At 37.4% G+C, this 144,179-nt stretch overlaps 1 protein-coding gene and 2 pseudogenes across 1 annotated transcript; 1 reads left to right on the top strand and 2 right to left on the bottom strand.

The window, feature by feature from the left end:
- Window positions 1–29,620: 29,620 nt before the first annotated feature.
- LOC118602690 lies at window positions 29,621–29,738 on the bottom strand (annotated as a pseudogene).
- A 12,531-nt stretch (window positions 29,739–42,269) lies between these two features.
- On the top strand, window positions 42,270–137,015 carry GAP43 (growth associated protein 43). The gene is made up of 3 exons (XM_016137796.2): window positions 42,270–42,513; window positions 96,321–96,930; window positions 136,745–137,015. The coding sequence occupies exons 1-3, from the start codon at window positions 42,484–42,486 to the stop codon at window positions 136,831–136,833; spliced, it is 729 nt and encodes a 242-aa protein (XP_015993282.2). The 5' UTR covers window positions 42,270–42,483; the 3' UTR covers window positions 136,834–137,015.
- LOC118602237 lies at window positions 69,054–69,172 on the bottom strand (annotated as a pseudogene).
- Window positions 137,016–144,179: the final 7,164 nt, after the last annotated feature.

The following is a 144,179-nucleotide window of genomic DNA, read 5'->3' as shown; positions in this document are numbered from 1 at the left end:
GCATTTAAGATGGTTACAGAGACAAACAGACATGGTTATTAGAGTTGCAGATGGATGAGGCAGCTAAGATATACAGATGGACTAACTACCAAAGATAGAATGGCCTAGACACTCAGGAATGGGTGACCAAAGGCTTTATATAAACATGATAAACAGAGGGAGATCCAGGTAACAAAACTTTAAGGTTTGTGCAACAGGTGAGCAGAGAAGATAGAATTAAACAAGAGAAAAATTACAGTTGAATTCAATTAAAAAGTAGAATGAAATTGATTTCTTCTTTAAATAATTGATTATGAAGAATAAAAGGAAAGGGCGATCAGAGTCCTCCTGTTGATGCACTTGGCAGTTAATTGCTTTGGCTTTGGAGTCAGGTCTCCTGCATTGGAATCACTAATCTAGCTTTTAACAGCTGAGTGACATTGAGGGAGATAATTAATTTATTCAGGCATTAGCATTTCTGTCTCTAAAATGATGATGATAATAATAACAATACTTATCTAATAAAGCTATTCCTAGATTAAATCAGGAAATGCATGTAAAGCTTTTAACACAGTTCTTGGCACATAAAAGAAACCTTACTTATTATATTTTATGATGGGTCAGCATACTTGACCAATAAAACTAATTGTGAAACCCAAATTCACTATGAAATTTAACATCTAGATTTATAACATGGAGTAAATGCTCATTTCCAATTCTTTTTTCTGACGGTACCTCTGATTCTACCTTACAACTGGGCTTGCTAATGCCTTCAAAATAGGTCAGTTCAACACTAAAATGTTAGGTAATGGTAAGCAAATTATTTTTCTTCTATCCTCCTTTGGATATTTGCCTTTTAAAAACAGTGTTTAAATTTACCTAATCCAGTGACTTTAAGTTACGCTAGAGTTAGAGAGGCTCTATCGTTTTAATCAAATGATTCATTATACAGATTAACTGACAATTTTCAAATCACTTTAAAATGCTGCCTCTGATATTCTTTCTCTATTTTCTTCTCTTTTCCATCTTTGCCAAGTGTCTTTTAATGTAGAGCAGAGATCAGATGCTTGATAAAATAAGAGTAAATGTTCTAGGTCATCCTGGCACCATCAGCAGCAATAGAACCAGAGGAAAAAGCAGGATATTTGAACAAGGAGAGTAAAGCAGAACCTATATGACAGTGAATAGACCCCAAAAATGGTGATGATTCTACAAGGGGATAGAAATGAACACAACCAACATGACTAGGGATACTAGACTATCCTTACCAGAAAGGAAGGGCAGAGCATACAGATAGCATATGAGTTAAGTGGATCAAAACCAGAAATCCACACAGACAAGCACATGTGAGGAACCCACAAGAAGACGAGGTGCAGATGTGGGTCAGAAAGCCAAGTCGACAAGGAATAACATCAAGAATAGGTCCAGCAACCAAGGAACCATTTGTCTCGGTTCTGCAGGGTCTACTCCCACCCAGGAATTTCTTAGAAATTTTGATTGTAAAAGAAATCCACAATGTGGACAGTCCAGAACTGATAAGTACCAGGAGAGAGGGCATTACCTGACTGGAAAAAAAAGAAGTAACAGCTCAAGACAGGTGCTGACCTCAAACTTGTTTGATGAGATAAATTCAGATAAATCACCAAGAACAGATGGCAGCTCTGGAATGCATGTCTAGAGTGGGCAGCCTGTCTTTAAAAATCATTACTGTGAGGGGAATTTTTATTTATTTTTTTCTCTAGGATTCTCTTCAGCTTCGGACAAAATACTACCTTAAAGGTTAACTGCATTTTCAAACTTGTATTTTCCAATGCAAAGGTTAAGTCTCAGGTGGAAGAGATGCTTGCTAACTAGAATTGCAGGGGGCTAGTGTCAGCCACATGCAAGTGGCTGTAAGGAGAGGAACCTGACTCAAACCTGCAGAGGGGCCCTGGGCTATAGCCAGCGGGGACTGAGGAAAACAACAGTAAGAAGAAATTACAGGATTGAATCTGGTGTTGTGGGAGGCACATGTTATAAAGCCTAGTAAACACATGACTAAATGGTTATCCTCTCTCAAATTTACCTATTAATACGAAGACCTTTTTTTCCCATTGACTTCGTACTTCACATAGCTAGATGAGTATGTCCTGTGTGGAAGGGACTCTGTGAAGGAAGCTGAAGGGAGAAGTAAAGGGTAGGGTATGGTTCCACAGGCAAAACCCTTGAGCTCTCGCTTAATGGGTCAAAAAAAACAAAACAAAACAAAACAAAATAAACAAAAAAAAAACTGGAAAGCATTTGAGTTGGGGGTGCCTGGAATAGTTTAATTATGTGAAATTTTTTATGTTGTTATATATGCCAAATCTTTTATTTAACCCTTTTAGTACATTTTAGTCCTTTGGGATACTGCATTTGACTTCAAATTCATTCATTATGCTCATGCTGGAAAATCAAGTTATGATTTTTTTTTTCCCTACCCCTGGATAGGATTAAAAGAGTTGAAGTAGTTTTCTATCTTAAAGAAAGGGAATTGCTTCTTCGGGGCAAAGTGGTCTCTTGGTCTACAAAAGCCACCTAAATAACTCTGCAGCTACAGAAATGCAAAGCAAGAATCTATGCATTGGTCTTCCAAAAAAAAAAAAAAAAAAAAAGGCAAAGGAAACAGTTCTCAGTGAGAAAGAAACCAAGGGTTTGGTTCAGTGATATGAATTATAATGTGAGTCTGAGCCAGAAAAATATTACTTCAAATGAGGCTCCTTTGAGGTCAGGCTGGGATGGGCTTAAGGAGGATACTTATTTTCTCTGTAGGGATTTAGACTACACTGTGCCTATAAATTCTCGCTTATATTTCTGGTGAGTGAGTGAGTGAGTGAGTAAGCGAGCAAGAGTGTGTTCATTCTTGGAGGTTCAGTCATTGAGTTGAGTCCTAGAAACCTAAGAAGAACTTTAGGTTGGACTTTCCCTTTCCTCAGTAAAAAACATTTCAAGGAGATTGCTTATAGCAAACCAGTGGAAATTCTATCTAGACTATGCTCTTGATGACCTGTACAATGAATAATTTAAAACTGATAAACAGAGTTACCAGTAATTCCACTATTAGATATATACCAAAGAGAAATTTAAACATATGGCTACACAAAATCTTGTAAATGAAGTTTCATAGCCATACTATTCATAATAGCCCCAAAGTGGAAACAATTCAAATGTCCATCTGCTGATAAATGAATAAATAAAATGTGGTATAGCCATACAGTGAAATATAACTTAGCAATAAAAAAGAATGAATTTCTGATACAGACTATTATATGTATGAAACTTGAAAACATTATGCTGAAAGAACTAAGAGAAATGTGTTCATTATGTGAGATGTCCAGAATGAACAAATCGATAGGGTTAGAGCAGAGTTGGTGGTTGTCAGGGAGAGCAAGGGTTGGGAAGCAGGAACGGGGAATTACTGCTAATGGAAGTAAGATTTTTGGGGAGCAATAAAAATGTCCTATAGTTAGATTGTGGTGATGGTTGTGCAACACAAAGAATATACTAAAAACCACTGAACTGCACACTTCAAATGAGTGAATGATTAGGTACGTGAATTAAATCTCAATTAGACCAAAAAAAAAAAAAAAACGCTGAATGAATGACTTAGCTTTTAGGCAATGTATTTCTCTTGGACATGAACCTGTATGATGTGCTGAGTAGAAGCATGGGCTCTGGAACCAGACTGCCTCTATCCAAAATCCAGCTTCGTCACTTAACAACTGTATGAGCTTGGACAAGCTGCTACTTAACTACTTTATGCCTCAAATTTCCTCATCTATAAAATGGGGAAACTACTTGCATGTGTGTGTGTGTGTGTGTGTGTGTGTGTGTGTGTGTGTGTGTGTGTCTATAATAAAATTATCTTAAAGATTAGATGAACTTATAATTTAAATACTAAGAGCAGTACCCGACACTTAGCACAATATAAATATATTATCATTATCATCCTTTCTGAAGTGTTGCTGTAGGGGGTTGTAGTTTATTTATAGGAAGTGGTTATTCCCATTGGCAATCATCCTGGTAAATCACTGACCTTTATAAATAGTGAGATTATGGAAAATAAGATTTAATATCTCACCAAGGTCCAGCTTCTTCTCTCTGGGCCTGTGGCTATGGCATCAGAATTCTAAGATTGTAGACTCAAGCAGATTCCACTTGATGAAGTTATGTCAGTCCCTTCCAAGTAAGGCTTGGAAGGAGGCAGGAAACCATACAGCTAGTCAGGGAATGCTATAACGAACCTGCAAATGTACACCTGAACCCTAAGCTCTGCAAGCATCCACATCTGGAAGCAGTCATATTGATTGTGATTCCCTTCTGCCAACCAGAAACTTCAACAAAGTCCTACTGAAAGGCACAGCCTGGATTCACCTAGGCTATGGGGATTGAAGAGAAGAGTGCACTCCATATTTTCAACAGAGGAGAACAGCCTCAGTCTCCACGTCCATCCAACCCTAAGTATTAGTGGAATGATTATAGAATTCACTGGAGAGGTCAGAAGTCCCAGAATCACTGGGAGAGGTCAGCAGAGATGCAGTCAATGGTCATTTTGATGGAGTGGAGATCATAGATCCAGAGCACAAATGACTAGGAAAAAGCAAAAGTCCAGACTGACAGAGGAGCCCTGACACTACCTGGAGAGGGCAAGTTGGATTGGGCAAGGGGCTGATGTCCTAATACAATGGCAGGTGGCTTAGAACCATTATAATTGGGGTACTTATGTTCCTGTAATCTCACACATTCACACTTATGAAGTCCATTATTTATTATGTGTGAGATGGTCAAAATTTAAAAACCCAAGAGCTGGATTAAAACAAAGGCTCCCAAAATCAGTCCCACATCATTTTCCATCAGAATAAAATTTCTTGGATCTCTCAGGGTTTTATCTACCCTATCCCCAACTTTCTGTATTTACTTTTGCCACTGTTTTATTTACACTTTTTAAATGACTGTTCACTTGTCATTCGCAAACATGTAGTTATGGGCGTTTTGAGGACAAACACTATAGGATTTTAAATTTCCCTTTTTTAAAAAAATTTTGCTTATTAATCTCTATTCACCATTGCTTAGCTGAGTCCTGATTTACAGAAAGTACTTACTGAATGAATGAATCATTGGTTGAGTATAATCTATGTATGAAAATCTTATTAGTCAGATTGGTGGTAAGATGAGATCCAGTCACATTTCTTGTGCTCCTTTTACCATGAGATCCACTGAGCTGCCCACTTTGAGGCTCCAATCAGGTGACCCCCTACCTTTTCTGACCCCTTCTAGAGCCATAAGAGTAGGGTGAATGTTGAGGAGAGTGAGGAGATAAGGTCAAAGTAGTTAAGTTGGGAAATTGATTAGGGAAGGATATTAATGCCATACTGTAAAGTCTGAATTTATTTATTTTCTTGAAGAGAGGGTGATGGATTAAAGGTTTTCAAGCACAGAAGCCATACAATACAAGCTCTAATTTTGAAAAATAATTTGTGGAATGTTTTAAGGGAGCCAGTGCTAACAGAGTGTGTCAGGGGGATCAGATGATAGAAGCTGACCATGGGAAATGGCAGTGGGTATAGGGTGGGGGAGACAGATTTAGGGCATTTCCAAGGAAGAATGTATAAGATTTAGTGACCTGTAAGATGTGGGAGATAACATAAAAGAAGTCAAAGATGACTGGAGCTTCTGGCTTCAGTGATGCCTAAATGGTAGCCATGTATTAACAAGTAGGGAATAGAAAAGGACAAGAATAATGAGCCACGATCTGACTCGGTGGTATTATTGAAGTAAGTAGTGTCCCTAGGTCTCTTTAGTCAGTGTCTCACATGGATGGCGGCAGCTAATCAATTTAATTGGCACAGGTGTAGGCAGGGCCTCAGGTGACAAATGATAAAAATATAGCAGTTGATGACATCTTCACCAAGACTTCATCGCTCTTTCCACATTAATCAGGATTACCACAAAGACATAACATAAGAAAATTAACATTTAAATCAAAATATTTCTGTCTAAGTTATGCCACTTAGTATTTCACTACATTAAGCCTTATTTTTCTTTAATCCGTAAAATGGAAAAATAATACTTATCTCGGTGGTGATAATGACTAAATAAAACCGTATGAGAAATTGATTTGTGAACCACCAGATACAATGACTGGCTTGAAGAAATATAATGCCAGTCTTAGGAGTCATTTTATATCAGGGTTTGAAGTCAAGATCCAGAAGTAGAAGGACGACAGGTCTAACATTCTGTAATAACTGCAGGTCTATAACTTTGATAAAACTTGAGAAGAAAACCCTCTCAATAATCCAGATGGAGTCATGACCTGTGATGTTACACTCTAACACTGATGATGTGTCTGAGATGAGAGGCCTTAAGCATCATATAGTTTTATTTTTGAAATGATGAGTCGGAGGCCAGAAAGGTTATAAAACTTGTCTGAGTCATAGAGACGGATGGGAAGTTGGATGAGAACCCATGTTTCTCTGTCTCCTGCTCAGGACTGCATCCCCTCCCCCGCCCCCAACTCCCATATTACAGGGTCTTTTCATTGCTGTTGAAAAATGCATTCATTCCAGCCAGAGAATTATCTTTAAGGGCCTACATTTTTTCTTTAAGTTTCAGTTTATTGGAATGAGAATGATATCTGGTCTAAAAGTAATCTTCCTGGCTCAAACTGTACTTCCTTTGGTCTTTCTCTGGAAATTAACATTTTTTTCTCCTAAAAACAAAAGTAAAGCAATAGATGAAGAATTTCTTACACTTCAGCACTTCTAAGCCCTGAGGCAGAGAAACCCACAGAAGTAGATTTATACTTGCAAGGAAATGGTATTATCTGGTGCTTCCCACAGTCTTGCAGTTTATACAGAACTTGCATTGACCAAAGTTTCAAAACCAAAGTGACAGGAAATTCACTTTTTTCTAGTTTCCATGCCACTCCTCCAACCTGCCATAGCAAAAATAGAAATTACATTTTAATTGTCTAATCCTTATCATCTCTATAATCACCACTTCCCAATCCTTCATTAAGGAGACTATTGACAGGAGCCACCCTGAAATCAAGCTGGGCAAGGAAAAAACGTGGGATCATAAAGAACTCCTGGGTTCCGAGGTGGCTAGAAGGGCTCTCAGGTGACTCAGAGAGGGGAACCTTGTGTATCATCTTTGACACTGACTCATGCAAGCATGTTCTCTTTTGAGAGCTCACCAGATATCTACTTTAGGGATGTGTTAGATGTTGAATCAGGACACTGAACTAAATTCTGATTAGCTCCCACTCCCACTCAAAGGGCAGGAACTGTGCTTTCTTTATCTAAGTATCCCTGCACCTGTCTCGTGCCTTGCATGGAGAAGAGTGGACAAATATGGTTGTGAGTGTGTGTTTGTGTGTTCATGTGTGTGTTTAATGAAGATATAATTCACATATCATACACACAATATGGTTTTGCTGTATGAAAAAATTTATTCAAAAGCCAGTGGTAGTCTCCTTTCAGGCAAGAATGTTTATTGCCTCATATATCCTCATCCAATTGTTTGCTGCTATTCTAAATAAGAAGCTTTATTTCTTTTTATAAAAGGTCTGATACCTATGAAAATACAAATGTTCCCAAGAATAATAATAATAGACAATAAAATTTAACCTATAATGAATGCTTGTTACGGGCCCATGCTGCACTAAGCATTTTGTGTGCCTTTTCTCATTTACTCATTACAACATCCCTTTGAGAGAGGCAGTATTATCAGCTCCATTTTCAAGCAGAGGAAGCTGAAGCTCAGGGAGGTCACATAACTTGTTCAGAGTCAAAGAGCTCATAAGGGAAAGAGCAGGGTTCCAATGGTGGATAGACAACAACATCTCACTTGTTATACTATATCAAGAACTTTCAATTTCTCTTCAAAGTGGTCATTTACACTTCTGAAAAAAAAAGGCAAAAAGTACTTAAATGTTTAAGAAAAATTACTTTCTTCAGAGTTGAGGATACCGACGTTCAAGTTAAACCAAAGAAGCAATTCTCAAGAAAATATTTGCAGGGCTGAAATAAAGAGGAGAAACTGAAGCCCAGTCAAATATTGGTGTTTTTCATAGTTTTACCGAGAACCATTCTTATAGGGTGAGATGGTATAGCTTAGGATACTTATGGATTTTCTTTTTCCCCAGAGCTTTAGGATATCTTACATGACTTTGACATTGCCATCTCTGTAACATTTCTCTAACTGAAAGCCAGCAAATAAAATCCTTGGAGTTTCTATTAGAAATAGTTTTGATATAAACATCATATAATATTGGAAGTTGAAGGTAATAGATGGAATTAATAGAAAAAGACTGATGGCAAAATTTGATAGGCATGTCTATTATATATCTATGTGTAGAAATATAGATTTTTATATAATTTGATATAATTATATAAAATACATATTTATTTAATATATGTATATTTATCTTACAAGTAATTTTCTGGACTCCCAAGTAAGCCCCTCAACACACACGTTATTTGAACACACAAACACGCACCAGAGAATTCGCAGGTTTCACTCTAGAGATGAATGGACCTACATAACCACATATTGAAAGAGAGAAAGTGTTGTTCTAAGTATACAAATAGAGTTGCTCTCTGAGCATTTTTCCAAAGGGAGATATGAATAAGAAGAAACTTGGTGGTAGGGGTCAGAGGTGAATAAGCATAGAGAGAAGCACGAGGATCAAAGAACGCAAGTGGAACAGGGTGGTAGGATGGTCAGGAGATTCATCCCTTGTCTATACCTTCTACGTACTCCTCCTCATAAACATGGTTCTCAGCAGCATCATTATCTGGAGATCTTTAACAATTTTCAGCCTCCTGGGCCGCATCTATGGCTTAGTGAACCTGAGGCAGTCAAGTTGTTTCTTATTTGTACATATTGACTAATCAGAGCACATAGGAGCTTGCAAAAACAATTGCATTATAAATATATAAAAAAAAAAAAGTTCTCTTGTCATGTTGTATATAGGTAGTGAGTCTTGCTGGAGACCTGAATCTGCTACCAATTTGCTAGATAACATGTGGCAGATTGAGCTATAGTTTTTGATTTCTTCTCCATTTCTAACATTAAGACTCATAGTACCCACTCCTATGACAAAGGGAGGCAAAAGCACTTTGACCATCTTAATAGGAATAAAAATATAGATACAACATGAGTTCCACATTTTATTTAGGTGAACAGCACATGCAGGCCACATTGTGCTGCTTTCAGTGATTTCCAGACTGAGAGAGGATGATACAGACTTACGAAGCCTGTGTCACTGAGGAGTGTTTCTTAAAGGAGCCACAGGGTCCCTAAGTCAGTTCTCTGAAGGGGGGTAGGGAGCCTATTAAAAATACAGATTCTTAGGCCCCACTCTACACCAGTGGAATTATGGTCTCTGAGTTACAGGGCCTGGGTGCCTGGTGTTAGTAAGCTCCCCAGGAGATTCCCATGCACAGTGAAGTTTGAGAGCTATTGCTCTGGACTGTTAATCCTCTGGGATGGGAATGGGAATGCATTCATCATTGTAGACTTTTCAGTGAATTCAATACTATAAGTGGTCAAATAACATCTGCTGAGTGAATGAAGTCATGAAGGAAAAATTATTTTACCCTTGATCCTTTTAGTAGCATGTTTTCATAATCGGAGGCCTTGGTAGGCTGTGTACAGGGTGGTAAAATAAGCTTTCAGCTATGCAACCTGATGAGGAGGGAGCTTTACATACAGGGGAAAAAAAAAAAAAAAAACCCTTTCAAAATGATCTAGAAGGACTTTTAAGAAATGCCTCTGGGGAGCTAATTAAAGAGCCAAAGGCAGACATGCACTGAATTATGTCGTTGGCAAATCACTGAACTCAAGGGCAAAAAATGTAGACCAGGACTAGCCATGAAAACCCCAGGCCGGGGAGACATATGCTGATAGCAAAAGGTCAGACAATAGACAACGGTCAGTAAACTGGTAACCAGAAGGGAAAAGGCAGACATACATCACGCTTCTAGGAAACATTAAGTCTCTACCCAGAGGAAGAGAAAAAATTAGAACTTGAGGCACTTCTGAGTCTACTTTTAGTGGACCTTGGGGTGGGGGAGACTGGAGGATGTTAATGGAATGGAATTGCTGCTTGAGTGATGAAGTACAAAATTCAACACTGTTGGCTCCTTAGTTTTTAAAGGACTTTCACAGTTTGTGGGTTTGTTCCCTTTGAGCAAACACCTGAGGCTTCTGTGGGGGAAAGTGAAACAGTCCTTCTTGAAGAGTTGCTTGTTACAAATTGCTTCTTATGATGATCATATAACTACATTTTCTATTCAAATGTTATTTAAGACACATTGTAGTGTAACCCCTAGTGAGCTATGTTTTATGCTGTTGTCCCACATGTCCCCACGTGCTTCGATATTTTCCAAATAAAGAATTCCTTTCTTTTTTAGCTATTAGTTAGGTGGAACTTTCAGACAAAACCATTTGGCAAGAACTGAGGAGATTTTCCCAAGAGTTAGTAGTGTACATGCTAAAAGTTCAAAGGACAAGAGCTGCGCAGATGGCAGGGGATGTGTGACAGTCTGATCAGGCATATTACTTCATCCACAGCTTCACACAGCATTGTAGGAGCTGAGACACAGTAAGTGATGTAATTACGCTGAAATAGGTGGTGGAGTCCAACTTCCTTCCTCTGCAGGCTAAAGGATGATATCAGTTCTCTAAAGCCCTCGAATAGTGGAAAGAAACCCTAGAAAGAGAAGGGCTTCCCCAGAATTCCTTTAAGATGCAAACTATCTGGCCCAGGCTTGCAGAAACCACACAGATCACAGCCTACTACAAACAACAAAAAAAAGCAGCTAATCCCTCTAATTAGAAAGGCCAATTAAAGAATTCAAAGAGAAATGGTGAATCCCTTAGCGTGAAAGATAAAGGGTGTCTTCTTTCTTTAAAACAGTCAATCATCTGTGTGGTATTGTCCCAGGATTAGTATCCTCAGGACTACTTGTAACCAGCATTGTGACAGAGAGTGAGTCACTCAGAAGCTGACACAACCTGAGTGAACAGGGCAATTCAAATCTGCTGGGTGTGTGCTTTTCTCCTTTTCTCTGCTTATCTAGAGCTAAAAAATTTTTGCTCAGTCTTTTGAACCAATAGCTCATGTGAACCATAGTTTTCCTGTAAATGGGAGGGTACAAGATGAGAAAAAGGAGAATGGGTTAAGCAAACTATTACTTGCAGGCAGTGAGTCCAATAAAGATCAGGATAACTAAACCACCTTGGTAAGTGGACATGTCCACTTTGGTGCAGCTTCTTAGCTCACATTTCTGATTTAGAACTTAATAAGATCTTTCCATTGAATGCATTTAGGTTCTTAAGTAGGAGGGAAAAAACACTAAATCATGTTATGAGGGATGTACAAAAGAAACGTATCCAGTTGAGGTACTAGAATGATGGTGACCTGTCTTTGATCTACTTTTTATTAGCTAACATTTATTGTGCAATTATGGAGCACTGGTCCATGTGCTTTCCCTGAATTCTCTCATTTCATCCTCACAATGACTTTTTGAGATACTACTCTTATCTTCCTTTGACAGATGAGAAAACTGAGGCCTAGAGAGGTTAAGTAATTTGTCTAAGGATACAAACTAGTAAGTAGCAGAGACAGGACTTTTATCTGGGACTGTCAGATCCCCAGTAGGTTCTCCTAATTAGTTAATACACTGTGCTATCCTTGATGAGATTGCCTTGGCAAGGTGTTTATTAACCATAAAGTCATATCCATACGTAAAATATCCTTATTATTATTATTAAAATCCATTCGGTTCTCTGGTTTATTGAGATGAAATAATAGACCTATTAAAATTTAAACATATGAGAAAATGTGGAACAAATCAGCATGTTTCTAGTGATAGTTAGTATACCTTCTTTAAGTTCCATCATTAAGGAATAGAAGATCTGGCTGTGATTTCTCTTCATTTTTCATGTATCTTTAAAAAATAAAAGACTCATTTTACATATCCCCAATACTTTTATTGCAACCTAGTGAAAGTAAAAGATGTATAGTTAATAATAACAAGAGATCAAAGTAATATAAACAAAGCAATTTGTGACATTATTTAAAGCTTTCCATAAATCATTTGAATGATTCTGCATGAAGCCATGATAAGCTCTTCTTTGAAACAAATTGCTTTTTTTCTTGATTCTAAGATGAGAATTTTTTTTGCATCTTAATGTTTTTAAAACTAGTGGATGCCTTATAATCATTATGAATTGTAGAATTCTTTGCCTACCTTCCACCCTTCAAGAAATCATTATTAAAACTTTGGTTCATCTTAGAATCTTAAAATAGAAGAAATACATAATACTTTGCATTCTTGTTAAGATTTACAACACTAGGTCAGTCAATATAGATTGCCCACTATTTAGCTTTATGAATACAGTTACTTTTGCTCAAACTGCCACTTTAGACATAACCAAAGAAATACTGAATATTCTTGAAGGCTATTTTTAAAAATCTGATTGTATTCCTACATTTGGAATTCTAAGTACCATGCCTCCACTAAGAGTGACTGCAACTATTCCAGAACTGAGGCAGAGAAAATTGGAGATGAGTTGAGAATATCTTGCTGTGCTACCAAGTGAAGAAATTATCAAAAAATGATGAGGAAGTATATGGATGGATACAAGGGCCCCATATGATCAAACTTGGGACAATTCGTACTTTGAAATGGATAATTACAATAATTATTCATTGACAAAATCAGACCCCATAAATCCATATTGATGATAAATAAATAGTAAAGAAGGGGAGTTCTCAAAGAAAATTATTAAGATTTTTATTAAAATATAGCTAACATATGATATTATATTAGTTTCAGGTATATGACATAGTTATTCATCATTTATATACCTAAAAAAGTGATCGCCATGGTAAGTCCAGCAACCAATCATCTGACATCGTGCAATGCTATCACAATATTATTGACTATATTCCCTATGCTATACATTACATCTCTATGACTTACTTGTTTTATACCTGGATATTTGAACTTTACTTCCCTTCACCTTTTTCCCTTCTGTTTGAATTTGTCAATTACGGTTGACATTCAATATTATTTTATATTAGTTTCAGGTATACAGCATAGTGATTAGACATATATATAATTTATAAAGCTATCCCCCTGACTAGTCTAGTACCTACCTAACATTATACATGATTCTTACCATATTATATGACTATATTCCCTATGCTGTACTTTATATCTCCATGACTATTTTGTAGCTACCAATTTGTACTTCTTAATCTCTTCACCTTTTCCACTCTGCTCCTTATCCCCTATTCCATCTGACAATCATCAGCTTGTTTCCTACATCTACGAGTCTGTTTCTGTTTTGCTTGTTGGCTTATGTTATACTTTAGATTATATGTATAAGTGAGATCATATGGTATTTGTTTTTTCTCTTATTCTGCTTATTTCACTTTGCATAATACTTTTCAGATCCATCCATGTTGTCTCAAATGGTAGGATTTCATTCTTTTTATGGCTGAGTAATATTCCATTATATATATGTACAACATCCTCTTCATCCAATTATCTTAGGTTGCTCCCATATCTTTGATAGTGTAAATAATGCTGCAGTGAACATAGGGGTACATATAAGATCTGTACTCTTTTTAAAATGTCAGTGTCATACAAGACAATGAAAACTTGAGAAACTGTTCCAGATTAAAAGAAACTAAAGAAACACAGCAATTAAATGAACTGTGTTAACTTGAATTGTATTCTGAACTGGACGTGGGGGTGGGTGCCATAATGGACATTACTGGGATAATTGGTAGTATACGATAATGACATTTCTGTTAGTTAATAGTTTCGTGTGAATATTAAACGCCCTCAATTAAATAATTGTATGATGTTTATGTAAAAGCATGCTCTTGTTTTTAATATAAACAAGTATTTAGGAGTAAAGAGGCATGATTTCAAATCCTGTACTTTCAAATCCTGGGATAATATATATCATAGAGAGAGAGAACAGCAAGTGTGTCAAAGTGTTAACAATTGATAAATTTCTATTAAAAGAATATGGGAGTTATTTTTATTATTCTTTAAACTTTTGTAAATTTAAAATTATTTCAAAATAATAATTAAAAAATCTAAATCCATTTGTATTCTGTTTGAATGCATTTTTTTTAAGTATTTGTATAAATGGGTTCTTGATAGAGGCCAGGCTAGAAATGCATAGTAAAAAAGTAATAAATAAATAAACTTAATGTATCAGTTGATGTTCAAAATCTAAGTTTCAGAAGAGGTTCTTATGTAAAGAAAAGTTGTTAGACGAAGAAAAATGTATTTGGGAAAGAAGATTTTACATAGGATCTTGACTTTTTATGTATGACTATTCTTATTACCTGATTTTGGAATTAAAAAAACAATAATAACCATTTTGAAATTTAACGAATTTAAATGGTAAGTAGAACAACTGAAATATTAGATTGTGTAATTGCTAAGTGAAATGAGGTAAAGTTCCTTTTAAGGGCATTTGATGAGAAGACAATATGCTGAAAAGCAGAATGTAAATCCTGGAATGTATTTGTCTCTAAAAAATGTTCTGGATGAATTGTGTTTACAGTCTTTCCAAGCTAGAACCAGAATTAAATTAAACATGCATTGTTAGCACTTAAGAGTTATACACTGGTTTCTTATTATATCATGTATTTATATTTCTTTATCACATATGAACTTATATTTCTCCAAGTAGTCTATCATTTTTTTATGCTACTATCTTCTGGTTAGTTTTTTGTATACTATCATTTTTTTGTATATTATCTTCTGGTCAATTCACTGTTCAATTCTGCTCTCATGATAAAGTTTAATGTTAAAGGAAATGCAAAGTCGGCTGTAGCATACATTATGGTTTAGGCCTCCAATTATTCATGATCATAGTCCATGGAGCCATGTAAAGAAACAATAAATAACTAAGAGAAAGTTACTTGATTTGTAAGAAAGTTAGAAAATGGTTTGCTTTGGAATCTAAATCTACAAAATGAGGGAAATGCCGTTGATGTCTAATGTTTCTTGCTCTTTATAGTACAGGTCTCAGGGTTATGCTCATTGCTAACTAAGAGCTTGAAAGACCAATGCTGATGCATGTAGGAATGCTTTCCTTTAGATTCTTCTTGATAACTTATGATTATGGTGGAATAATTAGTAGAATATGGAAACTTTGAACTTTGAAGCAACTGGTTTTTTGGGTTTTTTGTTTGTTTGTTTGTTTGTTTTTTAGTAATATGTAACATTATAGAAATGTGTTCCTCTCCTACCCTCATGATAAAATCATTTTAAACTGACGTCTTTTTATTGAATGTCTAGATTCATAAGAACATTAAAATACTTGTTAAGGTGTTGAGGCCGAACTTGACATGGGCATTAATTAGACCTGAATTAGAGAACCCAAAATTACAAAACCATCAATCCACAAGTAATTATTAAGTCCTAACTATGTGGGAAATATTGTGCCAGCTGCTCTAGGGGAAACACAAAATAGTGCCTCTGCACTCCTAGAGCTCAGCTCTCCCTCGAAGATAATATATTCACGACAATAGCAATGATACAGGCACTATATCCTAAGGGTCACAGAGTGGTAGAGGGTAAGGACCAGTAAGCAGTGGGTCCAGCTCTTCTTGCTGCATATGTCTCGACCCAGCCCACTGTTAAGGAAGAGCCAAGAACACAGATTATCAGCCCAGAGGGAATCCTCTAATGCAAAAACCAGACTCAGAAAGGTTGTTATTTGATAAGAAGCACATGTTATAATTCAAGTCTTCTGCTTTTTCGGATGTGAATAGAAAAATGTTCCTAGTCTGGTGCTTAAAGCAGCTGGGGGATGCTAAAAGGGGGATAAGTTGCCAGAATGGGTCCTCATTGATTATGACTATGACGATCATTTATAAACTCAATTTTCTAATTGTAAAAATGAGAATAATATTACATGCTTTGCATCTTATACAGGGTGAGTTGGTTAGGAGTATTGTGTGAAACTATGTAAAAGTACTTTGAAAATAATTAAGTGCTATAAAAAATATAGAAGATTATTAGTAGCATCTGACATTTACTAAGTACTCGTTATGTGCCAGGCATTGTGCTGCCACTTTATATTTATTACCTCAGTTAACCCTTCCCCAACCCCTCTGAGGTAGATACTACTATCAACATCTCACTGAGGAAGAAACTGAGGCTTACTGTCATTAAATGTGTAAGAGTAAGTACCCCAGAGAGATTACAGGCTCAGAAATGGGTGACACTTGATTCAAGGGACCCCGCCTTCTCCCCACTCCTAGTCCCCACACACATAATCACTCTTCTTGCCAGCTCTCAATTACTATGGGAGAAGCCAAATGGATCCATGACCAGTCCCTGCAGCAGGGCAGGAGCAACCCTGCTCACTCTCCTAATGAAGCCCAGGCTAGGCGTGGGGTCAGCATGGGGACAAAGTGCTGCACCTAGCTGGGGAAGCCAGGATGCATGGAGAAGACATATATCTCAGGGAAAAGAGCATTTCTCCAGAGACTTACTAAATCTCCTTGCCTTGCATATGCACAGGCGTGCACACTCCATCCCCGGGTATTTAACCAAGCTAATTTCAAACTAATATTCAAGGCTTATAACGAAGCCACTGATTAATCTATTAGCTGCTCTTGGTAAAGAGCTGAGGAATTATTGCTTCAACTGCTCTCTTTCTGCTCAAAAGCCCAGTGGGGCTGCCCCCACATTCTCTTCATAGCCATGGGTTTAATGGAAGTCCCTAAGTGAACAAGACCCCTAGAGACACAGTTGAGGCTCACACAAGGAGGAGCTGGGAAGACAGCAGCTGATTCTGGAGATCTTGGTTTTTGTTTATAAAGATGAATTCAAAGGTTGCTCTTAGTCTCCACTACTTCTTGGCAAAAGCCTCAAGCTGAGAGCAAAAGGTAAGATGACACTTGAAAAAAGAACCCCAGAAAAAATGCATGTGCCTGTGTATTGTGCGGAAGCAGGGAGAAGGTGAAAATAGGCTGGAGGCCAACTGTCAGGGCAGGGGCTTTCGGACTTTCTAACTGTTGTTAGAATGGTAGTGTTTCTGGCTCTGATGGAGCCTGACTGGCACCGAAGAAGCTTCTCCCACACAATGTTCCTCCATCCTCACCTGTAACTCCATCCTCTCCTGTTCCCAACAGAAACTAAAAATCATGCGGAATTGTGTGCTGGCTGAAGAAACAGCAGCTGGTGATATAAGTTACTGTGCAATGAAATAGATGCCTCAACGCCATCCAGTTTGGGAAGAGAAATCTGTGCAGATTCTGGCCTGGCTAGCATGAACAGCTAAAGCATCCATTCCACAGCAGCCCCAGTGGCAAGCTTAGGCTTCCTGTGGCACCTAAAGCAATAGAATCTGTACTACAGGCTCTGTAGTGTGAAAATATAGGCTCCAGAGGAGATGGGGGATGGGCAAAGAGAAGGAGGTGGATTGGGCGACACATGCAGAGAGAGAGGCTGCATCTACCTACCCTGGGCTGGTGAGCAGCATGAGGTAACACTGCCAGAGAAGACCATGTGCTTTACCCTGCTCACTCTCCTGGTTCGGCTCTGCCTGGCCTGGGTCATAGTGTCACAGGAAGATTCTTATTCCTTAGGATCTAAAAGTATTCTCCTTTTTGAGACCCCAAATGTGCATATTTGGGCAACCTCAAATAGGATTAGACTGGTCTCTCCTCCCTCCTCTAATACATGTGCCAGTGATATTAGTCTGTGAGATTTTGTGTTTGTTCATTCTGTGCTGGGGATGGAATTTGTGGTCCCCCAAATATCATTCTGATGGTTGTGAAAATAGGGGATGGCCAGAGACAGATGCAGGGACTCAAGTATCTGAAACCTAATACTCCTAACACCAGTGATGTGAATTAGTTTCTCTGGAAAGTGACTAGGAATGTGAGCTCAAATCCTAGCTCTACCTTTACTTAGTTCTTGGTCTGGACAAATTCCATAACCTCAATAAACCTCAATATCCTCACTTGCAAAATGAGAAAATGATGTTATTACTATACCACAGAATTTCGTGAGGTTCAGTGCTAGTTCATAGCGTTAGTTGAACAAATAGCAATTACCATCGAAGAATGTGAGGAAGCAGAGATGAAAGGAAGATGAGGTCTCCAAAGACAAACCTCAGTTCTGAATTTTGCTCAGACTGGATCTTATCCCTCCTCTCAGAAGCCAACCATGAATATCACTTAACTCCAGTTGGGTATCACATTCTATTTTTGTCTTCCCCTTTACAGTAGTGATTCTTGAACTCTAGAGTATGTGCAGCAAACATCAACGCTTGTCAAAAATACAGATTCTTGGATTCAAACTTGAGAAATTGACATATTAGATCTCAGGCAAGGTCTGGGGATCTGTATTTTAAAAAGGCACTCCATGTAATTTCTATGAATCTTATAGATAGATTCTAATTTGAAAAACCTGCAGACTACAGGGCAGAGGTTATCTAAATGAATCCAGGACACAGAAGCATCAATGCATCATAAATATAAGGTGTAAACAGAGCTTAATGTACAGAGTATAGTAGTAATTACATTTGGGAGAGGCTTAACTCAGGGTGACATCTAGAATGAGTGATCTCATGGACAGAGGCCCTGCTATTTTTCAGCCTCCTAATAAAACAGTTATCCATTTGGCCTTCTTGATATGACTGAAAAGCCCAGAGATATTCCCAAACATAGATATTTAGTAGTCAGATAGTAGCCTAAATATCCCCTTTTTTATCTCAATGATTCAGATTCATGTAGGCGACCTAATAGTCTAAGTCTCTATAACAATTCTAGGCCTAAGTTATTTCCGTAATCAAGTAACTATTTGCAAATAACAAATTTCACAAAATTAACGAAACGGGAAACTAGCAAGAGCAAACTGTGTCCATGTGGATAATTGCTGAGGACTGTCTCTTCTCAGAATGTCAGTGCAACCAAGGAATATATGTAGGAAAGTGAAACAGGAACAATAAGGACAAAAAATATATATATTTTCTAAGTAGAAAGAAAACCTCATAGTCCCAAAGAGAGTTAGCCACGGTAGGCCTCTCAAATAGTGATGGGAATATCAATTAAATAAAAGCTTACTGCCATGTAATCTTAAATTAAGACGTATTCTGAGAAAATGAAAGTTTGCATCTCTAGAATGCCAACATAGCTGGTTGAGTAGTGAAAAATCAAATCCTTCAGGACTGTCTTGTCTACAACCATGTTTTGCATACCTTTTGTCTTCACCACATTGCAACATGCACATACTATCTGCTATACTCAATGGGTTCTCCCCAAAGGAAAAAAATATTTGAATGACATTATCATTATGGTGTGGTAGACTGTTACATTGTTAGCTCCAGAGGACTCAGTTCTCTTGGAACTCAGCCCTTGGGCAGTCCCCTCCCACAGAGAGCATGAGCTAGCCCTTGGTTTGGCTACTGTGATACTAGCAAGTATGACTCAAGCAGAAGCTTGATAAATATTTGCACATTGGGATTGTCTTTTGGAATGTTCACTTTTAGAAGCCAGCTGCCCTGTCATAAAGAAGCTCAGTCTTGACTAATGAATAATGAGAAGAAAAGTAGAAAGAGGCTTTGGAGGACCATCTTGGACATTCCACCCCCAGCTGAGCTCCCAGCTGAATGCAACTACTCAAGAGACCACAGCTCCACCGTATGGAGCAGAAGAATGCTTAGCTGAGCCAATCAAGCTACAGAATTGCAAGAAATAAAAGATCATTGATGTTTTAAGCCACTGGGTTTGGATGTGACTGTTACGTAGCAACAAATAACTAACATAGAAATTGGTACCTAGAAGTAGGGTGCTGCTATTACAAAAATCTAAAGCATATGACATTGGATTGCTTTAAAATATACCTAGAATTTTGTTTTTAGTCAGGTATGGTGAGGCAAACAAACCAGAAGGTGATTGCTATTGAAAAGGCAGTTTCTTCCCTTGTAGTTCTCATGAGAGTCATTATGCAGAGCCACAGAGGGAACTGCCAGGGGCTATCAAGGAATAGGACTGGGGGAAAAGCATGGACAATGAATTGCCTTTATTGTGATTTTCATGGGAAGGAATGGGCGAGGCAAATAATCGGGCTAACTAGATTTAGGATTGGTTAGTTTAAATAATTTAAGCAGGCTTTGGAGTGTAGAGACTGTCCTGAGTTGTGTGATACTGGCTCTGGGGTGCTTGAGGCAGTGACTCATAAGTGAACACTCACTAAAGGAGATAGTTTGGGGTATGTGTTCTTGATTGGTTCCTTTGTATAGGAAAGGTACATTTGTGGGGTAGTCATTTGCTATCTCTAGGAATTAGTGAGCCCGGCCAAGAGCAGTCTCTCCTGGGTCAGCAAGGCCCCAAGATATCAAATCATCATAAAATTAAGAAAATAAAAAAAACATGATTAATGCAGGATTTTGGACTGAATGGAAGATGCAAGCCTGAAAAATGAGGAGACTATAACTGGAGGCTGGAAGAATACTAAAATTTCTATCAAAAGCTACAGAAAAAGGAACCCATCTTGCATATTGATAAAAGAATGAAAGAAATTGTTAACTGTAGTAGCTTAGAAAATATAAAGATTAGATAGCTAATAAAGTTGACAGTTTAACTAAAGAGATTTCCAGGCAGAATAGTGAATGTGCCAAGTGGCGCTTTAAACTACTTATGGTAAGATATTGTAGGAGAAATAGAGAGCAGCTAGGGAAAGTACTGTTCAGTTTTCAAGCAGAATTTAGAGGAAATATTTCCAACTCAGGACCATTTGTGTTAGATAGTATACTTGTTTCTCATATCCAGTCTCTCCAGCAGGTAAAACATTTTAAACTAAGAATATTTATCAAGGATAAAGATAAACTCTAATATGCTGCCAGTCAAATGAGGCCTGAGAGTAAATATCATATTAATGTTGCAGCTGTTTGATCCCTTATTTAGACCTCTGAAATGTTTAAGGCAATGCTTATAGAACCTCTCACCTAGACAACATCACATCTGAGAATCTTAAGGGCATTTGACCACAACATACTTATTCTCAGCTCAAACTAGGGAGAGACCAATGACACAATATTTGCAGATGTGAGTTTTTGTCAAATTGAATGGATTTTAAATTTGTTATTTAAGACGTTCACAGCATTTTTAAAGGAGTCGCAGAAGCTTGGACTCAGAGGAGTCAGAAGTCAATGAAAAGAAGTCTCTGAGCTACTAACTTACCATTAGCAGTAAAGAGTCTGAAAGTACTACTTACCTGCAAGTAAAAGCCATTATTTATAGAAAGAAAGCCATCTCAGAAAGTAGAGCCAAGAACCCAGAAAATCAGAGTGGAGGAGAACAATGTGTCAAGGAACCACTCTCAAAGAGCACAACAAACATTCTTTCTCTTCCCTTAGGTGGCATGTGCCTGGATTACATAATTGCTATGGAATGATGACTGTATACCCTCTGCATCCTTCCCCTCCTTCCATTTTTGTAAAGCAAATGTCTGTCGAGGTTATCCTTTCTTGGTGTCACCAGTAAATGTTGAATGTGTGGGGTGGATAACTTGTTTTAGTTCATAGCTCTGTGTGGGGTGGATAACTTGTTTTAGTTCATAGCTCTCTTAACCTGAAGAATCATACCCAAGGGACCTCATCTACACCTGAAACTGATTTATGTGACAAGATGCTGGGCACCAAGCTTGAACCTGATGCTGAAATGGGATGTTATTACATGGGTGCTGGGACAAAGGTAAGTATATTTTGAATGTAGGACAGACATGAATCATTGAAAGTCAGAAGAGAGAATGTGATGTTCTCTTATATTGGTGGTCCCCAGTGATCCATGCTTTCGGTATTTGCACTCCTGCATAGCCCTGTCCTACATTGTCTCTGGGATTGGCCATTCGACTTGTGTTGGCCAATGAGATTTTAGCAAAATGGTGCAAGCGCAGGCTTGATAAGCACTTGCACTCTGGAGCTTGCCCTTTCGGTACATGCACTCTTAGAAGCCATATTCTATGCTGTGAAAGAGCTCAGACTAGAATACTGAATAATGAGAAGCTCTGTGGAGAGGCTGAAGAAGCACGAGAAGTCATTCTGAATATTCCATCTCCAGTTGAACCATCAGCTAAATATAACTACATGAGTGACCTTCGTTATAGAGTATAGAACAGCAAAACTTCTCTGCTAAATCAATCAACTCACAAAATCATGACAAATGATAAATCATTGGGATTTTAAGCCAAGGAATGAGAAATATGGCCTGCAGCCTAAATTTGGTCCACCACATGTTTGTAAATAAACTTTTATTGAGACATTGCCACTCCCAGTTGTATCATGCATGGCTTCTTTTGCATTACAATGTTAGAGACCACATGGGCTATAAAGCCGAAATGTTTACTATACGGTCTTTACAGAAAAAGTTTGCTGGTCCCTGTTTTAAGCCACTAACTTTAGCAGTGGTTTGTCATGCAGTAGTAGGTTAATGAAACAGGTGTTTTACTTAATGAAACTAGAGAAAAGTGGAAGTCTGTACTGAAGTAAGTATATGTTACAAAAAGAGAGGAGAATGGAGGAAGAGGAGTAAGGAGAGAGGAGAAGACAAAATGCCTAGAGAGTGAGAGGAGATGTAGGGAGAGAATTTGATTAAAAAAAAAAAAAAAAGATGAGAAGAACAGAGTAAAGGGGATAGGTTTCCTGAGGAGTGAGTATTATAGTCAAGAGTAGTGTTTGAACCTTGGAATTTTTTGGTTAATAGGTAAGTATAAAGTCATTTTTTTGTTTTGTAGGTTACTGCTATAATTTGTGAAAGCATCAGTACTATTTGTCAGCACAACATTCATTTCCCTGTAAACTGTGCCTCAGAACTATGATTTTTAGTAACTGTACAATATGCTCCGTTAAATATCTAACGACTCCAGACTACCTTCAGCAAGATATGTCATGTCACTGTCAGTCCCTTAAGGCTGCTATTACCAAAAAAAAAAAAAAAAAAAAAAAAATATAAACTAAGTAGCTTATAAACAACAAGATTTTTTTTTTTTTTTTCACAGTTCTGGAGGCTGGCAAGTCCCAAAATCAAGGCGCTAGCAGATTCAGTGTCTGGTGAGAGCTTTTTTTCTGGTTCATAGAAGGCATCTTCTCTAGCTCTAAGTACCTCACATGGTAGAAGGGCAAAGGAGCTTTCTCAGGCCTCTTTTATAAGGATGCTAGTTTAATTTCAAAGGTTCCACCTCCTAATACCATCACACTGGCTTAGGTTTTCAATATATGAATTTGGAGGGGACACATTTATCTCATCACATGACTCAGTTCTGACAAATGAGATGTAAGTAGAAATCACTGGTAAGGACTTCATGGAGAGCCTTTTAAAAGGACAAACAACTGGCTTTATGCTTCCTTTTGCCCTTTCACTCATTCTTCTGTCTGGAACATGGATGTGATTTGTATAATTGTAACAATTATCTTGTTACCACAAAGATGGAAACCCCGAGATAGGGACTATAAGGCAGGAAGATAGAATGAACTTAGATCCCAAAGAGCACCTCTGAATGGCCATATCAACCGTGGACTACCTCCCTGCATACCATTTGTTATGTGAGAAAAATGAATCCCTTCTTATTATGTTTCAGGTTTCTTTTACTTACAGCATCAATAAATCGTAACTAACATAGATTGTGTCCTCACCTTTTCTTTGGAATGCAGCCCTGTCTTCAAAAAGTTGGCAATCAAAAGGTGAAAAGTTGGGCTACAACATGGGAGTTGCTTTCTTTTTCTTTCAAGCTATAATTTAGTTTTGGTTAAGCAGCTCCTACTTTTACAATTTTGTAAAGAATAAAGAATAAATGCATTCTCCTGCTATTCTGGCTTGTTAAGAGTGAGAAATTGAAATTAAACTTAATTACTGGCAAAATTATATTAGACTGCTTAAACTAATGTATCATAAATTTCCCTTAAATTGCACATTCCTTTTAATCCACTAATAAGGTAGATGGAATTTTTTTTAAGTTTTAGTATGGAAAGAGCTATGGTATCATTAAAGATCTATGGTATCATTAAAATGAAAACCTCCTTTTTTTTTTTTTTAAACTTCTGAATTGACTGCTTGGATTCTGCAATAACCTTCACACTTCTTTTCTAATGTTTTTTTTTTTTTTCTGATACCAATCAATTCTTCAATTTTCTGACACCAACTTGTTATCCAACAATTCAATTCAATTATAATATTAGCTATCGAGAGTTAGCTCAGCCTCAGGGATGGGGCGAGGATGGTACAGAAGGTTAGAAGTCCCAGGTTAAGGGCTCAATCTCACAAGACTGCCCATTTCAGACACTAGTCCTTGACTACCAGTATTACTGACTAACCGGCAATAAATTGGCATTCTCATGACTTCCTCCTTGAGTTCAATAATTTGTTAGGATGGCAGAGAGAACTCAGTAAAACTCTTTGCTTATGTTTTCCAATATATTGTAAAGGACAAAATGCCAAAGGACCAAATGGAAGAGATGCATAGAGCAAGGTATGAGGAGCAAGGGCACAGAGAGGCCATGCCCTCTCGGGCTATACTGCTCTCCGAGGAAGTGAATGTACTCACCAAACCAGAAGCCCTCCAAAGCTAATTGTTCAAGAGTTTTATGACCCAAAATTCAGCTCTGCCTCCTTTTTCCAAGTTTGTGGGGTGGGACTAAGAGTCCCCCTACTCCCACCCCAATTACATTTTTAGCCTTTTTGGTGACTAGCCTCCATCTTGAAGTTACCTAAAGGCCCCACCTTAAGCCACCTCATTAATATGAACTCAGTTGTGATCAAAATGGGCTTCTTATGAATAACAAAAGACACTCCTATCAGGGAATTCCATGAATTTTAGGAGCTCTGGGACAGAAACTAGTGACAATGACCAAATATATTTCTTACACCACAGCCCACATTCCTTTTTCTCCTCTAGCTTGCCATACTAATGACATAAACATAAATTCTACAGAGTATTTTCCTAAGTGCTCAATGAGTAGAAACTTCATAAAATCTTCAATTCTTATTCCTGTTGGAGGAAGAAATGATAGCCAATTTAAAACTCTGCAGATAATTTTTAATTACTAGTCGATCAAAGTCATATCTACCCTGTCTGACATTCCCACCACAAGCTCTCCATGAAGTCCAGTTTTTTCCAGGCAGGAAAGCATTTTGTATGAAAGAAAGTGTGACAGGCCCTTAAACTTAACCTGGATCAATCTACTCAAGGAGATGAATTCCTTGAAATATGGGTCATCTACTTATGAAAAGTTTTCCTCTCCTCAGCTTGTCAAATCTTTCACAGTCTTTGACATCTCTGAATAGCCCAGTTCTGGGCAGAAAAAACACACACACACACAACAACAACAACAACAACGGCGACAACAACAACAACAAAATGATTTTTCTATCTGATGTGGAGATTGACAACTCTTTAGATTATGGAGATGATTGGATTCATATAGACTAAAGATAAGGGGAAATCTATATATGGGACAAAGTTTCGAGTCAGCTATGCTAACTAGAATTTTACTATCTAGAAGCGACAACCTTGGAAGTCGAAGATTTTGAAAATAAAAAGTCTCTCAGGACAGTTGAATTTGTTAAAGCTATGTCAGGAGATCTTCCCAGTCTGTAGATAGTTTCTGTCTAAAGTGCTCTCTTTCTTGCATATCCAGAGCCCACCCATGCACCTGACTGCCTTTGCCTGGAACTTAGTCTTTCTGACTTCAAGTACCCCCCAAAACAGCTGCCTATCCTGACCCCTATCACGCCCTCACCTGTTCACCATTAATCCTTATAAATCAGTTCCCTGTTTCAATTGGTTGGACCTGACCTCACCTGACTTCAACTACCATCTGTTTCTGTAGCGAAGACTGAGGCACATGCACACTGAGTCTGTAATCTAGTTATTGGAGCTAGTCCCCCACCCCACCACTTAACTATGATAACTGCCCAGAAAAAGTACCATGCATCCACAAACATGCACATATGTACACATACCGTACACACATACATATACACACAATAGTGCAACGCTCAAAGTTTATCAGACTGTTGTAAAGCTAATTCTTAGAAGAGATAATCCTGATGCTCCCCACCTTTTTAAAGCTATATTTTTGATATAAACTTTCTCTTCAGTCAAAAGTTTTTCTTAATAAATACAGGTTTTACAAAATTATTTTCAGTACCTGATCAACTAAAACATGTAATCAATTCTGATAATTAGAGTAATTAAAGTAATCAGTAAAGGCAATAATAGTTTGCCTTCTTAAAAAATTTATTTATTTATTTATTTTTTTTGCCAAACATATACACAAAAAACTATTAGGTTACCAAATAATTAAATTCTATTTGATAAAGTATTGTATAGACCCATCCTAGAAAAGCTAAGGAGTACAAAACAATGCTAAAACTTAGTAGGATTAAAGCTGGATATATAGTTAAATATAATCACAGAGGGATAAAGTAGATCAATTCATTTGCAAGATATGAACATGATGTATCTAGAACAAATAGTTTAACTATTTGGATGTGGATTATAGCTAATCTAAAAATATATAGGTATATGTAGGCTAAATATAAACTAGGTAAATGTCAAAAAATGCATCTATTATATTTTTGCTTATATGTAAAATATAATTTACACCAGTGTTTGAGTTAATGCTTTCAAACAAAAGTAAGGCAAATTGAAAAACTTGTATAAATGTAACAGAAAAAAATGAAACAGAGAAAAATAAATTTTCTATTAAGGCATAATAAATAAGTAGGGATATAAAATGAATGATGACTAAAAATATGAAGTACAAAATGCTTTAAAAATCTGTCATTAACAAGATAAATCGAAGCAAGTAAAGTAGACAGAAACCAGTGGCAAGAAGCAAGCTGGAGGTAAACTCTTGGGGAACGCGGTATTCCTAAGTAATCTGCCTAGATGAAATGCATCCAGACCATAAAAAGCTTAGAAACTAAGAGTTAGCATATGCTTGACATTCTAGTCTGTGTACCTTTACTGAACTGACCAAAACACTGCCAATTTGTATTGTTTTGTTTTCTGCCATCATAATGGATAGTTACTGAGCAATTGATTGTATCATTGTGCAGTTGGTTGGATTTGGTCATTAAGATGGATGAAATGATTGGACCAAGTGTTTCATGGTCTGGTGATCTTGATCACCTTAATGACCCAGTTGTATTGACTGTGCAGAAACCTGACTGCCATGAATCCCCTCCATCTCCAATTGATATATTCTTATAATCCATATACTGTCCTTATAGCTGTTTCCATGCTGTCTCTTTTTTTTTTTTCTAAGTCTCAGAGACTAAGGCACTGCTGAAGAAGATCTAAAATTAACACAAACCAACAACATAACTATATTAAGACACACAAGTCTGTAAACATATTGTAGATAATGAATTCATGAACACCACCTACTAACTGAGATGCTGTTTTTAAAAAGCTGCAAGATAAACTTTTCCTATTGGAATTCATCAAATTAAGGTTTGTAGATTCTAAAATGTTTTCTTCCATCCCCGCCTCAATATAATTGTAAGTTAAACATTAAGTGTAAATTGGATTCTTGCAACTGCAGGGTGTGGTGCCCTGATCTCCTGCCTGCATTCACTAGTGTGGCAAACCTACAGGCTTAGTATTCTCCCCTCCTCAGCCGGTGCTGACTGAGGCTGGTGAAACCTTGAATTAAACCCTGTCCTCTAGATCTGATGCCTGAAAATTCAGCTATGGCTGTTGGATTTTCTTCATGCCTTATAAGCATCCTTTGCTGCCTCCCTCACATCTCAGCCCTGGAATTCCAGGGTGAATCTTGAGTTCCCGGGTATCCTGTGCCATAGCTCTAACTCTAGTATTGGCCCTGGCCATATTATCTTATTTCTACCCAACTTTCGCCGTCTTGGTTTGAAAACAGTCACCCAGAGACAGTAGTCCCTTCCCTTTGACCAGTGCCCCACTTTGACTGTAATACATCTGGCCAGAGCCTGGACCCCACCTGGCACCTGTCAGCTCTCCACTCTAGGAACTGGAGCCTTGCCCAAACACAGCCTTCTGGCAGGGATTCTACAACATATGGGCACAAATCCCAGAATCATGACTGCCACCTGCCTGATTCCCAAGGGCTTACCCACTGCTGTGCCCTGTCCTACCAGATTGGCCCTTGTGCCCAAGATTGCTTGAATCATGCCTGAGCTTGTTCCATGATTCCCAGCTGGGCTTTGTCCTGCCTTTTCTGGGGCTAATTCTATAGTCCATCTCCTTGGCGTTTGCTCCACTAGCCTGATGTTTCTCATATCTAACATGTTTCTCACATAAAACCCTCTCAAACCTCAACTTAGTGGAGGAAATATCAAACTGGGGAGTCGGAAACCAGAATTTCTAGTATTGTCTCAAACACTAACTACTCATTTTGACTTTCTCAGCTTTAGTTATCTGACCTACAAAATGGAGGTATTAGAGCACACGATTCTGGAAGCTATCTTAAGTTCTGAACTTCTTTAACTCCATGAAAGGCTTAGAATTCAGAAATGTGAAGAAATTATAAAACGAATATGTATACAATTAGTGAGAAATGTTTCCATTAGAATGACTCTAGGTCAATATGACACATTTTGATTTGGTTCTATTTAGCATTATATTTATGATCTAGAAAAGGGAGTAAGCAGTGAAATTTGCAAATTATATTAAATTATATTAAACATTATTTATTAAACATTATTTATTATATATTTATTTAGCAGCACTGGTAAAGACAAAATATTACTATAAATGAGCCTAAAGAGGTTAGAAAGGTGAGCAGAGAAGATGTAAATTTTTTAGTTAAAAAAATGCCAACAAATATATTAGAGGAGAAAAGTTATTCAAAACGGATGCTATGAAGGTGAGAAAGACAGCAAAAACATTGTCCGAACTAACCAGAGACAAATTTGGTAAAATTTTTGGATTAAGAAGCAATGAAGTAATGTAAAATAAAAACCAATATGGATTGAGAAACAGAGTAGTAATCAGACAGTCACGCCTAACTTTATCCCTTAAGGCAGATAGACATGGTTTTCAATCCTCCCTCCCTTACCTTTCTCTCACTATGGAGGTTTAAAAAAAAAAGAAAAAAGAAAGATACTTACTTTTTCTACTCTTCCTGCTATCTATGTTTGATCATTCAACTCAGTTCTGTCCAATATGACAGAAAAATCTGTCCAAAGGACAAACTTTGTTAAAGGAACAGATATTAGTTATCAGTGCTGCCTCTTCCCTTTTCCCCCTCGGGTGCCTGGCTGGAAGTCTCCTTAATACTTGGAGCTGCAGCGTCCATCTTACCACCAGAGCAACACATATAGGATTGAAAAACAAAACAAAACAAAACAAAACACAATTAAAGGTAGCAGAGAAGAGGAAAGAATCTGAGTCCCTAATGATTTCCTTCACAGGATGATTGAATGCAATCACCTACTGCCATTTTTCTTGTTATAGAATACAGAACGACTTTTTTTTTTTTTTTTTTTTTTTTTTTTTTTTTTTTTTAGGCAAGGCAACCCTTGGTTGGCCTCACAGATTGCAAAGATCTTGTCAGCTTACAATCCTTTATTTTTTATTTTTCATGCCTACAGCACCTGGTTTCCTAGGCGGTCTCCCATCCAAGTACTAACTAGGCCTGACCCTGCTTAACTTTCAAGATCAGATGGGATCGGGCTTGTTCAGGGTAGCATGGCCGTAGACAAAAATGACTTTTTTTTTTTTTAAGTCATTATTAATTGAGTTTAGTTAGTTAGTTATAGCTCTAGGACCATCCTGATACATCCTTTTTGTCCCTGGTTTTGTATCAGCATACATATATATTCATTCTAAAAGCTTTTACTCAGCAGTGTGTTAAGCTCATATAAATGGCTGGATTTTGTCTATAGTATCATTTCTGGGGCAGGAGAATGGAATTTGGAAAATTTTTATTTCTGTTTTCAAAAATAAAAATAAAGAGAAAAAAGTTTATCCAATGAAGTAAAAATTTAATATCGATGGACCTATCTAGAATTGAATATTAAAATTCTGATTTGAGAATCTATATGAAAAAGTATTGATCCCAAAAAGCCAATATCAATTCATCAAGAGTAAATTATGCTAGTTTCTACTTTTCTTCCTTTGATTAAAATATAAATATTAAATAAGGGCAAGTTACTCATTCAGTGAAAATATACCGAGATACCTAGCATGTGCTGGGCCATGAGCTAAAAACTGGAGATGCAAGAATAAATAAAACCCAATTTCTTTCTTTAAGAAATGTGTTAGTTTCTTAGTTTCTGTATAATGATGATAATAGGCAGGTGAATAATTACTAGAAATGATGTTTGATAAGTGCTTGACAGGGGCCTATATAAGAAAGAATAGTAGCATAAGAAATAGTGGTGTGAGGAGTATGGTCATAATTTACAGAAGAAAGTTTATTTTAGCTGTTACTTGGAAGAATGAGAATTTTATCACTAAACAATGGGGAAAATTATCCTATGAATTGAAATGAAGTCAGTATGTGTAAAGGCATAGAGATAATTAAGGCATAGACCTCTTTGGAAAATGCAGTGAATAAGGTGTGTAGTGATGTGATTGGCTGTGCGATGTCAAGGCATTTAGACTTTTTCCTTCAGTTAACTGGGAGTTACTGTCAGATGTTAAGTAGAAGAGGTCCATGTTCTGGTAGGGTTGTTCTAAAAAGATGACTCTGGCTGTGGGTAGAGGATAATTAAAGAAGTGTGAGACTACAGGCAGGGAAGTGATTGCAAAGCGCTCTCTCTCTCTCTCTCTCTCTCTCTCTCTCTCTCTCTCTCTCACACACACACACACACACACACACACACACACACACACACACACTGAGACAAGAAATGAGAACCTAAAGTATTGACACATGGAGGGTTTAATGATATACTGACTGTGGGTAAAGAGGAAGAGAGGTTTCTAGCACGTTTTTGGCCTGGTCAAATGAATGAGTGGCTGTCCTCCAAGCCAGAACAGGGATTATTGGAGGAGGTGGATATTTTGGTGAGAAGATACAGGGGGAAGATAAGATGTTCATTTTGGGAGAATGAATCATGCATATTGAGATCTGTATTTGAAATAGGATTCCCACAAGGTCTGGGCTGAAAATATAGAATTGAGAGTCATACGAGATGATGTGGTGGTGGTGGAAGGTGTGGGCAGTGCTGAGAAGGCCCAGGCGAGTGCTGACTGAGGAAGAGAAATCTGACAAGAAGAAAGAAGATATCCAGAGATGGAGAAGGAAAATCAGGAGAATGAAGTATCAGTGAAACAAAGATAAAAGGAAATTAAAAAAAAAAAAAAGAGTAGTCAGTCATGAAGCTGCAGAGAAGACTTATAAGGTAAGAAATAAAAAAAAGTGTGTGTCTGTGTGTGTACCGAGAGAGAGAGAGAGAGAGAGAGAGAGAGAGAGAGAGAGAGAGAGAGAGAGAAGAGAGCGAGCACTTATTCTGGCAACTATGAGGTTTCTGGTGATCTAGTTAAAGCCAATGAATTGGTGCGCACAGATGGCAAATTGCCAAGAACAGAGAATCGAAGAGGTAAAAAAGTGAAGATGGTGGGCAGAGACACATGATAAGATGCAGAGATAAGACTGAAGGAGGATGTTTTATTTATGAAGAAATAAAGGAAACTAGAGTCTTTCAACAAATGAGGCTAAAGATTCAGTTGAGAGGAAGACAGTGATGATATAAGAGAAGGAATGGAAGGATCAAAGTCTCTGAGGAATTTCAAAAAGATGTTTATCCCAAATGTGCAGGAGAAAATTCCACCTTCACTCTGTCAGGTCTAGTTCAATAAATATGAAGGTGGCAAAGCATCAAATTAGTGAAGCCCTCCGTCTGCATGCATCTACTTTCAAAGTGAGAACAAGGTCATGGTTTTTGGTCATGCTGAGAATAAAGGGGAAAAATGGAATGGTAAGCCTAAGGAAAGTGGGGAAAATAATGAAAAACGCAATATTTCAAATGGGAAAAAAAGCAGAGTAGGGAAAGATTTTCAGGTACTGCCTATATGTTATGTTCATATGCTAGGAGGGTGGAGGTAGACAAAGAGGCAAATTGAAAAAGCAAAAGAAAGGAGGCATAATTGATGAATCGTGGGAAAGGTGATCAGCTTTTCAGAGGAGGAGCGTAACCTTTTTCTCTGCTATGAGAAAAAAGGAAGTGAGAGTTTCTGGACTCAGTTATGTGCTTTATAAATAATCTCTTGAGAGTCTTATGGACAAGGCGGAGAAATTTGGACTAGATGCAAAGGCAATTCAGTAGACAAATATCTCATTGAACCAATGCTGATTAATGATTTGATAGTGTGTGAAGGAAGGATTCTATTTGCTTGGCCAAGGATTCTGTCCTTGGTCCTGTCCTCTCAGACATTTTTTTAAAAAATTGAATGCCTTGAATAAAGAGATATAAAGCTTGCTCATCAAATGTGTGGATGACATGAAGCCAGAGGGATAAAGATGACAGAAATGTAGAATGACAGAACTAGGATCTAAAGAGTTATTGATAGGGTGAAATGATTGGTTGAATCTAACAAGAAGAAAATAAATAAGAATACATATATAATATTTTACCCAGATGAAAAATAAAACAAAAGTTAATAGAAATAGAAGACTTCAGAAAGATGTAGAAGGTACTTAGTTTAGCAGGATCACACATGAACAGATGTTTCAAAATTTTAGTTGGAGTAAATAAGTGGTATCCTAGACATGGCCATATGAAATTTTGCACACTAATTATTAAATTTTCAGTTGTGAAACACAGCCATTATTAAAAATTAAATGATATAAACTTAAAATTAAATAAATTATATTAAAAACAAAGGTAATAAATACTCAAAACATATCACTTCTTATTTTTTATTTTTGAATTTAATATTCTTGGGATCTTTTTTCTTTTATGTCTATTGTATCTATTTGGTGGAAATATTATATAGTGTTGTTTTGCTGTGCACCTCTTCCCTGCTTTTCATTCAGTGATACATTTGCAGCTTGAAAAAGGCCATGGTGGGAGTATTTACACCAGGGAAATTGGCAAATGCTACAAATAATTTCTCCCCTCCAGCCCTTGAAGATATAGGTTTTAAATACTTACTAGCACACAACTGAATCAGTTCACTATTATTGGTATGGTGATGAGATACACACATACACATAGCTCTTATAGTTCTGTGATGTATTGATACTTAACATCTAAAATTATGGCAGTGGCTTATTCTTTTTTCACTTCAAATATAATTATTAGTTAGGGAATATTAAAGTTGAAGGAATGTAGATAAACTAGTTTGTCGAAAGGAGATAAAATAACTAGAATTAAAGGACTCAAAATCTTGTTGAATAAAGAATAACTCAAGAGTTGTCTCATGTGTAGAACACTCAGAGAGGATGGATGAGTTGTACTTAAACACTTGCTGAAATAATCAGTGAAAGAGATATTTTTCTTGGTGGCCTGAAGGCATACAGACAGGTGGGTGGGCATTATAGGGAGACAAATATCGATTTCTATAGGAAAGAATATTCCAACAGCTGTCAAAAGTTAAAAATGAAAAGCCTTGGGAGTAATAAGCTTTCTTTCAAGGACAGGATATTTGGTAACATCAAACGGGGATCTGGGCTAGATGATGACCTTGTAGGTGTCATCCAAGCCTCCTGGAATCTTTGAAGTTCAGGGGCATAAATTGCAAATGACTGAGGACACGCAGGGCCCAAATGACTGGAAGAATGCAGGGTCCAATTTCTGTGAGGCTGGTTATTTGAAGACTTAAGAGGGAGCTCTTATCCTCATTGTTTTTCAGACCACTAAATACATGCACTCTGTTGAAGGCCCTGAAGATGACAATTTTCTAATGCGAGGGAGAGAAACTTCTAATATATCAGATATTAGGAATGTGGATGACAAAATCTTAATGAGAAACTCTCTCAACTTAAAAAAAAAAGTAAACAAAACTTTGGAGTCATTAGTGGCAGAGAGATAGACAAGATGACATTTTGGAGCTCCAATTTCAATATTTCTAACTTTTCAATGCTGTACACTATAAAGAAATCGATTAAAAACATATAAACTAATAAAAATATAATATTACTTTCTAGTATTCAAATTTATATGTGGATTAGAGAGGTTATGGTGTAGACTGATGTATGGTGGAATTTTAGGTAGCTTGGGAAAATTACGACACTAATTTTTTTTCTGGGATATTCAGAGAGGGATATGTTAGTCAACAAAGAATCTCGAGAGTCTGAATAGTGGTGAAAGTTTTTGTTGAATTTTAGAGAAGCCTGGGATTTTAAGATGAAGGAAAGAAGAGAGAACTTGGAAGTAGAAAACTAAATAATCAGCAGAGCAATTTTGGAGATTCTTATAGGTACTAGAAGGGATTTAAAGAAAGATTAGATGAGGTTTATTGGGAATAAGTATATATTCCAGAGTCTTAAGAACAGAGAATGGAGAAGTCTGTTTAAGAAAATTCTGTGGACAGAATGCATTAGATATCCTAGGTATGTTTTGATGGTTTCACTGTGAAAAACTTCAACGTATAAAAGAATAGACTTGGATTTCAGGCAGAAAAGGACCAAGGATGTTAAGTACATGAACGCAGTTCTAGACTTGATGGAATCATGATAGAGTGAGGACAAGGAACAAGGGGGAAAATAAGCCAAAGGATCAGATGACAGGATGAGCTGCCCTCTTAAAATAAGTGTTGAAATCAATAACATTTAAGTGAAATCTATCAATACTGCAAGCCAAGGTGAGCCAATTAAGTATTGAGAAGCTATATATCTGAAATTTCTTTTAGTATTCAACTCTGAATTGTGTAGCATACAAAACCTCCCAACACTGCCCCAGTCTATAGAAAATAGTTAAAATGGTATCATAAGATATGAAAGATGATAAAAGGTGATGAGTTTAGGGAGATTGTCTTTGAAGGACACTGCTCTGATTCTCCAGGTGATGGCAATTAGCATTTAATGGAATCCAAGTGGGAGCTTCATGTTTGGAGTCCACTAGGAAGACTGTGTTTTGTCATTTCTCCAAGCCATGTGCATTCCAGAAGGAAGTTTATAATGACGAATTCAATATATAGAATGGAAATGGTGAGAAACATAGCTGCGTCTGTGTAGAACAAAACAATTGCAGATTGAAACAATTGGGGATCCTGAAAGTCAATGTTTAAAATTAGTTCAAAGAGCCTTCCTCCCATTCATTTCCCCTTCTTTCCTCTTTTTTTTCTCTTCTCTCCCTTTCTCCCATCCTCCCATTCTTCTATAACAATTGTTAAAGACTTAATGGCTCTGAACTCAATACTAAAAACCAGAAGCAAATTCACCAGGAGACTAATTTAGCTTAAGCATAAGGGCTCCTTGCTTGCCTGGCCATATGCCATATATTTGTAAATTTGTATAACATTTGAAATAGTAAGATATTTTAATAGCAAACCATTAAGACTCCTATCTCTTTCCATGTAAAACTTCCCCTCTGCAACACTTCCCCTCCTCTTAGGTTGTGTTGAATAGCTATAGGGAGTTTTGGGAACCAACTAAGATGAGGTTATATTGGTGTTATAGTTAGACTGGGTTTATGGAATATACCTATGTTGCTCCTAGGGTCTTTTGCATAGAGTTAAGCCATCCGTGGCTCCGGGGCATACAGTGTGCCAACTCACCAGGCATGGCAACCTGAAGTGCAGGACAAGGGGTTAAATTACAATATAAACATTGCCTGGCCTATATAATGTGGCACCTGAGTCATATGGTAAAGATGAGAAACAAGGTTTGAAATATATGAAGCCAGAAGCTAGTCTAAAATTCTTCTAATTATCAACTCTGCAAAATTTTAAGTAGGAAATTCGGTTCTCACAAAAGCCTGACTGAAACCAAAATTATTTTCTGTCAAGAATAAATTTTAAAATGTCACATAATTCAGATAAGTATATAACACATACTTTCTCATCTCATAGCAGTTGTTTAAAAATACATCTGTAAGTGAAGTCTCATGTTTTAAGCCTCCCAAATATCAATAATAAAAACGAATCCAGTCAACTGTGTTAGAAGAAAGACTAGATTATTTTTTTTCACTCTCCTTTAGAATGTTATATTACATAGTCATTGCCATACAAAAAGCTGATCAAAGAACATGGAGCCAAATATATATACGTGTGTATATATATGAGTTATAAAAATGTGTCAGGCAGTTTTTAAAATATTATTTAAATATTATATTTATTTTTCTGAATTTTATTATATTTACTAATTTTTGTGGTACATATTGTTTTAAAAAATATATAACTGTGACTTCTTATTCTAAATAAATATTCATTTTTGTACTTGTATTTTTTTATTAAAGAAAGCTCCCCCAAATTATATCAACTTTAGATTCCATAAAACCCACATATACACCTGATAGAAACACCAGAGACAAACAAACAAACAAAAAACTAAGACGTGGCGCTTGACATTTAGAAATGTGTCTTCCACTACAGCCATGCCACCCTGAACAGCCTGATCTTGGAAGCTAAGCAGGTTTGGGCCTTGTTAGTAGTTGGATGGGAAACCACCTAGGAAGACCAGGTGCTGTAGGTGTTAAAAAAAAAAAAAAGTCATAGAAATGTCCATTTCAAGGAGAAGACAGACTGGTAAACAAAATGTTACAAAAGAGTATGTGAAAGTTCTGTGGTTCCTTTGATAACCAAATTAAATGAAATGCCCTAATTTCAGACTCTGATGATGTGTTGATGGTGGAGGATTGTGTAATCTGATGAAATTTTCCACATCATCTGCTTAACACACTCAGTAAGACACTGAGGCTTGTTCACTCAGGCAATCACAAACTTTCTTGAGAGGTGGTGGCATGTTGAGCCTTAGCATTTGGGCTGCATGCTTTTCATCTTCTCTTGCTGAGCCATGAACACATGGTTCTCTCCCTGAGATTTCCTTGTTCTGGGATATTGGCTACCTAGAGATTCAAACACTCTTCAGGATGCGCTGGAAGGAGAAATTCTGACTGGATTTGAGGCAGGTCTGGAAAGATGGGCAGAGATTTAGAGGGTCTTAAAAATCATCCAGATTCTGACTTCAGACTCTTGTCTGCCTGCGGGAAGCAGGATGAATTCTGGCAGTAAGGCCATACTGAAATACTATCAGCCTAATTAAAACGGTGACATCATACTATAGAGGCTCGCCTTTCGCTAAAACCAGATGTAGCCATGTATGCTTGGAAGACTTTGGCAGGTTCAGACAACTTCTGAGTCTTCTCTCTTACTACCTGATCTTATGTTGCATTTGAGCATGTTAGCGCTTTCACAGAATGAACACTTTCGAAACTAACTCGTCGTTTTCCTCACAATACCAGGTCCCTTTCTGGATCTCCTTACATTTGAGTTTTGCATTCTCATTTTCTAAGCATTCCAGGTCCAATATCTAAATCATTTTTAGTTCCTTTATTTTTCTCCTTCTCTTAGATATTCTCCTGTGAGGTAAATGAGACAGAATGTGTAAAGCATAAAATATGTGATAACTGAAACATGCTAGGCACGCGACAGATGACAGTTTACTTTCTTTTCCACCTTCCCTTCCTGATTAAGACATTAGGAGAATTCCATGTTCCTCTCACTGGGCTCCATTGTATCCTTCTCTCCATTCCATACTATACAACATCACCACAGGCATTCTCTAGAATGTTCCTCTTCACAATACTCATGTCTAATCCCCTGTAGTGGGTTGACTTGTGTTCCTCAAAAAGCTGAATCCAAGTCCTAATTCCCAATACCTGTGAACATGACTTTACTTGGGAAAAAGATCTTTGCAGATGCGATCCTTAAGTTAAGGATCTGGAGATGAGATCATCTTGGATTTAGAGTGGGCCCTAGATTCAGTGACAGGGGTCCTTATAAGAAGAGAGGAAGAACATCTGAGGATGGAGGCAGAGACTGAAATGATGCATCTTCAAATCAAGCAATGGCAAGAATTACTCACAGACTCTAGAAGCTAGGAGAAAGGTATGAAATGGATTCTCCCTCAGAGCCTCCAGAAAGAAGTAATCCTGCCAACACTTTGCATTTGAATTTGCAGAAATATCGAGAATAAATTTCTGCTGTTTTAAGTCCTCAAGTTTGTGGGAATTTCTTACAGCAGTGCTAGCACTTTAAAACATCCTCTTAGCCTGACCCTTAATGTCCTTTTTGAATCCAGGTGTGTAGCTCACCTTTCCCAGGTTCTCTTTTACTACTCTCCTTTACAACTTTTCTCTTCTGCGTATGGAGAGTCCCTTGATCATGCAGTGATTAATTGTGCATTTTGCCTTTTGTAATGTGATGCCTTTTTTTTCTTTCTAAAATTCGTGTCTTCTCTACTTGTTCAAATTCTAATCATGAAATGAAAGACCTACACTACCCCACAGTGATTTCTTTACTATTCTGAATTCTTATAACACACATTTAACATTGAATCCTGTTTTGTTCGAATAGTATTTGTTTTTCTCTTCATATATGTATCTCCTTAAGGGAATGATGTTTTTGCGACATAGAAAACACTGAATAAATAAATGAAGTCAGAAGAAAATACTGGTAGAGAATGTGGCTGAATTGTGTACGCCCAAAAATCATATGTTGCAGGCCTAAATCCCAGTCCCTCAGAATGTGACTGTATTTGGAGATGGGGCCTTTAAAGAGATAATTAAGGTTAAATGAGGTCATAGAGATGGCTCTAATTCAATCAGACTGATGACCTTTAATAAAGAGGATATTGAGACACAAAGAGACATGGGTGCACATGCACAGAGAGACCACCATGTAAAAGGGTAGTGAGAGGGCAGCTGTCAGCAAGCCAAGGAAAGAAGTCTGGAACAGACCCTTCCCTTACAACCCTCAGAGAAAACTAACCCTGCCAGCACCTTGATCTTGGTCTTCTAGCCTCCAAAACTGTGAGAAGATAAACTTCTTTTGTTTAAGCCACATAGTCTGTGGTATTTTGTTATGGCAGCCCTAGCACACTAAGGCAGCAGATAAAAAACTAAGTCTGAAAAATAAACTGATAGAAGGGCAAGTAAAAAGACAAATTTATTTTGTACCTGAATTTATGTCATCCCTCTCAAGTCCCAGTCATAAAATAGCAGACTGTCTGACAGAGACCTTAGTAAAGCTCAGTGACTTTTGAGTTTATTATGAAAACAATATCACTTTTGTATGAAATTCAAAGAGATATATGAATACAACTGCAGCCTGGCCTTCACCACTCTTCACCTTCTTTTAGAATAATGTTATTGCCTAACCTGTAGTCTGGAAGCTACCTGACAGTCTCATGAGTTAATCTGCTAATTTAAAACTACACAAGGTTCAATCAGGGGGTTTTAAGCCTAGGCATTTTCTAGGATTGGCTAAAGGGTATGCGGATTAGTGGATCTATTGAATAAGTTGGCTGGGAATCAAAATAACACTGGTTATTTTATTTTTATTTTATGTAATTTTTTTTGTCAAGGTCATATCAGTGTATGCTTTTCTTATCTTCATTCCTTTGCCATCCCATAGCTTCTTCTGCTTAAAGGGAAAAAAAATTCATCTGAATTGATTCCATACTATTAAAATTAAATTTGGAACCTTGAGTTTCCTTCTGGGGAGTCACTTTTAGAGGCTTATTGACAGAATGTAGTGTGTTCAGAGAGAGAGGAGCTAAAAATGGGGACGACTCTACCCAGTGAGGCACCTGAGGGTGTTTGAGGTAGCTTGCGTTCGGTCAGAAATATATGGAGGACTCACTACTAGATAAGGGTATCAGCTTGTTCTCCATGGTTCTTGAGGTAAGGAACTGAGTCTTATAAGTGTACCTTTCAGAGCACTAATTTCATTTCACCACAAAAATATTCACTACACAGTTTAATTTCCTAAGGATCAGAAGTAATGAGGTGTAGAGACCCATTGAGTAGCAATGTATTTTAGTGGCTAACAGGGTTTTGGAGTTGTAGCTTTACCTCTTATTAGTTGTGTGACCTAGTCTAGGTACTTAATTTACTTTGCTTCAGTATCTCCATCAAAATGGTATTAATGATTGCCCTTACCGAATTCTGAATATTAGATGAAACAATTTGTGTAAACTGCTGAGGAAACTGATACTAAGAGGGGAGGTTTAACATATTTAGTCACAAATTTCAGCTGAGCTTATGCCTAGTTTTGAGCTCTAGACTCTGATTTCATTATACCATTTGGTTTCCAATTCTCCTTCCAATATCTAGAAGGGAAAAGGTGCATTGAAAGGGAAAGGAGTTGGCCTCTTTCTATGGCCAACTATGTAGACTTACATTAGGCCATATAGTTGACAAAACAATTTTATCTATGAGTCTGTTAAACATCAAAAGAAGCATTTTTTTTCTCCCTTGCTCCAGTCCTCACCCTTCTGCTTCCTCCCTTTATCACTCTCCAGCCTCTAGCAGGGGACCCTAATGTACAACCAGAATGTCTCTGATGAAGCCATTTCTTACCTATTCTTTGTCCTCCTCTAGCATTTAAATCAATAGAAGGCTTTTTTTGAAAACTTGGCTCTGACCAGGCTCATTACATTAAAAAATGTTAAACTAAGAACATAACTCTGTATTTTATTCATAAAATGAAAACTAAGAAACAAATGAAGAGGAATAAAAGATCAAGTAAGGCTGGATCTGAAGCAGGTCATGCTCAGGAAGACCTGTGGGGATAATTTATAACCATTACCCCGTGGGTATCTCTCTGAGATAGTCCATTCTGAGATGAGTGTACCTTAAATTTTGTTGAAAGGTATGAAGCACATATTAAGCTCTGGGATCCTGATAATATATATGATAATAAGCTGTCTGGTTGACACCTATATTAACTAAGCTCATATCTAGAAAGACCTTGAAATAATATGAGTTGTTTAATTGAGGGTGCTTATCATCATTAATAAACAACAAGAAAGAGTCTAAAAAGTTATTCGAGAAATTCACTTAAAAATGTCACCAAAATTTCAGAAAATTACAGTCTCTGAGGTAAACCTACTATGTATTGAGAATGGCTCTGCTGTGCTTTACACACTATATATTATTTGGTCCTCACCAATAATAGGTCAGTGTGATTATTGTTCCCATTTCACAGATGAGAAAATTAGGTCCAAAGAAGTTCAGTAACATTCCTCAAATCACACAGTACTATATATATATCTAAAAATTGTGTTGTTTACATGTGTTTCAAAGTCAGAGTTTTCTCCATCCAAATTATAAAAGACCTTAGAAGGAATTGGAGAAGTAAGCTTTTCCTCTCATTAACAGATAGGTTTACTTTTATTCTTCTTGCCCAAACTGTTAATATCATTTTGGGCACCATTAACATTATACAGCTATTTAAATATGGTCAGCTCTTTCAGCAAAGTCAGGGGGATAAAAACATTTTCAAATAGGTGTATGTGTATTATGCAAGCAAAACTATCATGCGATTTTAATTATAGATGCTAATTAGTTATTATTTCCAAACTCAAGTGCTTAAAGTGTTTAAAATGCAGTATATTCATGTGGATTTTTTGAGGATATTGGTATATATATGAGATATGTTTGTGTATATCTAAGCTTATATGTATGCATTTATTTTAGGATATACGAATACTGAATATAGTATCTAAACAGTGTATGATATTTACATGTTATTTCATTTTTTGAAAGAACCTAACCCTCACAATTATCGACTGTGCATAAAATCTAAATAGCAGATATAACATGTTATATAGGTCTGACTACTCATTCGGAATAGCTGTTCTTTGCTTTTATGATACTGGGAAAAGGAAAGAGTTAGTAAAGAAATATAAGCATTCCTCAAGCCCCTCTTCCGTAAAACACATTCCACCCAGTCTGCTGAACCGGCTGGAATCTTTCTCTGCCCCCACCCCACAACCCTCTCAATGCAGCGGGAAAGTCGGTGGGTAATTGGGTCCAGATTGGAGATGCTTAAATATTCATGAGGCTGGCAGGGGACTGGGAGGGGGCGACCGTCTAGAATGGGGGTGGGGGCTGGGGAAAGTGATTAGTCATTGAAAGCTAGTGAATAATTCTGAGAAAGAGACGCAGAGACAGCGAAGAAAAAGAGAGTAGGTGTTGGGGCGGGGGAGAGGAGAGAGAGAGAGAGAGAGGGAGAGGGGGAGGGAGGGAGAGAGAGAGAGAGAGAGAGAGAGAGAGAGAGAGAGAGAGAGAGAGAGAGAGAGAGAGAGAGAGAGAGAGAGAGAGAGAGAGAGAGAGAGCATGTGCGATGAGCAATAGCTGTGGACCTTACAGTTGCTGCTAACTGCCCTGGTGTGTGTGAGGGAGAGAGAGAGGGGAGGGAGGGAGAGAGCGCGCGCTAGCGCGAGAGAGCGAGTGAGCAAGCGAGCAGAAAAGAGGTGGAGAGGGGGGGAATAAGAAAGAGAGAGGAGGAAAGGAGAGAAGGCAGGAAGAAGGCAAGGGACGTTACAACCATGCTGTGCTGTATGAGAAGAACCAAACAGGTAGAGCTAAAGATTTTTACTTCTTGCTGTTGTGAAATTACCAGAGTACAGTATTTCCCTGTAAAGGCAGAAAAAAAATATTTTAACTGCTTCTGCTCTGGCCATGGTGCTCGCGTTTCCTTAGCATATGGTAACTGATGGTTGCATCCCAGCTTTTATTCTCTTCTCTCTCTCATGCTCTGTTTTTGGAATGCTGCTATTAATTAGGATGAGGTTAAAACAAATACGCCTGTTTGGCTAGAAATAAGAAAGATTTATTTATTTATTTATATTGGCTATTAGCATTTCAGATCTCTGATTTTGCGGGTGTAGATGTAGAAAGGGGTGTGTGTGGGGGGTGGGGGGGATAAGGGCTCTACCTACAAGATGGGGAGCCAACCTTTTATATGATTTGCAAAAAGCAGGGTTGAAGGATTAATATTCAATAGTGAGTATTGCTTGTTCTGTTGTACAGTTTTCTCACATGTGCTGCGGAAGAAGCCTTATTTCCTACATGCCTGAGCCTTAAATGGGCGCAGGTATTAATGGAAGAACATGTGGAGGTTTCATTTATTTATTTATTTATTTTTCTATGAATGAATGAAACTGTGATTTGGAAGATTCCCCCCACCCCCCAAAGAGAATCTAAAGACAACTGGGGCTGGGGAAAAACTGACGGCGTAGAAGGGGAAAACCCCGGTAGCCGATTGTGCACCAGCTGGTCAGAGGAGAGGGCGGACCACGCCCCTAGGAGCTTTGAGCTCCGTTGAGAAAGAGGAGCCGAGTATTACCTGTTGGAGATCAGGTCTTTTCTCCCCTTCCCTTGCATTTTCCTGGGATTGTCAGTGCCCAGAGACGGGCTAACATGCTGGATAATAACCATGGTGACTCATTTTCATCAGGAAGAGGGACACATACAAGATTAGCAAGAATCCGTGTCCCCTCCCTCCCTCCCCTATTGCCCAGGTTTGTCTTCCATTTCAAATTGCTCACTTATTTCTTGAAAGACATTTTAGAAACTTGATTAGGGTGAGGGTGGGGAGAAATGACGAGTATGGTATTCCGCAGGAACCCACAGTGCCGTGGCATTCGCCAAATGAAGCTTTCAAACATTCATTGGAACACGTTTGGTGATTTTGGCGAAGGATAAGGAGAAAAATGGGTGTGGGATAAGGGTGAGTGTGTGCTTGTGAGTGAGTGTGTGCTTGTGAGTGTGTGTGTGCGTGCGTGTGTGTGTGTGTGTGTGTGTGTGTAGGTGTGCGTGCCCATGGGAAGGGAAGGGAGGCAGTCTTGGTCAAAGAAGCCCTTTACAGGTTGATTGCCTTAGGGGTGGGGTGCAAGAGATAGGAATTGGGCATTATTCCTGTGCAGGTATTGGATATTGGGCAATTTGTAATACACTGGCTGAATCCAAAAGGGGTGGAGGGGGGGAGTGGAGAAGAAACAGCCTGCCAGCTTTGCACATTTAGCCAGCGCCCTGAAAGGAGGGGTGGGGAATGAGGATGAAGAAGAAGGAAGAGAAAGGGGGAGACTGAAAGAGAATATCAGAGTACTGGGTGGAGAGAGTGGAAAGGATAGTATAGCATAGCATAGGATGGATGGATGGATGGATGGATTAGATAGATAGATAGATAGATAGATAGATAGATAGATAGGTAGATAGGTAGATGATAGATAGGTATAGATAGATAAATAAGTAGCAGATACCTGAGGTTTTGTGTGTGGTTTATGTGGGGTTATTTGAGGGACAGCATGAAAGTCTTACATGCCACACTTTCCTAAACTGCTCTACGGTTCTAGAGATTGATGCTTCCATTGGCTCATTTTTCAAACCAGGAGGCTTCCTCTCCTTGTCTTCCTTCATTCTAATACATAAATGCAATAGATACAGGTGGCTGGGTTAAGCACACTGTCAAGGAAACATTCTGAAATTGTCCCACTGGTGAGCTGGGGAAATAAAATTCAGGAAGGTAGAGCCCTAAGGAAGCCAGTGCTATTCATTAAAAGAGCTTTAATTTTGGAGACAAATATGCAGATTTACAACTTTTTGCCACTCTATGTATACACATACAAGTATACACACACACCCTTCGACAAAAGAAACCAGGCATGATTTTTAGAAAGAGAATTTGTGCTAACGGAATTCCCTTCCCCAAAATTTGACAGCTGCCTCCACCAGGGTTCTATCTCAGTGACAGCCCCAAGTGTTCAATGGGACGTGCAAACTGATGAAGCTTAAATCACGTATTAAGGATCCGTAGAAATTTGTATGTAAATATGTATAGCATCTGCACACTCTATGTATAAATGTATAATAGTCATTCATGCCTGCCTGTGTTTTAGCATAATTTATATTCAAGAGAGAAAATAAAAGGTATAGAAATTGTCCTGTTTTGCCCATGCGTTTTATAGATGTGTGTTTCTGTGTGAAATGGTCATCTTCCCTATTTACCACTGTTTTGTTTCAGTTGCATAAGTCAGTATTTAGGATAGCAGTAAATCAGGCTGAAGGAAATGGTGTATTTAGGGTGTGGGCTCCATACTATACTGGCTGGCTTATATATAGCATGAGTACTTAAGTCTCACACAGATTTCCTGCTATGGGAGAAATGATCCTATATCATTCATGGCAGAAGCCAATTGTGTTTATCTTTCTTTTGGCATCTATTCATCATTCTAGTCCTTAACGGGAAATTAAACCAGGGCAAAATCCTGCAAAGGTCTAGACTCTGCCACACCCATGAAATCCAGCAGCAACATGGGAGGGGGCTGGAGAGATTGCACTTCCTTCCTCATCCACTTGAGCAGTTTAAAGAAGCAATCTTGGATTTCAGAGTTGTAATACATTGCCAATGGGTGAGAAAAAAGCATAAATGACCTTTATTGGCCATTAATTACCTACCACTATAGATTATCATAGCAGGAAGAAGAAAACGGGAGTAGGGTGGAGATGAGATAATAAAGGAATGAGCAAAGCAGGAATAAAATAAAAGAGATTTTATTGGTTTATGATTTTCAAATATCTTGAGGCTAACTTTAAATAGCTTAATTACCATGCGTATTGCAGATGATGAAAAACTTGCAAGATAGGATCTGCATCCACAAAGCAAGAAAACTGTGAAGTATTTCCTTTGTTTAAAAATAAGGACTTCAATTTGTAATTGAAGTATAAAGAATACCAGTGCAAGCAAGTAGCCCCTCTGTCTCCCACCCTTCAAGGCCACAAACATCTGCCTTTTTCCTTATACAATAATTCTTATTTTAGAGAGTATGATCTGCAATTTAGAATTCCAACCTAGCCTTTCCCTTGCAGGTTGGAAAGGTGTTGGTAGAATGCCGCCTTGCTGCTTGGTGCAGACTGATTCCTCCTAGTGATAGATTGGATGCCTTCTAAATCTTGCTGAGCCACACCCAGTGTTACCCAGGGATTAAGTGAATATATTAAATAGAGGCATTCTACTTAATATAATTGAAACTGTTCATTTTTTAAAATGCTGATTGCTATCACACATTTCTGAATTTAAACAGAAAAAGAAATCATTTAAAGGGCTTTTTTTTTTTTTTCTGCCAAATTATCTAGACTTACAGAGAACCTTAGAAAATTCATGGTGAATCTAGAAACGTGTTCATATCTGCTGACCTATGCCAGGGTGCATACACAATGAGCCCTGTTCTCTCTTGTGGATAGTCTGTAACTATGGTCCCTCCCTCCCCACCCATGCTGAGGAAACTGGGATAAAAACATGCAGGGTTAATTTTTCTCTTGCTGAGCTGGCAAAACTATAGAAACCTTTTATGTTTTATGCTGAAGGACAGTGCTCCTATTCACTAAGGAGAGTGGCAAGGGGTCTCCTTTACTTCCTTCCTAGTGAAATTGTCAATGTTGTGCCTGGGGCTGATAATTACACATACTTCCGTTTTACCTGCCCCCAGAAGGAAGTGGAGGGGGAGGGAGAATTCCTTTCAGGCAATAGTAAAGCATATATATATATTAACCAAATGTTCCCTTTGTTCATATTGATAAAGTAAGACAAGTCTAAAATCTTCTTCTAATATTAAAAGAACATTTCAAAGGATGCACCTACCGAGCTCATCTCAAGACAGATACAGCATTCACTTCCCTATTAGCTGTCATGGAGGCATGCAGGCAACCAAGAGTGCCTGTTGTCAATCAAAGAAGTGACTGTGGGCAGAGATTCTCCCTTCGAATTTCTGAAGTGTGGTCAGATTGCCTCTGCACTATTGTACCAAAGTCTTCATACCTTTCTCTGAGGCACTTGGGAAGAGCACTGTGCTGAGTTCTTAATTTATGCCACTTACTGATTCTATGATCTCAGATGGATGATATAATCTTGGGCTTTGGTTTCCTTTTGTAGGATGGAGACTTAAAAGCAAAAAATGAAAACAAACAAGCAAAAACTTCACTCAGCTTGCCTTAAAGAGTTCTTGTAGAGATTATACAAAATTAATGTAAAGACAACACAAATTTAAAAATATTTTTCTGCATTGCAAAACTTGGCTTAGAACTTGTCAGTTTTTCAGGATTGACCAATGCCCACTATACTGCCTTTTTCTGTTGGGGAGTAGTTCCTTCTGGTCACAGATGATTCCTCAGCTTGTGCCCTTGCTCCTCCTGTTTTTTCTCCAGAATCTCATTCCATTATGTCCTACTCTCTCTTGAAATTTCATCTTCTCCTGTTGTGCTAACCTCTTTCCCCACAGCCTGTGAATATAATCTTCTATCTACTCTTCTGTCTCTGTCTCTATGGTGTTCTGTCACCCTACTTTTAGAATAAAGTCCCTAAAAGTATTCTCCACACTTATTTTGTCCTTTTCATCACTTGCCTTCACTATTCTATCCACATGAAGGCTTCTGTTCCCATAATTCCACTGAAACATATTCCGAAAAAGATACTATATCCACTGACTCTTTAGTTTATGTCTCATTCAATATCTCTTTGGCATTTTGTATTGTTGTCTATCCTCTTTCCTAAAACTCTCTTCTCATTTTCCTTACTCTCAGATAGGTCCACCTCAGTCTCCTTTGCTGGCTTCTTGCACTTTCTTCTCCCCCAAATATCAATTGTTCTGGTTCATGATCTTGATCCATTTCTCTCTTCACTTTATACACCAATTCTAGGTGATCTCTCTCATGCCTGGAGTTTTAACCACCTGTGTCATTTCCAAATCTGTATACTGGATATCTCTCCTGAGCTCCTGACCCACAGGCAGCTCTAAGCATTCGAGATACCCACATTTACAGTGTACAAAATCATACTCAGTGTCTTGTGTTTTGTACCGCTTAGTCTTTCCTCCAAATTCCCACCATATATACGACATCATCTATTCAGCTTCCGAGCTCTAGGGACCTGGGAGTAATCCTGAACATAGTTCTTTTTCCAATTCCCACATCCAGTTACTAAATTCTTGGATTCTAGTTTAAAAGATTTTTAATCTATCCTCTGCTTTTCAACTCCACCACAGGTTATCCTGGTTCAGACTTTCATTATCGCTCATCTGGACAAAGGCAATAGCTTCTTATTTGGACTCCAATTTTTCTTACAAATAACACTGCACTTATCTCTACCTAACACATATTTGGTCATATGATTTTCTCCTTAAAATCCTCAAATGGCTCCCTATTAACTGGAAGCTAAGATACAAACTTCTCAGCATGGATGACACAACTTAGTCTGGCCTACCTTTCGAGTGCCATCTTTAAACACCCTCTCTTCTCACCTTGTGACACCACATACATTTTTCAGGCCTTGGTGTCTTTGCTTGTACTCTCTGCCCATATTACACTCCCTCTAGGCCTGGAAAATTCTCATTTCCCCTCTAAGAGTTATCTCTTTGAAGCCATTCTTGAACTCTCAAAGTTTTCTTCTATCTTTTTTGTGACTGTGCTATATTTTGTAATATCACTATGATATCACTTGTTGCACTGTATAGCATTTGGTTTTTCACACAATAGGGTTCATACATTAAGCTGCTTAAGAGAAAGCATGGAATCATAATTTTTCTTCTATTTCCAGTGCTTACTACAATACTTGCCAAATACAGTAACTGGTTTTAACTGTGGATAATCTGTTTGCTAAATGAATGTGGAACCATGTTACAGACTTTCCAGAAGTTGTGGCATATCTAAATGGACGGAACCACTAGTATTCTTTTTCTTTAATCTATTGCCATCAAATTTTGAAGCGGAGCTGATTATCATTGATTCTTGTTATTGATCTGTGGGATGATAACCATCACTTTTTAATGAAAGCAGACACACAATGAGCCCATTAATACTGTACTTCTCCAAACTACCATGACTGGTACTATCTAAAAAGCATCCTTTGAGGTCCTCCTCCCCCGCTACCCAGCAGATAGCCCCACCCTCTGAGGTTAGCAGAGTCTCAGGAAAGATACATCTTTACTATGGTCTTGGATCTTTTCATGCCTTTCCTTTCGACCCCCAAGTTCTCACCCTTGTCGCTTTGCTCCACAACTTTTCCAAATAATCCTTGACTCCATCTCTTGCTGCTCTTAGTTGATTTAATTCACTAATCGTGCAAAGTTCAAAATATGTGGTTCTGTGCTCAGGGGCCTAAGTTCGAGAATTAATTTCATTTTATTTGGGGTTCTTTCCTTTCCACTGAAGTATCCACATAATACTGCTCCTCAAAAAGAATTCTTGCATGGAGGTAAAAGGAGGTTGATTGGTAAATAGTCTTTCAAATGTCTGTTAAGCGAAGGAGAATCAATTTCTTTTATTTTTCTTGGGTTTGAATAAACTGAAGGGATTTAGATTCTGAAGTAGGCCTATTATGGCCAACACAAGGACAATTGCAACCACAGCTTTCCATGATAATACTTCCTGCCAGATTCCAAGTACTATATTTTTCTCTTACTGAATAGGCTTGGCCTTGATAAGAGCAGTAAGACAAAATGATTTATAGGTGAAATTTGTCTTCAACTGCTACAGTTGAGTAGTGTTTCCCAATCTCCATACTCTTATTCTGTATCTGGCTCATTCCTCTCAATATCTTTCAAACTCTTTCTTTGAGTTTTTCTATTTCTTTCTTTATCCTCCTTTCAGATCCAAGTGGAGTTTCCCTGATTAATACTACGTCATACTAGCGTTTAGTGGGTGAGGCCATGAACGAAGAACTTTCAGAAAAAGTGTGTTCCTTCCAATCTTCCAAGTGGGTATTTAGACAAAACAGTCATTTTAAGCTCTATCTGGCAAGTATTGACTTCTCAATTTAAAACACACACACACACACACACACACACACACACACACAAACAAAAAACATTTATAGAGGGAATAAAAGTAGGAAGAGAAGAGTCATCATGATGAGCCATTAGAGGACATGTTTGGGATGGAAGACCATTCTCATGTACCTGTTCAAAGCTGGCTTTGTGTGAATGTACACTCAACTCTATTGGTTCTCCTCACCAGGTGGCTGTGGTCAAAGTTACAATTCCTCCTCCTGTCTGCTTAGGTTAGAGGCTCATACTTGCAGTGAGCTTACATTGTAGTGTGGGAGTCTGACCCTCCAGATTTCCTGTCCTTAATTATTTACAGATCTTATTTTCTTAGATGTTGTTTGTTTAATGTCTTGTTTCATGTTTTTGTAGTGGAATAACCTCTTCCTCTGGGTTCTAGACCTGGCTCTGCCAATTACTTGTCATGTGGCCTTGGGTAAGTAATTTAATCTTTCTGAGCCTCAGTTTATCCATCTGTGTAATGGACACATAAAAAGGACACTCCAAATCTTGTCTTTCCTGCTAGGTTCAATTGAGGTTCAAATAAAGTTATAAAAATAAAAATATTTTACAAACAATGTTTTTCAAGTATAAGGTATTATTAATTGAAGAATTCCACATATTGAAACCTAAAGTGTTCATGGTTCTATGCAAAGAAGTACCCTTGCTCTCTGTATAGAATATATGTAGAGAGATAGGTATAGAATTAGTTACAGATATTGATAGATATAGACATAGATCTTCCATTCTCATCCCATTTTTTCTATTCTCTACATAGTAAATATTAAGCATGATAATAGATGGGAACATAGTGTATCTTCGTCATGAGATCCCAATGCATCAGTTCAAATACATTAGAAAAATTTGTTGTATTTCTTTTTATCTTTTTCTGTTTTAGTCTTTTTTCACATTTATATCTTTCTTCTCCATTTGCTAAATTGGCTGCTTCAACCCGCCTCACTTCCAAACTGGATTCTCAGCGGTGATAGTACCAGGCATGCTGTGCTCACATCCGTCACATGAGGGCCCAGTCAGGCAGAAGAGTAGAGAGGGAATGTGGTACTGGTTGGGAGACTGAAAGTGGGGTGAAGCTTGGTTGAGAGAAGTTCAAAGATTATCACCCCCAGCACTATTTTCATACAACTTTAGGATCCCTCGTTTCATTAGAAATTAATCTTGATCAGAAGTGATATAAATCCTAAAGATTTCTAACTCAACTCTAAATGCCATAAATAATTTTCTAAGCTCTCAGCATCTCTACAAAGGACATTTCAGTTCTCCTGTGTCTCTAATTGACTGGGATAAATTACCATTTTAATAAAATGAAATTTATCAAATTCTCATATAAGAAGTAGAATTTTGTAAATTAAAGGATCTTATTTCTTAATATATGGATAATATTTAAAAATGGTTTGAAGTATAATAATTGGATCGAGTTTAAGAGATTCTGTTTTTCCTAGAAGCCAAAAGCCTAAAATAACATGCATATTTTACAAAATACTTTTATATAGGGAGCTTATATAAAGTTTAAAGAGAGATATGTTAACTAGAAATTTATAAGGTGGTGTCCAGAAGGAAACAGTTCTTTCTTTGATTATATTTGTAGTTTGTTAATGGTCAGTATCTCCTTTAATGCTTCACTCTAGCCACCTCTCTGTCTCTTAATCTCTCTGTATCTTGTGCTACGTCTCTCCATCTCTCTTTATGTCTCTCTGTTTCTCCCTCCACACACATGCACATATGTATTCCTATTATTTAGGTGTCCTTTGATTGAGTACTAGTAACGGAAACTAATTTGAAGAGCCTATGAAATAGATCTATTGAAAGAAAACTAGATATATCAGAAATTAAGGAGTTGATCAGGCAAACTTAGGGAAACCTGAGTAAATATGGGAACCTCAACAACAGAAATTCATAGACTTTATTTCTGGAGCCCTGCTTTCAAAAGACTCAGTTACTAATAACCCCAGCTTCTCTCTGTCTGTTCAAAATTCTAAATAAGAGATAGAACTACAGAGAGGGAAAGAATGAGAGAAAGAATGAAAATGAATAAATCTGATTGGTCTTCTTGGATTAATGAGTTACCAATGAACCAATCATCTATGACTGGAGAAAGAGCCAGGACCCATGGTTTAGGCACAATTTCTGAAAGACCACACCTGTGAATTTAGTGGGAGTAATTTGAGGAGGAATCTCCTGCATATACACCTCAAATGTGGTGAACCCACTAATGTTTCCTTTTGGTTGTTTTCATATTTTCATGTATTGCATATTATTTTTGGTAGGTTATTATTGTTGGTATCATCACTGATGATTCTGAAAAGAACAAGTAACCACACAGATAACTGATCTCATGAGCTTTTATACCTAAAAAAAGGAGGATTGGGGCAAATCTTCACAGGTGGCATTGAGAGGCACAGGTTTTTCCACTGTCAGAAGCTAAACTCTGGCAGATTCCACTTGTCTAAGAGAAATACCAACTATTATATATTCTTGCTAATTTGGCATGGTGTGGCTTTCTTCTCTTTTCTTTTTTAGTTTGTGGAATCTGTTTTTGTAAACTGATTGGTCATTAATGGGTATAAAATATTTCCCTTGGATTTATATCAGAGAAATTCTACTCCTTGGTATTAGTCATCCCATTTTGAATGTCCTTGGATTAATTCCAGCAATAATCATCATATTTATCTATTTTTAGCAAATTGGCACTTCCTAAAATATTGAGCTGTTGTCTCCATATGCACTAGTTTGCTCTAAATGTAGAATTTTGGTAATTAGCCTTACATCCATTAATACCAGTTCCAATAACTATTCAAAAATGTTATTTTTAAATGAAAATTTGAAAGACCCTAATATCTTCCCACTAATGACTATATAAAGGAGCTAGATGAGGCAAAAATAAATAAATAAATAAACAAACCTATCTCCAAAGGTTAAGTCAACTCAAGAATTAGCTGCTTTTTTTCTAAATGGCTTCAGAAACTCTTAGCACAACTAGCCTAGAAACTAGCCTAGACTAGGATCTGTTAAAATGCAAATTATCTTCCCACTCCTGCTTTGCTTTGGTTCAGAAACCAATTTACCTGCTTGGAGTATAAGCTGAGAAGTAAAATTTATCACCAAATTAGATTCTTTACAATTATTCCAAAGGATGCATTCCACAGTTATACCTGAATTCCAGGAGAGGCAATTGTCTCCATTATTTACAAAGAAAGAAAAAGAAAAAAGAAAAAACAAGGCAGAGTTTTTTTAAAAGAGAAAATTCTCAGTTTCTAAATAATTAAGTTGCAGTTAGATTTCCAGGTACATGTTGTACTGAAGGCAGCCCACTTTGGTTATCCAGATGCTTACAGGGTTTTCATAAGGGAAGGGAAATAGGCAATGAGTACATTTGGGGTAGATACTCCAGTTCAGAATTCTCTTCTTTAAATAAATGGGAAAAAGTAGTATTTTATTTGAGGGATGTAAAAGAATACCGAGACTTCATAAGTGATCCATCATTAACTTTTCTCACTTCATCTTTACCTAGACATTTAGATAATTTTTCTTTCAAAGTTTTATTGGATTAATATTTCTAAAAATTTCTGAGATGTTTAAAAGAAAGGAGAGAATGATATTATCTAATTTAAAAACATTGGCTCTTTCTTTAGTCAAATCTCGCTTGGGGATTTGGTTTATTCAAATATGTATTTTTCTGAAGAGTAAGATCTTTAAATCTTACCCTTAGCACCCTTAAATCTCAATGATTTGTTTACTCCAATGAAAAAGAAGGTGATTCTGTTTTTTTGTTGGTTTGTTTGTTTGTTTGTTTTTTATCGCCTAAGAAAGCTACTCTGGAGAAAGGGGTTTGGAATTTAGTATTGATTTGAACATCTTTCATACTAATCTGAAATCAGTGTTTCCCATAGCTTTAACTGTCTTTCATTGAAAGACACAGGGTGATAACTTTTGATAACTCAGCCGGATTTGTGCTCTACACCGGTGAACAGTTAACTGGAGAGCAGTTTAGAAAACATCAACAAGACCTAGTTTCTTGCATATTTTTTCTCTCATCTTGAACTGTATACTTTAAATCTTTGGGATAAAATCAGTATAGAGGAGGAAGTGAAGATTACAATGGAAAGGAAGGAGGAGTTATAAAATAAAATTACTTGATTTGGAATTGGGCCATGAAAACTGTTGTGAGAACATTAATGACTGTGTTTGGCTCAGACCTCCCTTCGGAACGTCATCTGGAAGGTACAATAAGCCCCAAACCAAGAGTATTCAGGAACGAATCCAAGAAGTTTGGGCACAAAAATACTTAAGTATATATACTTAAGTATATTTAAGACCAAAATCAGGTTTTATTCTCACTTAAGTGAGAGGAAACTATTGATTCTTGGCAAAAAAAAAAAAAAAAAAAAAAAAGCCAATTTTGATATCACAGGTATTGTCTTATTTTATGATATACTGTATTTTTGTGATTAAAGGTTTTCCTGCAGGTCTCTACAATTCTAATATCACTAGAAACTGATTGGTTCATGGACAAACTGAAGTTTATTTCATCAAGTATATCTTATCAAAATTGTCACTTTTACTGAAATTGGGTATATTATAAAAATCCATTTATAAAAAACCAAACTATAAAAATCATAGGAAAACCAGTAGAAAAATTAACTTTCCCATATTTCCAAGATTTACATATATTAAAAATATTATTTTCCCTTTTATTTTTTACTGTCATCTTAGAAAAAATGTCATGTTAAACTCATTATTTCTCCCTAGATTAGACTTCTGAGTCTCTTCCTATTGACAATATCTTTTGTAGGTACCAGCACATTCCCAGTTACCCAGCTTATCACATGGAATAACTGATTACGCTTCCTTCCTTCCTTCATGAAAGCCATACGAGCTATGTTATCAGTTACAAAATTCTATTTACAATATCTTTCACATCTGTCCTTTCCTTCTGCCAGCCTTTCACAACCAGCATTCTAGAAGAGAAACAAAACCCTAATGCCCTGAGGCCGCAAAGCCCAGCATTAACCTCTTTCCTGGGCATCTTGATGGGACTGGTACTAGTTACATACCCTTTGTGAAAATGGAGAAAACAGTCACTCAGATCTTTTTTGTTGTTGTTCTGTGGTTCGGATGAGCAACCCCAGGAGGAAAAGGGTGGACAGTCACCAAAATTCCCAGCTTTTGGCATCACCTTTGCACACTGCCTGCTCATTAATCTTACATTTCATTTCCCTTTCTCTCAAAATTTCAAAGGCTTTTCTTCATTTACAGGGTTAATTATATTTATTTGTGATTGCTTTTCAAGGCTCCTCCAAATCTGGTACCAATCTATAATTCTTGCCTTACCTCTTACTGGCTCTGCCATTGACTGAGCTTGTGAATTTAAACAAATTCGGTCTCTCTGGATTTTCATTTGTATATAAACAAAAGTATTAAACTAAGTTATTTCTAAGGTTTCCAACTTATAAAATAGCATATCATTCCGTCCCAGACAGACTTAGTATGCCTTTAAGTATTAATTTTCCTGTGTTTTCCTTCACTGTCATTTCTACTACTTAGAAAGTCTTCTTTCTGCCTAACTCAATCTCATCCAACCCCTGAGGCCTGAATTAAGAGTTATCTCATTTGTGAAGGCTTTCCTGACTATGTTGCATTTTTCTGTGACTTCTTTCCCTCTTAGTTCTTTAGTAGCACATATAACTGCTCCATTTCTTTGGCATTCATTAAACAAAACCTTACTTGATTGTTTATTTGTATTTGTATGAACCTAATTTTCCCCAACTAGTCTGCAAACCATTTGAAGAGAAGGTGAGAGATCAGTGCCTGGTTCAAGAAACACATGCTGATTGATATATTGATATCTACTGTGATAACTCTGTATTAGACTCTGTCTAGATGTATAAGACAAGGATGAACATGGTTCTGTAAACTCTCAGAAAAAAACAGGTAGAGCTATGACATTTCTGGGGCATGTGAAACCATGAAGCATGCCTTCTTTCTTAAGTCTCTTTACTTTCTTGGCATCCATAAACACCTATTTCTGCTGGGTTTTCCTTCCTACATCTTTGGCTGCACTTTTTTTTTTTTTTAATTTGTTTATTTTTCTTTATTCTTGGCTCCTCTTTCTCTACTAGTTTCTAAAAAGTTGGTGTTACCCAGGCTTTTGTCCTTATTTTTGCATGTTCTTACTCAGTAAACGTTCCATTAATAATCTAATCAGTGCTCATAACTCTCACAGGAACTAGTGACCACAAATTCTCTGGGCTCTCTATTTCCTGGGTTCTAGAGCTTTATATCTAACTGCCTGCTGGAAATCTTTTTCTGATCACACTCAGGTGCACTTACTTAACAGATTCTAAAAATAAGTCATCATCTCTTGTTCCCAAATCTTTCTTTTTCTCATCTAGTCATCTAAATGGAAATGGAGGCCTCATTCATTCTCACAAACTTCCTTTTATCATTAGATGCTACTACTTTTTCTAGTTCTCAGGAAACACACACACACACACACACACACACACACACACACACACACACACACACATCCTTTCATTTCTCCCTTTCTCTCACTCTGCCTCAAAAATATGTCTTGATTGTTCACTATCCTCCATCTTCACTGTCATCTCTAACCCAGTCATCTTGTACAGAGACGAACATAATAACATTCCCTTCTTATCTCCATTCTTTAACCCTCAACCCGTTAAATCATTCTCCCCTCAGTGGCCAAAGTGGTCTTTTTAAAAGTGTCTATCAGATCATGTATCTTCCCCACTTAAAAACCTTAAATAGCTTCCCATTCCACGTAGAACCAAATCCAAACTTATTACCAAGGCCCATAAAATCCTGCATGATCCAGGCCTTGCCTCTTTGTCTGACTTCTTAAAACTGTACCCTTAATCACCAAGTCTACTCACCTCCTTTTAGTTTTTAAAACATATCACATACCTTCCTTTTTCAAATCTTTTGCATGTGTTGCTCTTTCTACCCAGAATGCTCTTTCTCTGACTGTTTGAGAGGCCTTCTGCGGCAAATCTGAGTGGTGTCCAAAATCACTTTCTAACACACTGCCCACTTCTTTATTTTTTTTTTAGGATTCCTCTCAATCTGACTTTTTGTTGTTGTTGTTGTTTAAATATTTACTTGTTAATTTTCTGGTCCTTGTCTAACTCTTAAAACTTCAAAATCCACCCCTCTTCACATCACACATTCTTGAAAATTGTATAATTTCATGGAGCAACACATTACTTCACCCTTTCTCCCTTTTCAAACACTGTTCCTTTTGCCTAGAACATCTTCCTTTCTCACCTTTTCTACGTAACATATTTCCAGTTTATTTCCACAATGTGGCTGGAATTGTTTTTTTCTTTGGGGAAACTCCTTGACCCTCCAGGCAGATATGATTATTCTCTCTTTTGTGCCATCATTGTATCTGATACATAACTCTACTACATTTAACATAACAGACTGTATTATAAGTATTCATTTACGTATCTGCCTTTTTTGCTATATGGGGAGCTCCTTTAGGGAAGAAATCATATTTTCATTTATTGCCTATATATATAGCACATAGTAGGCTCCCATTAAATAGGAGCTGAGTAAATGGAGCCTACACAAATGAACAAATATCACTGTCTAGTGAGTAGTGTGTGATGGCGAAATTTGGTTAGGTCTAAGGCAAAGGTCTCTCAAGTCCCACTGATCAATCATGGAAGCTGCCTACTCTGGCACAGTTCATAATTGGGCACCTAATACATATCTCACACAGAGCTAAGACCACACATATTTGGATTTCACCCAAGTGGTGCCAGCTGGTTGCTTCAGCAAATAACAAGCACCATTTTGTAGAAAGATATGTTAACATGGACAAAAGCATTAACTTTTTATGGTCTGAACTAAAGATGAGTATCAGTTTATAATTTATAGCTACAATCTTCTTGACCCATTATTCTGCCTTTCAACCCTTTCCTAACATCTAAAACTGATGTCTTCTGGTACTGATCCCACAGGAATTCTGGTAAGGCTTCATATCCTTCCTCTTTGTTAATGATATGACTTGTCGTTCTATGTACACACATTTTCTCTCTTTTCAGCCTCTTTAATTTCCAGTGAGAAAATTATACACGATGATATTTCATTCTTATTGTTTTTCCTGGTATCTGTATTTGTGCTATGAAAGCATCCATCTGTCTGATGTTGCTGTACCTATTTCCAAATTGATCAACAAAAAGAAAGATGCTAGTCAATTTCCCTACAGGGAAATGAAAAACAAATGGCCAGGTAATCATTGACTTATCAACATCTAACTTATGTCTCTTACAGTCAAAAATTATTCCTTTTGGGGAGTGTAGCCAAGATGCTATGGGGCTCCTTCTTGGAATTCTGAAGAGGGAGAATATTCCTCAACATAGTCTGTTGACTAAAGATTAAATGTACTTTTTGATTTGGATGAGAAACTTAAACATGTCTTTAGTTTATTGCTTCAGGAAATGATAGTCTAAGTTTTAAACTGCTAACTTGCAAAACAAACTTTGGTAACATGTTTCATTTATAGATTGGGGCAATGTTCACTCCAAAATAAAATTTGGGAAGGACCTAAAGAATATAATTTCCATGTTTAAGGAATGGATGAGCATAAGGAAGGGAAGATGAAGCATACTTCAGCTGAAAACAAAAATGAGTCATTTTTCTCAATTGTAGATTTTTTATTTTGGTAATTATGTGGGAGGTGGAGAAGATGCATGAGTAGTTTGGATTGCTGGGAAAGTAGATGAGAGAAGCAAGTATTCAACATTGGAGAAGTTGGTTTAGTGGGATATAGTGGAACTTTAAAACACCCCCAAACTTGGAACTATTTCTAGAAGAGAATTCATTTTCCATAACACTGATCGAGCCATACATTCCTTTCCTTCCAGTTTCCACAGACTTTTCCATAGGCTGTTTTCTCAGCAGAACCCTGTAAAGAGTGGAAAACCATTTCCACATCAAGGCTCTGGAATTCTTAATTAACGTATACCCAGAGGCACTGCAGTGTCTGGCCACTGTAAATTTTAAGTTGCCAATAATCTTATCATACTCCAGGAATAGCCAGCAAATCTGGATAGTTCTGATTAAGCTAAATTTCAGTCAAATTCTTTGGAATTAAGAAGGAAGTTTTCTTTGGATTCCAGTAGAAGGTCAACAGGTCAGGCCTGTGTTGGTACAAAAAGATCACAAGAATTAGACTAGGGAATAAGAAAATCTTCTAGGCACTCTCTATACATATAAGCTTTTATTACTTCCTGACATTAAGTGATGAGATTAACTCCACCTGAAATGCTTTCTTTCTTCCATTCTGCCAAACCACATTCTGCCTCCAAAAATTCTGTTGAAAAATCTCCTTTCTAAAATCATTCCACATATTTCCTTATTCCCCATCTGGATCCATACTGTAATCAGTATAGTAATTTTACCCGTAATTTCTCCTCCTCCATATTTTTTTTTTTAGTATGTGTATATGTTGTATAACTTATACTTATATGTATTATTTCCTGTTTCCCTAGGCAGTGCTTAAGTTTCAATCCTGAGTTCTCTTTTTAGATTTTACAAGGTGCTATATATAATGCTTGTGCATACTGAAGTCTACAGTTTAAGCTACTAACTACCTTTTTATTTAATCGCCCAGAGAAAAGTTGTTCTCTTTCACTATATGCCTGATGGTGATAATTACCATTGATTAGTAGACCTAAGGGGATCTTAGAGATTATCTAGTTTTTTTTTTTTTTTAACTTCTTTTTAGCTACAGAAACATTTGTCCCAGGTATTTCTCAAAGTCCAAATTTACAAAACATAAAATTTGTTGTTATGGCTAAAGCAGAGTCTGTTGGCCCAAAGCTCTGTCTGGTCAGCCCCATCCTCTCTCCCTTGAAGCCCGTCTGATGAAGCCTAGGGAGCAGAGTTTGGAAAACAGTGACCTATATCCAGTCCTTCATGGTGCAGATGTTGGAAGTTCTGTGCTCAAGATCACTCCCCTCAGAAAAGACTTGAACTGTATCCTTCCTGTATTAGTGCTTCTTCTTTCAGAGGGGTAAAAGGGGATCATAGTCTCAATTTCTAGATGTACATGTCCCTAAATATTTTATATTTGTGAAGTAGGCATTTATATAGCTTGTCAATGGACAGAGTTCTTTTACAAATGAAGACTACAAGTTATTTTTCCATTTTTCCCTTTTGAATCATTTTATTTTTCAATTTGTCTTTTTCATCTGGACTAATTTTGGGAGATAATATTTTCTTCAAATGCTATATGAAAGTCATTTATTCATTCAACAAACATTTATTCATCATCTACTAATTCAAAACTATGCTGAATACTAGCAATATAGAAATAATTTTTTAAAAACACTGTACCCTCAAGTGTGCCTATTTGAAAGTCTGTATTCTAGAATGTGCTCCTAGAGAATTTTATTAACCAGGTATATTGTCCTAATTTTCAGGGATATTTCCCATTATAGGAATATATTAGTTTGTCTGTTTATTTATTTTTCATGAAGATATGACTATCTAACCTGCCTTGGAGTCCTAGAGAGTAAGTTTCATGAATAAGAGAACATTTGTAGGTGTTAAGACTTAAATATCACAACTCCACAGAATTTTTATGGATTAAATGTGTTAATATGTGTAATTTTCTTAGGACTATACCTGACATATAGTAAGCACTTAATGTTAACTATTGCTTGTTGATGTTGTAGGTGATGGGATGTTGAGAGTATGTTAAACAAATCGTGTCTGAGTATCGTTTGGTAGGAATTCTTTCAGGATGGCTTTTTGAAGTTTGGGTAGTGTGTGTGTGCGTGTGCATTTGTGTGTGTATGTGTGTCTAAGGTTTAATAACATTCATTGCTCTTTAGGGCTAATATAAATTTGTTCTTGAAGCCCGGAACTGAAATATAATTAGCCTATCTTACAGATGTGGCCAATAAAATAGAAATAGAGATTTGAGCCTGTCTCATACTCAGAAGCTGGAGAGGCCCATCATTTCCAGGCAACTGGAACGTGAGCATTTCAAGACCTAGACTGAACCACTTTGAATCTTCAGGAATGATGCAAAGATGTTATACGTTATCCTCAGTGGTGGTGGCATCTGGGGTCTTGTGGTTGTGGTGCCCGTGGACTAGTCTCGCCTTAGCTGTGTTTCCTAGGTCCTGCTTGTTTTCCTTGGTTCTGGCCTATTTTTTGAGCCTCATTCTCTGGCTTTCCCATCAGTAAAGAGAGCTCAGATATTTTTCTAATCCAGTCCAGTTTCTATTGCTTACACTCAAGAATTTTACTAATACAATCCTATACCCAAGAAATCAGGCCCAAGCTACTAAAGTTTTTCACCTGGATTATTGCAGCATTCTCAAGTTTTGCACTCACTGTTCCTTCTGCCTGAAACATTTTGTTTGTTGAATCTATTCTCATAACTTGCTCCCTTACTTCCTCATGGCTCTGCTCAAATCTCCCCTTTATAGATCTCATCAAGGAGGCTTTCTCTCATCACCCTGTATAAAGCGGCACCTCACCCCTACAACTCTCTTTCTGTCTCCTTTCACTTTTTTTCATTTTTCTCTCTAGTTCTTATAACCGCCCAAGATAGTTATTTATTATTATTATTTGCTAACACCAGTGACATGCAAACTTCATAAGGAGGGTCCCTTGACTCTTTTAGTAACTGATATTTCCTGGCACCTAGTACAGTGCCTGGCACATGTTGAATGTTCAATAAATATTTCTTGAATGAATTAATTTAAATTCTGCTCAGATGCAATAATGAAAATAAGCTTAAAAAACGTATATATTATAGCAAGTACATCTATTCCTCTTGTCCCTTAATCTTGACCAGTAGCATCCCATATATTTCTTTCCAGTTATGTCATTTTGAGACATGTGATGCAGTGTATTTCCTAAGATTAATGAAAGAGAAGTTTGGTCCTGCCTACCACTACAAAATGCTTATTTATTCCTCCTTTTACATTTTAATTGTTTAAATATTTGGGGAGGAATTTCCTGCTGTGATAAATTTATACTCATTAAATTGTTGAATGTGACTGTATTATTTATTTATTTACTGCAGGCACCACGAGGGGAAATGCTTGCTTTTGCCACTGGCACCATCTGGCTTTGACTGATTATTGTATTTTACCTGATAGTCTTTGGACAGGACTATCAGGGTGATGAATGGGTAAAAGCAGGAGGAGTTCAAAAACTGGTTGAGAAAGGATAACAAACCTGTAGCATTAAGTCAGACACCATGAGGTGTTCTAAACACTGAATAAGACAGAACATCCATCGTACATCCTGTTTGCATTCCAAGTTAATCTTTGAAGAGTCAACATGGCAAAAACACTCAAAGATAAAAACAGCAAGATTTTCTTGAAAAGATTTAAGTTGCAAGGCAAAAAAAGAAAAAAAAATCCTTTGTGGTTACTGAGCACGTCGCAGTTCCAGTGGTTGTGGTTGTAGCTGGAATCCTGTGTATAACTTTTCTCAGCATCAGGGCCTTAGAAATGGAGATTTTTAAAAAATGAACCTTTTAAAGAAAATTCGATTTATGGGCATTGAAGGTTAAGATGTATAATGGCAAAATTTCGGACACTGGGTTCTGTGCTTATAACCTGATCTCAAATCAAAACTTAACCCCCCTGGCATTCTCAGAGCTAGATCTTCATCAGAAGTTTTATTCCATACAGAAGTGAGGTGATAGTTCTGCTATCGTAGGGTGTCTTCAGTATGTCTGGATCCACCTGACAGTCTTATTGCAGCAGGGAGCCTAAAGAAGCTGTTATTCAGACTTTCTTCTTTCCTTGGAGAAAGACATCTTTAAGAAACACATATGGCTGGCCCCTATATTACAGTCATGTGCCACTTAACAAGGGGATTAAGTTCTGAGAAATGCATCGCTAGGCGATTTGTCTGTGTGAACATCACAGGGTGTACTTACACAAACCTAGATGGTACAGCCTACTACTCACCTAGGCTATATGGTATAACCTACAGCTCCTAAGCCGCAAGCCTATACAGTATGTTACTATTACAAATAACATGAGAGTGAATCAAGCACAAGAGAAAATGATGTGATCAAAAGATGAGATAGACACAAGATGTATGAGGTTGCTTCTAGCATAACATTGCATACTGTTTTACAGCAAACTTTATTTATTATAAGTAAAAAGAGTACACGTGAAGGTAACTAGTCATTCATTTATTCATCAGGAAATACTTATTGAGTGCTTGCTATAAACTAAAACATACAGACCGATTACATGAATCAGATGTAGTTGTCCTCCTCCAAGATTCATTAATCCCTCTTTGGGACATTCTTGTTAGGTTGGAGTTTAGTCTTTGCTAGAGTACCTCCAACATTTCATGTTTTGTTGCTATTCAATTACAAATCTTCAACTGAGGAAAAGCAGGTGAGCCTCACTTAAAATGGTAGGAGGTCAACCAAAACTTTGCTTACCCCTCATCACTCAAAAGGTCAGAAGCAGAGATCAAAGCAGAATTCCTGAAGTTTTGAACAGTTAATTTACTGAACTCTTTCACCTTTGTCTTCTTGTCTCAGTCCCTGTCAAACTTCATTGTTTCTGATTCTCCAGGCTCATCCAGAGAAGGGAGCTAAATACTAAACTTAGACATTTGTAATCCAAAGAGTATTAGTCTCTTGTCACAAAAAATGTCCCAAAACCTCTTAATGTATTTCAAAACACTTTCTTATTTTTGAATGAAGCCTCATCAACTCAGTTTAGTTTTATTTGCATAGAAAAATCAGGCTTTGGAATAAATCTAAAGTGTTAAAAATCTTACCTTGTAAAATGCTTAGAAATATCCCAAGAAAAACATTTCTTGAGGCTTTTCGGCCTTGGGTATGGCAAAAATTAAGGCATCATAAGCTCCCACAAAATGAAAAATAAAATGGCATGCAAATACAAACATATAACACACAAAACCTAAACTGTGGAATTTTAGAGGTTTTTCAGATTTCTCATTTGGGTCTGAGGTAATGTTTAATTGTCATTTTTCAGAACTTTTGTTTAATAATAATTTAAAAAAATTAAACATTGGATTAACTTTAAAAATTAAAATATGATACTAATATTAAAGCATATTAGATTATGCTTCTTGATAAGATTATTCTTAAACCATGATCTCAGATTCTCCCAATATTCCCTCACTGTCAGGGTCCAGAAACTCAGGGCCAAGGGTAAGTCAGCCTTAGATAAACAGATTGTCTGGCCTAGGCCACCAATCTGTCCAACATTTGTGACCTATAAAGATTATTCCTGCAAGCATCTCTGCTTATGCCAACTGTTTATATGCACAGTGGAAACTTCCAAAGCTGTTGTTTCCCAGGTTTCCTTTGCTTATATGACTAATTACTTCTGTGCTGGGCCTTTCTTTCTCTATCTTTGCTTGCTTGCTTTCTCTCTCTCTCTCTCTCTCTCTCTCTCTCTCTCTCTCTCTCTCTCTTTCTTTCTTTCTTTCTCTCCTTCTTTCTCTTTCCTCTCCCTTCCTTCCTTCCTTCTTTTCTTTCTCTTTTTGCAATTTTTTTTTGGAGCCAAGAAAGGCTTAATTCACCAATGTTTTTTGGTCAAGGATGAAAGTCAAAGAAGATTTCAAGATTATATTATTCAAGCTTTTCAGTGTGCCTTGGTGATATATCAAGAACTCAGAGATGATTGCTATGGGTGGAGATTCAGAAGGGTCTAATGAGAGGGAGAGAGAAGAGAGAGAGAGCCCTTCAAGTCATCCTGAAGAAAGGGGGAGGGGGTGGGAAGGTAGAAATAATTCAAGACAAAGGAGGTACCCTGAATTAAACATAAGCCTTCAGAAATATTTGCAGTGTCCTAATTTAGTAGGTTGTAATTTCTTATAGAGAAGATATGATCAAGAAAGATCTCAACCACAAGGCACTTCTTTGAGACTCATTTGCAATTTGATGCCATATTATATGTCAGAAACCTCCTTCTCACCCTGCTTCCAGGGAACCAAACAACCAGCTTATATTTCCTGAACCCCTCTTACAGACCTAACTATAAGACATGCAATGGAGTTGGGGAATGAATACCCTACCATCTGGGAGGGGAAAAAAGGCTGATGTTTACGAAATATGTACAAACTGACAAATGAAAATAACGGAACAAGGTGGCCTATAATTAGTATTATATAATTATATAATTAAAGGATACAGGTGCTGTGAGAGATCAGTGAGGGCTCATTGAAAGAGGCAGGGAAACATGAAGGCTTTCAGGATGGGAAAAGGAGGAGAGTGTTCCAGATGATGGAGAAGAGATGGTATTCCAGCTAAGTGGGGTGGCCTAGCACATGCTTATGCAGCCTTGAGGGTACCATCCTGAAAAGAAGGAAGAGTACTTAAAGGTAAGAGTTAGAGATGGGGGTGGAAATCGGTGTATAGATGAATCCTAGCCAAATATTTTGGTCCGCTGTGGTAAGAAATTTGTTCCATTAGCAGCTGTTGGCTAAAGGAGTGATTCAATGAAGGTATTATATATGTGTGTATGGTATATATGCATGCAGATTGCACGGGGAGATCAGACAGGAAGGCAAGTTAAGAGCTTATTATTATTTTTAAAGTATAAATGAGGAAATTACACCTTGGGCTAGAGTGTTCACAACTGGAATTAAAATGTAAAGCTAAATGCAGTCCATTTGAGAAAAATGAGCCATTTTCGGTGCCTATAGGCATGAAGAACATCTGTCAATACATGTGGTCTGTGATCCTTCTAGTTTGTTTGACTAAATGACATGAGGTATAGGCAGTAAGACAAGGCAAGTCATAGAAGCAGTCCTTGTTTTAGGCAATCACTCTTCTTCAGACCTACTTGCTTTTCATTTTCATTTTCCAAGTTCTTAAATTGCTGGCTCTATATCCCACCCTTATTCTCTGCTTCTGAGCCCTTCGGGTGAACAGTATCAAGCATTCCTTCTTGGCCTCTGAAGTATGGGGTTCTCTTTCCACTGGGTTCTCAATCCTGCTTTCTTGTCTACCCTTGGGCACCATTTATGGCATTGAATTCCATCATCCCATTTCAAACCCAGTGAATTCTGCAGGGCATGCCCATCCTCCTAACATTTCCTGTGACAGGTAGAGAAATGAAATATAACTGTAAGATTTCCAGCTTAGGTAGTAGTGGCAGAATTGATAAACTTAGAATGAAGAGCTGGTTTTGTAGGGAAGACAATGGTTTTGATTTCCAGCATAGTCAGTAGGAGTGAGGCATTCGGGAAGAAATGCCTAATTGAAGATTCAAAAATAGAAGGAGAGGAGACAGGTGCAAGTAACTCAAAGGGTGACTGAAAGCTTATTCATCTTCAAGGGCTTCAGTTGAGGGAGAGTTAGAAAGGGAAGAGCTGACGGAATGGCTATTCTCCCTTCAATGGCAGAGGACTCTTTATTTAAAAAACAGAAAGATCAATGAGTAAAAGAACCAGCATATGGAATAAGAGAAGTCAGTAAGGCGAGAGCTCCAAAATAGAATGAGCATCACTATTAAATAGGAATGATCAGGAAGGATGAGAATGGAGAATATATCACTGAATGAAAGAGGACAGTTGATAGTCTCCAAGTGGACATCTTAATAGAGAATGAAAGACTGAGGGTGCTCAGAAAAGGATTGAGGCGAAAGAAAAACAATTGACAGAGACCACACATTCAAGAAATTTGGCACTGAATGGAGGAAGAGAAATAAGATTGTAGTGAAAGAGTGGTATTTTTTCAAGCTAGGTAGAAACTTGTGTCAAGCAGAGAAGAAGAGGGAAGGAGAGATTGATAGGCTATGGCAGGAAATATATATGATATCAATGAAGGAATGGGTTCAAATTCTTAGATTTCAAGAGAGTTCCTTGTGAAGAAATGATATCACTTTGCAATAGAAAGGAAAAAGAAGTTGATGAGAGATTTGTTAGATTGAGATGATGTTATTTTTAGGGGATCCTGTCAAAATTCTGAAGGCTCCCTCTTTTTTATTTCTCAATTAAGCACTTTGGTCAGCTGCTGACAGTAGAAGAATAAACAAAAATCTTCAGGGGAGCTTACTAAGCAAGAACAGTGAGTTAAGGAGCATGTTTCCAAGTGGTTTATTGGTCACCTGACTTCATATTACCTGGAGAAGCCTGTTTGTTTGTTTGTTTGTTTGTTTGTTTGTTTGTTTGTTTTTGAAGCTATTTTAAATGAAGCTTTCTGGAAAAGAGACTTCATTTACAAGCTCCTCAGTTGGTTCTTAGACATACAAATTCAGGACCCAGTGCCTTATTGGAAGATGAAGCCATCTTGGGAACACTGTCTAATTTAGAGACCTAATAGGAAGCTATGATGTCTTTCATCCTGTGTGCATTTAAATTTTCACAGACCTCACAGTGTTCCTTTCACTAAGTATATTTCCATGGGAAAGAATGAAACATTCTAACATATACTGGCATGAGCTCTTCGTTAGGTCCATAATATCCAGGTAAGCATTAAAGTATACCTACAACTAAAAAGAAAACTTCGATTCCGAGCTTGTACGCATGAAGTTTAGAGGATGATCTAAACCACTTATTTTTTTTTCCATTGAATTTCCTTTCAGTCCATGAAGAGTTTACTTCAGGTGGGCATGTGGAGTCTCCTTCTCTCTCTGGGCTCCCCTCCTTTTTTTCTATCTTTTTCAGCATCCCATTTTCTTTCCCTTTGTCCTTCCTCATTCCCCATCCTGGTTCCACCCTAGACTTGAGGTGGGACATTAGATCTTTACAGTTTTGTGCATTTACCCATGTTCTATTCAAGAGAGTCACCACTAATAGCTGCAGACATTTAGTCCCTAGAGCTTTCAAAGCTTCACATATAGAATAAGAAAAATATATTTACTTACTAACCTTGACCCCTTCTCTAGCATAACTTTGATAACTTATTGTTTATTTAAAAGTTACTGTTTCTTAATCTTGTATTACTCCTCATAAAAGTAAAAGGGAAAGAGAAAGTATGTGGAAAATATAAAGTCCAATTTTTTCACACTGGGATACATTTTATTATTTGGAACCTGTTTGCCAGGATGCCCACAGTAGGGAAGCTTCATCATTAGTGGTGAAGCTCTGTGAGTTGTAGCATTGTGAGTTTCCTTCTAAGGGAAAATTTCTGTGTCTCTGTCTCTCTGTCTCTGTTTGTCTCTGTCTCTCTGTCTTTATCTCTGTCTCTCTCTCACACACAGACACATGCACACACACACACACACACGACATATGACACAAGAGCTGTTGTTTTGTTTGAAAAGTTGGGCTTGGTGTTTGAAAATTATCTCATTAGTTTTTAGCTTGGTTGTTTGATTGGGTTTTTTATTTGAAAAAAAAAAAATATATATATATATATATATATATATATATATATATATATATATATATACTGCCAGTTATCCAGGATGAGAGTGCGTCAGTATTGAATGCCACACTGAACTGGACCCTGTCATCAAGTGTAAGCATATCTTAAACTCGCTTCATATGTAAATTCTATTTTATTTACCAATGCAGAAATGGAAGGTTTTAGTTTCTCAATTTCCTTCTACGAATTTGCCAATATACTCAAAAGAGTATATTAATTTCCTCCATTTTTATCTGACCCATGGTTTCCTTAAACACATGTAATCTGTCCTTCTTTCCCTCCCTCACTATTCTAAAATTGCTCTCTCTGAGGTCCGTAGTGGTCTTTTCATTTCTGTTTACAAAGACCTTTTCTCAGTCTTCACTTAACATTTTGCTGCATTCTACTCTGCTGGACATCCCTTGTTGGGATTGATTCTCTTTTCTCTTAGCTCCTGTTCTGGCCCTTTTCAATTTTTGCTCTACTTTCTAGGCTGGACTTCACTGAGTCAACTTTATTCCTTTGTCTTCTAAATACACATATCCCCAAAGCAAGACCATTTATCTCTATTTTTTTCCATCAGAAATCTCATCCTCCTTTATAGCTTCAGCTATCACCTTCCCATAAATGACTCTTGAGTTTATATTTCTGTACTAATGTGCTTTGTACTAGATAGCTCTAGTTGGAGACTCTCTTACGAATGTGTATAATTGAAACCGAGTTCATCCCTTGTCTCCAAAATCTATCTTCCCCTTTGAATCTGTCCTTTCTGTTGATTCTTCTAGATATATTTTTCTCGTTTGAATTTTTATTTTTTTTATTATTTTTTTATTTTTGTTTATTTTTTTTATTTTTTAGGCAAGGCAACCCTTGTTGGCCTCACAGATTGCAAAGGCCTTGTTAGCTTAAATCCCTTATTTTTTAAATTTTTTTACACTTGTAGCACCTGGTCTTCCTAGGTGGTCTCCCATCCAAGTATTAACCAGGCCCAACCCTGCTTAGCTTCCGAGATCAGATGGGATCGGGCTTGTTCAAGGTAGCATGGCTGCAGACTCATCTGAATTTTTAAAGTACATATTAACTGTACCACCCATTTAATTCTGAATGTATGCTACTTTATGTTATTTAATTCTTTCGTTGCATTTCTTGTTACCATACCTAAATAATAAGTATTTTGAGGAAAGAATTGTATTTTCTACATCTATGTTCCTGATTCCTATCGAGGTTCAATAAATGATTTTTATTGTTGATATTGCAACTAAGTTGCTAATATTTTGCATATATTGCTTTCATGGTCTCTTTTGAAAGAGTTGATATTGTGATGAAAATTGAAAGATATGAAGATTGAATTGTGGTTCAGACCATTATCTTGAGACAAAATGTACCTAATAAATTACTGATAGAGTTTCTATAACATTATAAACAGTAGATTCTGTATAATAATATACACGTTTGCACTGAATGTATCCTGCTATGTAGAATCTCTGATGGAGCAAGCTACTAGTCAAAAACCTTAGGAGGCAAGTTGAAGGATCTAGAGTTTGATTAGGTTAAACAGGCACCCTAATGAGAGGTAAGGCTGAGCTAAAAATTAATGACTGGACTTATACACTTCATTTGGGAGAATATCATGGGATATGGATTTTTCTATTTCTTGACCAAAATATGGCTTAGATTTTCCTATGTCAAGAGAAGGTAGGACAAGTTTTGAGGAATGGTTTCTTCTTACTTTGTGTTTTATGCTGTTAGTTTACCAAGAGTAACTTCTATTTCTTAAACTCCTACCTACCCCAAAACTAGGTGTACAGATTCTAAAAATTAGTGACTGGAAGAGACTTGACCATCTAGTCCAAACCTCTTGTTTAGAGATATGTGACTTGCTTCCCCTGGGCCTTATCTCTGAAGCCTCAACTTTGTACTGGCCCTAAAGTTTGGGTAAGTCCATCCATATAAAAATATTGCTGTTTTTTTTTTTTTAATAACATTTTTGGCCTGTTCATGTTTAGTGGATTTTCCCATGAAAAAGTAGATTCCTTGCTTACTTTTCAGATACTTAATATTTGAAATTTAAAAATTATTCCTAAAAGATATTTTCCAAAATATATGGGTCAACATTAGAAAGAATGTGTTACCCTTCATCTCTCCTCCGTCTATTCCTTCCTCTACCCCAAAGCCACTGTGTATGGACACTGAAGCACTGCTTCTGCAATAAATTAATTCTGCCATTTCTGAAGGCTAAAGAACTCAGCTCGATTGACTTTCATTGGTTTAAAGTTTTCCACTCTGGAAATAGTGTCTATTTCAATTACTCCACTGTTTTCAGTTTAATTTATCAGTTGGTCACTGTATTTGTAAAACAGAAATGGTGCTCAGACCAAAGTACCAAGTGATTTAAATATCGACTATTATATCTTAAGCTAGTCACATATTTGTCCCCTTTTCCACCTACAGTGGATGCAATGGCAATTGCAAGAGTTTATCTAAAATGTTCTCTGAAAAAAGAGAATTAGGAAATACAAACTCTCTGTACTGAAAGAGCCAGCTCTTCTAGTGAGATCTGAGGAAACGGTAAGCAAACCCAACACTACTTCAGCACACCTCTCTCACAGTCCTTTTTAAAAATGCCCCATTTTGTTTGAACACTACTTTTCTGAGTCAAAAGAGTACTTCAGTAAAATCTGCCTTCCTGGGGGCAAAAGCGATCTCTCACAGTCACAGTCTTAGAAAGATGGATACCGCTCAACATTGACTGGACTAAAGATGTTTTGGGTTTATTTTTTTTTCCTCCAGCAAAAATTGCTCAAATTGCTTGAGAAAGATACATAATATGATGTTTATCTCTGTTTACAGATGTTTAACCAGTGCCCCTTCAGAGGGTCATGTGCCTATAAACAGCATTGTGGTAATTATATCCACTGCTGCAGAGAACAGATGTGTAAATTGGTGGTTTCTTGGGGGAAAATAATACCAAGTCCACTTTCCAGAAATGTACACAGTGCAGCACAGCTGTAACATTCTGTGCCGAGGTCTCTTTAGTGTCTACAGCTGAATTTGCTTACATTTAATGAATGTGGAAGTCCAGGGGTACCTAGACAATGATTCAGATGTTTGGTGTGTTTAAAAACTCCTAGTGATATTGGACAAATCTTCATATCCAACAAAAAGGTAATAACAAATCCTTGATTCTAAAGTTTTCCCCATAAGAAATATGTATGGAGTAGAGAATAGAATTAGGACACCTCTGGTGCTTCATACACCTCTGAGGTCTGAGCATCTTAGATAAAAACAAAACTTCAGTGAGGCCAGATTATATCAAGGTAATCATGCTTTTGCCATGTGAACACCAGAATATTCCTAAACCAACCACTGTAGGGTCTGGCAGGGATAAGTGGTCTCCAGGTCCTTTCCTAAAAACTAAAATTTAGTGGCTCCTTACTTAAAAAGCCTATGTTACCTTAAATATAATGGGAAGGATTAGATAAAATCATTTCTATTAATTAATTTATCGTATTAAAAATACTTGCTTTCCCTCAGGATGTCTATTTATGTGAACATATGAAAATCAGTATTATCCCTGAAAATTAAAACAAAACCACTTTATCCAAGATAAACTTATTGTCTTAAAATAGCTTATTGACAGGTCTGTTATTACAAGTGTGTTGATCACTATAAGCTGCATTACTTTCTCTCTGTATGAATTTTCTTTTTCTCTTAAACAATGTCAAATATTCGTGTGAATATGTGAATATGTGTGCATGTTTGAGATTGCTCCAGTGCGTGCCTAGAAGATGAGAGTTCTCCCGGACTGGACCTAACTGTATCTTCACATGTACTGAAACTTTGTAGAAGACCAATATATATCCTATAATTTAGTAAATGTGATAAAACATTAGAAGTTAATTTTTATTTACATTGCATATTGTAGAATGCAATGGCATTAGGCTTAACTTGGGAATTTTGCTTTTGGGGCAGAAAAGCATAATCTTTTTTCAGGCTATGCTTTTCTGCTTTCCCGATTCCGTATCAACTATCCAGCATCACCAAATCAGGTCTATATGATTAAAATGTGACAAACAATCTAGTCTACTAATCTGGATCTTTCAGGCCCAGAATGAAAGGATAATAAAAAGACCTGGCAATTGCCTTAGGCCAAAGCATGCCTTTTGACACTAATGATCTAATTCAGCTATCTATTTTGTCCCAAATTCAGCCTCATTCTCTGTGACAGGGAGACTTAAAAGAAAACACAGGAAGGGATGAAGGCTAGCCCTAGTTCTATCACTCACCTTCTAAGCCTTAGTTTCCAAAGACTATGAAATGTATGGTTTGATGATCTCTTCGAGGGCTCATGTCTATATTCCTATGCATGTTGGAATTTAGAACAGGAATTCCTGGGATAGCTCCAATTGTCTCTAAAATCAGGAGGCAATGGGTTAGAAATAGAAAATCTGACTGTTGTTCGATATAGAAATTTTCAATAAAATCAAGAAAGTATTTCCAAACGGGAGTGTGGCTCAGGCTTCATTGTGTTCTAAGCCCACCCACTAGATTACTTATTAAAATGCCTGTCGGGCCATCCAAGACTCTACACAAGACTCCCTAGCTCAGCATCAAAGGAGGTGGGACCATGAATAGGATGTACACGAGCATCCCTGGTGGTAAATATATGTGCCGAAGTAGGAAAACCCATTATCTAGATGAAAGAACACTTTTTCTGCTAATTCAAAATTTCGTTGGAAAAAAAAATAATAATAATCTACTCTAGACCTCATTTTTCTAATAATGGAAAAATTATCTGTCCTTCCTCATTTCCCAGAAAGTAGAAGTGTTAGCGGAATAGCGTTTTGGAAAACAATTTCTTAGAAAAACAGGCAATTTCATAGTTACGAATGGATCGTATTTCAAAAACAGATTGTTAAATTGGAAACTTAAAATTAATTCCCCATAGAAATAATGTAAAATAGTCTTCAGATTTCTAGACTTGTTTATAAAATTTAGGTTGATCCAAAATGTAACTGAAATTCTGTACACTTATAATGGAAATATAGTAGAAAACATTAATATTACTGGGTTTTGGAGAGTAATAGAACCAGTTCTTTATATCTAATTTTGTTTGAAAAATATATATACATATGCATATGCATGTACACACATACATATACCCAACTTCCCTTGTTAGGTGTTATGCTAGCCCCATTCAACAGTAGTGAGAATGAAAATTATAGCAAAACTTTTTTATTAGGTACCTTTGTATCACAAAGGGATTCTCATGAGGGATGAAAAGAGGGATTTTTTTAAAAAATTTCTAATGTTGATTGGGTAAAAGTTAAAATGAAGTGGGGGGCTAGGCGAAGAACAGGGGAGAGGGAATTTCAAGGTCAGAGCGGGAAGAAAAGAAAAAGAGGATTAAAAAGGAAATGAGTGGTTTATGTAGCAGGTGACGACCTGAAGAGAGCATGTAGGAGAGATTAGTTGCTCAGGTCTAAAAAGAAAAACTTATTGGGTGTTTATATGTTCACCCCCAGGTAGAAGAAAGGAACTGGTAAGAGATTTTTGTCAATTACCCATGTTTACCACCAGACAGCAAAATTAATCCAAGGCCTCTTGGGAACTGGTCACTTTATAGGGAAGAGGGAAGAATATATGTATCACTTGGTAATTCATTCATTTATTCCACACATATTGAATCCTCACTATGTGCCATGAACTGTGCTAGGAGCTGATGTTGAAATGACCAACGGACAAAGTCCCTGCCCTCAATGAACTTACAGCTGGGTGGAAGGCTAACCAGTCACAAGAGTGGCCATAGAATACTAGCAAACAATCTTCTTATGTAGTGAGGTACAGACTTGCTCCTTTGGTTATTTGCCTCAATATCAGCCCTGACAAAACCAAAAAACAGGCCCAGTAGTTGATTTTTCTCCACTAACCGGCTCATACCTCCTTGACTGCCTCCCATGCTTCTTCTCCACCCCATCTCTTGGTCTTTCAGGTTCCAGCCTCAGTCTTCTCTCAGGTAAAATGTACTAGTCTTTGGCCTCTTGCCTTAGAAATGTTTATCTTGGCTAGGTGACTAGTATTAATATGATTAACCAAAGAGGTATTACATCCTCACTTCTGATATCGTTTGCATTTTAGGTATTTTTTCCCGCACCCCCACAATATCAGAACCTAGTAACATTTAACCATTTTTGGGTAACGAACAGTTTGACATTCTTAGAAAAGCTATGGACAGTCAACAGAAAAATAAGCATATTAACGTGCTACACTGCATAATATTTCAGATTCAGAGACACCCTGAAGCCCACTCTTAGACAACCGCGGATTTAAAATATGTAATTCAAAGAACTGACCCAAATGGTGAGAGTTTGTGGAACGACATGATGGGGAACAGAGAAGCGGGTTTAAGCAAACTTTCAAATTTTTCCTAAGCAGGGCTAGTTCTGTGCCTCTTCCTGCTGGTCCCCTTCAGTGCAGACAACTGGCTGCTTAGTCTCCCTTTCCCGACTCTCCTCTTTCCTTAGCCTTTGTCTCCCAGCCCCATCCCCCTGCATTAGGACTCCGGTTTCCGTCCCACAGTCCCTCTTCGAGTCTCATTCTCTGCCTCCTTTAGGCGTTCCCTACGGCCCCTCTTCGGGGTGACCTCATCCCTTTGTTTCTCCACTGCTAGCACCAGCCAGCCCCTCCCTGCACCCCCGTCCCCGGGCCGGGGGCCGGCTGCAGGCGTGGTGGGCGGGGCCTGGCCTCCGGGCCCCGGGGGACCGCAGGGCGCGGCTCGGACCTTGCGCGGGGCGTGGCTTCCGCCAGCCTCCCGCGGAGCCCTTCCTCCAACGCCCCAAACCTCGGGGAGGCCTCTGCTTCTCCGGAACATCGCGCAGTTTTATTTTAACGAACTTCCACAGGCTCCCGTTTGGGAGATAATTGCTTCTTTCGGGGCTGGGACAACAAAAGCATCAGCCGGTGCGCCAGGCGCGCCACGGTAGAGGAGCAGCGATGGGAGAGCGGGCTCCCCCCGCCCTTATCTAGTCTGTCGGCCTTCACTTCCAGCCTGCAGCGGCAGCATGCTACGGGTACAGAGCTCTGTCAGGTCAAGGTTACACAGTGGGTGGGGAAAGAAGGGGAGCGAAAGCTGGGTCAATTGGAAGTCACATTCTAGTCCCTCCCAGTTTTTCTTTGCTTGGAGGTTGCTAAGAGTACATTAACATTCCTCGAGCTGTTGGCGCCCGTTTCTCTACCACGGGAAGGGAAAAGAAAAAGCGATTGGCAGGAGGGTTTCTTTATGTCTACAGGAAAAGACCTTTGGAAAATTAACAGGAATGCCTTGTCATTAGAATATAGCAGAGGAGAGAAAACCAACTAAATTCTATGTCCAGAGACAACTGACTTTTATTATTATTTTAAAAAGAAAGAAAGAAAGAAAGAAAGAAAGAAAGAAAGAAAGAAAGAAAGAAAGAAAGAAAGAAAAGTTTTCTAGTCTTTCTGTGAGCTTTTTGTTTCCTAGGATGAAATGTAGGCTCCAGAGGCAATTGCAAATGAATTTCTTTTATGGAGGCTGAAGTGGGGGAGAGGGGAGAGGAGGTAAATGAAGCAGGTGGGAAGAGGTGAGATGACTTCTGTAGGTATGGCCAACTTTAGACTTGGTGTAAGATTTTCCCTTTGCCTGTAAACACATGGCACTGGTACATTTGATTTGTTCATTCAATAATATTATTAAAAGATGATGTACAAAGAAAATTTAGGTGATACAAACAAAGTATTTAACAATTCATGGGGTGGGCAGTCTCCCTTCCCAAGGGTCCAGGAAACTGCAAAATGGGCAGAAGTCAGGAAACTTACAGAGTAAAAAATAAGGAATAGCAACATAAGTAATGTCCAGACTTGCAGAGATTGCTTATGAGTTTATTTGAGCCAAATCAATAACAATTGCTGGAAAGTGAAATCTCAATGAGTTAAGAAAATACTTTGGAAAAATGGCAATTTTGCAGCTTATTATATACATTAGAATAAAAGGAGGAGACGTAGGGGAGTTACGTGAAACCCACTGATGGTAGATTCAAGGGACAGGAGAAAGCCAAGTGGGGAAATTTCTGGGATTGGATAAAAAGCAAAATGGAAAGATACATCTTTTACATTGGTGGGTACAAGATAGTAAACATTTACAGTACATGGAAATGATATGAGAGCAGCGAGGTAACAATGAGGGGTTCTGCGATCTTGCCTTCTGGTGCTGGCAGTTGTGACTTCAAGGGGTCTGGAAAAGATTACTCTGACATTTCAAAGTTATGTTATCTTAGATGAAAAAAGACAATAGACAAGCTCACTTAAGGTAAAGATTGACTTTCGTCCAGGAAGGGACAGGCCTAGGATGTGGCTACCTGCCATGACCAGCTTTTAGTTAAGAATTTTTATGTTCCGATCATCCTATGTGGTCACTTTGGCCCCTAAGTTTGTAAGGCCCAAAATGCAGGCCTTTTCGGACCTTGTCAGGTTTCTACGTGGCCCCTTTTTTATCCGCAGGAATGAGGAAGCAAGTATAGAGCCCAGAGTTGGCTTGGTGTTTGAAGATTGGCTAAGTGAATATACTGCATTTCTCATAAAGTGGAGCATTTACAGGGACATGAGAATTATTTAAGTTTTGGTTTGCTGTCATGATACTCCTGGGGAAGAGTGGCTCCATGTTGGGCCTAGAAATGAATTTCAACAGTATTTATTGAACACTTATACTGTTATGGACTGTTTTCAGCTATAAAACGACCTCAGGTCCACTTGAGAGGACAGCTGAAAGGAAGAGTAGGAGAGAGCCTGGGTGTCAAGTCATTGAACTACTTAGGGCTCGGATGGATCCCCAGCCCTGTAGTGGGATGACTGTGGAGAGACCTGTGAGAATGGAGGAGCTGCAGAGGGAGACCATTCACACTTGCAAGGGCTGAGGGTCGAAGCTGATGGGAGTTGGAGCTTCTCCTCCCTGTGTTCTGACCTCTTTTTCTTGCTAAAATAGGCTGAAACCAACTGTGGCAGAGAGTGAGTGATTTGCATATCTTATTTTTAGTAGTCTTGGTTTTTTTCTCCAACTAGGACAGTAGATTTCATTCAGATTTTCCACACAGACTGACTGACAATTTGGTTTTAAAAATTGTCAAGTAAGGTGTTCCCTTAGAATGCTTCTTTCTTGTAAAGGTTTCAGGGGAAGTGGGGGAAGGCACAGCTTTTTGCTGACTGATGAATGATATGTTCCTGCATTCTGAGAGGACTGGAGCTAGGTGCCTAAAGGAAAGTGATGTCTGCTTTCTTATGAGGTGAGTCATTTGCTAGTTCGCAGAAGCATATGAGTGAAGCCATCCTGAACTGTGCAGAGTCAAGAATCTCAGCACATGGGAGGCTGGCCAATGGACAAATTCTGTGCTCGCTCATTTTGGTGATCTCTGGGGACTGGCACGTTTGAGAAAAATCTTAACCTCATCATATATTCAATGTATATAATTAATTTTAGAGGGTAGTGACAGAGGCAAAAGGGTATGGGGTACCCTGCCCATGCCAGAGTAGGATTTGAGATCATATTCTACTTCTCCGATGCTTTCTTGTTTAGGGAAATAGGAAACAGAACATATATAACCAAAATTTGCACACAATTAGGACTTTCGTACTTTGAATGTTTGAGTCTTTAATTTCCTAGTGAATTCCTTTAATGCACAAACACAGCAAACTAAACCCAGAGAAGTGGTGAGGCTGAAGTGATGAAGATTCACAGTCCTGGCCTCCTAATATCTAATCCAGGGCTTTTGCTACTTTCCCTGCTGCTGCTTATTTTCTGAGTTTCAGAAGAGAGGCACCTCTGAAACTGTACTTTTCTTTAAAGATATTCAAGAGGAACTGTGGATTTCCCAGGACAGGTGCGTGTAGTCTGAGTGTTACAGGCCAGTACATTTCACGCTGTGATTTGTTAAAATTCAGATCCTGATGAGTAGGTCTGGGGCGGAGAGTGCATTGCCACCCAGCTCTTAGCGGTACTGATGTCGCTGTTCCATGTGCCAAGCAGCGGAACTGTGATCCGCATCTTTCCTCTTTTCCTCTTTTCTCACTAAGGAACAGCCCTGGGGATTTAGAGTCCCTCGCTTCCCCTATTCCTTCCCCCTGTTACCAGGTCACTGTGCTCCCTCAGCTAATCCAGATGCCTTTCACTGCTTTATCCTCACCCAGACCCAAGACCGCCAGAAATTGTCCCTAGAGACAGGTATCTTGAGATGAAAGGTGTGATCTTTGGTTTAGTGAGATAGCACCTTCTAACTTGATTCCACAAAACCTTTCACACATAAGCAACTTGCTCAACTCTGATGGTTAAAAATATATATATTTTTTTCCTCTCTTACACAAGTGTTCTCCCAGCTGCAGCTTATTTCTCTCCTTCTGGGAGTGCAGCTGGCATTCTGCTAGCTTGTAGGCATGGCCTTTCAGCTGGGGCTCAGCAAGTTTGCGTTTCCCACTACTCCTGTCCTGCGCTTCTCAAGCTGCACGTGATACCTAGATTCAGGTTTGAGTGCCTTTGTGCACCATCTGAGTTCAGCTAAGTAATAACAGGGCAGAGGCCCTTCTACAGCAGGACAGCTTCAGTGGTGACCATTTATTTCTTAGTTCTCTGAAGCTTGCCTGCCTCAGAGGTGCCTTTCTTATTATAACCTGTACTCAGGAAAGAAACAGAATTGAATCCAAACTATAGAACATATTCACCAGGCATTTATTGAGGCCTTACTCTGTGAAACAGTAATAGAGGCTGTATAGTAGAGGGGTAGAGAGGGTGAACACTAGACAGACTGCCTAAATTGTCAAATTCTAGCTCTACATTTACTGAATATGGAAATCCCCAAGTATTAGTTTCCTCATCAGTAAAAATAATAACACGTACCTCATCCATTATAAATATACTTATAATAATACCTACCTTATACTTTTGTGATGAGATTTTCCATTGTTTAGGAGGAATTAACTTTCTTTTACCCTCAAGGTTTTTCTGGCTAGTCTAATAATCAAATAGACATGAGACAGATTAGCAAGTGAAAATGACAAAATTAAATACACATATATGTCAGGTAAAACCCACATATATGGGAGAGTCAGAGACCTCATGTGTATGAGCTGTTCAGAGATAGAAAGGGAACACGGGTATATAAAACATTCTGAGCTAAGGATGAGGTAAGGTACCTTGAGGGCCTCAAAGGGTCATTGCAGGATGATAGAAGAGCAGATGTTTAGTAAATTTAGTAAATAAAAGTTTGTCCTGTCATATAGATGGGTCAAAAATGTTATCACTGATAATCTCTTCTTATGGGCAAGGCCCCTAATTCAAGTTCTTATAGTTAGTTAAAGGTAGGAACATAAGTTTCTCTTGAGCTTGAAGCTAAAATAGCCTTTAGCTCAAAACAGTCTGCATACCACAGAAGCACCTCTTGGGGTGCTTGTCCCAAGCCATGCAAAACACTTAGCTCAGTGCCTGGCACAAAGTGATTAATAAATGGTGTTCTCTGTAAGTGTCTTGAACTCAATTCTGATGTGGGGGGAGGAGTTTCCTCACGCTAACAACAATTCTCCAGATACCACCTGGATGCCCTACCATTCAACACAAAGCTGACATTATCTACATGAAGAAGCATCAGATTTCATAGGTAAAGTGCTCAGTCCCACAAAACTACCCTCCTCTCAAGATGCCAGTTGCAAGCCCAGGTTGTTAACCTTTGTTTCTGATGACCAACAACAAGTTGGAGTTTCCCATGATCCCTCCAACTCAGGATGTCAGTTGCAAGCCCAGGTTGTTACCTCTACTTCTGACCAATTGGCTCTAAATCAGAAGTTCCCACAACCCCCAAGTTGGGTTTCATTGATTTACGAGAACGGCTCACAGTACTCAAGGAAACCTGTTTACATACTAGATTAATGGCTTATTATAAAAAAAAAAAATTAACTCAGGAACAGCCATCTGGAAGAGCTGCATAGGACAAGTTGCGGGGAAAGGGCAAGGAGCTTCCATGCCCTCTCTGAGCCTGCCACTCTGCCTGCACCCACACGTGTTCACCAACTTGGAAACTCTGTGTGCCCTGTCCTTTTGGGGTTTTATGAAGGCTTCATTATATAGGATTGATTGAAGAAATCATTGGCCATTAGCATTTGACTTAACCTCCAGCCCTTCTCCCTTCCCAAGAGGTCAGAAGTGGAACTGAAAGTTTCAACTCTCTAAACTCAGGGTTAGTTCTCCGGATGAGGAGTCCTCCTCCTCAGGTGAATTCCAAAGGTTACCTCATTAATATAACAAAATTTACTTTTATTGCTCACACCCCAGGAAATTCCTAGGGTTTTAGGATCTCTGTGCCAAAATGAGGACAAAGACCAAATATGTATTTCTTAATAAATTTCACAGTATCATAGATTCTGTTATTAATAAGACAATATTCCTATCTTCACAGAGTTCACAGAGTAATGGAGATTTTGGGGAATAAGTACACTAATAACTACAATGTAAAAACAAACAAACAAATGAAAGACAAGGATGCAGTGGGGATTAAAGATAGAGGTGTCCCCTGCTCCAGAGATTTGATGACTACAGCCTGTAGGTTGAGAATAGTTTTTACATTATAAAGTGGTTGACAGAAAATCAAGGGTAATGATATTTTGTGATACCTTAAAATTATGAAAATTCAAATTTAGTGTTCATAAATAAGGTTTTATGGCCCACAACCATGCTCATTCATTTGCATAGCATCCGTAGCTCATTTCACACTACAAGGACAGTGGAGCAGTTGTAACAGAAACCATATTTATGGCTCTGTGCTATGGCACAGCTGTAAAGATCCCCATTTTTTTTCAGTTTCACAGTGCTAGCACAGACTTGGCACTCATGGCAACTCTTTGGGTGGTTGTGGCACATCTCGTAGTTGTCTATGCATCAAGAAGAAGGAATGAAATTTTCATTGTCCTCAAGACCTCAGAATCGGACTTCATATTTTTTCTTAATTTTTACCCAATTCAGCATAATTAGTCTGACTCAAAGATAGGGTTATTTTAACTCCCTGGGCAGCAGGTTCATATGGACTAATGTAAAAATTGTAGAATTTACCTGCCTAGTTTTAAACACAGACAAGAGGTCATTTTCTCTCTTTGACGGCTTCAAGGGGTGCAGTGTTTCTCCCTGCAGAATCACAAAGTGGGAGGTGTGCTGGTTCTTTGTGCCATGATGAACACTGTCACTAAATTCTTCCAACAAGCTATATGGCATAAATAATATGACATTTCTGGAGAATATAATCAGAGCAAGAAGAATGATTGATGTCCATAGTTCTGGATGAATTTCTTTATGTGCCTCACTACAACTGTCAGGAAAGTACAGGAATAGCTTGTTCAAGAAAAAGAAAATACCTAATTCAGGAACTATGGTTGGATTTAAATTCTCAGACTGGGGAATAAATCATAGAACCTGTTCTTTACCATCTGCTCAATCTTTTTTTCTGATAAGAATGCATAAAAGGGTGACTCTAGTTTATTCATCCGCTTTTCTCATTTGACTAAATAGCTATAATTCCTGACCTGAGGTCCTGTCGCGCTCATTCCCTGCAGTGTTGGTTTCTCTGTTCTCCAATATTTTCTCTTTCCTGCTTTCAGAATTGATGAGAAACCTGGTGTTTGGGCTGTTCTCCACATCTCAAGTGAGAATGTTCTCTGTCAAAATTTTCACAAGGAAAATGAGTCACGGCATCACTTGGGTGATGAGGTCATGATACCACAGCCCCTGCTTCGAAATGCTATTTGCACTTTTCTATTGTAGAGAGGTTTTGAAAGGGGAAAGTGAAATCGTAGTGACAGGTCTGAAGCACAGTCTTCTAGACTTTCGGAGCTAGCCCAGCATTGGCAGCCACTGGCTGTGACAAAGTCCTGCTCTATGTTCTCCTACTTCCTACTCCATTTTTCACCTTGTCCAAGAGCCTTGAGGGAAGAAAACCTGCAGAGAGTAGGCCAGCCCTGTCATCTTAGGGTGATTTTTACCTGACGCGCAATTTGTACAACAAGTATTTTGAGTTCAAATTTGGCTCTGCCACTTACTAACTGTGTGATTTTGAGAAAGTTACTTAATGTCCCTGTGCCGCAGTCCCCTCATCTGTGATGTAATAGTACCCACTGTGTAGCTTTGTTAGAATTAAATTAGTGAATATATATACTATATATATTATAGTATATATATTATATATTATATATGTTACATAATGCATTATATATTATATATTCAATAAATATATATTTGTGTGTATGTACATACGTAAAACATATTAATGTGCTTAGATGAATACTTGACGTATAGTACTATAAATTTTCCAGTTTATTATTAGTATTATTTTCTCCAGGGATCTGAGTGTATTTTATAATCTTTACCTTTAAAGGATTTTTTTTTTTAATTTAGAAGGGGCATTTATTATTTCTATGAAATGGACATAGTCCTGAAAAATTTCCTCCATGAGCTATCAAAGAGAGAAAACCATAAAGTATTTATCAAATAATGCACCTAATCCCTACTCTCCAGAAAGTAGTGATTTTCACTTTATTTATATTGTCTCCTTCCAAGCAATTATGTATTAAGTTCTTAAGTATGAGTCACTTTACCAATACTATTTTCCATAGTCAAGAAAATTTTGCACAATAGGTATCAGTGCCTTAATAAAGGGTAAAGAAACTTAATTCTAAAGAAATTAAGTAGTTTACTCTTGTCACACATTTAAGCAATGACTGAGCCAAGATTTGAACTCAAGTTGTTTGACCCCAAAGCCATGTCAGGGAACATATATAATAAATGAGGGCCAGTGAATGATGATCAAGGGATGAATGGATGCCAAAAACACAGGGAAAAGTAAGAAAGGAAGAATGGCAAGGATAATAACATCATGAGCAAATTTAGACTCAGTTACGATTTACAGTGTTTTCTAGTGGCTCTTGTACTTGCCCTTAAACTGTCTAACAGCTTGGAGATAGAAACCCAGTTAAAATGGAAGTCTATTTGTCCTCACACTGTGTGCCCTTTACTCGGCACCCACCCTCCCCAACGAAAAAATTCAGTTGTTTTTTTTTTCTGTATGTGGAAAAATACAGCAACATTTCTTCTAGAATCAGATTTCTCAAGTGCTGTTGTAAATGGACAATCACTTACCTGTGATTGATATAGAATATTAAGATGTGCAAATTAATGTTGATACATAGCAGTGTTCCTCCAAGACCACTCCACCAGCTATTTTATAGAAATACACATATTGTAAAGGCAGTATGTTTGCTGTGTGAGTGCAGTTTCAAGAATTACTTAGCTCCCGCTCCTGCCCCTAGTCCCTCTTACACAAAGATTCTGGGGCCACCTCTGTCATAAGATCTGAAAGGTAAACCAATGCCGCCATTAAAAATACTTCAAATAGTCTTAGTACTGATATTAGCATTACTTTTTATTCAATGGTGCCTTCTGAGTGTTTAGTGTTGATTTCTTAGATTGAATTCTCTGATTTCTTAAAATGTAGGAGATTGATTGGAGCCCTAGGTTTAAGATCCATTCTACCATTTGCGGGGCTTTGCCAATCTGTTTTTTCATTTTATAAAAAGGATAGCACACTTACTTGGCCTATTTCGTTGTAGTTCCTTGAGGAACAATTTTATGAAGTTAAAAGCACTTTATAATCAGTAATATAAAAACTCAAGCTACTGGTTTTTTTTTTTTTGTTTTTTGTTTTTGTTTATTTTTTGCAAATGGAATTCCAAGTTCTTTTTTATTTGACTAGGCTTCGTGATGACATACACTCTGGTGACACATATTCTGTACCCTAACTAGGTATTAGGCACAGTACTTGGTGAACTGAATGGAGTAGAAATCCCAAATCATGATGCCCCCCTCTTCTCAGGACCAGATGCTCCTAAACTAATCCTCTACAGCATTTCTGGCAACTGCATCAACAGCTTTCATGAGACGTGAGTAAATAGAGTAAGTCTCAGAGCCCGCACAGGCAGTCGTTTCACTGGCTGTTTAAAGGATACCACTAGATCAGTGATGTAGATATATGAAATAGAAGCGAAATGAGATTTTTTCGTAGGGTAGGGGGTTGTCAGGTGAAAGGCATATATTTTTAGAATGAATAGACTTCTAGTTTAAGTGGATTTCCACCAACAAGATGCTGGACCATGTGGAGATCTAGGGATGGATAAAAGAATTAGTGTGTGTTAGGTGGTAAGGAATAGGATTGTGATTTATTATTGACAGTGTAAACAGATCTGCCCCCTTCCCAAGGATAAGAAAGACCAGGATTAAGTATTGTGGCACATTTTAGACAGTTTTCTGCTTATCTCTTTGAGGATAGATAGCTCAGTAGTACTGTAAAGTTCAGGACCTCTACTCTCCTTCCCCCGGGTGGGGTGGGGATATTGGCAGTCATGGAGATGAATAAGGTCTCACAACCAAACCTCTCTGGGTGTTTATCTTATTAACATGTCTTGACTTAGCTTAATAATAATATAGAAATTACTCTGAGATGATATTGATGATGTCAGTGATCATAATGGAGAAATAGTAGCAGCTACCCCGTTTTGAGCATGTACAATATGTCAGGGAGTGTGCTAGGAACTTTATATACATTAACTCATTTAATCCTTAGGACAGCCCAAAGATTCTGATAAGAAAACTGAAGCTGACTTGCCCAAAATTAAGAACTGATAATTAAGCGGCAAAGCTGAGATTCAAACCTACACACCTCTAACTCTACAGCCAATGCTCTTATATACCAGGGAATATTAGCTTCTCACATTCTATTTTAAAAAGCACTGGATGAGTAATGGGATCGAGGGTGGGCTCTGTCATTCAGAAGCTGGATAAACTGGGCCCCTGTATGTTTCCTCGATTATCTTGATTATAAACAGACACAGTGATGTGTTCCTCTAACAATTATGATGAGGTTTGAATTTACATAACTGTATATGCTGTCCAGTCATAAATGTAAAAGATAGAGGAATATGATTGCTAAAGAGTGGCTTGATGAAGACCCAAAGCATTAGATTCCCAGAGAAAAGCAAGGCCAGCTAGCCAGTTAGCTGGGTGCTGCCCATATACATGCTCTCTGATCACTAACATAGTGCGACATGTAAGTCACTTAACTATAAATAAATATCTTGGAGGCATCAATTATGTGCCAAAACTATTTTAGCTACCAAGACTTTGAGGGTTGTACAAAACTGATGAGGTCTTGCTCTCAGAAAGTTTATATTCCAAAGGAAGACAGTTAGTAATGAAATAAAAATATATGTCAGGTGATTCTAAGCATGAAGGAGGAAAAGCAAGGCAAGTAGATATATGGAGAAGAGCAGTATTTAGATTGAATGAGGAAGGTCTTTCTCATTCATTTATTCATTGAATAAAATCTAGCAACTACCACTGATTCAGAATGTAACTAACTTACGATAGAGGCTAAATTTAAAAAATAAATTGATAATCACTATTCATTATAGTAGGAAGAATATAGTAATTCAAATAAATACTTATCATGTTCTATATTTCTGAGCATTCAACAAGAAATGCTTTGGAGTGTTTTACCCAGAAGGAAGAGTTTTCTGTCTGTTTCCCTGGATTTCTTTTCCTGCTAGTTGGCTCTGAGCATCTTCTCCAGCAGCTCAGGCTGCGGTTTGCTTTTAGGGACTCTCAACTGAGAGGAATTTACTTGTGATAGTGATACAAGGGGGTTTTGCTGGTATGCTGCTTTTCTGTCTTCTCCCAGATGTATTTGTGCCCCACTGTTCTCTTTTTCTCCAGTTGTTAGCAGAAGTCTCAAGTCTTCCTGTGTGACTTCAGCCTTTTCAGCAGCCTGATGGGGAATCCCTCTCATTTTCTCCCCAGCTCAGTGGCTACTATAGGCACAGGTGCTTCTCCAAGAGCAGGGTTCCGTGTCTCCCTCACATTGCCCGCCTTTCTCTCCTTTGAGCATGCCACTTGTAGAGGTAGTGAATGCTGGTAAAGGTAGTGAAAACTGGGAGAGATAGTGAACAGGCAATGCTCATCAGAGGATTTGCTCCACTGCTCAAGCATGGAGCCTCTTTCTCCCAGAGCTGACTCTCACCATTGTTGACTTGGGCATCAGTAACTTTGGCCTTGATTCAGTCAGGTGACTTATACCTACCTATCTGTGTCATACCTACCCAAAGGTCTGAAAGAGTTTAATTACATTATTCTGTCCATCATGTGCCCTGATAGATATGCCAGCATAAAAGTATGTGCTTAATCTCAGAGCCCCAGTTTGTGGAAGGGCAGTTTCCTTCCTTAAATAGCTAAGAAATAGTCATCCCAGACTATATAACTTTACGCCCTGGGGCTCATTATACAAATTAAGTATAAATAGAGGGAAGGAGAGAGCCTCTAATTATCCCCCATGAATATTTTCACCTGTTTTACTAATGGAGAAGCGGAAATATATATTTAAAAAATAATTTGATTGATACGACTACAGGCAATCCATAGATATGATGAACAAAGTCAGTTGGTTTTTTATCTTAGATTTGTTGACATTTCAGGGTGCTTTTATAATTACTATTATCATGTCATTTGTATACTCTTGTGTCTTCTCTCCTTGTCTGAACCCTGCTCATTCATTTCCATAATTGATTTTTGTGTTCAACCTCACTGTATGAAGTCAGTTATTCAGTTTGGTGTTGAGGGAACACGTATTTGTCTTAATCAGATGCTCTCGAAGTCCATCACTGGGAAGTAAAGGATTTTAACAAAGCTGACATAATGGAATCTCAGACCTCTTTGCCTAGCATCATCTTTCTGAAATGATATGAACTGAGATGTTTAAATTTGGATTTATTCAACAAATATTAATGAGCATCTACTGTTTTCAGGACGCCATTCTAGAAACTGGATATTCAGCTGTGACAGAAAAAGAAAAGGCCTTTTGTGTGCTGACTTTTGTCTGTTAGAAGGTGCCAATTATACTATGCCCTTTGTCTTCTCCCTATTTGTTGTGTGGGACAAATAAAGGTACAAATATACAAAATTAAACAAAAGATAATTTTTTTTAGGTTTTCCATGAATGACTTCTTTTATGTGTATATATATAAATTTATTTATTTAAATTAATTTCAAGTATACAGTATATTGGTTAGACATCTATAATGTTCATAAAATTATCTCCCCCAATTACTCCCTCCCTTCCCTGGCCCTCCACTTAGCCATCATATTAATGCTAACTGCATTTCCTCTGCCGTGCTCCCCATCCCCGTGCCCAACTATCAACTACTAATTTGTACTTCTTTAACCCTTCACCCTATTCTCCCAGCCTCCCAAATCCCCTCCCTTCTGTCGGTCACCAAATTGTCCACTATATTTGTGAGTCTGTTTTTGATTAGTTTGTTCTTTTTATTCCTTAGATACTGCATATAAGTGAAATCATATAGTATTTATCTTTCTCTGTCTAACTTATTTCACTCAGCATAATAACCTGTAGGTCCATCCATGTCATTGCAAATGGTAAAATTTCATTTTTTTTAATGACTGAGTAATATTCCATTATATATGAGAACCATAATTTCTTTTTTTTAAATTAAATTTATTGGGGTAATACAATTATATAATTTTCAGGTGTATATTATAATTTGGTATCTGTATATTCTATTTGAACCATAATTTCCTTATCTAATCATCTGTTGATGGGCATTTAGGTTGCTTCATATCTTGGCTATTGTAAATTGTGCTGCCATGAATATTGATGAGTACAGATCTTTATGACTTATTGTTTTGGTTTTCTTTGGATAAATACCCAGAAGTGCAATTGCCGGGTCAAAAGGTATATCCATTTTTAATTTTTGAGGAACTCCTATACTGTTTTCCATAGCAACTGTACCAATTTGCAATCCTACCAACAATGCATGAGGGTTCCCTTTTCTCCACATCCTCATCCTTGCCAACACTTACTGTTTTTTGATTTTTTGATAATAGCCATTCTGACAGGTGTGAGGTGATATCTCATTGTGGTTTTAATTTGCATTTCTCTGATGATTAGTGACCTTGAGCATCTTTTTCGCATGTCCGTTAGCCATCTGTATTTCCTCTTTGGAGAAGTATCTGTTCAGGTATGCCCATTTTTTAATTGGATTGTTTGTTTTTTGTTGTTGTTGAGTTGTATAAGCCCTTTATAAATTTGGGATATTAACCCCTTATCAGATGTATCTTCTCCCAAATAGTTGGTTGTCTTTTTGTTTTGTTGATGATTTTCTTTGCTGTACAAAAACTTTTTAGTTGGATGTAATCCTATTTGTTTATTTATTTTGTTTGTTTCCCTTGCCCAAGGAAATATATCTGAAAAGAAATTTCTATTAGTAATATCAGAGAGTTTACTGCCTATGTTTTCTTCTAAAAGTTTTATGGATTCAGGTCTTACATTTAAATCTTTAATCCATTTTGAGTTTATTCTTGTATATGGTGTAAGAAGATGGTCAGGCCTTTTTTTTTTTTTTTTTTTTTTTTTTTTTTTTTTTTTTTTTTTTTTTTTTTTTTGCATGTATCTGTCCAATTTTTCCAGCACCATTTATTGAATTTAATTGTATATTCTCACCTCCTTTGTCATATATTAAGTGAGCATATAGGTGTGGATTTATTTCTGGGTTCTCTATTCTGTTTCACTGATCAGTGTATCTGTTTTTATGCCAATACTATGCTGTTTTGATTACTGTAGCCTTGTAGAATAGTTTAATATCAGGTAGTGTGATACCTCCAACTTTATTCTTCTTTCTCAAGATTGCCATGGCTAGTCAGGATTTTTTATTGTTCCATATAAATTTTAGGATTATTCATTCTAGCTCTCTGAAAAATGCCATTGATATTTTGATAGGGATTGCATTGAATCTATAGATTGCTTTGGATAGTATGGTCATTTTAATGATGTTGATTCTTCCAATCCATGAACAGGGTATATGCTTCCACTTTTTTATATCTTCCTCTATTTCTTTTTTCAATGACATGATTTTCTGAAAACAAGTCTTCTACCTTCTTGGTTAATTTGATTGCCAGGTATTTTATAGTTTTTGATGCAATAGTAAATGGGATTGTTTTCTTAATTACTCTTTCTGAAAGTTCATCATTGGTGTATAAAAATGCCACTGACTTCTGAATATTTATTTTGTAACCTGCTACTTTATTGAATTAATCGATCAGTTCTAACAGTTTTTTGGTGGAACCTTTAGGGTTCTCTATATAGTAGAGAGGGTCATTGGCAAATAGAGAGGGTTTTACTTCTTCCTTTCTAATTCAGATGCCTTTATTTCTCTTTCTTGTCTTATTGCTGTGACTAAGACTTCCAATACAATATTGAAGAGGAGTAGTGAATGTGGGCATCCTTGTCTTGTTCCTTATCTTAAGGAAGATGCTTTTAGCCTTTTCCCATTGAATATGATGTTATCTGTAGGTTTGTCATATGTGGCCTTTATTATGTTGAGGTATGTTACCTCTATGCCCACTTTGCTGAGAGTTTTTATCCTAAGTGGGTGCTGGATTTTGTTGAATGCTTTTTTCTGCATCTATTGATATGATCATATGGTTTTTATCTTTCGATTTGTTAATGTGGTGTATCACATTAATTGATTTGCAGATATTTAACCAACTTTGCATTCTAGGAATATATCCACCTTGATTGTGGTTTATGATATTTTTAATGTATTGCTGAATTCATTTTGCTAACATTTTGTTGAAGATTTTTGCATCAATATTCATAAGAGATATCAGCCTATAGTTTCCTTTTTTGGTAATGTCTTTGTCTTGTTTTGGAATCAAAGTAATGGTGGCCTCATAAAAGGAGTTAGGGAACCTTTCCTTTTCTTGAAATTTTTAAGAATAGTTTGAGAACAATAGGTGATACTTCTTCTTTGAATGTTTGGTAAAATTTGCTTATGAAGCCATCTGGTCCAGGACTTTTGTTTTTTGGGAGGTTTTTGATTACTAATTTTATTTCATTGGTGGTAATCAGTCAGTTCAGAATTTCTGTTTCTTCTTGACTCAGTCTTGGGAGAGTATATGTTTCTAAGAACGTGTCCATTTCTTCTAGATGTCCAATTTGTTGGTGTATAATTGCTTGTATTATTTTCTTATGATCCATTGTATTTCTGTGGAGTCTGTGGCTATTTCTCTTTCATTTCTGATTTTATTTATTTGAGCCCTCTCTCTTTTTTCCTTGATCAGTCTGGCTACGGGTCTGTCAATTTCTTTATCCTTTCAAAGAAGCGGCTCTTGGTTTCATTAATCTTTTATATTGTTCTTCTGGATTCTATTTCATTTATTTACACTCTGATCTTTATTATTTTTTTCCTTCTATTAATTTTGGGCTTTGTTTGCTATTCTTTTTCTAGTTCTTTTCACTGTAAGATTAGATTGTTTATTTGAGCTTTGCTTTGCTTTCTTTCTTTCTTTCTTTTTTTTTTTTTGTTTGTTTGCTTTTTGAGATAGACCTGTATTGCTATGAATTTCCCTCTTAGGACTGCTTTTGCTGTGTCCCATAGATTTTGAGTCATTGTGTTTTTATTTTCATCTGTCTCTAGGTATCTTTTGATTTCTTTCTTGACCTCATTAATAACTCATTCATTGTTTAGTAGCATGTTATTGAGCCTCCATGTGTTTGTGTATTTTCCTTTTTTTTTTCTTATTGTTGATTTATAGTTGAAAAGGTAAAAGTGAGCTGAAGACCTATATCTTAATCACTAGCTATTATTTGAAAAGCTAATATTACTATTGTAATTTCCAATATGGGATATTTTGTTTTCTTATATAGTAAGTCAATCAATGAGCATTTCTTGCCCACTGATTATAACTCTGGAGCTGTAGCAATATGCCGCACTCTTCAACTGAAAGGGGAAACCAAGCTCCTTTACTACTGCTCTGCCGGGATTTGCAAGGTGACTCTCGATGTCTCACATTCCCCTGAAGAATTGCTTAGTCATTACATATTTGTGTTCCCACCGGCCCAGGAACTAAAAATGGACTTTTTACTGGACTGAAAATTGAAGTTTAAAAAAGTAATGACAATTTTTGACAAAAGTAAGGCAGTTATATTGCTTCTACCTGCATCCTGCTCCCTAGCCCCTCACATTATAGTTAGATCTTCAAACCAGATTGAGTGTTGAGAAACCCTGTGTATCCCAGGAGTGACTATTCATCTTTTAAATGACACCTTCTTTCCTACAAGTGCCCCAAAACCTGAAGGCAATTCATCTACAGAACTGGAGGAGGTTGGTCTAGCCTCCTTTCTTGCCTCCATAAGGGGCATTTCACTGGATTTCTGATGATTGATTAGGTTCAAAGAAAGCACAGAAGCTTCACTGTAAACTTCTTTAATACTTGAGATATTTTCTCTGAAGTATATGGTATCAACTATTCTTAAAATGAACTATACTTAAAAATAGAGTGAAATTTTCTGATGAAATTAAACATTAATAATTTCTGATGAGATTAATAATTTTAACGAATTAATAAGAAATAGACTGAGTCATAACTAGATATTTGTACCATTTCATATATATCTGCAAACACTTTATTTTGCTTCCTTTATGGTCTATATAAGATTATGATAGGCATGAAAATGACAGTGTGTTAAAGAAAACTTTGCTTGAGATATCTCCAATCTTTTAATTTTGCTTCTCAGAAATATTTTTTGTTCAATCAAATTGAAATAGTTTGGTTCACTAAAGATATTCTTAGAAAGAAGAATTGCTGTATATTAATGATTTTTAAAAAACATTTAAAACTCAACCCTGCTTAAGAGAAAATGTGAAGTATTATAATAGTATTTATGGCTGGCAGAAGTAGATATAAGGTTAAGTTTTTCTGTGGTTAGAAGGTTAAGGTATTTCTATGATAACTGGAAAACATGAAATGAATTGAATTGTCCCAGTTGAATGGATGATGTTATTTTAATTCTAAAAGTCAGATGTTCAAGAATTATTGCCTAAAGTTCTTTTGTAACATGAAGAATGCAAATGTTTGGACATCTTAGAATGAGTCCTAAGTTTCCACTCCTCCCACCCCCAGAGGGAAAGGAAACAATTAACCAGAGCAACAATGTTGGATTTATTAAATAACTACTTCTTATTTTTGATTTTCTTATATGATTCTTAATTACTGATGAAAATTATCACTCTTTCATTTAGTGGATTTAGAAATTTGACTAGGTCCCAACAAGTTAATGTAATGGTACCCTTCATCTTCTTCAGACTAATATTCATCCGAGATTTTTAGCCTTGGTAGAAAAATAAAGATTTTATACAGCTCAGTTTCCTTTAAAACTTAATAAATTACAGAGCTTCCAAATATATTGGTCAGTAAAAATATTAAGCTATAGCAATGAAGATTCCTGAAAACGTTATTGTAACTCATAATGATACTCTTCCTACGTATAATACACTACACTGGAATATCCTCTTTAATGAATTCCCAGACAGCAACAATCTCATGTAAAAATGAAAGAATTTTGAAATTCCCTTAGAAAACATCAGAGCTCAGCACAAAGCTTATTTGTGGCAAGGCTGAATTTAAAAAATAAATCTATCTTAATGAAACTTGTGAATTGACTCTTTAGCCACTAAATACCAGGATCTCCTTTTAATGGACCTCCTCCTTCTATAATTTGCATATTTAGTCTATTTGCCTTACTCTAGAAGATGGATATAAGATCAGGTGTCTACTGTGAATTCCTGGTAAATTATTGATTGTTAAAGTACTACAAGGTTATTTTTAAAAAGCATATTCAAAAAAAAATCCCGTGTGTCCTGTGTGGGTAGATATAGTATCCATGCTCACAAGAGCATCTATATTGCCTAGGACAGACACTCAGTATTGTTAAATAAATAGATAAATGAGAATATTGACAGGATGCTTTATGGATTATTTGTTAAAACATAGACCAAGTAGTCACAGGTCATTAATGCAATCAAATTGAACTTGGGGTAAGGAAGGAGGGGAGAGAGTCTAAGTTCAAATACAAGTTGAGCCACTGACTGATCCATTTGCTTTATCATTTTAGGCAACTCACTTTTCAGGGCAAGCACAGCTTTTTCTTTTAGAAACAGAAAGGGTTGTGCTGAGTGCACTGAGTGATCTGGTTTCCCTGGGCTCAAAAGTCATTTATCTTAGGTAAGTTCTTCTATTTCTAGTTGAGAAAATGTTTGTGTGTCCTGACATCTTGGGGTTAGCAGTGTGGCAGCCAGTGTTGGGAAATGTTCTCTTTCTCCTTATTTCTTCTCTCAGCGGAATACATTCTCAGTCTAATTACTTCTAGTTCTGTGAGAAGAATTATACCTGTAGTTTAAGCCATGTAAATAGAATCAATTACAGCTACAAAAGAAAGACACACACAATCTGGTACTGTCTATCTTAAGACCCAGTGTTTACTTAAAATACTTTTGTGTCTGGATGTCTCTGTTCAACCACTTTAGTCTGGCCTCATCTTAGGCTGATTTCTTCCCTCTCCTCCCCTCCCCTTCTCCCTCTCTTCTTATCCCCTCTTCTCTCCTCTCTCCTCACCTCTGCTCTCTGCTCTCCTCCTCTCCCCTTCCTTCCTCTTCTCTCCTTTCTCTTCCCCTTCTCTCTCTCTCTCTCTCTCTCTCTCATTCTCTCTCTCCCTCTGAAAAATGTGTCATAGTTGTCTTTTTCCAACCAATCTCTAAAATACAGTTTCCTTAGATCTCTAATAATTTTAAGTGGTCCAGCCATTCCTCCAAAATGGTCTCCAAGCCTGAGGAGTACACTGAGCACCTCTTTGGATGTTCCCACCCAGCTGGGTTCCTGGCTCTTACAGAACCACCTTACCCTTTCACTCCTAACTTTGCTCTTTCATAATTTTCTCCCTTCCTTGCTCACCCCTTCCTCACTTGTGTTCCTTATACTCCTGGATTGTTCAGGTGAGCCTGGTCCCAAATCTTGGCACCCAAGTCTAGTCTGAGCACTTTTAAATAGTCAGCTTATTTGCTGATCATCTAGAAAGCTGAAGTAGAAGATGATCTGAGAAATTGAAAGGGTGAGGGGAGAATTGAGAGGAGCTCTTCCTTTATTCATGAAAACTTTCTTTCTTTATATCATGCAGATTCTCAGCTTCCTTTTTTTAATGTTTTCCAGGTTTTTAAGAGTTTCATCTCCTTTGCTTTATGTTCTTAAAGGTGTGTGTGTGTGGGGGGGGGGCGTCTAAAATTATATCTTTCTTGAGTCACCAGAGGGTCTTTTCTGCACACCTGCTCGCTGAAATAATTGGTTTGTCTACTTCCCAAGGAGCAGTATGTGTATTAAAGAACTACTTGGCATCAACACCCAAGTGCAGATGTCCTGTCATATAAGATGGTGCCTCATTCAGAAAACTCAAGATAGAGTAAAATAAATTAACAACATCTTGGCTCCATTTACAACTGTTAATTTAACAGGGTTATGCTTCCCTCTCTGAGCAGAGAGCTCCTGGCAGGGACAGCTGCTCCTGTGCCCCAGATTGTTCAGTGTGTGTCCCAGTAGGATGGCAGGGAGTTGGTAGTGCATCAGAGAACCAAGCAGTGTGGCAGCATGGTGCTGGGGGAGGGAGTAGGACATGCCTCTGCAAAGTGCTTTTCATCCACTCCTTTCTTTGTATGGATACATGCATAGTTAACTGAGGAAGAAGAAAAACTTGTCTTGACTTTTACTGGAAAACTGCCAGTCCTGCTTTTACTCTTACATAGCTTGTTTTCAAAAATAACTTTGTATATCCACTAGCATGTCGATGGACCTACATAACGACAGGCTCATATGCTTGTCCAAATTATTTCTAACAGGCCTACATCATGATTAGCTGGATCTAGGTCAGTGGGGCAGAGCTGGTATGACAGGTGGAAAACATACCATTGTGTTGGCCTGCTGTGGCTTACCTCCTAAACTGGAGCAAAGGCCAGAGTCAGGCCAAGGTCAAGATTGGAGCTAAGCACAGGACTTATTACTTATTATCAGTCTTTTGAAGGAAAGTTGCTGCATTGTTCACTGTTTTATTTCTCCAGCACTTAGAACAATTTTCCCTAAAGTGAACAAAAGTTATGTTCTCCAAAGTTGAAGGAAGAAATAAATGGAGACTATCAATAACCATGTTGGGGCACCATAATGAGCAATGGAGTGATATAGAATTTTATGTACTTTATATGTTTCTTTCTGTGTCTACATCTTCCATTACTATCTTCTCATGTAATTCCTTCTGGAAAAAATGTTTTTTGCAGCATGCTATATTGTAAATGTTACAATCAAATGGTAAAATTTTTGTGTTCTAGTCTCTTGCTTTCGGTAGTAGAATGGCTCTGTGGATGATACTATAAAACCAATTTTAGGTTTAAATTTCTTTGGGAATAAGAAATTGCTATATAGTGACTATATCCTGTTCTTTCAAAAAGTGGAAACAGTGTTGTTCATTTTTTTTAACTCGATAATAATGACTATTTTCTGTCTTCAAATTTTGAAGGTCTGGTATGTTGATTACTGGTGTTGGACCACCCACAGCTGGGGAATTAGACATCATTTTGTGACCAGCAATCTGAATTGTCACATTCTGGACCAAACCTTCAAAGCCCTGGAACTTGTTTTCTTGTTGCACAAAAACCCTGATGGAATTTGTTTTCTAAACTCTTACCATACTCTTTGCCCCCAATTTATTGATTTCTTGACCAGAATTAACCAAAATCTTGGGTAAAAAAATCAGACTTTTCTGTAATATTTTTTTAAATCATGAAGTTTACAGAGTCTCTCAGAAACTGTGAAAAAGCATAAACTTTTAGATTTATTTGATGATAACCTAGGGTGAATGTGATTTGAATTATCAAGGTACTTCTATAGAAAGGGCTGTTTTAATTATGGTAATGGAGAGACATTGAACTGAGGAAAGGTATACATATAAAATAATGCCAATGATTCTAGAAGGCCAAAAGGACATGAGTTTTCCCATAAAAAAAAAAAAAGTGTTTTCTATTCAATTCTCCATCATGGAGAGAAAGGAAGCTTGATTCGAATTTCTGAGGTATTGTTGATTTCTGTGCCTGCCACAGAATAAATAATGCAACAAATATTTGTTGAATGGTGTGATTTGCAGGAAAAAGAAAAAGAAAACCTCACTCTGTCTCTTCTTCCTCCCTCCCCCCCTCCCCGGCCCGGCCCGTTTTCTCCACAAAGGTTGAAAAAAATGATGAAGACCAAAAGATCGAACAAGATGGCATCAAACCAGAAGATAAAGCTCATAAGGCTGCCACCAAAATTCAGGCTAGCTTCCGTGGACATATAACGAGGAAAAAGCTCAAAGGAGAGAAGAAGGGTGAAGCTGCTGAGGCTGAAGTGAGTGAGAAGAAGGATGAAGTCCCTGTTGCTGATGGCATGGAGAAGAAGGAGGGAGAAGGTCTCACCACCACTGAAGCAGCCTCAACCACTGGCCCCAAGCCCGAGGAGACCGGCAAAGCAGGTGAAACTCCTGCAGAGGAGAAGAAAGCGGAGAGCGCTCCTGATGCTGCGGCAGAGCAGGCGGCCCCCCAGGCTCCTGCCCCCTCAGAGGAGAAGGCCAGCTCTGCTGAGACAGAAAGTGCCACTAAAGCTTCCACTGACAACTCGCAGTCCTCCAAGGCGGAAGACGCCCCAGCCAAGGAGGAGCCTAAACAAGCCGACGTGCCTGCTGCTGTCACTGCTGCTGCTGCTGCTGCCACCACCCCTGCTGCAGAGGATGCTGCCACCAAGGGAACTGCCCAGCCTCCAACGGAGACTTCGGAGAGTAGCCAAGCGGAGGAGAAGATAGGTGAGTAACTGCGAGGGTCAAAGGCCATACGTGGGCAGCCCAGTGGAGCCTATTTGGAAAGCCAGGCCACCTGGGCCATCAAGGGAGAGGGAAAACGTCTAGAAAGGTATTTTCAGGAAATCAAGGAGGGCTGTATTTAATGTCCCAAAGTGGCAGGACTGTGAACTAACTCTGGCCACTTATATTCCCAAATATCTCGAAGACTGAGAGGGAACTCAGACAGGTTTGTACTAGACAGATCTAGCAATTATCTTGTTAATTGGATTGGCATAAACAGTAAAACTAAGTAATCCTGTATTTTTTATTTTTTTTTAATATTCTGCATGCTGGTTATGCTTAGTTTAATAAGTAATTACTGAGGCCACATATATTTTATGGATGACAATTAGCTAATGTGATTTTTTGGCTCTAGAAAGTGCCCGTTATAAATATAGCCAACTCCTTATTGATTCAGATGATCTGGTTTATGAATTGCCGGCAGCAAAAACATAACCTCAGACCACTTTTCCCTTATCCCACAATATGTCACTGTGCATTCTCCCCACCATCAACTGGTGAGTAGCGTGCGTATGTGTGTGACGCTCAGAGAATATTAATTGTAACATTAATCGGGGTCAAACTAATTAGGAAAATAAGTCTGTTGAAGTTGCCAAAAACAAAAGAAAAACCCCAAATATAAAACATGTTGTGGAGTCAAACATAAATTATCATTTTATTTTTGAAAACGCTACTTTCCACCACATGCATAAATGATTGAGGATTGACTACGATTACCAGAAGGTTCTGGATTCCCTTTGGTTTAGAGCTTTTACTTGAAAATTGGAGTATTTTCACTATTATTGCTCGAAGACCCTGTACAGAATTGAAATAGAGAGTTCTCAGAGAAAGATTAACTTAACAGATCTGATCCACAGTCAACACCCTCCGGGGACGTTCTCTAGCCTCATATGAGCGATGAGTATTTTTTAGCCCCAAAGGCCTTAAAGGTGGAGTTGCTTCAGTGCCAGTTTAAAGGTTGGGTTTACTCCTTTAGAAATTCATGGGGTTAACCCATGATGTGCCCAAGGACCCAAATGTAGACTGGACCATGTGTGCCCTTGGGAAAAGATTTACTCCACGGGAACATTCTGGGAAATGTTTTGGCCTCTAATTGTTAGATTGAGAAAGTAATTATTAGACATTAGCTTTGATTTTCATTTCTCTAAATTAGGTACTACAGGTTGGCAGATGATTATTTTAGATATTTTCAGGTCTACCTCGTTCATCTTACCCCCAAATTCTGTAAGAAGCCAGATTATATTATTATTGTTATTAGCATTTTCTAGCTCTAGATAAATCATACACCTCTTTCTATCAGTGACTCATTTTAAATCTTTATTGTAACTACATACCTGCCTCAGGGGCCAGGCCTTGGGGTTAATAAAATGAGAATTTTCCCTGGAAAAGGTAAGGCATGTGTAAAGAATGTGATGTTGGTTTTAATTTACTCAACAGAACAAACCTTGTTAACTACTTTTCTTGAGGTTAAAGAGTCTAGCCTTAGACATGGTAGCTGGAAATCACTTGACAGATTACCTATTGTGTCATTTTCATAAATCTTAGAAATTAATCCTGCTTTTTACAATATAGAAAATTTATGACATTGCTCAGACCATCTTCTTAAACTGGGATTTCTGAAGTCATGAGCATAGACAGAAAGACATGATGTGATTTTAGGTATACCATCATGTTTTGGATAAATAAAAAGGACTGTTGATAAATCAATGAAAAGGCTAAAATCTAATAAAAGTTTAAGAATATTTTATTTTGTTATTTTTCAAGATATGATAATCCAAATGAATAAAATATTTTATATAGTACATGCTCAACAAATGTCAAATATCGAATGCATAAAAATTGACTAGATTTAATTTATAGATAATTTATTCACTCATTCATATAATCCTCTAACAATCTTCCTTATTTTAAATCAAATACTCGCTTATTTGATTTAAAATGTGTCTGGTCAGTGAAAACAAACTGTGCTCTGTCCTAAATTATATGAATTCTACCTGAAAAACGTCTCAATTAGTCTGACTTTATTATGTGCCTTGAAAGGTAATTGAAGGGGTAGGTAAAGTTCAACTTGAAGGTAACCACAAAGGGCAATTTATTTTACATTGTTTCTGAGCTTTGGCTAAGTATTGTCCTGTGGGTTAGATCCTGAAATGCTGCCTGTAGTTTCTTTTTGAACTGATGTGTCTATTAGCCTTGCCTGCTGTATGTGACAAGCACAAATTACTCAGATATGGTGAGTTTTGTGGAATAACAGAAACTAGAGGTGACAAGGAAATCGATCACAGCATCTCTGGCCCAAATTCCCAGGGACCCTGTATGGCATTTTTCTCTATCTTCCATTGAATTTTTAAAAATCCAGGTTAAAATAACAGAATTTCTGATTGGGCTCTACTATTTGGAAATAGATGGTTACCTTCGGTTGCTTTAGGATTTTATGACTGCCTAGAGAGATAATTTGAGACAGTGGAGTGGAGCTAGTGAGAACAAGTCAAAAGAGAGAATTCAAGACACTAATTTCTGTCAGTTAAGAGGGTCAAAAATTTCGTACCAAATCTGATGTGCCCATGATATGCCCTTCCTTTTTAAAATACATATGGAAATGCTTTGTAAATTATAAATATGTTATTTATTTTACTTCTTTTACTATTTGTGGGCTTGTTACAGATGGATGCCATTTGTATTAGAATGTTTGGAGTTGGTTGTTTTTTCTTTCATTTTTTAAAATTTTATCCTCCAAATATATCCTTGCTTTGCCACTCTGTCTGCCCATCTCTTAACATGCCTATGACCAAAAGATTTTAGTGCATTTTTTATGATGATTCCTTTATAGAAAGACGAGTATGTAGGCATCTCTAAGACATTGCCTTTCTTCAGCCATGAGGAGATAACTGGCAAACCTTCTTTAGTGGTTATGTGATTGATGTCTCTTCCTGAACAGTGTCACTGTGCCCATTGGGCTCTCAGTGAAATAATTCTCTTTTATGTCTCTTCTCCATGATATCCTTTTGACTTTTTTCAGTAGAAGACTCCAAGATTTCTGCTGTGGCCCTATTCGGTGATGTAATATTACCATGGTAGCATATCCAGGTGGCTAAAAATCAGAGATGTTAACTGGGTGGCTGCCACAGGGTACTTGCATACACTAGTAGGAAGTGTAACTCTGAGTTACCCTAGATTTTCTATCTGTCGATCTTGGCTGTGTTTTATTTTTGTGGTCTCATTATCTCTTTCTAATTGGGGTCATTAAGAATGATCTGAGAAAGAGGAGGGTTTTATTTGTCATTCTCTGAATAGAAAAATTAACTTGATGTCTCCTTATCTCTCTCTTCTCTTGTTTGCTTCCTTCATCCTTTTCTCCTTCCTTCTTTTCTCCCTCTCTTCCTTCCTTCCTTCCTTCCTTCCTTCCTTCCTTCCTTCCTTCCTTCCTTCCTTCCTTCCTTCCTTCCTTTTTTCTTTCCATTTATATTAACTTTCTACTATGATAGCCATTGGAGTCACAAAGATGAGTAAGATATGGTTGTTGATCTTAGAGTTCTCATTTGGTAGTGGGGGTGGGATGAAATTCAGGTAGTGGTGTTGAAAACATTCACAGTAATCTCAACTCAATTAAATTCTGCCAATAAGTATGAGGTGCTTCGCTATGCCAAGGCACTGTGGGACAAAATGTGAATGAGACATTACTTCTTGAAGTTTGATACATGCTGTAAAAAGTTTTTATATAATGTGTGCCTCTATAGCTAAATTACTAGGATAGAGAATAGACGCAATATTTATGGTTTCTGGGATGATAACTATGTGTGAGAAAGTGAAATACCCAGGCCAGAGTTCCAATTTGGGGAAATTCTATGTGTTCCCCAGACCAATGTTTTTCTAAGTCCTGAGGTAACCATTCATAACATTTTTATCTCTTCAGAAGCTAGATCCACTTCCACTGAGCTCTGTGTTACATGTGACATTTCCCGAGGATATTTACACTTGTTTAGCAGGGTGCCTCATAAACAGTTTTGATTTGAAATGTGGTTTCAACCACTTCCCAAATTTATACACTATTCATAAAGAGTGAAAATTGGGATTGTGAAAGTCCGTAAACGCTGTCTATAAAACATGGGCACCCCGTCAGATGCTCAGTGGCACGCCGCTTAAATGCTGTTGATTATTAAGCTTTTATGGCACACTTTTATACTGCTACAGTAATCATTTTTATTGGCTTTTTCTTGACAACAATCCAGTGGCATTTGATAATATTTTCCTTTCCACTTTTATATTTCAAGAACAGGGGCAAAGTAAATGGGTATTGTGTTCACAGGCATAGGCGGTGACAAAACAGGGGTCAAATTGATAGACCTCTAAATCTTCCCTTTAACTTCAGCCCTGCAGTTACTTACCTCTCTTTAAGGTGCTATGTTCTACGTCAATTCGTGCATTTTTCTCTTTAAGTTAGAAGTTGTGACACTTTTTGATTATTGGTAAGAAATATCGACCAGGGCTTTCCTCAGGCATTCTCTGTCCTGCACGTCCTGTGAGATAATGCAGAGGAAAGGACCTTGGATTAGAATAAGGAGACCAGGATTCTAGTCTTAATATTTCCACTAACCAGCTGTGAGATCTCAAGCGAGTCACTGCTTCTCTCTGGCCCTCAGTTGTCTCATCTTCAAAAGAAGAGGCCAGGATAATAGGTTTTTAAAAGTTTTTTTTTCAAGGTTTAAAATGCAAAGTTTCTATAAACTGGTAGCACTTAATGAGCATTTATTAAGTGACAGGCCCTGTGCTAAGTGGTCTGTGGGGATTATCACATTTAATCATCATAACCACTCTGTGGTGTAAGTACCATAATTCACCCTTCCCCTTTACGTATGAGGAATCTGGGATTTAGGGAGATAGTAGTCCCTAGCCACTGTCAGCAGCTAGCGAGTAGCTAAACCAGGAGACTAACCTTGCCTGATCACAGACGTTACACGTGGAACCCTGGCACAGCCACAAGTACTAGTCTGGAAGAAACAAAGACAAGAGAGATGTTTAAGAATCTCAACATCATGTCCTAATCTAAGAAAACCCCCCTCATTTGTATAATTGGATATTCCAGACTCATATTTACAGATTGGTATCTGGTAACAAATGAGTCCCTGGTCATAATTCCCTTGTAGGCCCATCACCCCCAAATTATTGGGAATATTAAACTAGTTCTGAGTCGTGGGTTCTTAGTTTGAAGATCCTTCAAGTATTGTTTTATTAGGCCTAAGAGAGCTGTAAAGTTCAGTCAAAATTGATTGTTCTTAACATTAATAATACTTGCTCCATTAAATATTCCAGGAGAACTAAAAATTAGAAATGGAAATTTCAGGTCTCAATCAGATGAAAGGAATTTCTAAGTGCTACCTACCCTAAATTTGGCTTATAAGAAGTGATATCTTTTAAAATTTTTGTTTATAGTTCACCTCCTTTTGGCAAGTCCATTTCCAAAGGGCCCTGATACCTTTACATTTATAACTAAAACAATATAAATAACTTAGGGCATATTGGAAAGCAATCGCCATCTCTTCAATTTAAAAAATGTAAGTGACAGAAGAAAAAGAAATGTGTTTTAGAGTGAAGAAATTCATATTGTGAGGCCTTTGATCCATTTTTTTCATTGCTCATGTTAAATAACTATTATCACCTTATAAAGAAGCAAATAAACAGAAAGGCATGTTGATAACTTCCCTGATTTTAAAGTGGTGAAACTATATTTAGAACTGAAAATCAAACAATATGTCTTAAAATATAGAATATATTTCAGATGCTAATGAATATTCATCAAATATTTTTTCTCTTTTTTCTCTACACACACACACACACACACACACACACACACACACACACACACACAATCCCAGAAGGATGAAAAGGAAGAGGAGAAAGAACCATGAGCAGCAAGTGTTACACAGTCCATTTGGCTAAACATGGAGAGAGAGCAGAGCACTCAATCTAATGGACTAAAAGCACTGAGTAATCATCACTCTTAATATTTTCTTACAATCATAGCTTTATTAAATAAAGAATGAAAAGTTTTCTATAACCAGACATAAAAGGAAGGGAAGAAGGAAGTCAATAGTACTGTTTAAAGCTATAAGACCTGATTATACGGTTTAGAGCCTGCTTAAAGAGGAGGGGAAGGTTTGAAATGGATGTGCAAGTTTTGCCAGCTCTCTTAGTCATATTTGAATTTTGTGCCATAAGAAAATGACCGCATCAGATGCTGAACCTCAGACCAATTCATATAATCAAGAAAATTTGAATAATTTTCTTCTTCAAAAAAAGCTTTAGTCAGTTATTGATCTCATAGCAATAAAGCTTGGCTTTCTAAGCAAATAATTTATTTCTGGGCTTTTTAAGAAGAATTGCCCATAAATTTTTTGTTCTTAAGGATATGAATAGTATCATGTTTTTAATAGATCCAGTATCTTATAGGAAGTATATAGTGCCATGCTCTGTGCCTTTAGCATAATATACTAAACACTACCTAAAATCAAGAGATCTGGGTTTCTGTTCAGATTCTGTTGATGATTTAAAGCCAACTTTTCTACCCTTTGGGCTTAGTTCCAACATTTATACAGTAAGTGTGTTGAAGTAGGTCTTCTCTGCCTTCTAGCTCCACAATGGTATGTTAAAGAGGCATCTTTGAAGTATGTGCATATGGCCTCTTAATCAACCATCTTTACTTTTTTGTATTCCCTTATTTTCTAAACTATTAGATGGTGGGTTTGGGGAATAAGGCTGATAGTAGATAAGTCTGGATAAAGGGGCAAAGAATCCAGGAAGAGTCAACTCTAAAAAAGTTTATGATTATACAAGAGGCTCATGAGAGTGCAAGAAAATCTCAATGAAATTTTCTCACCCACCTTACACTTGGGACTGAAAATAAAGAGCCAACAGTGGTGTTTTCTGACGTGGTATGGAGTCTTGCTTACAACCTTCTCAACTCTGTCTCTGAGATGGAAAGCTATAGCTATACGGCAGTTATTGGCTGTCAACAGTTTCATTTTCATCTTAGACCTAATTTATTATTAATTTATTTTTATACCCATATTATTTCATTAAAGTAATTAAAACAACTTTGAGAGTACATTAAGCATTAGATTCTTGTGTAGAGCAATGGATGCATCTGAGAGATAATTGTGGTTGATAGCTTTTAAAAATTTTGTTGGTAGAGTGTCATTAAAATGTAAGAATTATATGGATAGGCCTACTACGACTTTCTCCGATTCTTTTATTCACTCTACAGTTGCAGTAATGGGACCTTTAACCATTTGTGAAATTAGCTAACAGGCCTATGTCTTTAGAATTGGGCTATAAACATCCCTAGAAAAAATGATATAGATGATGTGCAAGTTAGATGTGATTATTCAGCAATTGTCATATTTTAAGACATTTTCAACCTTCCAATCATGAATTATGGGATTGTGGAAGGTAAAAAATTTCAGTTTGATCATCTCATACCATTCTATTTGGAAGGGAAGCTACAATTCTTAAGGTATATTAAGGGGCAAAAGAGTACCCTATGAAGGCTATTAGAGTTTCCTTATGAATAACGCTCAATATTAACATTCTTTCCTGGTGACATAGATATAGTCAAATAGGTTCTGAGGCTACTTTAAAAAAGAAATTCTGGTATGAATTGGTGAAATATTTTAGATATGAGAAACCAGAAACCATACACCTTCCTGGCGCATCGTGAATGTGTGTGTCTCTCAGAGAGAATGGAGAAGAATATTTGTATGACCCTTCAGGACTCTTTTTATTGCTTTGGGGGGGGGTATGGAAAACTGAATAATATAATTTAGATATGCATACGCACTGTGTCCATGCCTGTAGCATACCCTTCTGCCAACTTAAAAACATGTATGCACACATGCATGCAGATTCAGTATTCAGGGTGAGGCCTGCCCAAGAGTTCAAGCTGTCAGAGAAAATCTGGAAGAACAATAAGCTACCAGTTTTCTTCATTCTTCAGGCCAACAAGGAGTAGAGGATGGCTTCAAAATCATCTCTCCGTCTCTCTGAGGGCATGTGCGGAGAGTAACGCTTCTTTCTCTGTTGGTTGTGTTACCAGCATGTGTTTATAAATCTATGATGCAATGGGGAGAGTTAGAAGTTAAGACTAAGGCTATCTATGATAAAATACATTGTGTCTGAAAATTAAAGTCCTGCTTACACTAACTAGTGGACAATAATCCAGGAAAACTTCCTGGTGTAGATATTACCTCAATGCAATCTTGAAGGGCAACATGTATCTAATGAAAAAAGATATCTTTTTATTTAAAACAAACAAACAAAAAAAACTCAAGAAATGACCTTTCATTCAAATTAATACAAAAATACAAATACAGCAGCAGCTATTGAAAATTAACCCTCAGTCAAAAAAGTAGCTCATTGCGGTTTTATTTATCACTGGATCCCTTGCCCTATAACAATGATTGGGAAATAGAAAACAGTAGGTATTTGATGAACGAGTTACAACTGAATGAACAATGTTATTATTATATTAGAGAAAGTCCAAGGCTGACCCAGGAAACTAGATTCTAAAGTTAAAATTCTATGCAAACAAATTTGTTGAGTTCTTTGGGTATGAGTTATCCCTTTCATAAAACAAAAATGTTGGATAGGAGATCTCAAAATCACTATCATTTCGACAATGCTCATGCTATGACTCATTCTAACCTTATGTGCAGACTCTAAGTGATGGGGAGAAAGACATTTGTTCAAACAAACCTGGGCTGCTGTCAACCTTTCTGCTATTTCAGAATCTGAATACAGAAGCTCCCCGGAAAGTTTTGTTGTTACTCAGGGGTATTCTGTCATGCTTGTGTTAGCCAAATTTCAAATCACTTAGAGCTTCATAGACCAGTGTGAGCATTTTGTGTTACATTTAGAAACATACCGAGAACTAGAGGAAACCAGGGCTGCTCCCTTCTGAAAGCAGGTGATTAATTTCATTACAGCCCCATGAATGACCTGTGTGTGTGGCTCTTGCCAGTATGTGACAGGTATACCCAGGGAAGGAATGATCTGCCAGGTTCCTTGGCGTCTTTTTCTCATCTGACATGTTTAAGTAATCTTTACAAGGTGTAAAGAGTCTCCTGAACCTGCTGTGCCCCACTATAGGATGAATTGTTAATATGTTTCCAAACCAACAGTGTTGGGACAGAGACCAGAAAGTAGGCTTTCTCATTCCTGTCACCTGTTCTCCTTTCCCACGGTAATACAAACATAATTTGTGTACAGCTTGTGAGCTGTTCAGACTACAGACCACAGGGGACATTGGAGTGGGAGGTTAACAGATTTTTCCTCACATATAAACTGTAACTTGAAGTAACTCTCATGTATTTGATAAAAAGATAGGCAGGGCCCCACTTTGTGAAACTGTCTCTAGTCCAATTTAAAGGACTGAGAAAACCAGAGTTTAGCAATGTGGTTGCTGCGTTCTTCCCTTTGGTGCAATTTGATCTTTTTAGAAAGAATAGCAGCAGTGGAATCTTTCGGTTTCTCTCCTTTCTCCTTTAATATGGATGGCTTAAACACGGTAGGTTGATAGGAGAGCCTGGCTTTTATTGGAAGATACAAGTCAGTTTCCTTTTTTCTTGTCAGTTTTCAAGAAAGGAAAGGCAAAGGGTAGAAAATGAAGCAAAACCCGGCCGCCTTTTGATTAACTATTTATTTATGTTTTTTACCCCAGCAGAAAAACAGACATTTAAGATACACCACTGTATCTGTAGGACACTGATACTGGTCTGGACTGAAGGTCAGTGCAGTTGTCGAATTACATACTGCTTTTTAACTTCTATGAGGCGAGACCCTTCTCTATTTTTCTAATGATAAAGCAGGTTTCATCAAGAGTACCAATCAACAAATGAAGAAACTTTTTCATATTCAAGATTAGGCTGTACCTCTGGTTACATGTTTATCACGTCAGGAGTCTCCATTATAGGGTTAGTCTGAAATATGAGTTAAAAAGAACTTCATCACATTTTAAGGTATTATAGAATAATATTTCTCTTCACCATGTTCATTGTAGTCATTGTCAGGCCATTTGCCCTGAGGTGCATGATGATTACACATGGGTGTATGTTAGTTACAATGTAAAAAAAAAAAAAAAATAGATATCTGCAATGATGTACTTGGTAAACTGACTCTCTTAAAAAGAGAAAAAATACTCCAAACCCAAAAAGCCCTGATTTATATCACTTGCCAATCCCTATGGTATAAATACTCCTATTATGGCCAATTTCAAGCTACTGATGAGTTGTCACTGAACACACAATTGGGAAGTGATGCTAACAACTTGCTCTCAGTAGCCAGGGTGAGCCAGCTCCATCATGCCCCAAACCAATATATTTTAATAATTTAATAAATTTTAATTTTGGTGACTCTAAAATACTGAAATAGTAATCATCAGCTCCCAAACAATATATCAGTATAGAAGTATATAAATATCTGTTTATAACACTCATTACTTATATACATACATATATGATGCCTTGAGAACTAATTTCTGTTGAGTTAGACATTTATTAAAAGATAAAATTTGAAATTATACCTGTTATTCATTAGGAAAATAATTGTACTGGAGGGATAAAATTTTGTCCTCAAAAGCGTGATCTGAGCCGCATCTTTTTAATGAATCAAAAGGCTTTTTTATCTTTTCAGAGACAGATTCAGGGAGGATTGAACTGTAGCCATTGCTGACTTTTCTAACTTCCAATGAAGAGGAAATGTTGCACTTTTTTTCCTGACATCATCCATCTATCTGTCTATCTATCTATCTATCTATCTATCTATCTATCTATCTATCTATCGAGACTCAAAAGAGAGCTAATCTGGTGAGAATGGCGGGAAAAGTGGAGATGGCTGGAGAGGCCCAGAGCTCCCGTTATTCTGTTTCTATCTCCCCCACCTCACCCCTTGCCACATGGACCTTCTCCTGGCTGTGAAGCACACGTTGAAAATACAAATTTAGGAAAATTCTCTGTTAATGACTTTCTACATATGGCCAGCAGACAGTCAATGTCAAGTCCAAATCCGTCTCACTCACTGAAGCTGGTGTTTGCAATGAGTATGGATAACTACAAGTAAATTATGTGTAGTATTCGGAAAGTCAACAGGAACACCTCTGTCCTCACAGTTCATTTGCTTAGTCAGAGAGGATTGGTCTGAGTAACCTCTAACAGCAGTGTAAGGCACATTAAACAATGTTCTATTTTATTTTGATTCCATATAATATTGAAGCCATGTTTTATAAAACATGTTCTATAAATAATAAACCCAAGGAAATTTTATTTTCTAAGGCCTTGTTTTATAACACTGAATTAGTGAATTTTGAATTGTATTCCTTGGAGCCTTGTAATTCCTTGCACTTGGAGCCCAGGAATTCTAAGCACTTCAGAAGCAGCTTATGAGTATTGGGTCGTTTGGCAGAGGCCACACTGGCAGAGATCTGGGTACTCCACAATCCCACAATCCTCTCCCACCCACTGACTGTTTTTAAATTTTGGTAAAACTTTGACATTTTAACTAATAATTATTGAAAATTACTGTTCTGAACTTAAGACCAATTTCAAAAGTCCTAGAATTTTGGCATGAATACAACTTAACTGAAGATAATTCAGAACTCATCTTTTCATTCAGGAGTCCACTCTATACTTAGCTCCAATTGTCTATTTTACAAACAGATGATCTTCCCAGATAGATAATAGGAATTATTCAAATTCTAATATTTGCTTATAGTACGAATTATAAACAAATGACAGGTAGGTGAGTCATCCAAGACTACTAATCAAAGCCAAGTAAAATTACTACGTCCATGGCTTTTGGGCCTTTAGGAAAAAGAAACACTAATAATACAATAAGATTGTTTAGTTTGATTCCAGTTTGCAACAAAATTACATAAACAACACATTCTCTCTGATGAGATACCACTTAAGGAATGCCATCTATTTTGAAATATTTACAAAAATAATTCCTAGAAAGCTAAAGCCCAAAATCTGTCTTGAGAATTCTAAGAATGTCTGTTACCTTTCTTTGTCCCACCCCTCATCCCCAGGGGATGAGAGCTGTTTATGCCAGCCTGAAAGGGGGACAAAAAGGAAAACACTTAAGGGGAATGGCGCCAGTTGTTATTTAACTCCAGATATTAGCATCCTAAATGTCACTTGAATGATTAATATCATATGAATCAACCCATCTGGATAAGAGGAATAAATCTAATAATGTCATGATAATCTTAGGCTTCGGGTTGAAGAGGCTGCAACTAATTTTTTAAATTTCTAATGGATGGCTCTGAGGACCACTTACACAAAGCTACAAACTTATATCTAGCCATATAAATATCCTACATAAAATCTACCAAAGCTTACTTTTTACAACCTAAATGAAATCTAAATTATTACCATGGCCTAAAGGCCACGTAAGACTTAACTTCTGCTTATCTCTCTGATCTTATGTCCTTCTGTTTTACCTTTTTCATTCTTCTCTAGCCATACTATCTTTCTTAATGTCTCTAGAACCAATCCAGCTTGTTCCTACCTCAGGGCCTTTGCCTTTGCTTTTTCCCTTGATCTTCCCACAGCTGCCTCTTAGCTCTCAGATGTCCACTGGGATGTTACTTACTCAGAGAAAACTTCCCTCACCATTTGACTAGAATGGTGCCACACCCCTGCCAGCCCTATCAGTTTTACATGTCTTTTCCATGTCACTTTCAGTACCTAAAATGACTGTATATATCTATATAAAATGACTTATTTATCTATTTCTCACTAGATGTTCCATTCCTTAGAGGAAGGGGCTTAGAATCCTTCAGCAGAGCAAATCCAGTGCTCAGAATGGAGCCCATCACATATGAATTTTTACCTACGGAGAGATTTCTCTTCATAAACAGTTTGAGAAAGGGAAAGAATCATTTCATTTTTTCAATTTAAAGCCCACAAAAGGAGCTAAGAATTTTTCACGCAACAGCCCATTTTTATTGCTCGTAGCCTAGCTCTTTTTAGATGTTATAGATTAGCAGCCTCTTTTCTATGACCTACTTCTGAACATCACCCAAGCACCCAGACACTCTGAGTCTGGATGAGGGTGTTTGACTCAAAAGGAAAACTGGTTGGAGTGTGAAAATAAGTTTGGGCCCCTAGGAAGAACTAGGTGGAATGTGAGTGGAGACTCTTCACTAAAGGAAGAGGAAGGAGAAGTAGAATGAAAGAAGAATGGGATAGAAAATGGGAGAACCTTAAAGAGAGGGAGAAGAAAAGTAGAAGAGGATCAGAAACAAAGTATCAGAGGAGGCAGAAAAAATAAGGAAGTAGAGAAAGAAGAGAAGGTAGAAAAGAGAAAGGACAGTTAAAGGAGAAAGCATGAAGCATGGGACAAGCAGGACTGGGAGGGGCAGTGCAGAGCACAGGAGAGGCCCTGAGAGCTAGGTACCAAGAGACGTGGTTCCTTGTAGCTCGGGTGCTGACACACTCTCTGTTGGAGGCAGAGCAAATTTACCTTCCTCTCTAGTAAAAGGGTATGATTTTTCAAGTGTCTTCTGTCTCCAGTACTCCCTGTTCTTGACTTCATAAATAGCTGACCGACCCTAAAGGGCTCCCTGGCAAATGGATTTTCTGTCTCTGAGCAGATCTAAGTAGCAGATGGGGCCCAGCTCCCCAAGGAGAGACACCCGCCCCAACCCCCACACACACCAGGCTCACTGTTGTTAGGGCCCTCTGCAATATCAGTCCCCAGTCACCGCTTCCTCACCAAGCTAAGTGATGCTGCCTCTGCTTGCTTCAGGCAGGAAAAGAAAAGAGAACTTGAACTTCATTATTGCACAAGTTTAAATGTAGGTCTTTTTTCACATTAATACATTAAGAATTTCAAGCATGTTTCAGAAACTTTTTTTTTTTTTTTTTTTTTTTTTACTTCAAATGCTTCCTAGGAAAGCTGTTTCTCGCTGTGTGGATTTCATGATTTGTTTAACCCCCAATCTCTTCATTCATAAGATGGAGATAATAATGCTACCTTAAGCAGTTGTGAGAATTTAATAATGTAACACATTTAAAGAACCTTCTACAGAGTAGGTTCTCAATAAACATTGTTTTACTTTAACTTTTTTCTTATAATCTGAAAAAAAAAAAAAGTAGTTCTCATTACTTTCCTTTCCTCATATGGAGATCCTCTCGGTAGATCTTCAAATTAGAAGTAGCAAAAGCAAGGATTCTCTGTCATCTTTCCATAGGTAAAACAATGGAAGAAAGTCTTTCATCTAGTAAATAAAGAGAACTCCCCGCCCCCCTTTTTTGGTGATCCCAAGTAAAGTATTTCAATGAGTATAAAGTGCTACAAAAGAAAAGTGCACTACTTAATAAATACTGCAACAGTAGACAGAAAATTGCAACAGCCATAGATGTAGCTAACTCTCTTCCTTGGAGGCCTGCAGTGCAGGATGAAGATCACAGGTGTTGGATTGAACCTGTCTTTGTTTGAATCAGAGGCTCACTCCTTAACCAGCTCTATGCCACTAACTCAACATCAGTTTTGTCATCTGTGAAATAATATATTCTCATTGCTGGACTTGGTGGTTGTTGGTATTAAGTAGACCACATGTGAAATGCCTCATATAGTGTTTTATTGAACACATAGTAAGTGCCTAATAGAAAGTCACACTCGCTTTTTGTTTCTTTCAACCGAAGCTATTAGAAAGCTTTTTTTTTTCTTGGCACTACACTTCTGATTTTATAAAGGAAATTAATGTGCAAATAGGATGTGTTTTATTGCCAATGAGAAAGACACATAATGATTTGCAGACTCTTCTGGGAACCAGAGACTATTCTGTTTGGCCTACCTTGTGGCTCAGCAAGATTATGAAGTCTTTACGTTAACAGTAATGATTGCGTCTGGATGTCAGCCAAGGCTACCAGGTAGTGATGTTAGGATTAATTTAGGCTCCATGTAATTGGTCCCTCGGAAACTGCAATCTAGGGATTCAGTAGAAAATGTTGGGGTTCCCTAAGGAAGTGGATAAAGCACTCTTTCTAGGTAAATACCAGCTATCGACTGTCTAATCTTGGTTCAATCTTACAGTCTTAAACCTAAATGAAAACTTCAAAATCACCTAGACCTGAGAATTAGGTGGGCTTCAGGAGGGCCCTTTAATCTCTTGAAATTATCCGTAACATGTTATACTGTATGTGTATATGGGTGATATTCTTGTGTCCTTATATTTCATCAGATACTCTGCTGGGACCATGACACACACAGAATAAGCTCCACTGTTCTCAGTCTTAGGAGAGGTTGTATAGGTGTGTGTTTTAATGAAAGATTAAACTTACTCAGGGTTTTAGGCTGCATTTATTAGTATGTATACTTTTCATGTTACACTAGCCACTATAAAAGATATAGATATATAAAAGTGAAATCTGTGGTCATGGAAATTACAATCTGGTTGAGGATAAAAAGTAAGAGTCTTAAAAGGAAAAAAAAAAAAAAGAATCCAGAACCAATAAGGAACAATGTAAGTGTGTGTCTGCGTGCAAGCTGCGATATAATTGCAGAGAAGGAATTTAGAGGTCAGGATAGAGTGTAGGGTCCTAAGGAAAGAAATGAACATTTCTATGGCGTATTGGTGAAGATATTAGCCATAGTAACTTGTGTCAGTGTGAGGGAGATGGAATATGCTGGATCCACTTACTTAAAAGTCTCGAAGTGGTCAGAGAACTTCACTCTTAGTGCAGCAGTGAATAGAGAGTGGTCGAAGCTCTTACTTTATTATATTATTGCTGCTCCAAGAATGACTCTGATGTGTCTACAAGGTCTACACAAAGTACAATCCACATTTACTAATTCGATTCAAAGACTAATAACTTTGGTTTATTTGATAAAGTAGCGTCAATGAACAGTATTTAGGCTGAGTTTTTAATCATTTGGGGAGAACTGGAAAGTAAAAATTAATTTCAGGACAGTTTAAATGTACAACCCAGTCATCATAGGTTGTTTCTACCCTATTGAATCCATCACTTACTTGCCTGTGGTCATTTTTTCCTGACTGCCTCTCACCCCGGCACCACAGCTGGGAACAGAATTACGCTGGTGCCCTCTGCTGGGAAGAAATGGGAAGTTCAGCAGGAAACAATGGTGTTCTGGTCTTTGCAAAGTAAGGGCCGGAGTGGATGATTCTGGGCCCACCGCAGCCTCCAGGCCCAACTCATTTTGTGCTATTTATAGGCCTCCCAGTCAGTTAGGCTCTGGCATCATGCCAGAACTTATTAACCAGATGGAGTAATCGGAATTTTACTGTAAGGAGGTTGTCAGCTAATTTTTAAAAGTAGTCCAAGAAAACTGTCCCCTTTTTACTCTGACAGTTTGAAGGCCAGACACTCCTTTTATTGAACATGATACCATGACTCGTCATGGGCAATGGCCACCTTGCTATAGAGCAATAATTCTTGAGGCCAGTGAGAGACTCTGAGGCCATTTTTAAAATCCTATTAATTTATTATTATTATTTTTTTAATAACAGGGAAAGCGTATTGATATTCATTGCTAAATTCCTGGCTCAAATAATCAGAATTAATACCATAGTGTTAAATTAGATTTAGAGAGTCTACTCTGGTGCTCCTGTAGTACCCTGCTCAACTGATGTTTTGCTAGAGGTGGAAAAATGTTCAGTTGTTCAGGAGAATGCAGAGGGGGACCCAAAAGAGAGAATAGTTACGAATTCTCGTGTGTACAAATTGGAAGCAAACTTCTAAAATAAAATGATAAGGGGCAGAGAGGATGGATTGAAATGATCTTTTCCAACACTCTGCTTTTATTTTATTTTCCCCAGGATCAATAGTACGGACATGGAGGTCTGCCTCTGGTTTCCATAACAACCTGGCTTATTGAAAGACTGCAGGCTCCACAAATCCCCAATTATCAGCCTTGCAGGGCTTATTAATGGAGCTGAGGATCCCAGTGAGGCAGGCAGCTCACTGCTGGCACGTGCCTGCTGGGCTGATGGGAGGGTGGAGGAGATGGAAAGGGAAATGTGTAGTGAGGCAGCGGCCATTTGTCCCCCTGTCACTTCTGGAGGGCGCGGTCATTCAGGCGACTGTGCGAGCGTCTCTTGAAGCCTTGAGTGGCTGTGGCTGCCTTTGCAGGTAGCCCAGATTGTTTTTTCACCCCCACCCCGAAAACCATTCATCTAGAATAAATTCATGTGAGTATATCACATGCTGGTGTATGTTTATTGAGCTCCCGTAATTAATGGAGATTGCCTCACAAAGACAATGGTGACTCTAAATTTCTAATATTAACTTAAACCCTAATTAACATTGGAAGCCAACCTGATACATATTTGATAGTGTTGAATTACTTAGTTTTCGGTCTGGTCTTCTGTTATTAAAAGTCCTCACCACAGAATAAATGCAAAAGCAACAATAGTACTGATGATGATAACAGTATGGATAACATCTACTTGCCTTGTGCCAGGCTCTCTGCTAAATTCTCTACATGGAGTTTCTTATTTAAATCTCACAATGACCCTATGATAAGAGATATTGTAGTCCCATTTTTACAGATTTTACAGAGGAAACGGAAGCAAGAGAACTTAAACAACTTATCTTAAGCCACATGGCTAGTGAGTGTGACTACATCAGGGTCTCATTTCCGCTCCCTTACATGATTACTTTTATTGTCCTCTTATCATTTAACTTGGGTGTCCTCAAAATAAAAGAAGGACAACACGTTTACAGTAAACTCTGTGTTCTCCAATGTGATTGGAGAGTGAAACATTCTGGTTAATGTTTTAATCAAGTGTTTTGATTAATAATTGTCCTTATGTTGTTATTGAATTTACAATTAGGAAAGGTTTGGGATATAATAAAATATACATGACATTAGAAGTATAGTAATCACAATCATAAACTGCTTCAAGGCCATTACAGAAATGTCAATTTTTATTGTAATGCAGAAGTGTTAGTTGATAAAGATGTCTATTTGACAGAATGCCAGATGAACTGTTTTTGTAGCATAGAAATATCAGTGTCTTAACATTTTGAATTTTATATGTTTCAAAGAACTTTGTGTGAACTACGACTAGAGCTCAATGTGATCAGGAAAAAAATCTTTTGGAATCATTCAGACTTAGAGATGATTAATGCTTATAAAACTTCAAATTCATTAAATACTTTGGATCACTAGACTATGTTTTTCTTAAACCAGAAGCTTACATTATGTGGAAAATGAAACATGACACACCCTTGAGTTGTTTCATTCCAAATCTGTCATATGAGAGTAGATCAAGGCTGGCAGCATTTTTGTCATAGCTGTTGCTCAAACAGGTTTTTATTATTTCGGTCTCCAGAGCCAATAATAGAACTTGTTTGCAAGGACTCTATCTTTTGAAGAGTGGAGAACTCAAAGTACAGGAAGGTCACATAACTTGCCCAAGGTGTCCCATTTGGAAAGAGGTGGGTTCCAGTTTCAGACTTAATCTGCGTATCTCCTGAATCGGTATTCTTAACCGGAGCTTTCTGTACTCACCATCTCCAACTTATTTGTTTTTATTCTCTCTCGAAGCCACATCAATCATACCTTCCCTCTCACCCTCCATCGAAATAACTTTTGCCAAAGTCACAAATGACTTCCATATTGCTAAAGTCCAATGGTCGATTTTAAGGCCTCATCTTCTTTGACCTAGCAATAGCCCTCGATAGCTGATCACTTTCTGTTCTTTGAAATATTTTCATTACTGCTCATCCAGCATATTACTTGTTCCTAATTTTTCTCCTAACACAGTGGCTGTTCCCTTTTAATTTCCTTTGCCTTCCGTCTTCATCTTCTGGTTTCTAAATGTTGGAATACTCTTCTCCATTTATATTTACTCCTTTGGTCCTCTCTCCCAGTTCATGGCTTAAAATAGTCTACATCCTGATAAATCCCAATGTTCCATCTGTAGCGCATTTCAAACAACTGCTTACTCTACACTTCAACTTGTATATCCAATAGATAACTCAAACTAACCATTTTGAAGCCAAACTCCTGTCTTTTCTCCCTGATCTGCTCCTTCTAAAGCCTTCCTTTATCTCAGGGAATGGCAAGTCTATTTTTTCCTGAGGCTCAGGCCATGTATCTTGGAATTATTTCTGACTTTTTTTTTTTCTTTAACAACATTAAATCTGTCAGCAAACCTCGTTGGCTTTACCTTCAAAATATATCCAGAATCTGAGTACATCTCACTTTCTCTAGTACCCATCTTACTTTGTTAAAAGCTAAGTCCTTAAAAGGGCCTCGATTTCTTCCATGATTTACATCCTTCCCACTAGGCCCCTGCTCAGATATGATCGGTCCTTTTCTCACTTTGTTCTAGCAATACTGATGTTCTTGCTACAACAACGTGTGCTCGCATCTAGGGCATTTGCATTTACCGTTCCCTCTACCTAGAAATCTTTCTCTTCTAGGTGCTCATTAGACTTTACTCCCTCTCACCTTCTTCAGCTCTCTGTTCACATGTCACCTCTCAAAGAGTCTTCTTTTCTGTTTGATATTGTCAGTCCACCCTCATTCCAGAACTCTCTATTCTCCTTCCGAATATTATGTCGTTCATGGCTCTTATCACCAAATAACATACTATAGATTTTACTTCTTTATTTACAGTATAAGTTTCATGAGGACAAGGTATTTTTTTGTTTTATGATTGTTTGGTACACTACTATATACACAACAACTAGAAAAGATAGTGAATGCTCAATCGATGTGGTTGATTTAACAAGCAAAGAAGAAGATAACTACTTAGTCAGAGTAGCTGAGTCAACCCTTATGGTCAATGCATAAGTGGCAAAGGTGACCCCAAATCACTCTGACATTTGATTGCTTTACCCCTTATGGCCACTAAAGAAAATTCCCCTCTGACACCTGGGCAGATGTTCCCTCATCTTTCTTTGCCCCTGCAAATTCTTTGGTGACTCATAGGCAATGCTATCCCTCCTAATGACTGGAAGATGTTGGCAGCTTGACAGTGACTATAAATGGACTGTGTCAGTGGCACCAGAGGACCAGATCCTTGTTCTAGTCTCATTGCTTCACAGTTACTCTCTATAGGGAACACAGTTCATAAGGAAAAATCAGTTTCATCTCCCCATGCAAAAGATACATCTCCAAAAAAGAGAACCATTTTAGCAATTCAAAACCACTGGGAATTCTTCCCTGACTGGAAATAGATGGCAAAACCAAATCTTTGCTTAGGAGCAAGCTGTCTTTCTGTCACGTTAAATCATCAAATCAGAGTCATGCAAGCTTTAATGACTATTGAAGAGTCTCTGGTGGATTCAACAGATTTCTGGTTATCATAAATTATAGTTAAATAAGCATTTACCTGTACTATCCTTTTTTTTAGTATATTGGTTTTGCCTACATATTGATTATAGCTCAATATGATTGAGACATGTTTTCACATAGGAGCATTTCTTCAGTGGAACCGTTGCATAAAAATCCACAGAATGTATGTTTGTATATGTACATAAACAGTATTGTGAACCAGATGACTCCAATAAAACCACTAGGTCTTCTATTACATTCTAACTGTGGTGGATAAGGTTGCCTGAGTAAAGGTAAAACACTGTGAGGCAGACAATAAATCTAGTCTCTATAGCTGTAGACAAACTTGCATGAGAAAAGCCTGCTCAGCATTACCGAAGAGCCTAGAGGTTCTTGGGGGGTATGTTAGTCAAGGAAATGGGGTGAAAAGATGTGGGTAGGGTGTGGAAATGGTCACAAAATTAGGTGACAAGAGGGGTGGTGGTAATGGTGCCATTACTACCTAAAAATCCCAATCAAAAGGACTGGAAGGAAACAGGGTGACAGAAAGCAACGGGTAAGGCTTCAAAATCTGTGGATTGGAAACCTCTGATTATAGAAATCTGTAAATGAATAAGAAAACAAAACATGTTTATAAGATTGATGGTTTGGCCCTGAACTGGTAACTCATTTCTAACTCATTCTCTCAATGTTTCTGCCAATACCCACCAGCCCAACCTTGCATATGACTAGGGAAAATGGGCGCAGCAGGAAGGGAGGGCACTGCAGGTATAAAGAGCTGTGATTAATCTTCTTCGCTGAATGCTTGTAAAAGTGGCAGTCATTCTTGGGGATTGGAATTTCCTACTCCTCAGACCAGACAATTGTTGATTGTGTCTGTTTACCGTAGAAAGCTTTGGTTTACTGAGGAAATACTTTGGCACTGGCAGGAGGTTGATGGGAATATAATCATTCCAGCTCAGCTATTCATCTTTAGCAACCTGGTTTCTGACACCTGCCGGGGATGGCAGATTTGTACCTTGTCACCACATGTCTAATGTGCATGAGAAAAATGGTAACAAGGTTAATGCAACCCTTTCACAAAGAGAGTTTTGTTTTCTCTTGCTCTCTCCCATATTACTCTAACACTCTCTGTGCCATCTCTCCCAACCTTCCTTCCTCTGCCCCCACCACCATGCCCCACCCATATCTCCTGAGAGTCATTACTCCTCAGCCCATCAGCCAAAGTTAGTGGGTTCCCATGGTTACCAGGCAGCTGGTGTCTAGACACTCTGAGAGATGCCTTGCAATTGAGCTGCAAACCTAGTAGCTACTATCACACACACACACCTCTCTTCCCTCCTCCTCTTTCCTATCATTTCCTCTTTATTTACAGCAGGCATTAATGACAACACAAGATGGAATTACCTTTTGACAGCCCATTAAAGGGAGGAGAGGAAGAGAGAGGGAAGAAAACCCAAACTTGCTGTCTTGTCATACCAGTGAAGTGAGAAAACAACTGAGGTGACAGGTCCCAATCTGGCTCGCTCTTTCTTCTTCATGAAAGATTTGATTTAATTAAAATATTTAAAATTAGGAAACAGTGCCACTAGTCCATTGGGAGTCATAAGCATCTTTAAGAGCCAATAAAAGCATTTCAGGATAGGGCTTCAGCTGATGGCACTGGGTTGAGGGAGAATCTTTTTACTGTCTCTGAGCAATCAATGTGATTTCTCTTTTATGATGCTCAGGGGAATCACGTGTCCATAAATATTACTAGATGGAAAATTTTAGAGTAGGGCACAGGCAAATACAAGGACAGGCCTTAACAGTGACACCTCAGATATGAAAGAGTAAAGTTTAATTTTCCCTATTTCTCCTGAGAAAGAGAGAAGCAGCCCCCAACAACCAAGATCTGGCCTGGTGCTCCCAGATAGCTTAAACAATTTCACATAAACAATTTCGTAGAACACCAATAGGACAAAACAAGCTACATTAATCACGTCTGAACACAGAGTATGGACATTGTCTAACCCATAAAATGACCAAATATTTTCCTAGCCTGGCTCATATGAATGAGGATGTTTCCTTCTAGATAATATTTATTAAGATGCCCAATCATAAAATGACCCCTGTTTCATGACAGCATCCAATCCATAGCAAAGCTCTGTTTCCTTGAATCCAAATCTCTGAGCATGAGCCCGGGGAAGTCCATTCTGATCCCCTCTCTGTGTTGCCTCATCGTTCATGGTGTATGTTCTCCCTGGCTGCAACATGTCAACAGACCCCGCTTTGTTCAGCTATGAGTATGTTCCTGATAGTCTTTGGCTAGAAGGTGTTGGAATGCCATAGAATTTCTTTCTATATTCTAATTTATACTCAAGTTAACTTTAGTAAAAAAAAAATCTTTTTATTCCTCCTCTCACATCTTCTGAACATTTTTTATACTATCTTTATCCCCAAATTTATTACTACATCCCCCTTAGTTCACCAATTCTCCTTCCAAGATCTCCTAAAAATCTAATTGAGAAAGCAAAATTAACTCCTAGTTTATTTTTTCTATCTGTAGTATATTCTAGGTTTTGGTCTCAACAATTAAACAAGATGACCTGGGCCCTGGATGAGTTTGAAGCCTCTGTACTACCCATTGGGGGAATTCTATGTCTGAGTCGGTGGTGATGGCAAAGACATGCAAACATGTCCGAGTGAAATTATAGGAAGACTATGACAAAAAATTATTTAGTACACTTTCATTTAAATGACAAAGAAAGTCATGTTCCCTTGGTGTCAAAGAATTTGTTGGGGCAGCAACCATCTTCTCTCCCTTTTTACATTATCACCTGTTGGCTTTAAATAACTGCTACCACTGTAAATGACAAAGAAGTTTTCGGGAGGGCCACTTTGAAAGCAGAAAGATGTAGTCTGCAATATAGATCCCGACTTTCAAAATCATGGCATCTAGGTGAGGTGGTTTTCCCTTAAGGAGGAGTAGACAAGTTACAACTGGAGTTGTTCTGCAATCGGAAGCCTAGTCAGTTAGCCAAACAGGATTTATTTATCTCTACCTCTAACTAGTTCAAAGAGATGACTGCATTATTTCAGATCAGTGTCTCTGCCACCCCTGAAATGCCAGCCTGGTGTAGTGTCCTCCATCCCTGCAGGTCCCACCGATGAGGTCAATTACCACCTCTCTTTCAATTTTACACCTGGTTCTGGAATTGATGTCGTTCTCATTCCGAGGCTGGGAACACACAGTTGGGCTCAGCATCAAGTTTACTTGTGTCTAAACACCAGTGATTGGTCTCTTACTTGAAACAGTTCCATTAACAAGATTTCTGCTTGGTCTGCTTTACCTAAGTCCTTATCTCATTCACTCATCCGTACTCTGCTTTCTCTGAGACTGAGAGCCTGCCTCATTCTTATCATCTTCTTAGAGGTAGGAATCTTGTCATTGAATCCATGATTAAGGGCCCTTGTTGCTGGCTGACAGATTTCCCCACATGTCCATGGTCTGTCCATTCTGGCCTTTTCTAGTGTCTGTGCTCTAGTAGCTTCCAATGCTTGTTGACTTCCCCCGATGTTGACCTCCTATTTGGTTATTTTCCCTAACCATATACTTCAGATATTGTGTTACCCTTACCCACTTTTACTTCCTTCCATTGCTTATTACTGGTTCCATGCCCAAGTAGTAGTAGTATGGTTAGTCTATATTCCCTTTGAGTCTGGCACATTTTCATGAAGTATATCAGTACAGTTTTTATTTTTATTTTTTCTTTCCATTTCATGGCCTCAGTTGAAGAGATGTGTTGTTGAGAAAGAAGAATCAACAGATGTAAATAGGTGCATTTGGAGAGAGAGAATTTTAAACGTGGAGCAGTGAGAAAAGAAGAAGGCCAATTTGATTATATTTGTAGTGATAGTGTGATGTCCAGTATAGACTGAGCTGTAAGGTTAGAGCCAGGAATAGAGTTAAAGGTGTAGAGAAATATTTGGCAATGGAAAATGGAATTTGATGTATATAAGGCCAGGAATTATTAAAGTTTTGTGATAAAAACAGTAATATGTTTATAGTGATGTGTAGGGATTAATGATATGACAGTGATAATATAAATTTGATGGTTACTTGGTTATGGGGTCAGGGTTGAAGTCATTTGAGAGAATGCGTTTTTTGATGCAGAGTCTACAACGAGAATATAGAATTAAATCTTGGAAGATTGTCACATTGGGAACCTGTACTAAAAACTAGACCTAGAATGGCAAAAGAAAAGGTAGAAAACAGCAGAAACAAATCAAGAACACAGTCTTCACTATAGTTAAGGAAAAAAAAAAATGTTTTAAGATGTCAAAAGCAAAACTACACCAATGATTAAGATGTTTTTTGTTCAGGCTATTGTAGTATGGACCCCAGCTTCCAAAATCATAGCGCCTTGGTGAGCTGGTTTTTCCTTAGACATTTATAGGGAGGAGTAGACAAGTTACAGGTGGGGTGATTTATAATCAGAAGTCTACTCAGTTAGCTGAACAGGATTTGTTTATCTCTGCCTCCAACTAGTTTCAAAGGGACAAACAATTCTAATCTCAGTCATTCATGAGACAGAATAAGAAGTTGGAAGGTCTGTGTCTGACTTTGTCAGTAAGTTCAGGAGGAAAGATTCATGTTTGGCCTTGTTACAGGTAAACAAGGAAGGCCCCCATGAGTCTTCTGGGAGGCATGAGAATGAGTGGATAGCAGATCATATGGAGAAGGGTGTTTTGCAGTAAGCCACTTCCTGGAACGCCAAAAAAAAGGGGAGACTTCAGAAACCAAAGGTTGGAGGAATTTTCTAATTGTCACTGCTTTCTGGATCATAGAGCTCAAGTAAAGGTCAACACTGTCAAAATAAGAAATAATCAAAAAAAAAAAAAAAGAAAATCAAGAACAACGGTAAATGAGAAAAGGCGTTACAATTGGAATATGATTTTTTGGTGAATTTTAGGATAGTACTTTTAGAAAAATGGTAAAGTCAGCTCATAGAGAAATAAGGAAGGTATGAATTACATTCTATTCTTTTATGAAGTTTGTTGATTAAAGAGGAAAAAAAAAACAGGTTAGTAAACTTCTCGAAGAAGTTTACATTTTTGGATTGTCTTGTAGAAAAGAAAATATATTGAGAATATATTTTGTTCTGTGTTATTCCAGAAGAAAGAACTCCATGAAAGCTTAGGGAAGGTAGATTTTAGCTAAATATCAGGAATGATTCACAGTTAAAGATGGAATGACCCATTGAAGCAGAGGCTGTCCATCAGTTAGGAGTGTTCTAGGGCAGCGGTCCCCAACCTTTTTGACACCAGGCACCGGTGATCCTATGAGACTCTAATGCTTGATGATCTGAGGTGAAGCTGAGGCAGTGATGCTAGCTCTGGGGAGTGGCTGCAAATACAGATGAAGCTTTGCCTGCTCTTTAGCTGCTCACCTACTGCTGTGCAGCCCAGTTCCTAACAGGCCATAACTGGTACCTGTTCTCTGCCTAGGGGTTGGGGATCCCTATAGAGGATTTCTGTGAGACATTGCTGGAGGACCTCCTAAGGCCCTGTCTCCTCTAAGGTTTTCATATGTAGTCTAGTTACTTTCAAATAAATAGATATTGAAAGAAGGAAGATAGCAGGAGGTATGATTCTAGACATAAGCTGGAAAATAATTTTATTAGAGAAAAAACACTAAGTAGAGAAGAGAGAGGAAGTCTTCTATGAGATGATTTTTTAAATGACATGTTATAGGATGGGCAGACATATTTGATTCTAGAGTTCGATCCCAGATAAGTTACAGACTCACCAGGAGTCTTTATTCTTTAACTGCTTATTGTACCATCATGTCCCCAAATAGCCAAAGCTATTACATTCTTTGCCATTAAATATAAGTAAAGAGCTTTGGGATCTTTGACTAAAAAGAGAAAAATCAGTACAAATACAAATATTACTTTTTCGATATACTTCTGGTTGTGTTCCAGTGAGTGCTATTGATTCTTAAAGCAATTTTACACTCAAAGGCAGTGCCATAATTTGACAGGCCCCAGGAAGCTGAAGCTCACAATGAGTGCAAAATGAATTCTCACAGTAAGAGATGGGTTTGTGTTTATTTACCTACATGCAAGTATATAACACAAACACCTTTTATAGGGCTTTCTTGTTACAGTAATATTTTTAAATTAATTTCAACATTGAGTTAAACCTTCTCAGCTGGTTTTTGTACACTGCTTTCCTTGGGAAGTGGAGGTGGTAGATGGGGGAAATAACATCCACTTTTATTTCTTCTTCAGATATAATTGTGATTTCTTATGGATTCCTAGATATGATAGCATTTGTAGTAATTTTAGCTACTTCTGGATTTTAATTATCTAGTACCTCTTTGGTCATTTAGTTTATGAAACCTATCATAATTGATGATAACGATTCAGCCTGTTACAATTTTAGAGGTTCTCATTTCCTTTCCTTTTTACATAGAATATCTACTTCACCTCTCATAATCTGTACATAGTGTTGACGTTTGATACAGCAATAATCTTTAGTCCTGGTCCTGTAAGCCTCTAAAGTATCTGGTAGCCATTAAACCAAAATTATATTGAACTCACCTTGTATTTCACAAAAGGGAAAAGAAATGGAGAGAAGGAGGAAGGGAATGAGGAAGGAAGGTGAGGGAGAGAGGGTAAAAGGGAGGGACAGAGGGATGGCAGTAAGAATTAAAGGGAGGGAAGAGAGAGTAGATTCATACAGTGCAGTTAGGACTATTGGAGAGAAAGGCAAATTAAAATCAGCAGTAAAATTTATTTATCCTCAAAGGTTGCAAGAGGTATTGTGGTATTAAGAGAAGATTCATTAAATTCTAAGTAGCTGTGTGACTTTGGGCAAGTCACAGAAACTCTCTATCTTCACCTTTTCTCAGAGGGAATGAGGAGCTGAGATCATATGATCTCTAAGATCTCCTTCAGCTTCCACTATTCCATAATTTTACAAACAATTACAAGCCGACTCTATGACAATATATACAGACTTTGTATTTTTGTCCTGAATTATGCGGTTTATCCATTTGCATTGATACATTAGCAAGATAACTGCCAACTCTTTAGTGTTCTTGAGCTGTTTAGATACAGCCATAAGGGAAAATTAAACAACAAAGATAAATAATTGTCTGGCTAATTGAAAGTACTAACCAAACACATCATGGCAAGTTATGATAAGGAATGAGCTGAATATGACTCATAAATGTAGTACTTTTACTTTAAAATTTAAATGTTACCCAAACAATAGATATTCATACATAGGAAAAAAATTTAGGCATTGCTATTAGAATGACTCTTAGGAGGTAGAATTATGGCTCGTTTTGGTTTCTATATTTAACTCTGAGGTCAGATAATCAAATTATTTAATCAAATATCAGATTGTGATATTCGAGAAACCTAGATCTGCTTTTACTTTTAAAGACAAATGTTGAAAATACAGATTTTGTAATAAGGCACATTAACTTAAAGAATGTTAAAAAATTACAAATAATCAGTTGAATTTTTAAATGAAAACCAATACAACCTAGAAGATTGTTCACTAACTTTGTGAGGATCTGACAGATACAAATTAATACACTTTAGTAACTGATTACTAGATAAGATCTAGGGTGACTCATTATTAAAAACAATATCAAAAATGATGAGTACAGTAGAAACATCTAAGGAAAAACAAACTTGAAATGGCTACTACAACGTCTAAGCGGCCTGTTTCATTATATATGAAAAACTGCAAGGAAGAAAAGCTGAGTATTTGCAATGGAAAATGACAAACATGATTAACCTGTTTGATTTTTCCTCATCTCCTAAATATGGACCTAAATAATTAACATAAAAGACCTGAGGCCTGATTTTTTTGAAAATTATCAACTTCCTGCAAAATGCAGCAGGAGAAATTAGAGATAATTCTTAGGAGAGAAATTTAAATCACTAACTTTAATCACATTTTAACAAGATTCCAAAAAGAGTATGGTATTCCTATGCCTGGAATTCTTTTAAGAGAATGGTTCCTTCCTGATCCATCTCTCTTTATTCTTCAAAGTCTGCTGGACTTCCTTGCTTCAGAAGACCCAGAGATGAGAGTGTTGTGTATGCGTAGAAAGAATGACCCCATCAGACAAGTCTTCTACGCAGCCCCACAGATTTCTCCTCCAACATATGTCCTGTCCACAGATGACCGAAGCCTTCTTGGAAATGAAAAGATCTTTCTCAACAATGAAATTGAAAACTTTCACTGTATTTAATCATTTAATCATTTTCCTTAAGGTTAAGGAACAAGAAGTTTGAGGTCTCTTTCAAGTTTTCAATTTGATAATTACTATTGAATGAGGGAATTTTTCTTAAAATTGGATGTGATAGCTGAAGCTTGGAGATTTGTCATCCCCTCTATAACTTGCCTACTGTAAACAAGGTTTGCTACACATCTAGAGGAAGGAGGTGATGTGGATCTTGCTCATTCAGTGTGGTAGATTTTTGCTACAAAATTTAGGGAATCAAATGGAGCTAGGGCCAAGGATAAGGTTATTTACTTTGAAATCAACTGGCTGGTATTTGGGGGTTATGAAATAGAGAAGGTTGTTCTGTTCTTAAGTAGAGGCAATAGCAGAGAAGTGCTTGCCTTTTGAGACAATACTGTTTAGCAGTCTTGTTTCTTGCATCACCGAATCATACCCCTCAAATATAGTCAATGGTCATCTTCACCCTTGCAATCATTTCTGGGCCTCGGCCTTTAACTTTAAGCCTTTTTTTCAAAGAACGATTTTTTTTTTTTATTATTATTATTCTATGAGCAAAAAATTCATAAATCAAAGGCTTTTCTTTCCCTTTCTCAGGATATTTGAAGAAAGTTTCTCGTTGGCTTGGGCTAAGATTGGATAAGCATGAATTAGTGGAGACAGGGAGAAGATAACTCTCATTAGGCCCAGAGGTGAGCAAGGTAGTGGCACTTTGTTAAGTTTTATTCTTTCATTTAATGCTCATCACAAATCGATGTGGTAGATATTATTCTCACTTTACTGATGAAGAAATAGGAAAATAAGAAAATACTGAATACCTACCTATACGTGAGACCCCTTAACACAATGGTTGGCACATAGTAAACATTAAACCAATGTTAGTTCCCTTCCAGTCACTTAGTAATAACAGCCAACACTTACTGAGCACTTACTGAAACACACCATTCATTAAGTACTTTAAATAATTAACACATTTAAATCTCACAACGACCCCATGAGGTGGATACCAATATTATCATCAATTATAGATAGGGGAAATGAGGCAATAAGAGGTTAAGTAACTTATTCAAAATCACAGTGTCAGAGATAGAATTTAAATGCAAATAGTGTGACTCTAGATGTAGCTCTCTTAACCACTACTCTGTGCCATCTAGAAGTAGTTATGCTTACAGTAGCTGTCCACTTTTTACATTTGGGTTTTTTATATCCTAATAATTTGTTATGAAATTAGAAGACATAAAATTAACAAAAAAATGATGAGAAAATAATGTTTTCCATGACTATAAACCAGAATAACATTAGGGTTCCTTTCTATAATCCAATATTTTGAGATTCAGACAAACCTCTGCTCTTTGGTCATGGTAACATTACAGGTCTACACTTTTCTTCTGGAGGTAACTGAGGTTTTTATCTATATGTCACAAAGCATTCCTTGGATTTTTCCCCTTTTAAATTACTTTCTTTGCTTCTATAATTATTAATGCCTGTCTAGTGATAAGCATGCCGCTGGGAGTTGGAGTTGGGGGTAATATAGATACATTGATACCTATATCAATGTATAGATAGGCACTTTTCTAGGCATTTGAGATTTATCAGTGAACAAATTTTAAAAATCTCTGCCTTTGTGAGTTTAAATTCCAGCAAATAATTTTTTTCCTATCAGAAGTTAGTTCCTAGTCAAGAAGACTAAAAGGATACCAGCAACAAATGCATAATGCAGGGGATATAATTTCCATATAAATAAAGAGAAGGAAGTGCTTGATTCTGACTAGGACAGGTTAAAGGTGTGAAAGTGACATTGGAGCTAAGTCGTGAGGGATGATTAAGCACTTGCTAGGTATACTGAGCAGCATCATTGACTGGCCTGCTTCCCAAGTCCGGTCCTTACCTTTTGGTTAAAAGAATAACCTTAATCCCCTTTTCTTGAATTGAAGTCTGAGAAAGGGATTTTGTGCAGATATCTTATCGGGAGAAATCAGTAAGTGAGTGAGGAAAAATGAGAGGCCAGGGGAAGAAGAAATGTGAGAAGTGAGTTCAAGAAACGTGTAGACTAAGCCTGGTCCCACAGTGAGCTCTGAAGTACAAATTGCACCACAGAGAGTTTTGCCCCAAAGCAAGGGCTCTGGAGTATTGGGGTGCAAAGGGAGCATGACCTCTTTGGTACCTCAGGTTGAGGTGGTTCATTCATCCCCTGCCCAAGGAGCAGGCGTGGACATCGGCAGCCAACATCTCCAGCAGCTGGGAGATGAGTATATGGGCCTGGTGAAAGGACTCTGAAAGGGTCACCAACAGTACCTGTGACAAGGAATGTAGGACATCTGGAAGGCATAGGTAGGGATGTAGAGATCTTGAGAATATTTGAATGGCAACCGAGGGAGAAATAATATTGAGAATTGATTTTTTGTTATCTCTTTTTGCTTTGGTAGGCCATTTATAAAATCTAAAATAGTTATTTATTTTTACTTCATTCACTTAAAAAATCTTAAAATGTGAGTAATTTAAAGTTAGCAAAATGGAAAAGGCAGCACTGTCATTCAGGACTCTTGATTTAAAGTTAGTTCTTGAAGACAAAGATGACTATCTTTTATTCTGATTAAAGGGAATCTCTTCCATTTTGCAGTCGGAGTTCACATTATATCTTCCTGGTACAGTTTAAAAGTCTTATTTTAGACACCCCCCCACACACACACACACGCCACCACCACTACCTTTTATGTTTCCAGTGAGAGTGTTTTAACAATTTTTGAATGTTATCTGTGTGACCCTATAGACGGTTGAGTTTGTAAAAGCCATGGAAATACAAGTAAAGTTTCCTCCTGGCTAGGATTCACCTGGGATACTATGAGGTGAAAAGGGGAGATGCAGAATAGAACTCCTATCAGATTGCATTTTTAACTTAAGAGAAAATATGTGTATGTATATATATATGTATATATATAATATATTTAATATTCTACAGAATATGTAATATATTGTAGGTATATAGTATCCAACAGAAAAGAGCAGAACAAATAATTTCTATGCTTAACTGTTTCTTATCATCACTAATAGCAACATTCAATATCACATTATTGCTCTATCCCTGACATGGCCCTTCTCAAAATGTCTGTGTCAGAGGAGCCATCACTGTTTATAGTGACTCCTCATTCTTCTGTCCCTCCCACATACTAATATAAAGCAATGCTTCGATAGATCTACACATTCGACTTCTAGCTCAGCATGTAATTTAGTTGGTGGGAGGAATAAACAGGCAAGTCTACTTGACTATTATGCTAGAGTGAAAATAACCCCAAATATTTACTTTAATTTTTAACCTTTAAAAGTTGACTTATTTATTGTGATAATGGTAAGAAATTAATTTAATTTTAATTTTATACATTTATCACATCTTGTCCCCAAAATGATTTAAGGCACCTATGCAAGCCACATAAATTAATTTTTTTTTTACCTCTATGAGTTTCTAATGGGGGAAGAAGATAGAATACCAATTTTTGATGGTTTGATAGATATTTTGAATAGAGAATGTTTAAAAAGTGTTTAAGGCCAGTCAAATTATACCTTCTTTGACTTTTATTTTATTGTTTTTTTTTTAAACCGCTGGTCTTTTCTCCTTTCGGGAAAAAAAACAAACACTAACTTTCATTTCATAGGTTAGAAATCCCAGATGATTTTCAAACTTTTATAGCTGAGCAGCTCTATTTAATCAATAAATCACTTGTATTCTTATTTTCTGATCACAGTCAGAGACTTTCCAGGAACATTCTGTAGAAGAGGTTTTCTTAATCATTTATCCAAAAAAGAAGATTTATTTATTTTTTTGGGAAATTGCCTTTTTCTTTCTGGCATAAAAAGGTTAAACTTGGTGGGTGTTTGTGTGTGTGTGTGTGTGTGTGTGTGTGTGTGTGTGTGTGTGTGTGTTTTACCTAAATTCCATAGCTTGGATTAAAATCTCAACAAAATACATTTTGCACTTTAAATTTTATAACATATAAATACATTCTTTCAATCTCCAAACAACATGCAATGAGGTGGGGCAGGTGTTATTATCTATATTTTTTGTAGATGAGGAAACTGAGGCAAAGAAAGGCAAATAACTTCTCTGATGTCATATGACTAATTAGTAGCACTGTCAAGGCTAGGATATAAATCAGCTTGGTCTTAGGCCTAAGCTTATGAGAGGATAAGTAGTATGTCTGGGATGTCACTGGGAACCTGCCATGCTGCCTCTGAATTTTCTTCTTGATTAAATTCTTGCTTGTTGTGTTTTGAAATCCTCAAGTGAACAGTGTTATAAGCAATAGAGTTATTCTCTCTTTCAGAGGCTCAGAAAGCAAGGAAGGGGCATAGGTGATATTTGCACCATTCCATTTACATCTAAGTGGTGTACATGGGCTCAGTACTTTGAAACAAACTAAAAATGTAAAATATGATCATGAAAAGAGTAAAATATGGATACCAGTGACCACCGAAAGCCATTATCATGCTCCAGATTGACATCTGGTACACAGCTCAAGAGGAAGACCATAAAAGTAACGAGGGACATATGTGAGTTAGCTACAGAATTTTTTTAAAATTACTTTCCTTTGAGATGATGATGATGCTTAATATTCAAGAAAGATGAAAATAAAAAAAGAAAGGGAGCAAATACCCCAGTCGAGTGGTGACTGGTAGAGTAATTGTGGGCATGGCCCCAGGATGATAGCAGCTTCTATTTAATCAATGTTGACAAGGCTAGGGAGAGCTGGGCAGGTCCCAAGAGGTAATGTTTTACTCGGAAATCCACTCAACCTAATTTCAGTAATGTAGGGCTGTGGAGGGGCCTGGACCAGAGCCAGTAAACAGGGCCATTAGAGCTCAGTGTAGGCGATGGCAGCTGGGAACAGCGCCATCCCTCCAGCAGCATTGCAGCCTGGCTGCCTGGCTGAGCACGCAAGCAGCCGCTGCTGCATATGCTCCTGGTATTTGCTCACAAACAGAATGTGCAGACGTGCTATTCTCACCCTTTCGAGGAAATGAATGAAATGCATAAAGGCACGAACCACTTCCAGAATCTATTTCAACAAGGATCAGAGAGCCAGTTTTGGCATCCATTTTTCAAGGACCACTGTGAAAGCATCCATGGATCCCTTTACTCTTTTAAGGCTACCACCACACTGTTTTAAATCAATACAGAAACGACTTCCTTCTATTGCTGTCTTAATGCCGTCTTGTTCTTTTTTTAGGAATGGCGGTTGTGGATCCAGAATTTGAAAACTACTAGGATTTTTCATATTTCAAAATTTGTGAGATCCATTATAGATATCCAACTTTGCAAATCCAGAGAATTGGCCCAGGAGATACTATGTGCCTCTGGGCTGCATTCTTTTTGTCTAGCTACTGCTTTCTTGGTTTTTATTTTTTATTTTTTTTTTGCCACTTCGACAAACAATGCACATGACGGTAATTAATAGCATATAGATTCCAAAAAGGTAGAGATTTTTGCTTGGCATTTTCATTGCTGTATTACCACTGCTATATTTGCAGTATGTAGAGCAATGCATGGCACATAGTAAGGCCCAGAACCTTTTAATGAATGAATAAATAAATGAATTAACACATTTTTTCTTCTCTTTTGAAGCACCCTTCAACTCTAGAACATTAAAAATACATGATTTTACTGTCTATGATGTTCGCTTTCACTTTTTAACACAAAAATGGTCAAATTCATGAAGATTGCTAGAGAATATTGCAATTTCCAAGAGGTCTTTTGTTAGATCTGGAAAAAGTAATGTTTTCGTCGAGGCTAAAATGCCTAGGCCATAGAAGGTTACAACTCTTTACCAGATTCTAACATCATCTGTTTTAGTAGACAAGAAATTATTTTTAAGAATGTAAATATTGCTTAACATAAATGATTATTATAAAAATTTCCCAATTTTATAAAAAAAACAAACAAACCCTTTTCCCCCTTTTAGCTCAGACCACTAAAATACATCATCAGGTGTTTTTTTGTTTTTTTTTTTTTGACATTTTCCATTTCATAATAAAATTGCATTTGAGGGTTGATTTACCCTGGCCAAGACTGATATAGGGAGAAGCCATCACTAAATAGAATATTAATAACTCTTAGTGAGGATAAGTTCATTGGTTACCTAAGATTAGATAGAAAGAGACAGAGAGATCCTGTGATTAATTTAATCTTCCTTTCTTTTCTTGTAATATCTTAAACAAAATAATAGTATTATTATTAGATGAATGTTTAATTAAACTTCATTAGTTTATGTTTTCATGTTTAATATAAACCAAAGAGAAAGCATTTCTACTCTTTAACATATTGGATTTCAGCTGTCACGTCAACAACTCCAGGCTTCATTTTCCAGTTCCAGGCCACTCGCTTGTTCTATGTCATGTGATACTAAAAATCTCATTCAATCTTTAGTTTCTATAGCCTCTTCTTAAGCAATAACTGTGTCAGAGGGAAATTGAGCCTCTAGATGGTAATGTGATTATTTACCCTAATTGGATCATGATATTTAGAGTGACCAGCTGGCCTCAACCATTCATCTTTCTTTGACACCATGATAATCAAAGTTTTTGCACATAATACAGAAAATTACATAAACTCATCTTTAGCATAATTACTAATTATGTAATTAGTGCCAGAAAACACCAAGACAAGATTTCATATTATTCAAGACTAATCAGGGTTCTTCCCTCTTTCTGAGCTATTTTTATGAAGGCAAATTTTGATACATTATGGCCCCAGGTTTACATATCTGCGGATTCCTTGCTCTAGCTTCACTCTGGGCACATCAGCTATTCTTGAGCAAAATTAAGGGCAGGGAGAGCGATCTAAAGTAAAGCCTAGGTGGCATTGTCTTAGGCTGGAATTCATTACTGCCATTCATGAACAGTGTAGTCTTGGGTAAGTTATTTTATCTTACCATACCTCAGCTTCCCAGCTATGAAATGGAATGATTAAGTTACCAGTGAAGATTAAATGAAATGATGCAAGCACACTTATAACTGTTCTGAGTATATAGTAGGGGATCACATATGTTACTTGTAGCTAAATGCTTTATACAAGGGGCCAGGAAAGTCATAATTCATGTATCTTTCTAGGCAGCAAGGCTGCTGAATAGAATAGCTAAGAAAATGTAGATATACAGCTATATGGTCAACCAATAATGATTTATTAACCACACTGACTTGTCTAATGTTAGCATCAGTGGGAGAAGGAACAAGTTAGCAATATTCAGTTCTCACTGACATTAATGAGATGGATCCATTAATATATAATCCAGATTCTGTTCACAATAAGTTTCTCTTTGTCTGAGATTAAAACCTTTCTCAAACTCATGTGCAGTCTCCCATCAAAGTGAATCTAGCTAGAGCAGGTATGTGGTTCATATCTGATTACTGTTTCTCTCATTTGCATGTTGGCTTATTTTTTAAAAAATATTATTTGTTCTTAGCTTACCTCACTTTTGTGGTTGTACGAGATTGTTACTTTACATTGTTTCTTCTTTTCATATTCTTTCCTCCCCATAATTTCTTTGTGGCATATAATTATCTTTACTTTTACTAATATCCCTTCATCAAACACAAAGATGATACTCTTTGTTTAATATTCAATAATATCAAAGAAGTAAAGAATTATACTCATCTCATGTAAAATGTAATGTATATATAATTGTATGTGTTCAGGTGACTTGAGTTCCAGCTAACAGACTGACATGTTCTCTTTTATAGTCATCTAATTGAACTTTATCAATTTTAATTTTATGATTTTTAATTCATTACATTTTAAAGCAACAATTTGTTTTTAATCACAGAATTTGTACAGGTCACTAAAAGCCTGTGAACTCTAGTTTCCAATGCTAAATAGACAAAATGAATTTGATCTGGACCTCCTCTGGTCATGTTTAGCCATTTGATGTAATGGGACAACCTGGATAAGTAGAAGACCTAGGTTTTAGTCTTGGCTTGGTGATGAGCAAATCTTATGATTTAGGGAAGATCTCTTTATGTACCTGTACTTCATTTTCCTCATCTGTGAAATGAGGATGTTCATTCATTCTTTCACTCAATGAAAATTAATTGAGGGCCTTCCCTAGGTTCTGTGCTGGATTTGATTGGGTGGGGAGGTAGGTAGTTGTTCAAAGTTGAGCAAAAATAGATATTTTTGTTACCCTTAAAAAGTTATGGCTTTAGTGAGTGGATGATATTAAAGGTCCTTCTCACTGTTGATGTTCTATGAGTATAGATGTCATTGTGAAAGTATATTATGAAAAGCTTAAATAAGAGCAAAAATATTTGCTATTTTTTTCACTGTTTCTTTTCAATACCTAGAAGAATGGCTGGCACATTTCAGGTGATTGATAATAATTTATCGAACAAATAAATGAATAAATAATTATATTTCAAGTACTCTGAAGCATTTGAGGAGAGAATATGTAGATACTGAAGCTCTTTTAAATAGGGAATAGCAATGACTTCCTGTCACAATAAACAGATGAGTGCCAAATTTTACCTTTTCTCCGAGGCCCAACCAAAGGATGACAAGAGAAAGTGGGGGAATTTGGGAGGATTTCAGTTGATTAGGCTGAAATCCAATGGGGGACAGAAAGTATGGCTGCTTCTCAAAATTATCTGAATCTTTGTCCTTTTGTTTTCCCCTTTTGAAATTTGTTCCCTTTATTCTACAAATATATAATTCTTATTACCTTGTTAGCCTACTTCCACCTTTTCATTTGAGTATCATGATCTCTCTCAAATCATACGTAATAGCTCCCAAGTTTTTATTTTAAAACGAGAGTTTTGAAGTCTTATCTTGTTCCTACAGCCAATCCTTCTGTATGTTTCTAAATGATTTAAATCAATATTCTATTTTTTTGTAGTTTGAAGAGGGCACTAAAAATGTTGTTTCTTGGAGGTGATAAGGACAGTAAGCCATCCTGGGCATACCTGTAGAATCCAAAGATTTGGGCAGGGCTGTGGAACTAAGTAAATTCTCTGAAAGGATTTCAAATTGCTGTAGAAGTCCCTTAATAAAATAAATCTGGAAGCTTTCTTCTGGCAGAAAATTAAATGATTTATTAGTGTACCAAAGTTCTATAATTCATGAAGAACACTGCTGGTCTATAATGTATTACAATGATCAGAAATGAGTTAGTGTCATCCAAAATTTTTTGTTGGAAAATGTGATTGGTATGCTGGTTGCTAAAGAGTTAATAATGGTCACCTTGGAAGAGTATGGCCTTAAAAAATCTTTATGAGTAATAGTAGGTAGTCTCACTAAAATAACTACATTTTGGAAATAACTTACAGTTACAAACAGTCACAGGAAATCAGACTTAAAAACTTTGGTCAAAAATGAGTCATTATAAGATAAAATTATCCATCATAGCTGCTTCCTTATTTGCCAGAACAGCCTCATTTGATTCTAAAAATCTATTTCTGAGGAGATAAACACTTTCTGCTACTAAAGAGATTTAAAATATTATTAGATAGTTGTTCCAAAGAAGGAACCCTAAAAATATATTTAGCAGCAGTGATCTTATTTGGATATAAATGTTCAGTTTTATCTGAATATATATAGCTGACTGACTTGAAAGAGACATATATTTTAATGGACTCTTCTAATGGTCTCCTAAAAGGACCCCGTTTCTCTAGTGTCAATGTCTTTCAATTCTTAGAAAGGCTTGCTTGTAAAATTTACCCTTGGCTGGCATCTGGAAAATTGGATTTTGACAGCATTCTCGTTATTCCCTAAGAATGTTTACTGTGCCTAAACTGTTTGTGCAGCAACGTGGTTTATGCTGGACATCTGTTTCCCTTCTGGGAGTCTGGATTTAGTATGTGCAAGGTACAGGGTGCCTGCATGACCATCCCCCAATAAAAACTCCACATCTGTAAGCTCAGGTGAGCTTTGCTAGTAGATGACATCTCACACAGGTCACAGGTTAGTGTTGGAGGAATTATGCACATCCTATATGACTTCACGGGGAGAGGACTGTTGAAAGCTTGTGCCTGGTTTCTTCTGAATTTCACCCAATGAAACTTCTCCCTTTGCTGATTTTGTTTTGTACCCTTTCATCATAGTAAATCACAGCCATGAATAAGACTGTACACTGAGTCTTGTGAGTATTCCTAGCAAATATTGAACCTGAGGATGATCTTGGGGATTCAGAAAATAGGGAATTTCAGGGTAAATGAACTCTCTTTCCACTAGTTGACATATCAGTAAACATCCTATAGCATAAATCTAATTGATCAAGTCTATAGGGAAACCAGGCAGAAGAATTATTAGTAAAGTTACCCACTTCCTGAGGGGGGAAAAAAAATGATGTTTTAAAAGGACACTATCTTCTTGTTAAGAGCACACTTGCCTTATGGATAAGTGCAGAAGAAACTAAAAACTACTATAATGGTTTAAAGAAGTTAGCTATCTGTCTCATGTACTAAAAAAAAAAAAAAAAAAAAAAAAAAAAAAAAAAAAAAAAAAAAACCAAAAAAAACCAGAGAGAAAAGCATCCAGGAGTCATGTGGTTACTCGGTAATAGTTTTCTTCCCCATCTTTCTGCTCCACCATTAGTGTGTAGTTTTTGTCTTCGTGATGACAAGGCAGCTGCTACACTGCCAGGTATCATTTTATGTGTCAGTCATCAAGAAGAGGAGAAAGCAAAAGGCAAACACCTTCTCTGGAGTCCTCCCCAGGGAATTCTACCTCTATCTAATTGGCCATCACTGTATTACCTGGACACCCTTAGTTTTAAGGAGAGCTGAAAATTCTAGTGTTTTCACTTGTCAGTCTTTATAATACTAGAAAAAAAGGGGAGCAAGTTGGGATGGCTGTTTAATGATCTACATAAAGTGTCTGCCACAATTAGTCTGACATTGATGGAAAAGACATACAAGATTATTATTGATTCACTATGTTAAGAGCCTATAAGTGGATACCTTGACTGTAAGGCTGAGAGATTAATTTCTGTGTGGATTCCTTGCCCCCCAAATCATAACTTTGCTCCTGAGCTCTCCATATGTGTTATCAAGCAACCTTTTGGAGGTAAACTCTTCTGAACTTGGAAATTACATTACTAAGATAGCAATAATCTCTTTTTATCTTAAAGCTCTTACAAAATGGTCTGAAAAGAAGTAATATATGAACAGATGAGACAAAATACTGACTCTCATCCCCACCCCCTGTCTTGTTTTCTTCTTCAGAAGCTGTAGATGAAACCAAACCCAAGGAAAGTGCCCGGCAGGATGAGGGTAAAGGAGAAGAACGTGAGGCGGACCAAGAACATGCCTGAACTCTAAGAAATGGCTTTTCACGTCCCCGCCCTCCCCTCTCCTGGGCCCTGTCTCTCCCCACCCTCTTCTCAGCTCCACTCTGAAGTTTCCCCTCCTGTCCTGCTCACGTCTGTGAGTCCGTCCTCTCCCACCTACTAGCCCTCTTTCTCTCTGTGTGGCAAACAGTTTAAAAAAAAAAAAAGCAGGAAAGATCCCAAGTCAAACAGTGTGGCTTAAACATTTTTTGTTTCTTGGTGTTGTTATGGCGAGTTTTTGGTAATGATGATCCAATCATTTTGGGAAATTCTTGCACTGTATCCAAGTTTTTTGATCTGGTGCGTGTGGCCCTGTGGGAGTCCACTTTCCTCTCTCTCTCTCTCTGTTCCAAGTGTGTGTGCAATGTTCCGTTCATCTGAGGAGTCCAAAATATCGAATGAATTCAAAACCGTTTTTCTTTTTCTCCTTTTCAATGTGATGGAATGAACAAAAAGGAAAAAAAATTAAAATCCCAGTTTGTTTTGAAAATAAATAAAGCAAATGTGCCAATTAGCGTAACTTGCGGCTCTAAGGCTCCTTTTTCAATCTGAATATTAATAAATCATGAGAGTAATCAAGCTCCAGTGGCTCTGTGTTTCTGTTCCACCTTATCATTAGTTGGTTTGACACATTGGGGTCTTATGTTTTATTTTCCCTCAGGCCTCACAGTCTGACACCAACAACCCTGAGAAAGAAAAGATGGATGAAGCCTAAGGCTCTGGTCAGGACCAATGGCTCCAGTCTTGGATGGGATTATTGAGGGCTGTATGTATTGGTTTGCTAGGCTTCTGTAACAACGTACCAAGACTGGATGGCTTAAACAATAGAAACATACTTTCTCACAGTTCTGGAGGCATGAAGTCTGAAATTAAAATGTTGGCAGTGTTGGCTCCTTCTGAGTACTGTAAAGGTAGGGTCTATATCAGGCTTCTCTCTTCCACATATAAATGGCCATCTCTCTATGTCTCTTCTTTGTCTATGGTTATTTCTAGGTCTAAATTCCCCTTTTTTGTAAGGACACCAGTCACATTTGATCAGGGCCCATGCTAGTGACCTCACCTTAACTTTATTACCTCTGTCAAGACCCCATCTTCAAATAATGTCATACTTAGAGGTGCTGGGGGTTAGGATTTCCACTTACAGATGTCGGGAGAAGTAGCACAATTCAACCCATAACAGACACTAAGACCTATACTCTAAAGTTACCTCAGAGTATTTTTATCTCTCAGGAGAAGTATCCAGTGGAACGTTATTCTAAGTTAAATATTATAGAGACATACTTAATTCCTAGAAACCCCCAGGCTTTTGTTTAAATGATTTATTTTAACTCAATTACAGACACAGTTCATTCTATCTTTTTCTGCATATTAACTTCTGTTGGATTTATCCCCACACAAGGCAGCCATCAGATTCTTAATTAGTTATAATCAAGGTTCCTGCTGATGGTGATAGTATATAAAGAACTGGCATTCTTTTAGCATATTCATCCTTTTCAAATTTCCTTCAAGTTCCTGTTTTCTGAGTACCCTCTAATTAGAAGGTAAACGGTTCCCATGAGAAACAGCAATGTCCTTAATTCTTGAAATATCTAATACTGTTCATATATATATATATATATATATATATATATATATATATATATCCTAAATCAATCCTGGTGCAAATTCCTAACAAGTCATACACTGCCTGACCCTGAGTCTCCTCTCATAGACAAACTTTGCCAATGAACTCTCTAGAGCTTCCTACACTCATTTGAACATAGAATTACCTAGCAATGAAGAGTAAAGTGTTTTTTAACCTTCAAAATAATGAAGATCATGAAAAAAAAGTGATCTTAGGAGATACAACCTATACACTGATAACTCTGCTCAGCTCTCTGTGGAGCCAGTGCCTAGTTAATACTTTGAAGGAACAGTCCTCCCTAGATCAATGGATCATTCCTTATCACTAACACTAAGTGAGATTTTCATTGAGAAGCAATCATAAAGAAAAAAAGGTCAGAAAGCATCAATAGCATGTTAAAATAATTTAAGAGTTTTGACATGCTTTAGAAGACAGTATGGAGGTTCCTCAAAAAATTAAGAATAGATTATCATATGACCCAGAAATCCCTCTTCTGGAATATCTACCCTCCAAATTTGAAAATGTTTATCCATTAAGATCTATGCACCCCAATGTTCATTGCAGCATTATTCACAGTGACCAAGATTACACACACACACACACACACACACACACACACACACACACAATGGAATATTATTCAGTTATAAGAAAAGATAAAATACTGAAATTTGAGACAACATGAATGAATCTTGAGATTATCATGCTAAGCAAAATAAATCAGATGGAAAAAGTTGAAAATTACATGATATCACTTATATGTAGGATGTAAACCTAAAAGCAACAAATGAACAGGAAAACAAAAACTCATAGACATAGACAACAGTTTAGTGGTTGCCAGAAGAAAAGGCGCTCTAGAGAGTGGTGGATAAGGGTAAAGAGGGTCAAACATATGGTTATGGAAGGAGATTTGACTTTGGATGGTGAACATAGAATGCAATATACAGATGACGTCTTATTGAATTGTATGGTTGAAACCTATATAATTTTATTAACCAATGTGACCCTAACAAATTTAACTTAAAAAAAAAGTTTTGAATTCATCCTGACTTGGTGTGATTTCCAAAGAAGATTTTGGAACAAGTATCTGAGACCCAATCTCAATCTGATTAGGGTCTCATCAACAAAATTTAAGAAGTTATCATGGGTTGGAGCCATATTGGCAGTATATTGGTTTAGGAATTCTATTGTACTTCTGAGTTTTGGGGGGAAGATAAGTGCTTTAATTTTCTTCCCAAATCTACATTTCAGTGCAAAATTCCTATAACCTGAAACCATTCTAATTCTTTAAAATATAATTTTAAATTTCCACTGAGTCCATAGCCATACTGAAAATAATGGCATATGGTCTTTTAAGTCAATATTAATAGACATTATTTAGTGATCTTACTAGTTTTGTCAGAGTTGGGATTTTTTTTTATACTTATGAAAATTTATTTTTATTTGTTTTATAAAGTCTTGGCTCCCAAATAGAATTTTAAAGGTAAGGGAAGACATGTCAAGGAGGCTCATAATAATCTTAAAAGATGTACAAAGAATAATTACAGCCCCACCTTGATACAAAGCAATATGATTCAAACTTGTATACAATAAGCACAAAGTCAGGTGATACTGGGAAACAGATTATTCAAGATACAAAAACGAATAGATTCTAAATCTGTTCAGAAAGCAACATAATTTTTTGAATCTAAAACATCTATATCTGGTTTATTTTTAAAAAAAAACAAAAACTAGGTTGAGAATAGTAAAAAAAAAAAAGTCCCAACTTCGACAAGTGATTCTTTCAAGTGATAATAAGATTGTATTCTGGGAACCAAATCCGATATCTCATTGACAGGAAACCATGTTCATGGCTGCATGAAGTAGTCTTCTGATTGAGCTATATTACTTGGGTCTAAAATGTTCAGTCATAATGTAATACAATTTGAGTGTCTTTGAAGATAAAGGGATTTCTAAAATAGAATCCATCACTCTATTTACATTTTGCTCATTCTTCAAAGTCTTTTCCACCATCAGCTATCCAGTAACTTAATTCAGAAATCTAGAAAGCAGCCTTATTTCTCTCTCTTTTTTTAATATAACATTTAATTCATGAGTAGACCTAGTGATGTGGATTCCAGAAGAAAGTAAGGATATACCTGTGCCTGCGGCTCTGACCAAACCTTCTCTTTCCTTGGTCAGTTGAGATTATCTCAGGTCTTTTACAGTTGTCCCTGCCCATATCAGCTCATAAAAGAGGGAGGGATTACCAAAGCTCTGTTTCAAATTCCCTAATGAAAAGATACTTTGGAGCTCTCAAACATGCATTATTCCCAACATCAGCTAGTTCCAGGAAGGCCATTTCTGCAGCTGGCACAGAAGCCTGAGCAATAGAAAAATCAGATTAATGAATGATTTCCATAAAGCGTTATTAAGATCACCACCAATCCCATTAACTTTTTTTTAACCTTCCCATACATTGTCTGTTGTCATGGAAACACAGTCTCTGCTATGCTGGCTATAAAATTAATTTAATGATTGGCGACCCTTTCAGCTAAATGTCAGCTAATGAACATTAGAAATATGAGCTTTTTTATTTCAAAAAAAAAAAAAACCCTCACTTAACTTTTTTCCCTAAGAGATTAAAACTCATGCTTCTCTATCATGTAGGCAAGGCCTGCACCTACACTCACCACCTTTTTCAGTCATGTATTTATTCCTATGTAATTGCAATTTTGTCATTACTTCCTAGAAAGAAATTCACAGTTGTTGAAAATGAAGACAAGGTTATACCTATGAGAATAATGAGTCATTAAATGTTCTTAGAGAATTCTACTAAAGTGGCAAGGACATTTTTAATGTACATATTCTAGCAGATTGGTTACCTGGTTTTCTTTTATAGCTATGTGTTGTTATTGGTAATTACAGTATATTTAGTGTCACGAATGGTACCTTACTTAGTATATTTTTGATAAAGTGAGATACCTCCATACCTCTCCCCTCAAAAAGTTTTCTGTTAACATCACATCAAATATAATCAGGGAATGAAAGCACATGGGATTTTCATAAGAATCTTAAAATAATTGAATCACCCAAATAATACCATTTCATTAAAGAAGGGTAGAAAATATAAGAAAAAAGAAGATAAAACAATCCACAGTTTACCACCTAGAATGGAGCATTTTAACACTTTCGAGATATAGCTTTACATTGTCTGTCTACTTATCTGCCTTCCAATATATCACCCACTTATCTATTTATCTATACCATATGTTTCTATAGATATGTACATTTAAGACATGAGCAGACTCATGCTGTACATATTATTTTGTAAACTCTTTTACATATTGCAGACATTTTTATATAGATTGCCAAATTAGAGACAGAGAACTTTAAAATTCATGGTTCTCATTGCTTCCCAGAGCCTTATTGAAGCCTGAGACAAGAGGAAAAATGTATAATTCTATACACACTTATTAAAATATTATCCCATATTTCGAAACAAGTGGGGAGGTTAATAAAGCTCTACATAGAAAGCCCCATGTTGCCCAACCGGGTGTGAGCCCTTAACAAACCCTCCTGCTGGTGGTCGTGGCCTGTGTTGCCTTGCTGGGCCAGGACACTGAGTGCAGATCAGAGAGGACTGATACCATTGTACAGTTATGCAGGGTTGTAAAACAAACAAACAGCAACCTGTCTTTATTTGACATCTTCATATTTTATTTATCACAGATATTTTTGCATTAAGTTTGATTTTTAAAATATTGCATTAAAATGCTATTTATTTCACTAACCAGTTTTGTTTGATATAATTAAATTTCGCACTTGAGACAAGTGCCTCACTCACCTCCCGCTGATCCTGGCCCTGAGGCTCCCAGATGGAATGTTAGGATCGTTGTTTTCTCAACCAGCATTTTCTGATGACTATTAGGCATTTGTGATTACTTGAGGTCCTAGTGATACCCAGGGACCGTAAGCCTGAGAGTGGGTTGGCCCATAAGGAGCTGGGAATTAAATGTCTAATATTCCTAGAAAGTTAATAGGAATACTTTAAGAAGTTTCTTTGCTTTCTAGAAGAAGGTATAGACTATGACACAGCTGGATATAGACTACATAGACTGGTTCCAAGCTGGCGGGATTGTGGGGAACTGAAGAATTCATGACTACTTAAATACTCTGACAATAAATTAAAAAATAAACAAGAATAACACTAGGCCTGCCAAAACAAACCACCAGTTTGCAATGCTTTGTGGGTTTTCACACTCCTCATAGCTGCATTTGTCTGAGAAGAGTATGGTTATATAAACTTGAGTATTGTCACTTCAAAATTCATGTTCATGAAGAGGCTGATCAATTAGGCTCTCTTATAAACTGTAACTATTATGAAGTATTGTGGGAACTATGTGTTTATTTATTAACTCACCCTGAGTGCAAATTTATGTTTAAACTGTAGATCTATTTCATTTTATACATAAAAGTAAAAAAAAAAAAAAAAAAAAAAAAAAACAGGTATTTCTCTCTCTTGGAATTTTTCTAAAGCACGGGAGGAAGAATTATGATATTTATTTTTAATTAAATGTATTGAGGTGACATGGGTCAATAAAATTATATAGGTTTAAAGTGTACAATTCTATGATACATCATTTGTATGTACATTGCATTGTGTGTTCACCACCCAAAGTCAAATCTCCTTTTGTAATAATATATTTATGCTTTTAAAAAATTTCTCTTCCACCATATTTGGAAAAGAGACACAAGTTGAAATAAAAGGAGGAGCATTCGTGTCTGTCTTTCTTTGTTTCTCTCCTGTTGTATTCATTCCCCCTTCTTTCTTTAGTAAGTAAAGGAAAGAAAGAGCAAAGAGACCTTGGAATGTTCATTAAGAGAAGGGGGAACGCAGAGTGGCAGCACCTGTGCCTCGACTTCTACAGGCAAGAGTCACTGCAGGCTCTATCACCTCCATCTGGGGAGGAGACTGCAGCCTCTGCCTTAGCTCGGAGGTCACCGAGAGTGCTCTGCAGTGCCTCCTTCGCAGACTTTCTGCACTCCCCGCAGCCTTCCTCTCCCTGACTTAGCTCACCCTCTCTCCGTAGATGACACCTGCTTGATGGTAAACTGCTTAGGTGTGGGATTTTGTCCTGCTTAGTTTTGTACTCTGGTTACCTGAGTACCCGAAAACAACATGCTGATAGTAAATAAATGCTTTGTGAATACATGCATGAATGAATAAAATGAATGGGATTCGATTCTTGCCTGTCAGTCTCTACCTCCTTTCCCCTTCCTTTGGCTTTGCAAACTTCCCACAGGAATGCCAAATTGCAACTCGAGCCTCTTATCCAAAAAGAGGGAGAAGTATTTCCCTACTAACTCAGCCCTCTTACATATACCCGACGATGAACTTGAGGCACCAATGGTCACATGTATCTGACAAGTTTTGGTTCAGTCACTAAATGGTGGCTGAGAGGTTCAAGCAACAAAGGCCCCCTCATAGTCCCTGCTTGCCTCACTTCTGATTTCCCAGAAGTGGATCTGCAGGACTTCATTGCTGCCTTTGCACTTGTTTCCTCTGCTTGGAATACATGTCCTCCAGGTAGGCACGTGGCTCTTTCAGGTCTTTTATCAAATATCACCTATTCATCGAAGCTTCTCATGACTAGCTCACTCAATATTTTCTATCGTAGTTCAAGTAGAAATTAGTCTTATCTCCATTTAAAATACTATATATATT

This window comes from Rousettus aegyptiacus, unplaced genomic scaffold (genome assembly GCF_014176215.1).
Source record: "Rousettus aegyptiacus isolate mRouAeg1 unplaced genomic scaffold, mRouAeg1.p scaffold_m13_p_4, whole genome shotgun sequence".
In the NCBI taxonomy this organism is placed as follows: Eukaryota; Metazoa; Chordata; class Mammalia; order Chiroptera; family Pteropodidae; genus Rousettus; species Rousettus aegyptiacus.
Note: the sequence above shows the minus strand (reverse complement) of the source record. Positions and strands in the feature narration are given on the sequence as shown.

Coding starts and splice junctions, on each gene's coding strand:
- GAP43 (XM_016137796.2), top strand. CDS start 42,484: ATGCTGTGCTGTATGAGAAGAACCAAACAG. Junction 42,514..96,320: donor GTATGAGAAGAACCAAACAG/GTAGAGCTAAAG, acceptor TTCTCCACAAAG/GTTGAAAAAAATGATGAAGA. Junction 96,931..136,744: donor CCAAGCGGAGGAGAAGATAG/GTGAGTAACTGC, acceptor TTTCTTCTTCAG/AAGCTGTAGATGAAACCAAA.